Source organism: Cyprinus carpio, chromosome A2 (genome assembly GCF_018340385.1).
Source record: "Cyprinus carpio isolate SPL01 chromosome A2, ASM1834038v1, whole genome shotgun sequence".
Classification (NCBI taxonomy): domain Eukaryota; kingdom Metazoa; phylum Chordata; class Actinopteri; order Cypriniformes; family Cyprinidae; genus Cyprinus; species Cyprinus carpio.
In genome coordinates this window covers 13,325,214-13,447,109 of record NC_056573.1, presented here as the reverse complement: position 1 = coordinate 13,447,109, position 121,896 = coordinate 13,325,214, and the positions used below count along the sequence as shown (strand labels likewise).

At 36.7% G+C, this 121,896-nt stretch overlaps 6 protein-coding genes and 1 pseudogene across 7 annotated transcripts; 3 read left to right on the top strand and 4 right to left on the bottom strand.

Annotated features, from left to right (window-relative positions):
- Positions 1–13,136: 13,136 nt before the first annotated feature.
- Positions 13,137–17,650, bottom strand: LOC109090528 (elongation of very long chain fatty acids protein 4-like). The gene is made up of 8 exons (XM_042774128.1): positions 17,549–17,650; positions 17,326–17,392; positions 16,888–17,075; positions 16,691–16,771; positions 16,514–16,570; positions 16,302–16,416; positions 14,861–14,988; positions 13,137–14,768 (listed from the first exon to the last, which is right to left on the bottom strand). Exons 1-8 carry the CDS (start codon positions 17,549–17,551, stop codon positions 14,601–14,603), a joined length of 807 nt encoding a protein of 268 aa, XP_042630062.1. The 5' UTR covers positions 17,552–17,650; the 3' UTR covers positions 13,137–14,600.
- A 477-nt stretch (positions 17,651–18,127) lies between these two features.
- On the bottom strand, positions 18,128–19,026 carry LOC122148164 (selenoprotein Pb-like). The gene is given in 4 exon segments (XM_042774140.1): positions 18,128–18,427; positions 18,520–18,628; positions 18,831–18,906; positions 18,909–19,026. Coding segments are annotated over 4 exon segments (603 nt in total).
- Positions 19,027–21,222: 2,196 nt separating this feature from the next.
- Positions 21,223–24,300, bottom strand: LOC109090519 (52 kDa repressor of the inhibitor of the protein kinase-like). Its single transcript, XM_019104347.2, has 4 exons — positions 23,844–24,300; positions 23,557–23,710; positions 22,328–22,500; positions 21,223–22,239 (listed from the first exon to the last, which is right to left on the bottom strand). The coding sequence occupies exons 1-4, from the start codon at positions 23,991–23,993 to the stop codon at positions 21,865–21,867; spliced, it is 852 nt and encodes a 283-aa protein (XP_018959892.1). The 5' UTR covers positions 23,994–24,300; the 3' UTR covers positions 21,223–21,864.
- Positions 24,301–25,491: 1,191 nt separating this feature from the next.
- On the top strand, positions 25,492–29,414 carry LOC109089957 (target of EGR1 protein 1-like). Of its 2 annotated transcripts, none has more exons than XM_042774099.1 (6): positions 25,492–25,984; positions 26,085–26,303; positions 27,598–27,756; positions 27,861–28,120; positions 28,215–28,377; positions 28,699–29,414. In XM_042774099.1, exons 2-6 carry the CDS (start codon positions 26,184–26,186, stop codon positions 29,341–29,343), a joined length of 1,347 nt encoding a protein of 448 aa, XP_042630033.1. In that variant the 5' UTR covers positions 25,492–25,984; positions 26,085–26,183; the 3' UTR covers positions 29,344–29,414. The 2 variants fall into 2 exon arrangements, with proteins under 2 accessions (XP_042630033.1, XP_042630043.1); XM_042774109.1 differs by having other exon boundaries at positions 26,052–26,303.
- Positions 29,415–30,182: 768 nt separating this feature from the next.
- Positions 30,183–56,337, bottom strand: LOC109050544 (testis associated actin remodelling kinase 2). Its single transcript, XM_042774087.1, is given in 11 exon segments — positions 30,183–32,232; positions 35,050–35,191; positions 36,030–36,116; positions 36,256–36,339; positions 36,423–36,507; positions 37,957–38,039; positions 38,833–38,979; positions 44,264–44,312; positions 46,708–46,829; positions 53,072–53,367; positions 55,802–56,337. Coding segments are annotated over 10 exon segments (1,950 nt in total). The 5' UTR covers positions 53,297–53,367; positions 55,802–56,337; the 3' UTR covers positions 30,183–31,306.
- A 2,996-nt stretch (positions 56,338–59,333) lies between these two features.
- Positions 59,334–65,356, top strand: LOC109111141 (annotated as a pseudogene).
- Positions 65,357–65,803: 447 nt separating this feature from the next.
- LOC109110867 (dermatan-sulfate epimerase-like protein) lies at positions 65,804–71,674 on the top strand. The gene has a single exon (XM_042774079.1). The coding sequence runs from the start codon at positions 66,590–66,592 to the stop codon at positions 70,169–70,171; it is 3,582 nt and encodes a 1,193-aa protein (XP_042630013.1). The 5' UTR covers positions 65,804–66,589; the 3' UTR covers positions 70,172–71,674.
- The last annotated feature ends 50,222 nt before the right edge of the window (positions 71,675–121,896 follow it).

Genomic DNA, 121,896 nt, shown 5'->3' with positions numbered 1-121,896 from the left:
GTGCCAATCACACAGAAGGATTATCTTAACCAGGTTATTTTCACAGACTGCAATGTGATTATAATCACAATATCGGAGCTTGTACAAAAATGGGTTTCTCTTGAGGTGGCCAGCCTCTGTGTCATCAAACAGACAGAACCACAATAGACCTTGCTTTGACAATGTCATCACCTTCATGACACGTGAATGGGCCTATGAAAGAGCTGTTTATAATTTCTAACATGCAGCTGCTGTGGAAGCGTCTGATTAAAAGCATAATCTCGGAATGACAGATATCTCTTGGCATTATTTAAGAAGTAAACCTGTCAGTTGCATTGCACTTGGTCTGTAACATCCATTCTCAGAGGAGCCACTTTTAATGAGACAGCTTCACCTGGCCGTACGACACCACCTTCAAGATTTTGATGTCTGAGCAGACATAATTGTGATGATGCTGCCAGCAGAGCCCACCCTCCATTTATTCCACAGCAATCTTCAGCTTTGTTGCTGTGAGCCCATTCAATGTTTTGTTTGCCATGAAGCATCTTCAAGCAGATTTCCTCAGGATTCCCCAGTGCAGTGGGAGCTGGCAAATTGATTCTTACACTGTTTACCTTTCCCCCATCTTAATAATTAACCCGTAAATTAGCCATTGTCTGGCTTTAAGTCCCTCTGAGGTGTTCCTGAAATGAGCTGGTTAATTATCTTATCATACCTCTGGCTACGAGCCATGAATGAGGAAAGCTGTACATCATTTAACAGCATCTTAATAACATCTCCTGCTTTTAATGTTAGCAAACCCAACAGCAACTCTGTGGATGATGATGGCGGGGAATGTTCTTTTAAAGGTGAAGTGTGTAATTTTATGAAAATATCCCAGTTTAATGTGTAGCAACAACTATTAATAAGCAGCTTTATACGGCTCTTTCACATCACGCATGAAAGAAGTTTTTGCTACATAACAGAGCAGTGCCTTTTTAGGAAATTTCCTCAATTAATACATGCTGGCTATTTTCTTCAATAATAATGAATCATTATATTAAACAATAATACAATTTTATTTAATAAAATTAAAGTTAAACAGCATAAGTTACTAAGAGTTGTCCAATTAATTGGTTATCATGAGTTGGACAACTACTACAAACTTCATTGAAATTTTAAATCATATTTACTTCCAAGGATCATATTTACATCCAAATGCTAATGAATTAACACTAATTCATGAATGAGCTAACCTGCAGTGCAGTGGTGTGCGGTGGTTTTCTGAAATGAGGAGGCAAAGTCCTTAAAGGGGTCCTATTATGCTCTTTTACAAAGTCTTGATTTTGTTTTGGGGGTATACTAGAACAGGCTCTCATACTAGGTTGTTCAAAAAACATTATTTTTTACGTATTTTACATTATTACAACAACTCTCTCTCCAGTCTGGCACGAACGGCTCAAATAGTTCCTGTATCAAATGAAGGCCCGCCTTCTGAAATACGAAATGTGCTGTGATTGGTTAGCTGTGCCAGTGTGTGTTGTGATTGGCACCACTCAGCGCCTGGTCGGGGAATGTCATGCCCCTTACCTCAGCCGCCTGCGAGCTTCAGTGTAAATATTGCGTCAAAATCAAATCAATTTGAGCGTGATTTAAACCCAGATGATTGCAACTACTCTAAGTTCGTCTGCCTTGGGAAAGCTAGCATGTCTCCGACATAGTAATAACACTTGTTGTTTTCTCTAGTGCAGCTCAACCAGGTCTTGTCCCATTTGTCGATATTTGTGATATCACAAATCCCGGAAAATATGCATTGTAGTCCAAACGAGTCGTTCGTTGTAGTTTTTGAAGTGGACTTTGAACTTTGTAACTTTGCAGATCTTTTTTATGCTCAAACAGCAACATTACAGACTAACTAAAGTTGAAAAAGTGAAAAAGCATAATAGCACCCCTTTAAAAAAATCTAATGTAAATTCCTGTCCCAGTCACATGTTCTTGGTTAAATAAACATTACTTACACTACCCGAAAACAATAACAACAGCAACAAAACAATTAAATTTCATATTTTTACATTAACAATGTTATCAATAATCTGTTTATTAAAGCCAAGAATGAATCTCATCAAATTTTAAGCATTTTACATTTATTCCAAAATAATACCTGAAGCCAGTAATAATTTAAACAATATATTTTATTTGTGTACTTATGTTTAGCTATTCTTTTTAATAGTTAACTTATTGAATGAACCAATCACAGCTGAACATAACCAGTCAGATCCAATCATATCGCAATGGAGACATTGTTTCCTCTCACGATATTTTCCCCCATTCATTCTCAATTACCCCCCACCAATCTCACTGTACGCTTTAGTTGATTTGTTAAAACTCAGTGGGCTCAGGGGAGGTGAGGGAGAGGCGGACTCCCGCTGTTACTTTACCTGCTGGTCTCGATGTTAGATGATGTTTCTTTAGAAAACCGAGTGATTTATATAGGCTACTTTTTAATGTTACAAAAATGTATTTTAGTATTACAAAATGTAACTTTGTAATACTGGCGTTGTTTTATTTTTGTACTACGATTTTTTTTTTCTCATCCAATATTTTGAGGAGACACTGCCTTCCTTGCCTACTCGGAGGGAATGCCCCTACTGGAGTGTAATTTGTATTATTTAAAAATGTCTGACCAACACACAAGCAACCAAATCAGTTTGGTTTGTTTTAGTGTCCTGTTTAGAGACCTGAGAATGTAAAGTTGATGTCCCTATAACAGACCGGCATGCATCTAAAAAATGATTAATTCAAGAATGTTGTGCAAGTTTACTGCAACAATGGTGCTGTGCACTTCACATAGTTTTGAAAACCCAGTGTTATGTTGATCCTGATAAGTGCTCATTGTCAAAGTTGTAAACATGACCACATTCTTCTTATGGGGTGTGATGTCACAATGGCTTGGTTTCCAGCAGGGACGTAAAGAAATGTGACACACACGTCTTCTGAAAATCCTGTAGAATTGAACCAATCTTTGTATATATACTTTTTATTTACCATGCTGTTAATGTTGTACTTAGGGTATTTGATAGGAAACGAACACCGACACAATAAGTTTTTGAAAGTGCTATAATTGTTTGTGTGATCACTTTGCTTGTAGAAAGTTATGAGACCAAAATCATCACTGCTGCAAAGTTGCATTTTTCCAGTTGCCAAATATGTTAATGTACAGCCACATTCACACAGCAGCAGAATACGGTTGTCAGTCCTGTATTTGAGTCCTTAAGGGGTTACTCCATCCCAAAATTAAAATTTTGTCATTAATCACATACCCCCATGTCGTTCCAAACCCGTAAAAGCTTCGTTCATCTTCAGAACACAATTTATGATATTTTGGATGAAAGGGAGGCTTGACACTGTCCCATAGACTGCCAAGTAAGTAACACTGTCAAGGTCCATAAAAGTATGAAAAGCATCGTCAGAATAGTCCATCTGCCATCAGTGATTCAACCGTAACGTTATGAAGCAACAAGAATACTTTTTGTACATGAAGAAAACAAAAATAACGACTTTATTCAACAATTCCTCTCCTCTGTGTCTCTCCAAATCAGCGTAGCGCCATTTTGACAGATGGCGTACGCTCTTCTGTATCAGTTGCGCCACAGTTTACAGTTTACAGTTTACATGTATTTACGCTTTGGTTTGAAAACAAACAATACATCGGTGCAGCGCGGCTGACACAGAAGAGTGTACACCCTCTGCGTACAGCTCAGAATTGCCAAAATGGTGCTACGCCGATTTGGAGAGACACAGAGGAGAGGAATTGTTGAATAAAGTCATTATTTTTGTTTTCTTCGTATACAAAAAGTATTCTTGTCGCTTCATAACGTTACGGTTGAATTACTGATGGCAGATGGACTATTCTGACAATGCTTTTCATACTTTTATGGATCTTGACACTTTTATTTATTTTGCAGTCTATGGGACAGTCTCAAGCCTCCCTGTTTTCATCCAAAATATCTTAAATTATGTTCCGAAGACGAGCGAAGCTTGTACGGGTTTGGAACGACATGGGGCTAAGTGAATAATGACAAAATTTTCATTTTGGGATGGAGTATCCCTTTAAAAAGGTTAAGTTTACACAATACAGTTATTAACGGGGGTGAGAACTGCATTCAACCGAACTCACACCCGTCTATTTTCAGGAATCACAACCGCATTCTCAGAAACTAGCTGTAGTACAGTGAGAGAGAGCCGCTCGTGTGTGGTTTCACTCTGTGTAATGTACTATGGAGAAATGAGCTGTGCGTCATCTGAAGATTTCAGATCCACTCACTGTTCTCCACTGGAGCAGTTTCAGTCAGTTTTGTAATCTGTGCGTGACTCAAATTCAGTGTCATGCGCGAGATGCAGAAAACGACGCGATTGCATATACGGACTTGACTCTCGTTGCACGTTCATACAGACAGTAGTCGAGGCGCTACTGTACAGTAAGCTGCTGTTTGAACGGGACATTTCGAGACTGTAAGGAAATGCGGTTGTCACTCCCTAAAACTGACAGTGTGAACGTGGCCGTGGTTAAAGTAGTGATTACTTTCATTTCTGGGGCTAAGAAGCGTGTCTGTAATAATAATGGTCACAAACATGATCAGTTCAGTGCACGATCTAACGTGTAGTGTCTTATTGACTGTCTGTCATGCATTGTGTACAAATATGCATTTCTTCTCCCTCTTCATTTTTCGTCCATTTTCTCCACTACTAAAAAAACTCTTAAAGGGGTCATATGATGCAGTTTCAAATTTCCCTTTCTCTTTGGAGTGTTACAAGCTCTGGGTGAATAAAGAAGATCTGTGAAGTTGCAAAGACTAAAGTCTCAAATCCAAAGAGATATTCTTTATAAAAGTTAACACTTGTCCATGCTCCCCTGAAATGGCTCGTTCTAACACACCGCCACATCTCTACTTCAGTATGTCGGAAGATTTGCATAACGCCGCCCAGATGTTCATGCAAAGAAAGAAGGCATACCTTTTATTCTCGTTGTAGTATTGTTGTTGCCGCCGCCGCCATGCCGTTTATACGCTGTGTGTTTCACTGTGAAAGCAAAACTACTTGCCTTCCAAAAGAGGACGATATCTGCTTCGTCATTCCTGGAGCTGATCCGTGCTGCTCGCTGAGGAAATACGTAAAGTTTGGACTGTGGATCGCTGAATCAACTTTTCAATCTGCTTACTCAAGGCCGCGGTGTGTGACGCTGTTTCGTTGAGATAGCGAAACTACTTTGTTTTTGCCTTCCAAAAGAAAACATGACTAGAGATCATGTTTATATCACGTTTATAATTAGTTTTATGTTTTTGTTTCGTTGCTCCGGCCAGACAAGGCATCACAATATGTTAAGAAACATAACATTTCCATCACATGCTTGAGGCATTCGGTCAATCACAACACACTGGATAGCTGGCCAATCACAGCACACCTCGCTTTTCAGAGTGATGAGCCTTGTAAAAATCAACGCGTTTCAGAAGGCGAGGCATAGAGGAGAAACAATAATGTACAATATGTGGAAAATGAAGTGTTTTTTAACCTTAAACTGCATAAACACATTTTATTTCTCCAAATACACAAAATAATGTTCTTTTTAGCAGCATCATATGACCCCTTTAATCCTCTTAAAAGTCCTCGTCAGTAGGTAGGTACTCCTAACAATTTTGGACCTTAAGAGCTCTTTTAAGGTTAAAGATGCTTTCTGAATTATTTTTTTCTTTACTAGGATCTTTTCTTTAATTTTAAGAAGAAACACCAACCTTTCTAAGAATTTACTTAGAATTTTGTTTCTAGGAGCAACTCTTAGCACTAAGATTTTTCATGAATACGGGCCCAGATGTTCAGCCAGCGGTCCTGAGGCTATACAGCAACGATGCCGTGAGGTTCTGGGTGGGACTATCTGTTTGACGATCAATAGAAGATGGCGGGAGGGTTTCAAAAAAATCTTTCATTATTTTTGAGGTTCCAAAATTACACACTTCATCTTTAAGGTGTGCACAAACATACCATTAAATTGGTTTTAGCACTTTGTTTACAAAAGAAATATAGACATTGGTCTTTGTTGTCAAAAACGGACAGACAGCTGAACATCTTTTCTTTGTTTATTCTTCTGTTTTCAAAAAGAGCTAATGGCTGCTTTTCTCTGATAGGCTACTTACAATGGAAGTGACATTAGGTAAAGTGTTAAGAATCCTTTTGTAACGACACAAACTACATCTTTTGTCCTGATTGTTCTATAATGTCTCATCTGGCTATCAAGGGCCCTTTTCCTCAGCAAAGCAGCCAACTGCATGACCATTACCGTTCTCTTCACTGTGCCTGAAAACCAAAACAAATCAGAGAGCATTCAGACACTTGAAAGATGAACCATTGATAGGTGAAGAGTAGTTACGTTTCCTGCAAGAGAAGGATAATCACTGTGCGTTAGATGAAGGTATGCAAAACAAAAGCTGGTTCTCAGATTGGAGTTCAGCCTCCAGGGGGAGAAGACAGGCAGCATCCCCCCTCCAGGCTCTTCACATGCTTGGAAGTTTCAGAGCGGTTGAAGAGTTTCCCTCGACCACGTCTGCATTCCTAACAAGCTTCTGCTCTCAAATCTACCACACCAACACACACAAAACATACCAGCATGCTGCTACATCTCCCCCTGCACCACAGAGATAGCCTACTACACTAAAAATGGTTAGCACTGAGCTTCAGCATCACCCCGTTTGAGTGAGGAGTGTTATTATTGGCCCTTCTTGCCTGCATTCAGCCCAGTGTGGAGACCTTCAGGAATCAGAATCAGATGATCACTAGAACAAACATCTCATACCCTGGCCTTGGATAGAAAAGTCACACATAATTTTTTTACAACAGCAGCGTGCTGGTGCTGGACAAGTGCCCAATCTAGAACTGTTCTGAATCTTTACACCAGCCCTAAAACACCCTCCCATTATAATCAACAAAGCCATTTACATTGGAAACAAAATATAACAAAAAGAAGTTCAAATATGTTCTCAAAAGTCTCTAAATTTATCTTCATTGTCTATCTTAAATGAAATGATATTCTTTACAAACATCATAAATAAAAAGGTGAATTTATTGTTATAAATTTTATTTAAATAATTTTTGTTTGTGTTCAAATGTATGTTCATATATACAATATAATATAAATACACTACTGTTCAAAAGTTTGGGGTCAGTAATATTTTTTGAGGAATCTATATTTTTATTCAGCATTAAATTGGTCAAAAGTGACAGTAAAGGCTTTTTAAAATAAATAAATAAATAAATACCTTGTTAAAAGAAATTCTGAGAGTGTTCTGAAAGAAATGTTATTCTTTACAATTTTCTTCCATAAATCCCCAGAAATGTATCCCAGTTTCCACAAAAATACTGACACTGATGATACCAAATTAAAAAATATAATAATAAGAAATGTACTTGGCCAAATTAGCATATTAGAATGATTTCTGAAGGATCATGTGACATTGAAGACTTGCGTAATGGCCGCTGAAAATTCAGCTTTGCCTTCAAAGGAATAAAGTATATTTTAAAATATATTAAGGTAGAAATGTTATTTTAATTTGTAACAAAATTTCATAATATTACTGTTTTAATGCATTTTAAATAAATAAAATAAATAAATCGAACATTTAATGATAAACATTCTCTCTAGCCACTTAATTTCCCCATTAATTTAAAATAAATTTAGATTCAATTATTTACAAATATCATGTGTGAATTGATGTGTGAATTTTATTCAGTGTAACTAATAAAAGGTTGCATCAAGGGCAGCCTGTGATATCAAGACACTGAATTAAATAACTTTGGAATTTAAAATATGTTTGTAAGACTCATAAACAAAAACCGCAATGTATTTGCGGAGTGAAGGTTATAAAGTAACGTCATCATCCGGCCAGTTCTGAGGAAGAGAGAGTAACTGTGAAGTACTGCTAGATAACATAAAAGGGAATAATGGAGATGGGCGCAAGGTCTTTGAAAACTGCTGAAGGCCCGTGATGAAATGAAGGCACTCTTGCTTGTAATTTGAAATGTTCAAGAAGCAGAATGGAGGGGCGTTGTCTTCTCTCACATAATGCGCTGAATGGAATGTGAAACCTGCAGTGATGATCCAGAAGAGATCTGCATCCACAAAAAGACACCATATCACTCAAAAGCGCTGCCCCCATGTTTATACCCCATCACTTTCATCTCACTCCACATGCATCATATCACTGTGAGAAGGAGGAGGGCAGAGACTGGGAGCATTGATATGGGCTCTAATCCACCCCCCCACCCCTCACAATCTCTCTCCATCTCTTTTGCAAGTGCATCATAAAAATGGGGGGTTTGCTGTAGTAAATTAACAAGAGCCCTTGATATGCAGATCAGTGCCTATTAATCAAAGAAATGAGATTAGGATTTCAAATGGGGATGAAGAAAGCCTCCATTATCTTGCTGGAGTGTCATGTTTAATAACGTGGAACGGCGCTGTAATTCACAGGCACGGCAGGTCCAGGAGGAGAGACCAATCCTCAGCAGGCCCCTGCTCTGCGTCAGGTGACCCTGGAAGCTCGCGCTGGGTTGAGGGGAAACACTCAACGTAAAGAGGAAGTGTGGAGGAGAGAGGAAGAGGTAGAAAGGAATCAAAAGAGCATGTTCCTACGGGAAAGTGTGGGCCTTGCTCATTTGGGTTTGATGTTAAGGTGTCTTGCCTTGCTCGGTGGGGCCGGGTCTAAGCAGCACATAAATAATGGCTGGCTAAATGTAGAATCTGCTCACTCATGCAGCTAGAGAAGTGACAGAACGTCAGCGTGCGTGTGCAAGGCATGAGGTGGACACACAGGTTCATCCGCACACAAAGAAACTTGTGCTCACAGATATATTTACATTACCATTCAAAAGTTTGAGGTTAAAAGTTTTCCCCAGGAAATTAATATTTTTTATTCAACAAGGATGTATAAAATTGATCAAGTGTGACAGTATAAACATTCATAACGTTGCAAAAAGTTCATATTTCAAATAAAAGCTGTTCCTTTGCTGTTCTTTCTATTCATCAAAAAATCCTGAAAAAAAAAAAAAAAAAACATGTCATGGTTTCCACAAAAATATTAAGCAGCACAACCATTTTCAAAATGGTTAATAAGTCATGTTTATTACCAGATTACCAGATCAGTATATAAGTATGATTTCTAAAGGATCATGCAACACTGAAGACTGGAGTAGTGGTGTTACATTTCACCACACTCTATATTTGATTAAAAAATGCTTTGATGAGCATAAGAGACTTCTTTCAGTACACGCGAATGTTTGTGCACATCTATAAAAGAGATTTTTTTTTTTTTCTTTGGCTGAGTTGTCATTTTAAGTTTTAGGATCACGATTTAATTTATTATAGATCAAATCTAATTTAAAAGTTATCTCTCCTTCAGAAGTCACAGGGTAGACTTTAAACTGCTGTTATATTTCACTGATTTTCGTATGCATTTAAATGGTCTTTGGGTTTTCAAGTTTAATAAAATATTTACAATGTTATAATGTTTGGAAAGATTTTTCTTTGAAAGAAATGAATACTTTTATTCAGCAAGGGTGCACTGAATTGATCAAAAGTGACAGTAAAGACATTAACAAATGTTACAAAAGATTTCTTTTTCAAATACATGCTATTCCTTTGAACATTAAAAAAAAATTAAAAATACAAAAAAATCGCAATTTTAATATTGTTTAAAAATATTACTAATCTTATTCTTTTCAGAATATAAAATATGCAAAATACTTATGTAACATAATAATAAATCCTTTCTTTTTTATCTTTTTAACATTTTATTTAGTTACATTTATTACACACCTCTGTTATGAATGTGCCTTGGTGAATGGTTAGTTTGATTATATCCAACTTGCTACGGTTATTTTACAGTTAATGACCACGGACAAATGAAAATATTGAAAGTTTTACTTTAAACATTTTCTAAGTAAAACCAAGAAGTGTTGCAATTATCCCTGCTCTGGCCTACTGCTAAGCTCTTAAACACGGCTTTAAACACTGAGTTGTCTCACTGCCCTGCTCACAATTGATTTTGACAGTCTTTTCGCCATTGGGAAAAACATAACTCACTGATGACTGTGGGCCTGCACTCCTCAGCTCCTTGGGAACCACAGAAATTATGCTAGCATTAATGTTTAATATAGCTAGTGACTCAAGAGATGCACATGTGTGCAGGGTCCTTTGTCTTTGTGTCAAGCGAAATGTGCTTCGATGCAAGGAAAAAATCATTTCAAATGGAGTACAAGGCGAGAGAGAGAGTGCTTCCACTTGGTCACTTCATGGTGAATAATGCAGAAAAGGAGGGGAAAGATGACAACTGGGTCCGCACAAACAGACCAGGCCCCGGTAAGTCCAGGCCCACTGAGAGCTGACCCACACAGTTTCCTTACATCTGCTCAGTGTATTGAAAACAGCATTTTGCAGTCTTAGAACTGCAGTTATTGAGATGTATGCTTGCCGCATGAAATCAGATAAGTGTGTCTGCTTGCAGCAGGTATTAACAGGACAGTGCACACAATAACAAAGTTACCAATAACAAAGCCATTATCTACACACCTGTATGACTTTCTGTGGATCACAAAACAAAAAAAAAAGAATTTTGAACAATCATAACCTAGACGTTTTACATCCCTGCTGAAGTTAAAGCTGGTTGGCTGGTCTTAGTTGGTCTTCCAGCCTGGTTATAACTGGTTTAGCAAGTTGGTTTTAGAGGGGTTTGGACCACTTTATTAGTTGGTCAGACTGGGACAATGACATTTCAGGGTGGCCATGGCCTGTCAAGCTCCAAAAATGACTAAAACACTATAAAACCATAAATCTATTTCATAAATCTCACATGCTGTTTTCCAGGTCTTCTTGAGTCATACTCAGTTTTTTGTGAGTAAAAGTAATTTTAATGTTAATCCCATTCTATATAAAATATTGTCTAAACAAAAGTTAACATATTAAGATGATACAAAAAGATTACTGTTTCTAATGAATGCTGTTCTTTTAAACTTTCTATCCATCAAAGAATCCATTTAAAGACTGTAAACAAAAATGTTCAGCAGCACATTTATTTACAGCATTGATAATGTTGTAATGGCTGTTGAAAATTCAGCTTTGCCATCACAGGAATAAATTATATTTTAAAACAGTTGCATGCAGCCTTGGTGAGCATAAGAGACTTCTTTCAAAAACATAAAAAAGCAACAACTTTTGAACAGTTTATATGCATTTCTTAAGTGTTATGACTACCTTATGCATATAAGAGTTAGTTCATGACATTATTTCAAGCAAGGATCAGCAATCATTTCTTTATGACCCCATGATGATGACAATGCTGACCTTAAGCCTAGAAAAAGAGGGGAATAATTTTACACATGATTGCAGCAGCCAGATAAAGCCTGCCATTAGCCAGGTCACAACGGTCTGTGATTTAAAAAATAAATAATTAAATAAAGCAAAAACAAAAAAAAAACAACAACAACAAAAAAAAAAACAGTCAAGACAGAAAATTAGTCTTCTTATCAAAAGTGCCTGGATGTGTGTCTCAGACTCAGACTGGTTTTAATGGCGGCCTTGTTTATACCCCACTTTATATTATAGAATAAGAGAGATGGGTCCTCATTCTTTCTTAATAAAACATCATAAAAGAACCTCCCATGTGAGAAATGTGAACAATGAGCAAATGAAACTGAGCCATGTGTAAACTGATCTGTTAATATGTACATTGAGCACATAAATAGCATATAAGTTCTGCTGTCACACGGCTAAATGAAGAACTGAACAAAAAGTCAATTTCAGCATATGCAAAGATTCAAATAAAATATAAATACATATGAGTATTACCATATTAAAATACCTTTGTCTTGAGCAACGAACCCTTTTGTTTGCTGCATCACCATGTACCTGTACCCCATTTGGGTTTTCCACAATTTTCTGTAATCTGTCAATCTGTTTTTTTTATTTATTTTTTTTTTTGTACAGAGTACTATGGTAATAATTCCATGTTTTTGTAATTTAAATGTTGTCTTGCAATGTTTCAATCCAGTGGTTTTTAACCAAGTCCTTGATAATTGTATCCTGGTCCTGTTTAAGTGTTGTTGTATGTGCATACATTCTTTTATTTTTATTATATTAATAATATTGATATGCTATATTAATGGAAGTTTTGTACTATATTATATACCACATTGCAGTGCTTTCTGTAAGGATCTTTTCTTAACAAAAAGTGACAAATAAGACTTTTTATGTTCCTTTTCTCTTTATTACCCTCCCTAGTCTACATAATTTAACAACAACTAAATAATTGCTAAAATGTTAATGTCATCTAAGGTTTGATTTCTTAAGATAAGAAGCACACTTAATCAACAACACTTTATTAACAACATCTTTTACTTGTGTGTGTTTACTGGTCTGGTCAGGTCATCTCTGCACTGTTTCCATACAACCCTCACTACTATCCTAAGCAGATCTTCCTGCAGTCTGAACTAAAACACAATAACATCAGCGTGATGGCCTCACATTAGCCCTCCACCTCGCTGACACCACATCCGCCAGACCGCTCTGATAATATAGTGGCTGTGACCGCTGCTGGAGATTCTCAGGGAAGCTGAGTGTGGCAGTGGCTGAGCTCTGCTAACCTTCTTGTTAACCCTCTTTGTGTGAGAAAACCGTACTATACCTAAAGCACCATCATCAGCAGTTCATTTGCTGGTACTCAGGACATGTGTGATTACCGACAGGCAGCGGTGAGGAGGTCTCAGCCCCTCGCTGAGTGATTACTAATTACAGTTCAGACTGAGAGGGCGGCTGCTGGTGGAGGAAACCAACCCCAGCCAGAACACAACACCACACCAAAGTTCACAGCAGAAGGAACACTGTTTTTTTATGTGGTGAGAAAGCAGAAGAGCAATAGTGTGGCTCAATACAGAGATCTATCTATCTATCTATCTATCTATCTATCTATCTATCTATCTATCTATCTATCTATCTATCTATCTTATGTCTGTCTGTCTTTCTATTGGACGGTTGAAACTGTTGTGTTTAATAAAAAGTAAGATGCTAACAAGTTACTACATAAAGACTACAACTACCATCTTCTTCTGGCATCCTTTGCTGCTCCTGAAAACAAAGTGTGCCTAATTCTAAACAAAGAATGTTGAGGGAGGGAGGTGAATAGATTCCTCATCTTCTTTTCATCTTTACAAGCACTTCCATTTCTGTCAGCCTGCATCAGAGATATTCGTTGCTCACTCTTTATAAGCCTTAACAAAGAGAGGCAGAGGAAAGAATGGCTGCGACTTAAAGTGACAGCTACATTAAAGAATGGCCTTCATCTGGCATCTTGCAGGGAAAGTGACATTTAGAGGTGCACCTTGAGAACTGTCTGTTTACTGCACTGGACTGAGGGATGCATGAAGAGTCGCACGTTGATGGCACTGTGGGGAATATAAGCTTCAACAGGTGAAATGCAACCTGGGCACATTTTGTCAGATGACTGACATGTCGGGGGAGCGTGTGCTGCTTTTATTTGAATGAGAGACAGGTGAGAGCTTTCACATATTCAAATGCATGCAGTGAATTCTTCAGACTGCATTAAAGCTGAACCCGAGGCACAAACCTATGTCTGCTCTGTGGAAATATATTGCTCACAAATAAAATGGTATTTTAAGAAGCTATCAATAGAACAAATTGCATTACATTTAAGAGATAATTTAGAAGATCACTGCAATTTTAGACGTCTATAATGTCATGTAATTTTATGCAGGAGTATAGAATGTTCCAGTGCACAATAGTCCGCAATTCCAAGCCATTACTTTTCACTGCAATGAAAGGACATTCTCACTGTTTGGACACATGTCACTCAGGTGACAGTGTGCTTGCCCAGTAGTATTTTTAGGAGTAGACCTTCCCTTGCTATTCAGAGCTTGCTGGAACAATTTTTTCAGGAGAAATCTTCTCTCTACACCACTGACTTTTCTGTGTGACAAGCTTTCATGCTTGTGTGCCATTCATAATGTATTAAATGCAAATACTGTTAATAAACATAGACTATTATCTATTACATTTCAAAATTATATTATTATAATTATTATATTAAGATAAATATTGTATTTTATATCTTGATAAAAATTCAAATTACACCTTATAAAGGTAACCTTAGGCATTGGCCTAAGACCATAGACTGTAGCAGAGCCCTAAATAAGCCACTCCCCTAAGCTACACTGTGATTGGTTGACCTGATCCAATGAGTGATAAAACAAATGAAGTGTCACAGAGGGAGATTAGATAAATAAGTGAGTGAGGAGCAGAAGGTGGACTCGGGTTTATTTCAATTTGGCCAGATCACTAGAGCGTTGCAGGGTCTCAATCCCTAATGACCAGAGGGGGATGGGAGAGTGGAGATTGTATGGGCTCTGTTTGGAGGAGGGGAGAATACACAGACAAATGGATCTGAGATAAAGGATTAAAAAGAGTCCTTAAGAGAGTCTCAACTACAACATTCGGGATCAATGGATGACACATTTTTATTCGAACATTCAAAGTATGTCTATATATATATCTATCTATCTATCTATCAGTATCTTCCTTCATGCTATCATGCCATCTTGGTCTTCTTGGAAATGTAGCTCTGATAATAAAAGTTACTGAACAAAGCAATCAGGCTGAAGGCGTAGCTGAGCACCACCATATTCATGGAGTCAGGAAAGTCACAGTCAGCATAGAAGTTGACTGCAGTGTGAATGGTCACAATAAAGAACTGGAGCTGAGGGGGACAAAGAAAGACAGTTACATAAAAGTGACTGATCCTTTATGTTAAGTTATTATGCCCTTAAAAAATCATAATAAGAGTCTCACCAACTGAAGGGAAGTTAGGTATCGTTTCCACCACAAGTACTTATGCATTTGGGGGCCCAATGCTGCCAGGCCATAGTACATATACATCACCACATGAACAAAAGAGTTTATGAGGCCAATAAAGAACGCTGAGGGAGAGAAAACATCTTTAGTAAATCATTCTCTGCCTTGACACTTTAGAACATATGGCTCTCTGAAACAGATAAAATAGCAAAATCCATGAGATATTTTTATCAGCTGCCTAATATCAATACAATACCACATGCATTCCAGAATACTTTCATTGTGTATTTCTGAAGCAATACGTCACCTAGTGGCGTCAGAGTGCCACTGCAACTTAATCAACCCCTAATATGTAGATGGCCATTTAGGAGCTGAATAAATTCTTAGTTAATTACATTAATATAGTGGGGTCCAACACACACACACACACACACACACACACACACACACACACACACACACACACACACACACACATATATATATATATATATATATATATTCATTAAAAATTATACTGTAATTATAAGATAATTTGAGAGAGAATTAACATGAACTTCTCCCCCATGATTTGACATAATAAGTTTCAATAGAAGTTTTTGTAGTTTATTACCAGGTTTAAATATTTTAAATGTTGTCTCAGACTTTTGGACCTACAATAGTCTAACCTAATAGTTTAATTTACAATCTGATAAAAAGAATAGTTCATCCAAAAATGAAAATTTGCTGAACATTTACTCATCCTCAGGCCTTCCGAGATGTTGAGTTTAACAGATTTTTGAGAAATGTAATATTACATCACTTGCTCACCAATGGATCCCCTGCAGTGAATGGGTGGTGTCAGAATGAAAAGCTGCATGTTTGTAATAAATGAATTAATTATGAAACGTTTTAACTTCAAATCCTTGCTTCCATCTAAAATGCGAGTCTTCTATCCATAATTTTAAGAATCATGCACAGATAAAGTAACATATACAAATGTAAACAGTCCAAAACAATTCTAAAGAAATATCTCTGTGGATTTTGATATAAGATTAATAATGAATTTGTTTATTACAAACACGCAGCTTTTTGCTTCACAAGACGTTTATTAATTGACTGGAGTTGTGTGAATTGCTTGTGAACTGTTGTGATGTTTTTATCAGCTGTTTGGACATTGACTCTGATGGCACCCATTCACTGCAGAGGATCCATTGTTGAGCAAGTGATGTAATGTTAAATTTCTCAAAATCTGTTCTGATTAAGAAACAAACTCATCAACATCTTGGATGGTCTGAGGGTGAGTACATTTTCTCTGTGTGAACTATTCCTTTAAATAGCCAACTTCAACTCTATTCAAAAACTCGACACAGCCTTGTCTTGATTGATAGCAGATTGTTATATTCTGCTAAGTGGACTGTTGAATGTAAATACAATCATCCGAGGAAAGTACACTTACACTGCCCTCCTGCAACATACTTGACCCCTGCCCACCAGTTGAAAATCATGGTGCCATGATGATACACATGCAAAAAGGTCAGTTGATTGTTCTTCTTTCTCAGAATGAAGAACATCTGACGATAAAGACATTTACTAATTAATGCAATTAAACATCACAAGACATTCATAAACAATGCTATCTGATATCAAAGGACTGGATAATTCACTTACTGTATCAGTAAGTTCAATAACTTTGGAGAAGTAAAACCACCAGCACACTCTGGCCATCTGCATGGCATTCAAATGGCACAAAATTAATAAAAGCAATAGTTATAATCCTTAATCTACTGTTGCAGAAATATTGACTTTTGTATGGGGAAATGTAAATATTTTAAATAATTAGCTTACCCTCATTGCCAAGGGGGTTTCAGAGTAGTCCACAGGCTGACACACTAAACTGTAATTTGCCAACCAAGATGATGCTGTGAACTAAAAGCAAAACATGAATGAATGAATGAATGAATGAATGAATGAATGAATGAATGAATGAATGAATGAATGAATGAATGGGACATAAGTAGGCCTTAATGTTTAAGCTCTCATACCTCATAAAACATATAAGCAGAAAGGCACACCATGGAAAAATTGTAAATAATAAGAAGAGCTTTGATGTTGACTGGTTCTCTATAAGCCATGAGTTTGGGGCCAAGCCAGACGATGATAAGGTAACACAGGAAGATTCCACCGACAGGCAGCGGAGAATAAACCAAAAGCCATCCACCTGTCCTCTTGTCTGTGGGAATGAACGAATTGCTTCATTAGCTCGTTAAAACGCATTATAGTCTGTGGTTAAAGTAGTTTATAAAAGTATTTTCACAGTCTATTGGTTTCTTCAGGACCAATTAGTCAATCGTAGCTTATCCGCATCGAACTAAACAGTAGTCTACAACTTGCGTTTTCTGTTGTAGTTCATTATATCGTATAAAAATTATAAAGAGCAGATTTAAAGTACAACACCAGACATGCAATTGCTTGAAAAATACCCCCGTTTTCTAGGACCCATTGGTAAAATATCTGGAGGCTTTGCCATGTCGACGGGGATACAGACACCTGAGCGATTAATAATGAAAGAGATGATCAGGTGTTTGTTAACGTATGGACATATTGTAAAAAGAAAATAAGAAACAAGCAAGCAAACAAACCCTAAAGTATTTTAGTCACTCAATAAATATCTGTGAAATTGTATATTACGAGTAGATGCCTTACCATTGCGCCTGCTATTCGTTCAGTAATGCCCAAACAGCGCCATCCATCGGTTACATTTAGGAACAGCGCGAGAGTTCGTTGAAGGGTGTAACTACAGGAGTAACTGTGTAAAAATGTCAATTATGATCGCTATTTCAGATCCAAGAGAGAGAAAACATGATGTTATTAATGGAATCACGACACAGAGCTCTCGTTCAGCATGAATCAGTGGCTCAATGAGGAGTTATAAGGAGTTCACACATGGCATCCTCCTCAAGACGGATTACCAAAATCCCCTGGATAACTTTATTCTTTACCATCAGCTATTTTGAGCGTTGTACTGTATTAGCCATCTAACAGTTGTTGATTTTTAAAGCCATTATCAATTAAGTGTAATTAATAGGCTACGAAATTAATACTGGTTTTAATTAGGTTTATAAAGTAACAAATGACTTCACTTTTAGGAGTTAGAATAGGTTTATTACAGCTTTACTCTCAGTTTATTACACTTATTATAGTCTGTATTGTCTTCTCTGAAAAGTGATATAAGCTTTGTTAAGTTTTTTTTTAACATAAATGTTTTAATTAGTTTTTACAAAACTAAAAGTTGTAAAGACTATGTTCTTGATGTGAATGCTGGATTGGCTCCTTTGGGACACCAGTCACATCTGAATCACCTGTGCGGTTACTGTTATTTAGATGATGATGATGATGATGATGATGCACATGTTGGTGATGATGATGATGCTCATGTTGGTGATGATGATGATGCTCATGTTGATGGTGATGATGCTCAACAGTTACCGGCTCTGTATAGTTAGTCTTGCTCTCTTTGGTAGGCTCGTTTGCATTGTTTTTGTTGTTTTCAAAGCCTTCTGATATGGAGAAGTTTGCATTTAACTGGAAGAGAGTTTCAATAAATGAACATTTTGCAAACATTTCATAAATGCTGTGCTTTCTGAAGCTTCATATTGTTGAATATTTTCACTTACTGAGCAGTTGCATATATTTTTGTGGTATGTAGCCCTGATGGCAGCTTCTGTATGAGGGAAGTGAAGGAAACTGAAGGGCAGGACAATGTGGAAGGCGACATATCCACATCTGTGTGGAAAGGAAATACAAAAGAATGACCATGACATTGAACACAGAAAACAATGCTTGAGAAAAATATCTCATATGTATTTTTATTTTATTTTTTCTGGAGAAACTTCATATGAGCACAAAAGAGTCACGTGACCCTAAAGGAAAACTAGTCAGACTGGTCATATTACTGAATGGATTTAGAAGTGTGTTTTGCTCATACCTGTCATAAACTAAGAAATCATCCTTGTCTCCCTCCAAGATGTCCCAGATGTTGTTTTGCAAGGGGCTCTTTTGATGATGCCCTCTGCCGTTCTCCTCTACAGCTCCCAGTACATGGCTCTGGATTGCGCATCTTGCTCGTTGACAACCAAGAATGATATGTTAGTCAGCTTGCCAAGGGCCAGCTTGTCACGCATTGTCTCCCAACCTTCCGAAACAAAAGGAAGAGAAAACAACCAGATTTAACTGATGAGCAGCCAAGATTTTTGTATTTCAGTTGTTTACAAATGGAAAGAGCAAAAACAAAAAAAAAAAAGTGTATATATTTTTTAAAAAAATTTAAATTTATTTAAAATATACGATCCCATTATTCAAAATAAATAATAATAATAATAATAAAAATCCTTTTTTGGTACTGTGTGTTACGTTTTATTACTTTTGTCAGTTGGCAAAAATTATTAAATGTTAACCTTGTTACAATTTTGTATAGTAAGCAAATTTTAAGTGTTAAATTTAAATATTATATTTTGTATAGTAAACAAATTTAAATTGTGTACAAATATCAGTATTGGGTCTCTTTCTAATAGCACCTTGTAGTTTCTTTCCTTGATTGTTAAAAAAATTTACTACAAAAATCGAATTCTCTAACACCCTGTTTTACACCGGACACAAGTGGCATGGCGTGGGGCGGTGCAGCGTAGACACGGTGTAACATTAGACATCACTTTAAAAAATGACCCAGTAAATTACACCGCAAGATCTCTCACTTGGCAGCCCGGCGTGCTTTGAGAAGAGCCACAATGACTACGCTTCCTTGAAGGTTCTTCATTGGAATCTTGCCTTCGATCTCCCAGTGTGGAGCAGGCTTACAGATCCTGGAGTCAGTGCTTTCATTCTCCAGAAACAGTGGTAAAGCCCCCAGCAGACAACCACAGAGCCCAGAGAGCCTGCATCATCCCTGCTGACCTTCACCCGCCGCAACAGTTGCAAGCAAGAACTAGATAGTAACGTTTGTCGGCAACTTTAAGTTGGCTTGAAAAAGCCTAGCCAGAAAATTTGAAGTAGTTTTAAAAGCTTAAAGTTAGAGGGTTTTCAGTTTTAACTACTTTGAAGTAGTTTTAACGTTTTGAAGGCAATAAACTAGCATGTTGCTAGCATGATTAGCAAGTGACTAGTATGTCGCTAACATGATTAGTAAGTTACTAGCATGTCTCTAACGTGTTTCCAGTATGATTAGCATGTCGTTAGCATGTTGCTGGCATTATTAGCAAGTAACTAGCAAGTTGCTAGCGTGATTACCAAGTGACTAGCATTTTGATAGCATGATTAGCAAGTGACTAGCATGTTGTTAGCATGATTAACAGTTACTAGCATATCGTTAGCATGTTGCTAGCATGATTAACAAGTAACTAGCATGAGTAGCAAGTGACTAACATGTCATTAGTATGATTAACAAGTTACTAACATGTCATTAGCATGTTTCCAGTATGATTAGCAAGTGACTAGCATGTTGCTAGCATGATTAACAAGTGATTAGCATGTTGTTAACAAGTTTCTAGTATGTTGCTAACATTATTAGCAAGGGACTAGCATGTCGCTAGCACGATTAGAAAGTGACTAGCATGTTTTTAGCATGATTAACAAGTGACTAGCATGTCATTAGCATGTTGGTAGCATGATTAGAAAGTGACTAGCATGTTTTTAACATGATTAACAAGTGACTAGCATGTTGCTAGCATGATTAACAAATGACTAACATGTTGTTTACATGTTTCTAGCATGTTAACATGATTAGTAAGTTACTAGCATGTTGTTAGCATTATTAGCTAGTAACTGACATGTTGTTAGCATGATTAGCAAGTGACTAGCATTTTGCTAGCATGACTACCAAGTAACTAGCATGTTGCTAGCATGACTAGCATGTCATTAGCATGATAAGCAACTAACTAGCATGTCTCTAACGTGTTTCCAGCATGATTAGCAAAAGACTAGCATGTTACCAGCATAATTAGCTGTTTTGTGAACATTTCCATAAAACACTCAAAGAGATAAACATAGTCTGTAGGTGAGCACCACTTTGATGAGTTTTAAAAGAGAAAGTTTTAATTTTTTGGCAAACTATGCTAATATTTACTCACCCTCATGCTGTTTCAAAACTTTATGAATTTCTTTTCTGGAATACAAAAGAAGATACTTTGATTTTTTTTTTTTTTCATATAATTGATGTTAAAGGCAACTGAAACTGTTTGTTACCAACATATCTGTGTGTTCCACAGAAAAAAGTCAGTCCTACAGGTTTGGGGGGGGGGGGGGGGCATCAAAGAGCTGTTAAAATAATAAAACTGCACAGGCAAACATGAACACAGGAAAAAATAAACAACAGAACCAGAAACTCTGGTTTGAAGACAGAAGTTTATTATTCACAACAGTCCCCTCAGTTTGGCAACTGCATGAATCATTTGTGTGGTGGCTCTATAAATATATGATCTTTTTTTGCCTGCTAAACTCATACTCCAGATTTACACCACTTTAAAACAGCACCACTACCAACATACCACTTTAAATAGTGACTTTACACAGTCTCACCGTCATGTCAATTTGACCATTTACCTAGTCACATCTGTCAACTTCCTCTCATAGAAACAAGCGAAAACTTCTGTCTCAGTAGCAAAAATTCAGTTTAGAGTGATAATATTTGGTTTTCAGGGCACAGTCTTAGTAGTTTATGATTCTGTGAACAACTGAAATTATTCCAACAGTTTACCTTAATTTTCTCGAAATGGGTAACAAGTGCAATATTTGCATCAAGAGACATCAACTTACATAGCCAGATGCCGCAAGACCAAAATATTTCTTTCTGGATGATAGTGGATCAACTCTAGACGGTTGTGGTATCAATGCAAATGGTTTAAAAATGCAACAACAACAATCCAGAATAACTTAACCCACTAAACAGACATCCTCTGTGAGTCCTTCGCCTTCGGGTGGTTTAAGAGTTTAACAGCATTAGTGCAGTTTCTCAGAAACACAGTGTCTCAGGTCATGACTCCAATCAGTCCTTCATCACTCGTCACGTTGCCCTCTGGACTGTCACAAGCTGTTATGATGCCCAGGCCGAGCTCTGCTAGTTCGTCCTGCATACTCGTGGTCACCATCATTTTGGGCTCCAGGCGATTACACAGCGTCCTGTAAGAAGGCAAAGGGTAGCCCAGTTCCCTTAGGTACTCGTATCCTTTAACCCCCACAGCGCAGCGGATTTTACGGGCTGTCAGTAAAGTACCATGAGACCACACTGCCCTCCGAGAACGCTTGGCTAGCGTTAGGGCACGTATCTGATCCTCAAACAGAAACACCTGTAGCCCCTTCTCTATTTTACTCAGTTTATAAAGCCGTTTCTTCATTTCCTCTGCCTGTGTGACAAAGAAAAGACAAAATGTAACCTGTGCTTTCACTCGCTAATTTGTACAATCCATGATGATTTCTAAGAGTACGTGTTACCTCTCTCTGTAGTCTGACGGTGTGCTGCTGTTGCTGCTCCAGTTTGGTTTTATAATGCTGGCAGAGCGAGCAAGGTCGCTCCTCGTCTGCCCTCTGAACCCCATCCTCCTCCGAATCCACCAGCGGCTGTCGGCGGGCATAACCATGGTCCCCCATGTTCAAGTCCTTTTCCACTAGTTGAACAACATCATATATTTATTGGCAGCACACAAAGTGACCTCAAAGGGACTGTTCACCCATACATTTTCATCATTATTCTTACTGACACTGTACAGAAAAGAGCTGTTTAACCCTTGAATATTTCAACAATCACTATTATATATTCAGAACCCAGAATGTATATCTAACACGGAAGGGCCTCTAAATTGCCCTGATATTGTAATAACAATTACAAAATAATAAAATAAAGCATTTTTATTTTTTTTTATCTGTTGAAACCTGGAAGGGCTTTTTGAGCTACTCGAAATGATGATGACTTTGCCATCATAATCACTTATATTTAGATTCAGCATCTGGCTCATATTGGGGATGTAAACATTTCGCTGCATTTATCTCTAAACATTTTCATCATCTTGAAAATCAATATTTTGCAGCAGACATCTTCCTCATCAGATCCACCATTAATTGATGCTAACTTGCTCTGCAGTGAATCGCTGAACCATGAGAAGATTTGCTGGCAATACTTGAGTTTTATTTAGTTTTATGCTTGCATAATTTTAATTAATTTCAGATATTTAACATTGTTGCACATATACCTACACTATATATATATATTTTTTATTCTTTTTACGAAAAAATTAATCAGAAAACAGACACTTTTACAACTGTGCATTTTCTTTTTTTATCATTTTGTTGATAAATGGGGAAATTGAATACTTTTGATAGAGCATGCAAAAAACAAATGCAAAGTATCTTCGGAGAACTGAATACTTTGCAAGAGAAGGCAAAAATTTTAGAAGTGAACACAAAGAAGAACACAAATGTTTTGTGAGCGATTGGCAAATTTCTCAGAGTAAAACAATAGGATACTGCTCACTCACAAAACAAAAAATATGTGAGTGAATGCAAAGTTTCTCTAGGAAACGCAATACCTTTGTGAGAGAATAAAACAGTTTGTTGAGCGAATTCTCAGGGAAATGCAATAACTTAGCAAAGGAACTCAGAAGTTTTGCTAGTGAAAGTAAAAGCATTGATTTTTCCCCTAAGAGGCTCTGTACTAATAACGTTACCTGGCTCATTTTTAACAGGTAACACTGCTTGAGGGGTGACAGGAGAGGGAGGGTCGGGAACATTGAAGAGTGTGGGGATTGCGTTGGGTTTGAGTTTCCTTCCCCCTGCTGGTGATCTGGCGATCTCCTCAAACTGGCTTTCTTCAAAGTGGTCCTGCAAGTCATGTAAATACAATACAGCTTTATGACAAAACATTTGCATATACGATTACATAAAAAAGACTGCTATAAGAACGATTTCATTGTCGTCTTGTGCAGAACTGAATACTCGCTTGCGGTTCACTTGCCTGGCACAGTCTGGAGCAGGGGGTCGGTACAAAATCACGCCGACAGTTTACAAGCCACTTTCTCATGCGCACGGGCTCTTTCGGAAAGCGAAAGAGCTGCTTTCCAATAGTTGTAGAGTTCGAGCAGTTTGGAGCGGAGCATCCACCCATTTTTATTTACATTCGCCAAATGTTTAACTTATCATCTGGGCACAACAACGATGACACGTAGCGGTCTGCTAGCAGAGGACTTAGCAGGTGTTTTATTAAAAATACTTTACACGTCAGAAAAAGATACAGCAGTTATTTTAGCAGATGTGCGCAATGACTTTACGCGCGGTCTCTTTAATGCTTTGAGTATAAAATGCGATTCCTTAAGACGAATATGTTATACTAATAAGTGAAATGCAGAGTTTGTTTGAGCCAAAATGGCGTCGGTAACTTCGGTAGGCTACTTGATGACGTCTTTCCTCAGAGTTGACTTTAGTTATGCCTGTATAAAATTCGTACACATTTAGCAGATGTAAATTAGTATACATACGTATGCATGCGCAACATACTTATATTGTGATATAGGGATAAATAATAATTTCTAAGTTAATACGTTTTCATTAAGATGCAAAACAATCGTTTAAAATAGATTTATCAAAGAATAAGAGAAAGAAGAACAACAACATTACACAATAAACAAAAACAAACAAACAAGAAAAGTTAAATTATGAGCAGTTGTGAATATGAATTTTAAAAAAGCTTTTTTTCATAAGTTTTATGTTTTCATATTTGAAAGGGGTTAAAAGTATATGAGGGTTTTTTGAGTTATTCTTGACTTGTGAATGTTAAATTTTGCTGAACTTATTAAAATATCCATGGTATATTTATGTTTTATATATGGGGGATGGGGGGATTTCCCCCCCTCTGGACTATGGATCCCTGCCTCTGCTAAATAACTTTTATCCCCGGTGGGGATAAAAATATCATGCAAACCCGCTTTGAAGTCCCGATCTGAATCAAATGATTCGCGATATTGTTGGCGCCAATAGCCTTGCGGTTAGTGCGCCGACATATACAGCGCAACTGCGCTGACGGCGACCCGGGTTCGAGTCCCGGCTCGTGGTCCTTTGCCGATCCCACTCCCCTCTCTCTTCACCAAAAAAAAAAAAAAAAAAAAAAAAAAACACTTTCCTGTCTACTCTACACTGTCCTTTCCAATAAAGGCATAAAAATCCCATAAATAAATCTTAAAAAAAAAAAATGATTCGCGATACGCGATCCGATGGGGCGCTTCGAAACAGTGAATCATTTTGCGACGCAATGGTTTAACTAATTCGGAGTTTCAAAAAGCTCTGTTGTGTTCTTTGCTCGCTTTCTCTATATAATTTGTTGTTTAAATAACCTTGGACATTAAATCATTACAATTAATAGGCCTAACGTAGGCTTAAAATGTTTTTTATTAAATTGCGATCACACTAAATACAATTTCCGTCGTATTAAAAACATTGCATAAAATTTTTCAAAAGCATCCCCCCCTCTGTTTATTTCACAAATCGCACCCTGTATATATATTTCTTAAACTGTCAAGTCAAGTAATTAATAGTATTTATTCTTCACACTCCAGTCCAGAAGGTTGCGGAAACGCTCCTCATGCCAATCTTCATTAAACGTAGAAGAAGAAACTCTAGCCGGAAGTACACAAACTCACATGTTACAAACGGTTACAAACACGGGCGGCTGAACTTATAAAAGTGTAAAGAACACATTTACGACGTTTAAGGTGTAAATGTAGGTGCAGTTGGAAAAACGTGAATGCTAGACACTTATAATGACGAGGATATGTACATTATAGATATGTTCGGTTCTAATGTACTCTCCCAAATGACATTTTGCCTACAGTATCTGCATCGACAGCATTATCATTTTGTTGTACTTATAATAACAGCGGTGAGGTGGACTTCTTGTCCTCGTTTAGAGAGGCAGTTTGCGGTTCAGTATAGACCAGTAAGAAAATCGCTGTGTTTAGCAGATGTTAGTTTCTCTGGGGAGTTTATATATTGTCATCCTCAATGATAGTCCCAGTTATCGATGTGCAGGCAAACAACTTCAAGGAGTTGTGGGCAGCAGTGGTGATAGCCATTAAAACATCTTCATTCATCGCCCTTGATACGGTAAGATAAAGCACTATCTGTATCTAGAAACTAAATGTGAACATTCAAGTGTTAAATACCCCAATAGAACAAGATCATTCGTGTGTGCGGTCTCTTGTAGGAACTGAGTGGTCTTGGATCAAGAAAAGCTCTTCTAGCTGAGTGAGTTGTGCGATTCAAATATTCTTATCCAATATCCTAAGAGACTGGAAAAGTAGTTATGTTTTTTTTTCATCCTTTGAAGTCCATTGAAGACAGGTACAAAGCCATATGCCATGCAGCCCGCACACGGTCCATACTTTCATTGGGATTTGCTTGTTATAAAAAGCTTGACAACAAAGTAAGTCTCTACCATTAACATTTATTTTTTTTATTAGGGCTGTAAAATTGATTAATTGCATCCAAAATAAAAGTCTGTTTACATAATGTGTCTGTATTTTATATTTTTTTCAAATATATACACACGTACATATATAATTATTATACACACACATACAGTGGGTATAGAAAAGAATACCGTTTTTGCGAATTAATGGATTTTTTTTTTTTTTTTTTAAATTTGGTCTTTCCATCACTTGTTTCTAATGCAATACTTCAAAATGCACATAAAAACAGGTTGATGGAAACATAGCTGTTGTCTCATTGGAACGTAAACCTTCTTCCCATTGACCTTTTGACAAAGCTCAGTCATGAGTGCATGCTGCCTTTCATAAGAAGTATCTTTTTTTCTTGCAACCCTCCCATACAAGCTGCATTTGTGGAGGATTTGTGATGTTGTTACATCCACACAGTGACCACTCTTTGTCATGAATTCCTGCAGCCTTTTCAGAGTTGCTGTAGGCATATTTGTAGCCTCTCTGATCAGTTTCCTCCTGGCTCTTTCATCTACTTTGGAGCAACGTCCTGATCCAGGGAGGGTCTGTGTTGTACCAAATACCTTCCACTTCCTAATAATAGTCTTCACTGTGGTTCTAGGCATTGATAAAGACTTTGAAATGTTTTTGTATCCATCTCCTGATTTGTGCCTGTCCACAACTCTATTCCTGAGATTTTTTAGCAGTGCCTTGCCACCCATCGTTGATTGTTTGCTTCAGTTGCACTACCAAGGACTGAAACACTCCAGGAAAGATTTTTTCATGCTGAGATAATCAAAATGACCACAGCTGATCACAGTTAAAAGTCAAATGGCTTTGTGTGCCATTGAGAAGGTGATTAGCTACACCTGATTGAGTTTATAAGGCATTTTTAGGAGGGGGTGATCTTTTTTCCAACTCAGTGATTGTTTTTTTTTTAATTATATATATTTTTTTTATGACATGTTTGTGTTCTATCTTTCACTTGGAAATTATAAGTTGCACTGAGTAAATACAGCAGGATAAAACAAAAACTGTGTCCATTTCATTTCAGGCTGCAAAGCAACAAAATGTGATTCTTTTCTATATCCACTGTATTTCTTAAATATATACATGTATATGTGTATGTATTCATATATCAATATACACAGTTCAAACACACGTTATGTAAACGCAGACTTTTATTTTGGATGCAATTAATCGTGATCAATCGATTTAACAGCCCTATTCTGAATATGTGTACGGACCTTACATTGATTCTTGTACATTTCCTGATTCTAGGCAGACAGCACATACCTGGTTCAGGTTTACAATCTGACCTTGCTTTGCTCAGAAGAATACATCATTGAACCTCAGTCAGTGCAGTTCCTTGTACAACACGGATTTGACTTCAACAAACAATATGCTGAAGGCATTCCTTATTATAAGGGTAATGATAAAGTAAGTATGATTGAACCTATTCAAAATCAAAAATATTGATAGAACTTTTTTTCATCAAGAACTTTAAGATTTGGAAACTTAAGTGTGTTTTGTGCTTGTTTTAGGGAGGTGATGCCCATGGGGTAAACATGCGCTCCTTGTTCATAGAACTGCTTAGGGCCAACAAGCCTTTAGTGGTCCATAATGGTCTGATAGACATGGTCTTCCTGTACCAGTGCTTCTATGCCCATCTACCTGAGCGACTGGGCACCTTCATTTCCGATCTGTCCCAGATGTTTCCCTCAGGCATCTATGACACTAAGTATGCAACAGAGTATGAGCTGAGGTTTACAGCCTCATACCTGGAATATGCCTATAAGAAGTGGTATGTGTAATATCTCAATATGTCAAAAGTACAGAAGAAGTGTACATGTCTGTTCAGTACCTCAAACGTAAGGTGTTTTCTTTGTCCTCCACAGTAAGCTGGAAAATAGCAAAGCCATTGCAGGAGGTGGCAATGGGAGTCATCTGTTTATAGAGTTTTGTAAATATACAGGAAACATGCAGAGCTACATAGACTACAGGCCCTGCTTGGACAACCAGAATCAGCACGGTGCCCTCAACATCTGTGTTCAGTTCTCTGTGAGTTCCTCAACTACTGTGGGTTATACACTACCGTTCAGAAGTCGAAAAGACAGGGCTGCTGAAAATTCAGCTTTGCCTTCACATGACTAAATTACATTTTGAAGTAAATGAAAACAGAAAACAGTAATATTAAGCCTTTCAAGCCTTAAGATTCATGCAAAACAAATAAAACCACTAGTTATTGATAACATATAATTACAATTATAATAGGTCTCACTTTAACTTACCCCTTTGTGATTGTATACCTTAGGCCTGAAGGGATGTTATATTACAAAATACATTTTGTATGTGACACTTGGTAATTGTTTTCTGCTCTAGGCGTATGGATGGTGTCCTAATGGCTCTCAATGCACCATGTCACATGACACAGACCTTATAATCCAGCATGATGAGAAGACCAGAGAAGACAAGAGGAAGAAAAGGAAGCGCAAGAACAAAAATAAAGCTTCTCAAGGGCCCTCTGAGATATGCAGTTCCCCACAGGGCAAAAAGTCACACTTTGAAGAGGCCAGTCTGGACCAGGCAGTGCCCATATCTGAACCAGCAGTCCCTGAACATCAGGAGGAGACAGCGAGTTCTGAGCCAACAGATGCTGCGAATGCGTTTGAACCTGGGAAAACAGCCAGCAAGAATGGAAATGAGGAATCTCAGCCAGAAGCACCTTCTGAAGCTCCTGATAGACCAAAAGAGAAGAAAGTGGAAGGAGGAACTCACCGAGCAGGGTTTGACGCTTTCATGACAGGCTATATTTTTGCTTATGCCAGAAATCTGACAAAAAACACAGAAGAACCCAGCACTGCTCCCCTCGTCCCTGCATGTCTCAATAAACTCTTCCTCAGTGGCAAGTCTGTTCCTCTACATGTAGCCAAAAGCACCTTCTCCAAGTCTTCAAAGGCTCATGTGCACAAGATGGACTATGTCTGGGGAAAAAGCACTGCTGTAAAACCTGAAGGAACAGCATAGAAACCTTTGATTTTCAGATTTCAATTTTTGTGTACACTTTTGTTCAAATAAAATCAAAGTTTTTTTTTTTTTTTTTTACTGTTTTCTGACCATGGCATGGCTGTTTTTCCTCTTCAGATTTATTTGAAATCTAAATTTAGTATTCTTGTCAGTGTGCTAGATCAGATAAGCATTAGACTTAATAGATACTGTGAAAGAGCCTTTAAATGCAAAGCTGATGATGGGTTAGGTTTACTACAGTGGGTATAGAGAAAAACAATCACTGAGTTGAAAAAAAGAACATTCCCTCTTGTGTCAGTATTTGGTTGAACCACCTTTTGTTTTAATTACAGTCTTTAGTCGTTTGGGATTTGTCTCCATCTCTGCTAACTTTGCACATCTAGACTTTGCAATATTGCCCACTCTTCTTTGCAGAACTGCTCAAGTTCAGTTAAATATGATGGTGACCGTTTGTGGACTGCAGTCTTTAAGTCATTCCACAGATTTTCAGTGTGGTTTAAGTCTGGGCTCTGATGAGGCCATGCAAGGACATTCACCTTTTTCTTCTTCAACCACTGTGTGCTCGGTTTTGCTGTGTGCTTTGGGTCATTGTCATGTTGGAAGGTAAACCTTCTTCACATTGACAACTTTCTGGCAGAGGGCAGCAGATTTTCCTCAAGAATTTGACGGTATTTTGCCCCGTTCATTTTTCCTTCTATCCTGACACGTGCTCCAGTCCCTGCTGCAGAGAAACACCCCCATAACAGGATATTACCACCTCCATGTTTTGGGGGGGCTGATTCTTTTCTATACCCACTGTATATGGTTAATGGACAAAAGTACAAAAAGCAAAGCCGCAATAAAAATCAATAAGACATTTTGAATTTATTTTAAACAAATGGGAACACACATGCATTTTAAGAATTAAAGCCATATAAATGGGGAAAATAAGTCCTGATCTGTCTTTGGTAGAAATATACACCTCTAAATCAGTTACAAATCTAGAATCTAAAAGTGTTGCGAAAACAGTCAGGACTGAAAAACAGAAAAATAGAGTTTAGAATAAACTAGCAAGAAATAACCATTTTCAACATGTACAGAAATCTCTATTCATCAGATTGTATAAACATCAACACCGTTTAAACAGTTCACAGACATGAAGACATAGTAAAATTAATTTTTCTCCTTATAAATATCAAAATAAATCTCTATAAAACTCATGCCTTGGTTAAATTTATTGCATAGAAATGTAGTGACAAATAGATTTAAAAAAGTTCAAACCATTTAACATATTTCAAGTGCAATTATGATTTTAAGTAGATACAGACATGGACTTTTTTTTTTTTGAGTGAAAATAATCTTTGTTTTGAAATTACCATGGCACACACCGTTAGCGTAGGATCAAAACAGGACCTTTTTAAGATGTGAGATGACATGGAATGTTTTTTTTAGGCCCGTGCAGTGCAAAAAAAAAGACACTCGATCACCTTTCTCCAAAGAGATTTGTTCTTCGATAACTTATGAAAAAAATAAAAAATCAAGCATGTAGAAATGGCCAAAGCTGCTCACCTAAATAAGCATTAGATACTGTTTGTGGAAGAAAAAAAACAGCATTTGTGGTATGTGCAACCAATAGCATGTATTATAAATTAAAAAAAAAAAAACATCACATAATGTGTCTCATCATTAGCCCTGTGTGAGGTGACATCCACTGTATCTCCCACTGTTGGAGTTCTTCATAGTGTGTGACAGGAATCTACTACCGCATGGACTGCATCAGTGTTTCACACCTTTTTCTTTTGTTCAGTCCAAGCCACCCTTCTAGCTTAAGTTACAAGGGTTTACTTTCCCTCAAAGAAAAAAATATATACAATTTATAATCATATTAAATATTTAATGAATATAATCTCTGTTTGCGTGGTATCTGATCAGTTCAAACTTGAGGAAGTGTCCTCAACCAGGCTGCTGTGTGCCCTTCAACCATCTAGATATCACATCTGGAGATGCGTTCTCCTGAAGATGAAGCTTTGCAGGCTGTGAGCACTATAGGACAGGATTCCTGTGGCTCCACAGTCATGCTCAGCGTGAGCGAGTTCTTGTTGGAGATCATCAAGCCATCCTGGTCTTCAGCCTCCATGTCCTCGCATAAGCCGCCGAGGCTTCCGTTTTGTATCTGGCTGAGGATTGTGTCCTTATCGTCCGCAGGGCTTCCTCTGCTGCTGGAGCAGTCCATGGCCTCCATTTCTCCTCCATCAGAGGGTACCAGAGATGACCAATCCTCTACTGCTAACACTTCCTCCTGTCTTTCGGCTCGCGGCTTGTATGGAGGGATCTCAGTAACAGCGTACTTCTTAGCCCAGCTGCTCAAAGTTTTTTGCGTGCTTTCACCGCCGGGCTGTCCGGCCTCGCTCTTGGACGTAGGGTGCGATGAGAATAAGACAACAAAACATCCAAGCAGGGAAGAAACGGAGAGACAGTAACACAGCTAGCACTGCCGACCGGGCAGCTGCCAGGTCTCTGGCCAGGATGGGAAGCAGTTGTTGCCGGAGGCTCCTGTGCTGACGTTGGGGTGAGGCTGGTACGAGCTTTGACTGCCGTGAGGCGAGTGCAAATCAAACATGAGCGAGAAGACCGACTTGCTGGGCATATCGTAAAACTTGATCTTGCCACCTTTTAAGTCCTCTCTGGCACTGAAAGGGTTGACTTTCGGTTGCCCGTGTATGAAGCCTCCAGGTCCTGGGTTGTAGTAAGGGTCCTGGACATTCACCTTGCGGGCGGGCTTACGAGAGAAAATGTCAGACTGGCTACGGGAAAGCCAGATGTTGCGATGTGGACGGGGGGACTTGGGTGGAATCTTGTCATCCTGAAAATCAAGAGGATTTAACCTCTTTATACCCTTTTCGCCTGGACCTAGAACAACAATAAGAGAGACATTAGGCAAATTACGTAACATTATCTAACTGAGATTAATAAATGCTGTATAAGTATTGTTCATTGTAAATAGTCATTTATATTTATACTAATACATTTTACCATTTAAACTCAATATAAATTATATAACATTCACCTTCACTAACATTCCAAAGTTTGGGGTCAGTAATTTTTTTATTATAAAAATTAACTTTTATTCAGCAAGGATGCATTAAATTGATCAACAGTGACATTTAAAATTATACAAAAGATTTTAGTGCAAAAAAAAATGCTGTTCTTTTAAATTTTGTGTTCAAAAAATCCTGAAAATAGTCAAAACGGTTTCCACAAAAATATGAAAAAGCACAACCGTTTTCAACATTGATAATAATAAGAAATGTTTCTTGAGCAGCAAATTATCATATTAGAATTATTTCTGAAAAATCATGTGACACTGAAGACAGGAGAAATGGCTGTTGGAAATGCATCAAAGGAAAAATTACACTTTAAAATATATTAAAATAGAGTTATTTTAAATTGTAATAACATTTTACGATATTACTGTTTTTACTGAATTTATGATCAAATGAATAAATCCTTGGAGAGCAAAAACATAAAAAAAAAAAAAAAATCCATTGTATATTAAAAATACTGTAAGAATAGATGATTATACCAAATGCATTAACTAATATACTGATATTTATTCATTCACTTGACACTGTAGCACTGTTGAAGTGTAAAAATACTGCTGTGTTAGTCTGAGCGTATTGACCAGAGCCAGATATAACAATACTGGCTCAACCATTGGAGTAAGTTTGAAGTGTAGCTAACTATTTGTTGAGCAACAGAAGAAACAAATAATGCCAAAAAACCCCTCAAAAAAAAAATATTTTCAATACACAAAAAAAAGAATAGACACTTGAGCATGAAAGAATAATCTTGAACACCAGGGGGTGACATAATCTGTAATGTTCATTTGAATATGTGGAAGGCAAAGAGCTTATCATGTTTAACATATCAAAACGCAAAAATACACAGCACTGAAATTTTTAAAAAAATGTAATTTAGTCCTGTAATTTCAAAGCTGAATTTTCTGCAGTCATTACTCCAGTCTTCAACGACACATGATCCTTCAGAAACCATTCTAATATATGCTGATTTAATGTTCAAATAACATTCATTATTATCAATCTTGAAAACAAATTTTATGGAAATTGTAATGAATTTTTCAGAATTCTTTGAAAGAAACATTTATTTGAAATTAGGGCTGTGTGATATTCACTATATATATATATATATATATATATATATATCTATATATATATATATATATATATATATATATATATATATATATATATATATAGATATATATATATATATATTATATATATATATATTATATATAGATATATATATATAGATATATATATATTCTCTTTATTTTCTATGGGATTTCTATAGGGTTTATGCACATCCGGTTCAAGCGTTTTGCATATGATTCGTTAAATATGAAGCAGTTTTACTCAAGATGCCTTCAAAAAGTAGATACCAAAGATTATCTTAACCAATGTCCATCACGTATGTGGAATGATAGCTAAGTTTTATTTTTATTTTTATTCTTTTCACTAACATTTATATAAAAAAATTAAATAAAACATCAACAATAAAAACAGCTAGCTAGTTTCACTGATTATCTTATAAGTCCATACATATTGCTAATATATATTACGGCTGTTGGCACATTCTCTGACAAGCGGAAGTGATGAGACCGGTTTTCCAGGTTTGGTCAGGTGACGTTTGACATATACTCTATTTGGATAATTTTTTAAAAAAAGGAATCTTTATTTTCTGTATTTATTTAAAAATAATATGTTATTTCACATCCTAAATCTGATAATGTGAAATAAAAACAAAAACTAATACATAGAAAATTTGCATATAAGGGTATGAAAACAAATACACTGAATGTAACCACATAGTATATGCTATATATACGTTTGATAAAAATCACATTACATTCTAAAAAAAAATAAAAAAATAAAATGATTATGAATAAAAACAAAAGGATAGGCTAAATGTTAAGTGGTAAGAGGAATACGTGTTCACTCATCTGAGCATTGTAATTATATTAGCATATTTGATTTACCACAATACAGTGGTCTCTTTACAGTTATTGCTATCATAAAAATACACTTACTTGTAGGTTTACAATTCTACATATTGACACATATAAATGTTCCTCAAAATACTGTATATCAAAATAAATGATAATGCCTCATCCTATATTGTTTATAAAATATATTGATATATCATACAAACTCGATATATTTCACAGAAATAAAAATATTTTGTAGTTTACTGTCAATTCAATGCTTCATGGATGAATAAAAATACCCCAGACTTTTGAATGGTAGTCTATCTGAAGCACGAGGCTCTAATCTCTTATTCCTTGTTTGTTCAGCATATGAATTTGAATTTATTCTCATAAGGAAAGAACATCCAATCCATAAAGCTCATATAAAAGATAGTTTTACTGTCTCCAATCCTGTTCTATTCCAGATTCCTTGTTCTTAGAAGTCATTGGCCCTGCGGTATTACATGGAAAGTGAGTGCTGCTGGATGGTATGAGCAAGGCCTCAGGGGGCGAAAGGATGTACTAGCTCTCCGTCAAGTCAACTCGCATCAAAGATGTGTTCAAAGCACATCGAAGCTTTTGTTTTAGTGCCAAAATCACATTGACAGTTTGCAGGTTAGACAAATCAATACTGGGAGTGAAATAAATGTGTTTGTGTATGTGTGTGAATAAACACACACCTTTGGGTAAAGGTTTTTTCTCCACCTCTCCGGCGGTTAGTAGCATCCTCTCCCTCTCAGAGTCGTCATCTTTCAGCTTTTTCTGGATTTCTTCCAGTCTCTTTGCTATATCTGGGAACGAGGGCCTGAGCTTTGGATCCATCTGGGATGTGAGTGGAGGCAACAAGAACATAAAAACACATCAGCATCTAAATCTGGAGGAGCGCCATGTTCTCACTTCTATTCTAAGAACGCTACACATACATTATAGTCGGACAGTTTCATTTTCATGGTGAAAACAATTAACAATGTTGCAGTTGCTCATCTGCTGATTAACTCATATGAAATCCATAAAATTATATATTATTATATAATAGCAATTATATTACATTATATTATGTACTACCATACACAATTTTGGTTATACGGTATGTCATGGATACTTGGAATATTTATAAATTGTGCTGACAGCATCTGTTCCTTGTTTGTGGTGGTTTCTTTAAGTTTCTGGGTTTTGAAAAAGTAATTAAAAAATTCTAAACAGTTTGGGGGTGATACAATTTGTAACCTTTTCGAAAGAAACATATTATGCTGCACTCATTTGATAAAAAAATACAGTAAAAACAGAAATAGTTGGTGCTCAGATACTTTTCTTAATATTATCAGTTGAAAACAGTTTAATACTTTCTGCTTCAATATTTTTGTACTGCTTAATATTTTAATAGAAGCCACAATCCATTTTTCAGGATTCTGATATACAGTTTAAAAAAAAAAAAACCTGTAACAATAATTAAAATGAATTAAAAAAAAAACAGAATTTAAAAAAAAAAAAAAAAAAAACATTTTTTGAATGGTATTATTTATTAGGAAACTATAACAATATAATTGTTAAATAAAAATATAGTATATGTTAATAATATTAGTTAGGATCAATTACTTGGGTGCTTTCTCATAAGTATTGCAAGAGTCACTCACTAATGGATTGGAAAATAGAAACTCACATTGCAACAGTTGAAGGCAAGCTGCAGGAAGTCTGGGGGACAATCTCCAACCATGTGCTGGAAGGCATGGTAATCCAGGCCAAAGTTCTGCAAGAAGCAAATGTGGGGGTAGATGTCATACTCAGGACAAATAGGCTTTAATGACTAGCACAACAAGTGATGTAGTTACAAAGTTTATCTCCAATACTTTTATTGCAGAGGTTTAAAACTGTGAATTACTGCTCACTTCAGTGCGTGGTAGGTAGTCAGGGTCAGCCTGTATCCTTGCAATTATCTCACACAAAATAATGCCATACGAAAAGACATCAGCCTAGAAATTAATACAGAGAAATTAGAATGTGTCCTGAAAGATGCTGGCAAGAAACAAGCCTTGTGATAGTGCTGAGATCCAACCTTCTCATTATACGGCTCATCTCTCAACACTTCTGGAGCCATCCAGAATGGGGATCCAACCACGGACAGCTTTTCGCCCTCAAAACTGAACACAGAATAATGGTCAAAAGACTGCCATGTCAAAACGCTTTCACATATTATAGAAGGCACTTAAGCTTTACACTGACTAAATGGCACCTGAAAGTTCAGTTGAGGCTGCGGCTCTTTGAAAAGGGAAGTCTTTGAACAATATGTGTTGAATAGGGAAGGGGTGATCAGTTGATCAACAACATGACTTCTCAATTAGCTTTGTCTGATTTTTCCCTTTTTTAGTTTCAATGTTTTTAGCGGCCGTGCTTTAAATAGAACTTCTGTCAGACCGTTTTACACAACATTGTCTTGCACATTTGGCATTGACATTCACTGCACATTCAAAGGGAAAGTTCACCCAAAAAACAAGATTCTGTCATCAATTACAAAAACTTTTGTTCATTTTTAAACACAAATAAAAATATTTTTAATAAATACTGTCTTTAATTAGACATGAACAGTTGATATATGATTTAGATGATAATTTAGGTTTGAAGTGTGACAACAAACCTCATTGGTTTTTGCTTAAAGCTCAAACATGCAAGAAAAACCTTGTTTTCTCACATCAGACAAGCATGTTTGATGTGCCCTATGTATGCGTGTTACTCTAGTTTTATATGTGAATAAAAGTCTAAATTAAATCCTTGCCTCATTTAAAGTGTCCTTCAGAAGACTTGGATTAAACCTCTCTATTCATGTGGATTACTTTTACAATGTCTTTATTTTTTGAATTGCCAAAGTTTTGGTTGAGTGGATATTAAATGGAGGGACAGAAATTTTATTAAAACTATTTCAGTGGACTATTTCATTAAAAATATTTTCCATTTTGTTTTGAAAATGAATGAAAGTCTTATAGGTTTGGAACAACATGAGGGTGAATAATTCATGAAAATTTTTTATTTTTGGGTGAACTGACCCTTTAAAACCTACAAAAGGATTTGTAGGTTAAAAATAAAGCAAATGTAACAAATGTTTCTTGAATCCTGCAGTCGGCTCTATTCTGTCATGCTCAGTCTAGCTTTTTGAAAGCACATCTTAAGAGACCCATGTTATGCAAGCATCAACAACAAAAATGAGTCCAACTGGGGTCCGGTGAACCTGAAATCAGAGCTTTCCATTTACAGAGATTACTTGACTAGTTGTTCAGGTAACCAAACCGACTATTCGTTTTTATTGAAAATATGTAGTATTGCACTAGTAGTGAGTAGGTCATGGGAGAGAAAGGGTCTTGAGCTGCTCTGGTATTATTAGCTCTCCTAAAAGTTGACTTTGGACGGTATGTTCCTTCCAAAACAGATATCACCACCCCCTGCCAGTACTGTTTGCATCTCACCATTGCTTCCTTTCAGATCAGCAAAACAGAAGGATGCCCACTCTGCTGCTGTTATAATCAGCACATAGGCATATAGTGAAATTAGTGCATGTTTTACTTGTTTTGTAAGTCTCCATGTTGCCCGTTACTCACTCATGACTGGGGATTTTCTCAGCAAGGCCGAAGTCTCCAACGATCGCGGTGTAGCCATTCTCATCAGACTTGATCAGGCAGTTCTGAGAGAACATCAAAAGGAAAGAAACAGTAACTAGAAGAACATATTGCTCCTCCCACAGGATACCTTACACTTGAGATTCAGTCAATTAGAATCACTTAAACAGAAAGTAATGATGTAGGGAGGAAAGCCAGGGGGTGAATCCCACAGTGTATAATTATGGGAAGTCCCACAAGTGCTTAGGAGAGAACGCAACAGCTGTAGGTAAAGACAGCATGTCAGCACATTCCACCAACAAGAGCACAGTGAACACTAAATCAAAAGCACCTGTTTCAGTGCTGACTGACATAGTCTTCTTGTTTATAAAGTTACATCATTAAACTCACAGGACAAGTGTACCTTCAGTACATCCTGTAATTGCCTACATTCATAAAGCTTATAAAATTAAGCAATGTAATGATTTTTATGACATTACATACACTACCGTTCATAAGTGTGGTGTCACTAAGATTTTTTTTTACTTTTATTCTGCAAAGAAGCATTAAATTTACCATAAGCGATGGTAAAGGCATTTCATGGTCATGTGAAATGTTACAACAAAAATTCTCTCTCAAATAAATAGGCTAGTTATTTGATATCTTTTGAAATATCTATTCATGGAAAAACCTGAAATAAGGTAGCATGACCAAATCAGCACATTAGAATGATTTCTGAAGGATCATGTGACACTGAAGACTGGAGTAATGATGCTGAAAATTTAGTTGTCAACACAGGAATAAAATTACATTTCAAAATACATTAAAATAGAAAATGTCATGATTGCAGGTAATGAATACGATGACAGAGTCCTGTACCTTGGAGGTGAGATCTCTGTGAAAAATGCCCTTGGAGTGTAAGTAACTGAGGCCCATGGCGATCTCTGAGGCCAGTTTGACCCGTGTGGTCCAGCTCAGGTATTTATTGCTGTCCAGCAGCTGCTCCAAGTTGCCACCATTAATATACTGAAAAAATAAAATAAATAAAAAAAAATAAAAAAGAGAGAGAAGACATATTATGTGGCAAATTTCACTGTCTCCATCTCTTTGAAATGCTCAAATGGTCCGTTTTTTTTTAGGAGGGTACAATAGATAGGAAGACGGGGACTCAAAAAACGCAATGCACAAGACTCTGAATCTGATTAAATAATTATATGATATGTACAACATTAAAGTGCAATAGCAACATGGGAATTATAATTATTTTGATTGTCATAGTACTTTATGTTTACAATACTGAAGTGAATCCAATCAGTTTCCTGTGGGTAAAAGTATTCCATGCCAACTCTCAAGTGGATTGGTTTTCAAGTCCCAAAAGCGTGCAAATAACAGAGCCCAGCAGGAGCCCTTTAAGTGTTTCTGTTTCACATTGTGAATTTGGATGACAGCACCATCTAATAATTAAGCAATTAATTTGCAAGAGACATATTAACTATTCATTTGCAGTGCAGTGAATGGTTTATGTGTGATTAAATTTAAAACAAGTCTGAGAGATTAGTTAATGTGGCACACATGCTACTAACCAGGAGCCTGATGCATTCACCACGGGGCACTGGTCTCAACAGTGTCCTAATTTTGGGTTGCCTGAAATGATCTGTGCTGACAGATAAAGGGCTCCACATTTAGCTAACAAAATTAGCCACGGCTGACTAAACACAGGAGGACCTTAGTATGCGGTCAGCACGGTGAGATATCAACAGGCAGACAGGACGGCTGAATCAAAATGACAGAATCTTCCAGTTTCCCATAAAGCTTTGGTGCTTTATGTTGTCAACAGACCTACTCCTCGGCCCTTCATCCATTTTAATGGCTCCTACCATATAATCTGAGTGAACAGAATAACCAAATAGGGTTGTGTCTTTGTAGTCTAAGGACTCAGTATCGCATTTACAGGCAAAAGTAAAATCTTGAGGTACAACACTCTAGTTACTCTCTCAAAATTTGCTGTCCACAGCATAACCTTGAGATCAACATTTACAAAAAACACCAGCAAAGCATCTAATTATCTGAATTCCCTGGAACTTCAAATTGACAAAATGAACACTTAGCCCCATTCCAACTGGCACACACAGCCCTCTCGGCCCTCAAATGAGTCAACACTTTCCTGCGTGGGATGTTGGCTAATAGTGTGCTGCAGCTCAACAAAAATGTCAAGGACACATAGCAGCATAAAGCAAAAGCATTTTTTTCAGTTATCAATGCTATTTTAGACATGAACAATTTGCAAGCAGCTGTAATTTATTATGTAACAAAAGTGTCTTATAATAGATTACTCAAAGCAAATAGCATTTACAGTAGCTGGTCATGTGATCTCAACATGACAGCACCCATGAGATGACCCACTCAAAGTAAATATAACAGCTAAGTTGCTATGACTGGATTCAACAGTTATTCAGAAATACAAATTATTTATTTTGGGACATTTAACAGGATTATTTTGGGGGTGGGGTGGGGGTGGCTTAGGGAAAGCTACACTTGGAATATTTGCATGTATGAAGACCTGCACATTTGTAAATGGTAAACGGTCAGCTAAGCCAAATCTGGCTGGCTGTTCAGTCTAATCCCATTTACCTCTCTTCTTACAGACCTGATCTCATGCCCAGCATTGATTCCAAACCCAGGTCAGGAAATCTTTCATTTGGAAGTGCTCTGCTTCTGCTGTCTTTTGGCTTCATCTTTCAGTGGGTTAAAACTAATCCTACATCACACCATTTTGTAAGCGTTGACTATACGATGTACTGCAGGACTGATTAAACGGAACAAAAAGGAATAGCCCAGGTTAGGTCTAAAGCTGTGCTTCTCCAGGTGATTAGGTGACTAATGTGCATGCCGATATAGAGCTAATCCACTTGGTGAAACAGTAACATTGAATGTGTTGGGTGCTAATGCAGGTTACAACAAAGGATTAAAACCTTCCTGCGGTGCTGATTTCAGAACTGTTGAGTGATGAGAGAGCTTATTTAATACACTGGCAACTCACTCAGTGGCCTTTAAATGAAGTGTCTTTGTGGGGAAAAACAGGACCGGGAATTCTTAATGGCATAAGCAACATAAGGCCTCAGTGGCTTCGAAAAATAGTAATAATCCCTCAGCAGGCCAGTGATTACCACTGCACTAATACCTCTTTCTGTCAACATGCATCAAAAAAGCTGAGCAAGGGTCACAGGGTGACAGTAAGAACAAGTGACCTGCAATGACGTAAAGGAGTAGTTCACTTTCAGAATGAAAATTCTGTCATCATTTACTCACCCTTTACGTGTTTCAAACCTGTATGAGTTTCTTTCTTCTGTTGAACACAAACGATGCTATTTTGAAAAATGTTAGTATCTGAACAGTTTATGGGCAGTATTTTTTTCCTACTATGGAAGTTAATGGTGCCCATCAACTGTTCGGATACTAACATTTTTCAAAATATCTTCTTTTGTGATAACAGAAGGAGAAAACTCAGGTTTGGAACAAGTGGGAGGTGAGTAAATGAAAGAGAACTACTCCCTTTAAAGATGCAGTAATAAAAATTAAAATCCAGCCTTTCAACAGTATAATCAAATCAAAACTAAAAAAAAAAAAACACATACCACATCCCCCCAAATACTTCAAAAAAAGAAAAATGAAGCGTCTCCAATTCCTTCCACTATAGAAAAGTGAAGCCAAAGCATCTCAGTATGGCCGCTGCCATCTTGAGTCAATGACGTCATCTGGAGCCAGAGTCTGCGCAGTAGAGATTCGTTTGGAGCCAGAGTCTGCACAGTAGTGTTGTGAGGTGGAGCCGCGTTACCAAACTCCCACAGACCCAATCAACCGTAACAACTCGCCCCGTTTTTATAGCATCAAATTACTAGCTAAAGTCAAACTTATCACAAAAACAAACAACTGAACATATAGGAGCGTGATAACAACTACCTTAAATGACAACATCTTTCAAAGAATTGTACTGGAAGTGTAATTAATTTTTTTTATTTTGACTCAAGTCCAATTTGTTTACATGGAGAGGGTGGGGTTTATGACATACTGCAGCCAGCCACCAGAGGGCGATCAAAGAGCACGCAGCTTCACTTTTCAGGAAGCGTGAGGCACACCCGCTTCCTCCTCAGTCATGATTCTCCAATGAGTTGTCAGATTGAACGAGAATGAGCGCTACTGACAATGGAAGGCGATGAGCCTTACATTGAAAGTTGATGAGTTGATTTATTCTTGTGTTAATATGCCTCTGGTCTTAGAGCTTTTTGGATTGATGTCGAGACTTTTTAGGTTGGGTACAATCTGAGATCTCTGACCCAGTTTGTTTGCTTGCTTCCATGGCTGCGATACACTGTCTTCCGTTCTCGCAATCCGAGGTGTTTAAATACTATTGGTTAAACTGGCAGTGGGTGGAAACAGACCAAAACAAAAACAGACCTTCTGACACGGAATGCACATTTTCCAAGTAGAACTCATGTTAGGGCTGCACGATTATGACAAAAATCATAATTGTCGATTACTCCCTTGAAATTGTAATTGCGATTATTAATTAATTACCACAATTTACATTGAATGATGTTTATACCATTGCTTGATGCAACTGCATGCCTTATTTTTATATGAAAATAAACAAGCTGAAAACACTCTAACTGAAAAACCTTTATTGCTTTTCTATAGTATTAAGCCTCAAATGTCAAATATACATCTGATTGGTTTCTTCTTTAAATTATAAAAAAAGTACAAATATGAATGGTATTATAATGTTATACTAAAACTAAAACAATGGAAAAACCCTTAAGATAACATGTAGAAAGAAAAAAAAAACATATCTTAAGCATGCAGAAGAACATAAGTGGACTTTGAACGATTAATTGGCACATTGAATGATTACATAATTGTGGCATCCATAATTGTAACAGCGATTAGCGATTCGATTAATTATGCAACTTAACTCATGTCACATATCTAGAACAATACACACTAGTACATTACAGTAGTGTTCACCAGGCTTTTTATAGTGAACTACTGTGTTGTGAAAACTAAACTTCCTCCAATGCAGTGGTTCACAACCAGGGGCTGAGGCCCTACTAAGGGCCTTGGAAAGCTTCCAAGAAGGCCTGAAGATGAATTAAAATGACTACAAAGACAAACCATTAAAACAATCAAAATAAGCTACAACAGCAGAGAATCAAAATATTTCTTATTTTGATTCACCTCAACAACTTATTTTCCCTATGAAGAACCACGATTTCCACTGTCTTGGAAAAGTGTGATTTCTAGACCTGGAAAACTGTAGTCAATAAAATCTTAATTAAAAGAACAAAATAGAGCCATGGGCATTTTTTATAATGAATTATACATTTTTTTTCTAGTTATGCCTATATCGAAAACATTTTATGACTACTCTATCTTTGAAAAGGTTTGATATTTTAATCTCAACAAAAGTTACAAAGAAAAGCCTACATTTCCTACACTTCCTGAACATACAGGCTACTTCCAATACAGCATGTGTAATACAAATAATGCATCTGTGGGTAAGTTATGTGTATACAGGAGAGACGTACATTTGACTTAATGCCTAAAAAACAAACAAAAAAAATGTATCCTTGGACCTTGGACTTCATATTGGGTAGCACCTTTGCATCAGAGGGTAGTGATTTATGCACATTATGTTGGATTTATTTAAAGAAATAAATATTTTATTTATATATACACTACTTCAAGAATAAACAGGATTTTTAAACTGATTCATTGAAAGAAAAAAAAAAAAATCCTGTTTAACAAGTAAAACCCTCTTTCCAGTGAAATCAGTGTTCATCTTGAGCATAAGACTATATAGCACAGTAACATTCATACAAGCATAATACACCCACACAGTTTGAGATGGTAAAAATACAACATGCCTTAGGGAACCGCCAGTAGGCTCTCTAATAGTATACTTCCCCTCAGGCCACTGCGAACAAAGACTAAACTGTTCAGTGTCACACTTGATTCAGAGGAAAATGCCACAGATTTAGGAATAAAAGGTAGGCTACCCTGCAAGCACTCTCAGACCAACTTTTTCCAGCAGTGCAAGTATTATTCAAGAATAAATTCAATACAATGCTATTGTTACAAAAGGCTATCTTATAAAAGTTATCTTCTGCTTTCTTTTCCAAGCTAGAAGGAGGCCATGTTGCAATGTCATCAATGTGATAAACTAGTCTTGTTTTAGATACAGCTAATGAAGAAAATTCACCCGTCCCACAGGAGATGTGTGGTGAATGAAAAACATAAGTCAGATGTCACTTACCTCTGTGAGAGCATGGAGTTGACCTTCCTGTACACACACCCCCATAAATCTACAACACCACAAAAACAAAAAAAGAAGAAAGGCTGATGTTAGTTTAATGTTCTGAGTTTGAGGAGATTTCGAAGACGTCAAAAAAAAAAAAAAAAAAGTCAACGTGCAATCAATGGCGTAAGAGCAAATTCAGTATTTATCAACTAGAATGAGCTGCTGCTGTCTACACCAGCGCTGACTTTCTCTAAGGCTGCTGTCCAATGGACTTATTTTATGCTTTACGTTCATTTCTTGTGTCAAAAATTGCTTTTACAAATGACACCATAAACTCAGACAGTTTAATGGTGCTGTACTTCAACACAAGCTATAAAATTTGAGACTGTCCCCAGCCGACTGGAGGGTGAAACTCTGTTGTAAACAGGCACAATGGCACAGTAAAGGCAAGATTTCAGCTGTAAATACAAATGGCTGCTTTATCTTTCATAGATGGAAGATGTAGCAAAGAGTGCAAACAGGTGTAATTTCTTGTTTTAAAGGGAAGCAAATACAGTACATTATAATTACAATGTTACAACATCTGTCACTTGCATTAAGAAATTAATACTTTTGTTCAGCAAGGGTACATGAAATTAATCAAAAGTGACAGTAAATAGACATATAATGTTACAAAAGTTTTCCAATTCATATGAATGTTCTTCTTCTAAACTATTCATCGACGAAAAAATATGAAGCAACAACTGTTTTCAACACTGATAATAAGAAATGTTTCTTGAGCACCAAATCAGCATTCTAATGATTTCTGAAGGATCATGTTAAACTGGAGACTGGAGCAATGGCTGCTGAAAATTCAGCTGTCATCACAGGAATAAATGACATTTTGAAATGTATTACAATAGAACCAGTTCTTTTAATTTGTAAAAATAATTAAATTCATGATTTAACTATTACTTTTTTGTCTTTTTCAAATGCATCCTTGGTGAGCATAAAATACATTTTTCAAAAACCTTTTGAATGGTAGTGTATGTACGCATAAATATATTAATATCTGTCTCAATTGTGATGTCTTCTGTGCCTTAGATTTTTTTCAGAGTAATCCCTTGCAAACAGTCAGAAAGATTTAATAATTACAGACAAAATGTATGTGTAGTGTGAGGCCCACACGATATAGACATGCAGTAGCCTTTCACTAATTTGTTCTCAGCAATGACACAATGTATCAATGTCTCTGAATGGCCACCTCAAACGAGTCATTAGAAAGTATACAAATTTGTCTGTTTTCAAAGTTATGGCCCCATAAAGCCCAGGCCTGGCTTTTATTGCGGGTCTGTGTTGGGATTTCTTCAACAAAGCTCCCCTTAGCCTTCTCCTGTCTGCACTAGAGTCCCTCCACCCCCATTCAATAAGACGTAACAATGGTGTGATTGTGAACCACACACAGACCCTCTCACACTCTTTTATCCACCCACAGACTCACATTCTGCTCTACAAACAAGCCAAGTATCACAAAAATGGAAGCAGTACCAGACATATTTAAACAGTAAACCAAATGTGTACTGCAGCATTGTTTGAAAGACAACTGCTTTATTATTCTGGGTGGCATTTTGTCACAAAAACACATTGATTGCAAGATTTAAAATATAATAACAAATAAATAAAATAAAACAAATAGAAATAACAAAAAGATCCAATTTCCCATTTCATCCCCAGATACGTGCAGTCTCAGCTGACAAAACTCACTAGTTCTTCACTGAGCAAAAGTCGAGAATCAAGAGGACATCTTTTTGATCTCAATGAAATCTAAGCTCAGGATGTCGTTTCACTCCATCTATTGTTAATGGATTTCTGTGCAACGAGGAGGAAGAGGTCATCTCTGCTTTTCCATTACAAAGGACAGAAAGATTCACATTGAAAGCAACACTCCCACAGTCTCACTGTTTGAAAGACTGCATTCATTTTGAGCCACTGGCAGTGCATAAAGCGAGGCACACTCCTTGTTCAAAGAGTACGAAACATAATATTAAGCTACATCAGCCACTGCTTTATATGAACACTCCAGTCATGTTTTTCTTTGAAACACATGTTATTTCCATTTTCCTGTTTAGTTACAAGCTCATTAAATTTACTTTTATTGGCATCAGCTCCTTAGTTTCTTGTTAACGTAAACCACAACTGCAAAAACCAACTTCATAAAGTAACTACACAGAGACACACGGCAGCAGAGAACTTGAAAGGAGACTGGCCTGGAATTTGCAATAAAATCTTCCTTGCACATTGAAGCCGTGGCCTAGCTTTGAGCCTTGCACATTTTGCAATCCTGTTACACCTCTCAGCCCATCATTTGCTATACTCTCTTTTTGGAATGGACATTGCAAAAAGGCTGTCTGCACGATCATTTTAACCCAATCAAACATGTGTTATTCCTCTGTTATAATGGTGTGGTACTGAAAGCAAACCTGAGTATGTTGGGGTGAGAGAGTCTGTTCATGAGCTGAACTTCTCGCAGCATGTTGGCACGATTACTACTCAGCTTGTTCATCTTTAGGGCCATTACTTGGTTCGAAGCTCTGTGACGCACCTAAAACAAACAAAGAAAATGAGAAATGTTCATTTAATCTTACTCTGAATTTGAGCTAAACCATACAGACAAAATGAAAGGAGTAAGAGGAACTCGTTTAAGTTTTTATATGCTTTGAATGTTCATCTTAAAAGGAATGCAAATACTGCAGCTTTTTGTTTAGTGCATCTCAGGCCATTGCTTCTCACATGCTACCATCTAAAAATTTCATCAGAGAAAGTGAAACCCACAGGCAGCATTGGGCCAACAATACTACTCACAGTGGAAGTGCAATAGCAAATGAGATCTGAAAGAATAGTCATTGTTAAAAATCATTATTACACAGCCAATTAGTTTTTTAACACAAGATGAAGAAAGAAATAAGTCAAACACAGCACAAGTGACTATTGGCCATGTTCTGTTAGGGGTTTCACAACATTTCTGAAGTGTGCTTTGCAGATCCGTTTTCTTAGTTTCCGCTTTGTGCTTTCATCTTGCTGACCAATAAAAAGACATTTAGGAAAAGAAATATCAACCACAGGATTTCCTCATGATTACAAAAAAATAATCATCTTCTATGTCTGTAAAATGCTGACTTCCTCAAACTGTATGCTGTGATGAAAAGACTCAACACAATGAACTACTCAAAATTCTGTGCTAGGGAACCAAAACATTGAAAACTGTGAATGTTGTATTCGTTACACACAGCAACATTTTTTGAGCGTTTCCTTTTATATTAAATGCATGTTGGTGACTGTACTGCAACCAATCTCAGTCTGGGGGATCAGCAGCCTAGGAGGAGCCCATTTCGTGTGCCCACCTACAGTGAGAGCCGCCTGTCAGACATGGACCCAGATGCCTCCGCTAAAGCACCCAATCTGTTCTGCTATTTTCAAGTCACAGCTTGCTGCCCATGCAACAAATCCAGCATCCTAGGAAAAGGTTTTGGTTCCTCAAATGTAGATGGATTGCAGCATTGAGCAATATGATTATTTAGGATTCTACATATTGCTGTGGGGTTTTTAGATGTTTATTTGAGCCTGCCATATGGGAACAGATTGAAACTCATTTGTTCAAATAAACTGAAAAAGGCAATTATTGCATTAGCTTCCTAGTCAGGTTCTTGCAGACCCCCAGCACAGCTGGTATTTGGCTCACCGCATTACCCCTGCCTGTGCCATATGCAGACACCCCCTGCCTGCCATCCTAAAACCATTCACTCTGCTTTAAATCTCAGCCATCTGTGTGGAAATATTCTAAATGGACATTTATAACAAATCACTAACAAGTAATGCTCATCGATTTTAAGGTAAGCAGGTTCAGGGGTTCAAACCGTAGCTCAACAAGGGCTCCACCAGTGTTGGGTAAGTTACTTTCAAAAAGTAATTAATTACTATTACTAGTTACATCATCAATATTGTATTTAAATTACTTTACTAATTACCCTGTCTGAAAAGTAACTTAGTTACTCAACAAGTAACTTAATTATTCAAATCGCCAATTAGGCTACATCTTCAAATCCCTATAAACCTTAATAGAAATTAAACTCTTTATTCTATCAATTTGAGTTAAACATATAATAGTTTAGCCTTTTAGCTTTAAAACAATTGTAATACTTAAACATTTTTATAAAAAATGTAGGGGAGAGCGGGGCACAAAGTAACACTTTTGACTTCCTCAGTTTGTGTACATCCACGTGGGGTTCAGAATATAATTTATCCACAGTAATTTTACACTTGTCTAGTACAAATATGTCACTTTGTTTCATAATTACCGTGTATACTTTTTTCTTTATTTACCCTCAAAAAATGGAAGTGAAATGTGACAACATGCCCCGTAGGTGAGGTACATTGTAACAGCTGAGGGGCACATTGTAACATGACCATATGACAGCTTAAAATGTTATCTGATTGAATGAAAAAAATTTACAAGACAAACTAAAATATTTTGTTAATAAAATAAAATGATGATTTTTTTCAAATAAAATAATGGCGTTTTTTAAGAATTAAAAATAATCAGATTTTAGAGTTTGACAATGAAAACATTGCAACCAATGCTTGGGACGACCCACATAAACGAGCAAAAATGCTTTACATGTCTTGAAATAATCATTTTTAAACATTAAACATTGACTGTCAGTCTTTATTCACCCGTTTCTCGTTGTTTCTCATTAAAATTAAAGTAAATAGTGTAAATTACATCACTAATGTCATAGAAGAGCACATTGTAACGCAGTTACATGAATAATAAAAATGAGATGAAAAATTTACTTAAGCCAGAATTTTAATTTTACTATGGTAAAATAAATGTTCAGCGATATCTTCAAAAGATTTTTTAATTTTGGCGCACATTTTTTTTCTAGATGTTAATATGGTAACTAATAAATACTGTAAATAAAAAAACTCTAGCATGTGTGGACATATTCAAAACCACGTGTGTTACAACTAACCCCATGTTACTTTGTGCCCCGCACTCCCCTAACCTTCTTTGGTTAACAAATAGAAATACTCTGAATAACAACATATCTGAATAACAAAAAAGCTTAAGAAAAGTTAAACAATACATTTCAGTTTGGCAAGAAAAGGCCAACTAGTAAAATCTGTAAAGGTTTATGTAAAAATAACACTTTAACTAATGTAGGTAAGAATAAATTATATAAATGGCCATTTCATAAGATCAACAGAATCGTGTGTGATATGTTATAAGGCAGCAGCGCTGTACAAACGCGTCTGTCTCAGCTCCAGCCACAGCGAGAACGCAGATTTGAATTTAGCAGCTGATGCTGTGCCGCACTGAACGATCTAATCACACCGGTGTGATTGTATCAAGTATAAAAAATATTATTCGGTCATTTTTGTCTTTTGGAAGCTGCATTTAAAATCCACTTGGCTCAGAAATCACTTTGAATGGACATGACGCCTCTGAAGTTAGTGATAATGTCAGTTCCTATATAATATAATTTCTATATAATGTTAGCTATAATTTATTCGCTAATTTAATCACGTTCAATACAAATTCATTCCCATTGAACATATTTTATTTGACATGACACCCATGTCTGGCTGTTGCCTAAAGAGACGGTTTTATGATGTTTAATACATTTGGCTGCTTTTAATCTTACCCTGAAGTTGGTTCACCCTCCGCCTATGACCTCGCTTTAGTTTCATGCGGATTACATAATCAGATAATATTCGTTTTCGATCTGAATTTGAAGTAGACACAGGCTTTCTATAGACATATTTATCATGTCTCTGTGTCAAATTTCGCTGAGTTTGTGACGTGTAGAAAGTTGCTCTTGGAGACCTAGACAAAAAGTGCACGTTTTTTTAATTTATTTTTTTATTTTGCAAAAGCACAATGTTTTGTTGATATAGTTTCAGTTGATTTAGTTTCAAATGATTTTAGTCTTATCTGTATCTGAGTATTTAAGGTTTCTCTGTGAATCAGGAAAAACTGAAAGTGAACGCGCTGGCGCTAAAAGACGCTGCATTAAATTATCTTTAGACGGTAAATTTAGATTTCAAATTCAAAATTGATTTTAGAACTGTTTAAATGATTTACTGTATGTAACGTATGTATGTTACCTAAAAATGAGCAGTAATCCCTTACTTTACTTTTTCAGTGGATAAGTAATTTAATTACAGTAACACCCAAAAAGTTTAAGTAATAAACTTCACATCTTCAAACACATGAGGCAACTTTTTTTACTATATAAGTAAATAACTATGCAAACAATTTACTTTTGCCTTTTTTGTCTGAATCTTTTTAGCTTCACACACCTGAGGCAATAAAAGTTTAACTGAAAGAAATGTTTTTTATTATTATTTAAACTGCAAAAATCTATTTGCATGCTCAATTCAAAGTTCACAAGAGGCTTAAACATTTGCATTTCCTAACTCGCTTCATTAAATAAAAACTAATGTTAAAAGTGAAAGTGCCTGCAAGATGCAAAGTAAAGGGAGATTAATTCCTACCAGTGAGAGAATGTCTACATTATAAAACAAACATCATAAAAGAAAAACCAAATATGCAACTGGATGCCACAAAACAAACTGCACAGAAAAATTCACTCTCAGATAATGTGCAAACATTTAGGGGTATAACAGCTTGTCACTGGGGCACTACCCTTAAAGGGAAATCTTTGTAACTTATTTATCTTTAGGATACATACTGAGAGGAAAATATTTTCTTATGTATATTTAAACAATTTTACTGCTTATACATATGGGTACTGCTTTAGTGACAAGCTGCTGCATCCTTTTTGCACTTTTTTTACTGACAGTGCATAGTACATATTATCAGCAGTAAAAAAAAAAAAAAATTTCCTTGCCACCAGTTTTGTGTATCTGCTCTGACTGGCTTATAACAAATGCAACACAATCTAGCGTAACTCTGAATGGACAGAATTAAAATAAGCCAACAGAGGCTTCAGAGTTGCAGGGTCTATAATTCTTCTCTCTCCAGACGCAGTTTGATCTAAAAATGGCTGAGCTCTGATCTCTAAATGACTTAATACCTGGCCTAAGAGGACAAACTTGGTCCATTTATGTCAAAACACACAACCTAAAATAAAACCCGATGCAGCTCGTGCATGTACAGAGAAGCTCTGCAGAGACAAATACTGCTCATGACTGAAAGAGTTCACTGCTTGTAACGTGGGCCAGAGAGTTAGAGTCTACCCTGAGAAAACAGAAGGCGGGGGGAGCCAGCTAGTCATTCCACGAGCCTTTATAGTCGTTTCTTCATTGGCACACTCATCTCACACACACGTAAAAGAGCGAGTACAAAACAGAACACTCTGGTTCCATCACAAACCAAGGAATAAACATGTTAATGCAGTACACAGCAGTAGAGCGACCATCTCTCTTCACTTTAGACTCTTTCTGTGCGTGCGCGCTCACAACACAATGCGTGCATACGTACCGTAACAGCATACAACCACAGAAGTTCTCTTAAAGGCACATTGACATTTGTGGCAGGAACAGTATTTAAGTGGCCGTTACATGCTATGACAGAGAAACTGATCTTGGTAATGGGCATCATCATGCACTGTTCTCCCAGGGCTTTTCTGACCTCCAAACTTCACTGAATTATTCACAGTGAATATGGTGAATAGCAGTGAATAGGCTACTGTACTACTGATGCTCAGCATCAAGGGAAATAATCAATTTAAAGTGGGAGGTCAACAGGATTTATGTGCAGCAAACAACTAAATTATAAATTACAAACTGTTACCAACACTACAGACGAAGACGCAAGTTTTAAACACCATCCTCATGTTAAACATCAGGAATGGCTATTATTTGACATGTCAGTGTTCACTGTCATACTTGTTTCAATGAAAGACACCAGTCTGCTACATTAGTTTGAAGAACAGAGAGAAATCACAAAAGAGGCACTGACTTTCACAAACTCTGAAAGCTACTTTATGCATGTTACTGTAAAAAACGAAGGTTAAGGGACTAAGTAAATCTATCCTATAAAAGGTAATAGTATCTAAACAGGCTTTTTAATGGACTTTTAATGTCTTTATTTGACAGGATAAGTGCGGAGAAACAGGAAACTATTGGGTAAAAGAGAAGGGAATGAGATCAGGACACGAACCAGGCCGGATTTGAACCTGTGCCACTGTTCGCCAATGACAGGCATTGCTATGCAATACTTTAGGCCCAACAGTATCTGAACAGACTAAAAGCAGCCAGATTTACTGAATTTAAACTTGGACACAAACCTGAATCTTTCCCAGCTTTAGCCACAATGTTGCATCTTCATTAACTTCTAACTTTGATATCATATCCTACCAAGTCATACTGAAAGACTCACTCTCTTTAGCAAATACCATCATTATGGCGATCAGTACTAGCACTATAGGCTACTATTCTTCCTTTGCACAAGTTAACTACATATTGTAATCAAATAGCAATTACTGTAATATCATCACTGTTAAGCCAACAACATTTAATTTTACATGCCAAAATATGCACACCTATCTGACATTGCAACCTAGATGACAATCATACAACTGAATCCTTTAGGACCTTTTCCATTAAATCTCCATCTTTCTTTGAAAAAACGCTACACAACTCTCACCTCCTGGTGTGCAAAAACTGTAGGAGTTATCAAACCACAATCAGATAATCAATGTTGTTCACTTACAATTTTAATGAAGAATGTCAGAACTCAACTCTGTGGGTGGTTTGGTAAAGCCAAGTGACTAATAACTGAAATCGAAATGACTTAGTGTCATCACACAACCATCTTACCTTGTAGACCTCTGAAAAAAACCCAGAGCCAATCCACTCGCAGGTGAAGTCATCAAGTCGGGTCAGGCAAGAAAAGGCACTGATGAGGGCCCGGTAAGACGAGGGACACACCCTGTCCAGTGGTGCCGGACCAGTTTCTGCTCCTCCTCCTCCACAATCCGGGTCCTCCAGACGATCTGACCGCATGGGGAACCCAGCAATGGAGTTGCGTTTGCTCCGGTCCATTGCTACTGGTGCACAACTAATCTGGTAGAGAATCAATCACCGGTTCACATTTTTGAATGTCCTTGCTAGACCTACAAAGGAATAAACAGATAAATAAATGAGTAAAATATTGTTAATGATACTTTGTCCTATTATAGTTCCCATTTTTACAATAACTGAACAACTGTATTGCTTCTATTTGAGTGAACAATAGTGAAGGAAAAACAAAAATAAATGGTAGACTGAAAAGTTGATTATGAAAATGGCTGTTCTTGATCTGCGTCACAGAAAATATCCTATTCCTATTTTTTTTTTAAAGAAATTAAACAGAAGTAGCAAAATATTTAAAGGGAATAAGGATTCATTCCATGGCAACTTTAATTGAGAATAAAAAAAATGTTTAAATCCTTGAAAGAAAATCTAAAAAACACTCTTTGTGTACTAACCATTATCAGATATACTTAGCACTTTTTCCCCAATTGTTTAAGACAAAATTAAGGAAAACATGTGGAAATAGGGTTGGGGTAGTAAACACTCCTGCCAAGGGCAAGCAGCTTAAATTTTACATTTCTTACAGTATCCAAACAAACAACACCCAATGGCATGAAAATGAATCACCTAGACTATATTTTCTTGTAAATGAACACAGAATCAAACCATTCACACTCATTTCCCCTCATTCATCAGGAAAAACAAAACAAACAAAAAAACTAAACAGGAGGGATACGGCATAACCTGTCCCCTGCAACATTCCAGTTGTAAGCTTAGGAATGAAATAGGGAAATAAATAAATAACACAAAACTCTGCCAGGATCTAAACACTGCCTCCCACTTACATTTGAGTGACACACCACAGTAAAAATCCACTTTAAAAGGACCAAACATTCACACAGGCCTAAAGGTGATGATACACGGGGCAACTTTTTGAGCTATGTTGCTGGGCAATCTTGCTGTGGACGAGTAACTAGGTGAGACACAGGGCCCACAACCAGTCTAAAGTAGAGTTAGAAATGTGTTGCACATTCTCAATGGAAAAGTGCCCAAGCAACATTGCTCATAAAAGCTGCCCCATGTATCATCATCTTTAGGCCGCTCAACAGCTGGCTCTACTCACTACAGTCTGATGAATCAACTCAGTCCATTTCTGTAGACCCCCCACCCCATCCTCCTTTGTAATGAAGTAGCCAATCATGTGTCTAACCTTCAATAACAATTAAGGTGGGCTGTCCCTCTATTTTTGTTTCCTTAAACATACACTAAATTATGTGATTTACAGTAGAAAGCTACCAAAACTGTTGCACACTGAGGGTTGGAGAGTCTAAGAATGGCAGGACTACTGTTTAAGTTCATGATTCCAGTGGCAACACTCCATAGAGCTCATTTCAAACTTGACCTTCAGTTGGGACAGCCTTAAGGCCAGCCAACATTCAATGCTCAGCTTACTGCATAATTGGACCAATATGCCAATCACTATTTTCCCAAAATAACACTCTCAACCTGGAAATATGCATGTCACGTAGGGTCAAAATTTATGCACTGAATTACTACAAAGGGGCTTCACCAGAACAACAGCGATGGCAGTAAGCTGATTGCAAACATTACACAGTAAGACCTTATTCTGATCTAGCACTACTCTAATTTTTAACTGATATCTCATGATCTCTAGCAGCCAAAAAGACAAAAATTCCAAAAGATGTTGTAATGCCTTCACATTCTGCAGGTCATTCACAGGTATTTTAAATCACGTGATTGGACATTGCAACCCCATTTACTCACTGATGATGTGAGCAACAGTATGTCTGACATTCCAAAGATTAGAAATAAGAAATGAGAACTTGAACATCTTGTACAGATTTTTCAGCTCATACCACACATTTTTTTGCATGCACGCATTTAACATACTTTACAGTAAGGCTGTGCTTTTCATGAATCTGCTTAACACTTTAAAAGCTGTGCTTGGACTCAAATAGGCCTATTAATGACCACGTTAACAAGGTTAAACACATTATGCACTTCACAGAGGCAATATATAAAATTACCATAACGATTTTTTTAATTAAAACAAAACATGGATTGCAATCCTCATTTTTTTTATCGCATGGAACAAATACTTTAAGGAAACTATGGCAACGGTTCCTAGCGATCCATTGTGAATTTGCAAACTACTTTGCACGCTAATTGTGAGAATATGATAAACCAGTCGTGCTAATGTGTACGTGTTTTTTAACACGGTTTGCGTAGTTACTAGGGAAGCCAGCACAAAGCGGGCGCGAAAAACATCTCGGAAGTGCAAGTGTTGCAATCCGAGATCGCATGAATTGATGCTGACCGAAAGTGAACTCGGTTGCTGTTCAACAATAAGCGCCTGTGATCAGGTGCAACTGCATGCTGTCATTAAACTCTTACACATAAGTGGACACCAAAGCGCACTTTAATTGCTTATTGACACACGCGCCTGGTTCTTAAGTTTAACGCACTTTAAAACTAAAAAGAAAACACCCTATTACACAAAGTTCAGTGTCTTACCTGCTCGGCAGTCTTGAAAGTGAAGCAAATATATTCTGGCGGTCGAAATGCTTCACTTATTCCCATTGCATTTTGCAACAGCAGACGAGGGCCATATAACGTTACTACAATCCATATATTTACATGCAGATATAACTGTTTGTTTTGACCAAGCGTCGGCTAGGCTATATTTGAACTCCAAGACTTATTAAACAACACAAGCACAGTGTGCGCTTCTTAAAACTTAATTTACCGAGACTATCACAAACTTTCCGGTAGAAACCCAATTTTAACATGCACAAGTAGACAACTGCGTATGTTTTGCTGCGCTGTCCACAAACATGAAGCGGTCACCATAAAATAAATAACGCGCGAGCTCTTTCCAGAGAGTCCTTTCTATATCATGCCAGGCTCTTCGCGCAGTTTCTATATCCCGAACTAATTTAACAAGCAGTGAATCCACGAAGACGTTATTCCATTCACGGTGAGTGAAAACAAAATAAAGTCAATTCAAGAGACAGCCACTTCCATAACAGTTGCCTCTCCCCACGCACCAAACTTACGCTTTCATTTGATGGAGATAGACGTCAACTTCAGCCATAGAGATAAAAGAGACTCCTTAAACGGTACTGTTTTGAACCAATCACCGGGAAGGCAGACCGCACTGTGGGCGGGTGTTTTGATTGATTGACTTGTTCTTGCTCGAATCAAAATGTTTCCTCAAGGAGCAGCTGTCCAATGACAAGCTTGCTTGTATGGCATACTAAAATACATAAACAAAGGTAGATTCACAATAATAAAAAGTTTTAAGGCCGTTTTCTAAACGTTTATGAAGGCTTTTAAATGCATCACATGCTATTATGGGATCAAAAACAATTGAAAGAAAAATAAACAGTTGAGGGAAAAAATGCACTGACAACATTTACAGCATTTATTTCGTTAGAAATTAAGCAAACGACTATCCACTGTGCTTAAAAAATGTTGTGAACACAGGATTAATGTAAGGATTCCCACTTATTTAAGTAGAGCTGTGCATTCTAATAAAACACGGAATAGTAGCTGTATTCCAAATAGATTATATGGCGCCATCTTTTGGGAGAGAAAGCAAATTTTTTTTTTTCAAGGGAATACTTCAGCAGGTAACGTTACTATACTAAAAACAATATGCGATAGAGTTGCCAATTGTATAACAACAACAATAATAATTCACATACTTTATATTAAGCGTTTAAACATTTAAATTAATCTTTTGATACAATGTATATTACAATGCACTATTGTCTCTTTAAAAATACCTGCATGCAACTACATATGTAGCCTAATTCATTTCTTAGAATTACACTGTTGATCCTAGCCCCTTGATTTACCCTTAAGCCAAATCAATTATTAATTTATTTGTTTTGACGTTTTGATTCAGTTTTAATTAGTGATCACATTAAAGATTTAACAGCAGACTCACCACAGAACATGTCATTAATACAAGGCCCTTTGATACAAGGCCCTTTGAACAAACACTGATAGTGTTTGTTTGTGTTTGTTGTAATGTTAGGCTACGTTGTAAAATACAAGACTGCGGCGATGAAACGGCAAATTCTGTCCGTTCCTAATCTAGTCAGTCAGTCAAGAACTTACTAGTTTGATGATTATGTCAGTAACCTAACACTGACTCTGCTACCTATTTCAGGGCTAAAGCACGGTTAATGACAAGATACGGATTGCAAGAATGTGGTACTTAGTACAAACAAATCAATTATTAATTTATTTGTTTTGAGGTAAGTACAGTTAAAGACACGTACCTATAAAACCCGATTCCAAAAAAGTTGGGACACTGTACAAATTGTGAGTAAAAAAGGAATGGAATAATTTACAAATCTCATAAACTTATATTTTATTCACAATAGAATATAGATAACATGTCAAATGTTGAAAGTGAGACATTTTGAAATGTCATGCCAAATATTGGCTAATTTTGGATTTCATGAGAGCTACACATTCCAAAAAAGTTGGGACAGGTAGCAATAAGAGGCCGGAAAAGTTAAATGTCCATATAAGGAACAGCTGGAGGACCAATTTGCAACTTATTAGGTCAATTGGCAACATGATTGGGTATAAAAAGAGCCTCTCAGAGTGGCAGTGTCTCTCAGAAGTCAAGATGGGCAGAGGATCACCAATTCCCCCAAATGCTGCGGCGGAAAATAGTGGAGCAATATCAGAAAGGAGTTTCTCTGAGAAAAATTGCAAAGAGTTTGAAGTTATCATCATCATCTACAGTGCATAATATCATACAAAGATTCAGATAATCTGGAACAATCTCTGTGCGTAAGGGTCAAGGCTGGAAAACCATACTGGATGCCTGTGATCTTCGGGCCCTTAGGCAACTGCATCACATACAGGAATGCTACTGTAATATAAATCACAACATGGGCTCAGGAATACTTCCAGAAAACATTGTCTGTGAACACAATCCACCGTGCCATTCGCCGTTGCCAGCTAAAACTCTATAGGTCAAAAAAGAAGGCATATCTAAACATGATCTAGAAGAGTGTGGCAAAGTGGAAAACTGTTCTGTGGGCAGACGAATCAAAATTTGAAGTTCTTTTTGGAAAACTGGGATGCATGTCATCTGGACTAAAGAGGACAAGGACAACCCAAGTTGTTATCAGCACTCAGTGCAGAAGCCTGCATCTCTGATGGTATGGGGTTGCATGAGTGCGTGTGGCATGGACAGCTTACACATCTGGAAAGGCACCATCAATGCTGAAAGGTACATCCAAGTTCTAGAACAACATATGCTCTCATCCAGACGTAGTCTCTTTCAGGGAAGACCTTGCATTTTCCAACATGACAATGCCAGACCACATACTGCATCAATTACAACATCATGACTGTGTAGAAGAAGGATCTGGGTACTGAAATGGCCAGCCTGCAGTCCAGATCTTTCACCCATAGAAAACATTTGGCGCATCATAAAGCGGAAGATGCGACAAAGAAGACCTAAGACAGTTGAGCAACTAGAAGCCTGTATCAGACAAGAATGGGACAACATTCCTATTCCTAAACTTGAGCAACTTGTCTCCTCAGTCCCCAGACGTTTGCAGACTGTTATAAAAAGAAGAAGGGATGCCACACAGTGGTAAACATGGCCTTGTCCCAACTTTTTTGAGATGTGTTGATGCCATAAAATTTAAAATCAACTTATTTTCCCTTAAAATGATACATTTTCTCAGTTTAAACATTTGATATGTCATCTATGTTGTATTCTGAATAAAATATTGAAATTTGAAACTTCCACATCATTGCATTCTGTTTTAATTCACAATTTGTACAGCGTCCCAACTTTTTTGCAATCGGGTTTGTAAAAGACTGCGCGATGAAATGTTCACCGCTTGTCCAAAATCAATTTTTGGCCTAATTCTGTCCGTTCCTACCCCTCGGGGCAAAAGGGGTTAATCTAGTCAGTCGCTCAAGAGCTTACTACCAGCTTGATGATTATGTCACTAACCTAACACTGACTCTGCTGCCTATTTCAAGGTTATTGCACGGTTAATGACAAGATATGGATTGCAAGAATCTGGTACTTAACTTAGTACTTACAGGTATGGATGCCTAGTAATTGTATGGACACCATGTTCGTCAACATAAAAAGCAAAATGCAAATCTCTTTAACACAATTGATTGACACGTAACCTGTATGTCACTGTGTTTCTTTTTTAATAGCGCTTCTGTCTGGCATTGCTATGGTGTCAGGATACGTGGAGGAACTCGATGACAAGTAAGTGTTTCACATGGATAAGAACTGCTTTAGGTGTTGTCAGTGCAGCGTCGTTATTTTTGTTGCATAGCAACGTGTGGAGATCTACTGGAAGAAATGGCTCTTAATGAGTCCGCTTAATGAAAAGTGGGTTTGATGGAAATTTGTGTTTTTAATATTCTTTATCACAACTATATTTGTTATGTGGGAACCATTTTATAAAAGTAATAAGGTATACAAGGCCTGCTGCTTTGTAAATAGTCACAGCTAAAAGGGTTGCCTGTAGGCAACTCTAATTTGTCAAGGCTTGTGGTTTGTCATTACTTATTGCATAGATAGATATCAATGTGTGATTGACTGCATTAAACATTTCCCTTTTACAGGTTTAAGGAATACCTAAAAAATTAACTCTGGCTGGTGGAGGTAAGAGTGCAGTTTAATTAATGCAGTTTTATGTTGTGTGATATGTTTACTTTTTGTGTCATGCCCGCTGTGTGTTATCATGCTTTTTTTTTTTAAATTTTTATATTGCAGTTTTATGCACCATGGTGTGCATACTGTCTCACATTTGAGTCAATATGGTATGAAGTTGGTGCAGAACTGAAGAGTATGGGCTCTCCTGTTAATGTTGGCAAGATTGATACCACAGTGCACACAAGTGGGTTCAGTTCACATGTCTGTAAAAGTGTGTATGTTGAAAAGCTTTAATTGCATACCTTAAATAATACATTAGTTTAGCAAAAACTGCATTTGTGCCGTACCCTCTCAAGATGAAAGTTCTATCTCCTGTTGTAGCTTGGTTTGAAATGACAGTAATGGTAATGCCACACCAGGCCATTGCTTAGCAACCAATCAGTATACTACTTAAATGGCAGGATAGGCTTGCCTGCTGTTTAATGGGATTAGTTAATTAGGCCTCATACATTCATGAGACTCAGTTTGTTGAACTGTATACATAGTCTGCATTGAGTCTGTATCTTGTTAACCAGATGGCCATATGGCATAAGTTGCATTTCAGCAATTAGAAATCTCTTTAGTTTTTTGGAATTAGATTGTTCAATGTCTACCTTTTGCTGCCATTGTCTTCCAACTGCATAATCTTCTTATAAAGTCTACACATAAGCTTTCTGGGTAAATGAAATGTAGCCCATGTCTTGTGTTTTAACCCCCACTAAGAATACACTGTTATTAATTAGGTTAGACTAGACAGTTTTTTTTTTTTTATCACAACAAATTAACAATTATTAATTGATTTACTAATGATATAGCTAATATAACACTTTCGCTAATAGCATGAATAGTATATTATGCTATTATTACCTCCAATATTATGTTTGTTTACTGATGTATAAATACAATAAAACTGAAATAATGCATGCTCTCTGTCTTTAGGTATGGCTACAGAGTTTAATATCCGTGGATATCCAACCATAAAACTGTGAGTTAATGCCTAATTATCTCACACACACACACACACACACACACACACACACACACACACACACACACACACACACACACACACACACACACACATTATTATTAACCAAGAATTGTTCATGTTGTATGATGTATTTGACTCTGTTCTTTTAATAAGGTTTAAAGGAGATCTGTCTTTTGACTACAAAGGACCTAGAACAAAGGATGCTATTATTGAATTCACCAACAGAGTTTCAGGGTAATTTAGGAGTAAATTTCACCATAATGAATTGTCTTGTGTCTTTCGTGTGCTGCATAAATTTTAGACTCATGTCAATGCTGGTTGTAATTCTCCTCATGCTATCCCCTTGACCTTTTTTTCTTTAATCTAGACCTGTGGTAAGACCACTCTCTAGAGTTCAGTTGTTCCAGTATGTTATGAGTCATCATGATATTATCTTCATTTACATTGGAGGGGAGTCGCTCCTTAAGGTAAACATTATGTAAAATTAATTTCAGTCACATTTATGAATGATTTTGATGTAATAGGATTGAAATGCAAACTGTTGAACACTGGAGCATGAGTTCACAGCTACCACTGCTAATGGAGAGGATTTTATTTTAAAGTTGTATTGTTTTATAAATATACTTTGTGTATAGATTTATTGCATAGTTATATAGAAATGGTTAGTATAATATACTACTAGTGAAATGTAATGTACATTATTTTTCTTTTTTAAACAGAAGGAATACAAAGGTGCTACTGATTATATTGTCCACACAAATTTTTTTTACTGCATCTGAGGAAGTCCTCCCAAAGGTAAGACTTTCAGTTATCTGAGGAAAATACCTCTGTAAAATAATCAGCTTCTTAAAAACAAAAAACATAATTCATGATGGATTTTCTCCATAGGGGGTCACTCTGCAGGATGTTCCTGCCATTGCTGTGTTCAAAGATGGGACAAACTACCTTTACAATGGTAAGATGTACTACTAGCAGTGCATCACTTTATTAAGCGAACATCTGAAACTAATAGGATCTGTAAGCAGCAAAATCTCATAGTCTCTCAGCGTCTGAGCTCCAAGCTGTTTCCTCTCATTGCCTCTCGAAGGGTGCCGTTCCACTGGGGTACAGAGGGGAGGTGGTAGTGATATGCCAGGGCATCGAGGCAGAGTGTCACTAGGAACGGACACCAATAATGGGAATTAGGGAGGCGTGAAGAACGATGCAGCACCCTCAAAACAAACACTAGCCCACGATAGCCGTTTATCCTCAGGGTGTTGATCTGCTGGACTTCCCCATTGTTGAAGAAGGTCTTTTGAAGCCAGTAGTTTAGCAGGAAGGGATCAGCACACTGAACCGGGACACAAAACACTGCACTGTCGGATGAGTCCTCCATGATATGAATAGTTAGCACATCCATGGAGCAAGGTTAAAAGACAAGGTGTAGAATGAGGCATCTGCAGGAGATGTTATGTATCACCATCTTCCAGGTTACCTAAAAAAAAGATTTTATTATAATTTTAAAATTTAAAGGTTTGATTTTTTTTTAGTATATAGTGCCATATTATGGCCAACTCTTGTGTTGTCACTGTTAAAAAAATAAAATAATGGTAATATCAATCCATGTAACTGTCAGCTCAACCTAAAGTAAAAAAAAAACGTTTGCACATTAAAATAGAATTACAAATAATTGTTAATTTAAAAAAAAAAAAAAACAGAAAGACATTGTAATGTATTCAGCATACTCTACAAATCATTCTCTCTTTTAAGCATATGTATGTGATAAACAGTCTACACAGACCATTTGCAAATAAGCAGTGTACTGTTATGAAGTTTATGAATCACTTTTTATTTACAATATTTACTTTCTTTTTTGTCACTTTTTGAAACAGAAATTGCATTGTAATCCACCTAAAAACAGAGGCATAAACAGGAAGACATTTTAAAAAAATATATATATATTAAAACGATTATAGTTCATAGCATACCAATATATTTGATGTACACATTTACATTTTCCCAGTATAATTTGGCCATTTAGGGCACTGAAATTATTATTATTATTATTTTTTTTAGTACTAGTTATGTCAGAAGTACTTACCCGTGGTTTTACATTCTTGTTCTTGTACAAGTGAAAAAAAAAACTTTTGTGAAGATATTATAATTACAGTAATTGGTATCTTACTATTGTAATCCAAAAGAAGAGAATACAGAGACAGTAAAGTGTTCTAGCTCTCTTCTGTCATGTGGCTTATATTCTGAACATTTCGTCTAGGCTAACTTCCAGTACACTCCCTTTAAGTCAACAGCTTGACTGTGTGCATGTAACATATTTTGCATAATTTAATACACAGCCAGTGAACAGAAACACTTTGTTTTGTTAATAAAATTAAAGATCATTTGTTTCTTATGATTACACATTTTAGATTAAACATTTCTGAGTACTTTTACTTTGCATATTGTTTGCACAGGCTTGATGGTGACACTTAATAAGTGTAGGGCTATTTAACACATGAAAACATTACATGTTCATGAAGTAATAGCATGTTTAATGTCACTTGTCTTATCATTCCTATAGAAATTCTTGATGGTGATTTGTCTTCCTGGATAAATCGAGAAAATTTTCCCTCTTATTTCCAAATTAATCTATCAATCATTTAATTGTCTTGTTTTCCTATACCCCTTATAGTTAACAAACTGCAACATTAATTAACACCATTTTTTTGATTGCTATATTTTTTGCCAGTAGGTGATAAAACATAACTGGCATGATGACTTTCTGCCAAGATCCAGTATTTATGTGTGAAAATTATGCTTTGACAGATTATGATTATGGGAGCTTTGCGTTCATACATAATTTATTGTATTGCTGTTCACATCTCACACTTCCCTCAAAGGTAAACTCGTGGCATTTGCAGTAGTAGATGAGAAGAATCCATCTGAAAAAAGCATTCGGTAAGCAACATCAGAAAATGTGTTTATTTATTTTTTCATTATTTCCCACTCTAACACTCAAAATGTATCTCTTTAGTTACAAAACTCTGATGGAAAGGCTGTCAACTGAATACAGAGATCATTACAAAAGGTAAGTAGCAAATTTATATGGAGCATGAAGAAAAGGTGGCAAATATCAAATAATCTGTTAACAAAGACAATATATATATATATATATATATATATATATATATATATATATATATATATATATATATATATATATATATATATATATATATATATATATATATATATATATATATATATATATTTTTTTTTTTTTTTTTTTTCTCCTGGTGATTACCAGTTTGGTTATATGGATGATAATGAATATATCAACAGTTTAATTATGGGGTGAGTTGAATTGGCAAAGTGCAGGAAGTGTATTTAAAGCCAATGACATTGATAAAAACAAAATAAAATGTATTTCAGAAGTCTACAAAAATGATATACATTACAGAAGTCTATTCTGTGCACATATATTTTTGTATAATCACCACTAATATGTTTCTTCTCAGAGAAGTTGAGATGCCTTTCATCATTGTGTTAAATATGACCATTGATGGATACTGTCTACCAGAAAGTAAGATTGAGACCGTTGAGGATTTACTTTGCTTCTTAAACAGTGTTCTGGATGGCAGTGCAAAGGTATGTGGAGGGAGATACTTTCCTGTCCATCTTTTCTGTCACGCTCCTGTGAAATACATTGAGCCTCTTCTAATAAAATTCCTTTTTTCCCCAATCAGCTACTCGGAGGAAATTGATTTTTGCAGCACACTAAACAAGTTTTTAATAAAGCAAGGTCTACTGTGGTGGTAAGACTGACTAACACTATTATTTCCGCAGAAGGATACATTTACTCTTATTTCAATTTTTCCCAAATATTTACTAAAAGCTTAACAAACCAAAACCCATGGCTGATCACATCCTCATCAAATATTTACTAGAGGCTAACATTTAGGTCACTGTTGTCCTAGTAACTAATATAAATCTTCCTGATCTCAGTCAATGTTCCAGGCAGCACCATTCTTCTCCTGTTTTGTGTTTGGACTACCAGTGGGTATAGTTTTGCTGGTTATCTGGGGTACATGTACTGCTGTACCAGCAGATGTTGAGAAACCTGTGGAAGGAGCTACAGCAAGTCCTGCTTTAGATGCACATGGGAAGAAGGCAAAAGAAATGCAGCCTGACGGCTTAGAAAAAACCTCAGAAGCAAAGAAAGAGGATTAACATGGACTGTTTACTTAGGATCATGTTAATCTTTACCATATCATGACATGTAATACTGTTTTCCCTTTTTATAAATTGTCTTCCCACTGTACATAAATTGGCAAAGTTAATGGAGACAGAAACCGGTGCCAACAGACTAAGGCTGTAATTACAGCAAAAGGTGGTTCAACAAAACACGGACACAAGGGGGTGAAACTTTTTTCAACTCAGTGATTGTTTTCTACATTTATTTTATTTTATTTCTTTTCTTACATGTTGGTGCTATATCGTTCACTTAGATGTTAAGTTGCACTGATCAAATACAGCAGGATAAAACAAAAACTGTGTTCATCTTCATTTCAGGCTGCAAAGCAACAAAATGTGATTCTTTTCTATATAAACCACACCCTGTGTACCTACTGTTGTAAGTATAAAAGAGTGTGCTTCTCAACCCATTACTGTGACCTGTCTAACTTACTTAAAAGTAAAATTGCTCAAACTATATTCTGACTTAATTATATTAAATAGTTGATATAAAATGTACTTTATATTTGTATATCAAATACCTGAATACCGCGAATGTAGTTTAATAAAACCACGCCGCCATCTATCGACCATATTAAAAATTGCTAATGCCTACAGTGATAGTTGTACTAGATAACTTGGAAGATGGAAAAAGCGACTTGCCTTGTAATGACTGAGGCAGTTTTCTGACAGAAGACGAATTTGATGGAGGAAATATAACCCTAGAGCCTAAAAAGTGACATTGAAATGCCATTATGGATTCTGTCTGTTTTGCTTCAGATGACAAAACATCACCACTTAGACAAACGGCACAGTAAGCGGGACATTTCCTTCAACTCAAAGTGGATTAATGGATTATCTCGCTTTTCGTGTAACAAGATGATTAAAAGGCGTTAAGAGTTACTTCACAAGGTTCTGTGAATTGTTACCACCGAACGCTGCAACTTTCTGGAAAACTGTCTTCCATAAGACCCGCGGGAAGCAAAGGATCAAACTTGTAATGACGGATTCTGAAAACGGAAGTTTCTATAACACACAGTCTGCATTTACTTTATTTCCCTTGACATTTAGTGCGAACATCGTTTTAAATAGCGAGACTGATGTTAACATTTTCATCGGCTAAATAATACGGAAATAAATGCGGAAGATTTTTGTTTTGCGTGGGTTTATCAAGTTTTAGTTCAGACGGATAACCATTTATGGGAGTCAAAAGAATGTTTTCTCAAGAAATGTGAACGCTCCCTGCTGGCTACATAAATACAGCCATTGTCATTTGGGTTTTTGTCTGAAAGGAAAAAATATCTGCAGCTCTGCATGTGAGTACATGTTGGACTAATAACAAATTTTTGGTCGCTTTGGAGGAGGAGCTTTTGAAGAAAAAAGCAGAACATCGGTTTCTTGGATCATGGTCATGCAGAACATGAGGTCTGTGGTTTTGCTCTGTGTCTTGGCTGTGGGACTTACTTTCTGTGGAATTTCGTCTGCCTCAGACAGATATGTGCCTTTGAATGAACACCAAACAGACAATACCACCTTGTCTGCACACCTTCACCCCAAGCTATACTTTGATCGGAAAGAATTGCGTTTGATGAAACAGAGGGCCACCACCACCCATAGACACATATTTAAGGTTATTCGAAATGCTGTTTCTGTTATGTTATCCAGTGCAGCTGTTTACCAGCCTCCGGTCAGCCATGAGGATTTCGGCAAGAAATGGAATGAGATCTATGGTAACAATTTGCCCCCTCTTGCACTATACTGTCTGCTTCAACCTGAGGATGCTACCGCCTCTCAATTTTTGATTGAGTACATGGACCGAATGGTGGAGTATCCAGATTGGACAGTGTCCAGTGCACCAAATGATGAGGTCCCAATCGCCCACTCTCTCACTGGGTTTGCCACAGCGTATGATTTCATTTACACCTTTCTTGACACCCGGAGAAGACTGCGATATCTCAAGAAAATACGATCTGTTACCGAGGAGCTTTTCGAGCTTTCCAAGCACAGAGGATGGGGAAAGCAGTTTCTACAGAACCACCAGACAACTAATATACTAGCCATTCTCACTGGTGCTCTTGTGGCGGGGGAACATAATGACCCAGAGACCATGATATGGAAACAAATATCAGTGAACTACATGGAAAAGACCATGTTTCTTCTCAGCCACATTGTCGATGGCTCTCTCGATGAGGGTGTTGCGTACGGTAGCTACACAGCAAAATCCATCACTCAGTATGTTTACTTAGCGTTGCGTCATTTTCAGATAGACAACACACAGAACAACTGGCTCAGAGCTCACTTCATGTTTTACTTTGCTACACTGCTTCCTGGATTTCAAAGAACTGTTGGCATTGCAGACTCCAATTACAACTGGTTCTATGGGCCAGAGAGCCAGCTTGTGTTTTTGGATAGATACGTGCTCCGAAATGGCTCAGGAAACTGGCTGGCAGAGCAGATTAGGAAGCATCGTCCTAAAGACGGACCTATGATGCAATCAGCAGCCCAACGCTGGGCTACTTTACATACAGAGTACATATGGTATGACTCTGACTTAACTCCACAGCCTCCACCTGACTTTAACAAAGCAACCATGCACATTTTCTCCAACTGGGGTGTGGTGACGTATGGAGCAGGGTTACCACAAACTCAGGGTAATACGTTTGTGTCATTTAAATCTGGAAAATTAGGAGGGCGAGCAGTGTATGATATTGTCCATGCACAACCGTACTCTTGGGTAGAAGGCTGGACGAACTTTAACCCCGGGCACGAGCACCCTGATCAAAATTCCTTTACTTTTGCACCAAATGGACAGGTGTTTGTCTCTGAGGCCTTGTATGGCCCTAAATACAGCTATCTTAACAACGTGCTGGTATTTTCCCCCTCACCCACCAGCCAGTGTAATGAGCCATGGGAAGGACAGTTGGGGGAATGTTCAAAGTGGTTACGATGGGGAGAAAAGGAAGTCGGGGATACCGCTGGGGAGGTCATTGCAGCTTCATCGCATCAGGACATGTTGTTTGTGAGTGGAGAGTCTGTGTCGGCCTATTCATCTGCCATGAAGCTAAAGAGTGTGTATAGGGCACTTGTGCTTCTCAACTCTCAAACATTACTTGTGCTGGACCACATTGAGAAACACGAGCGCTCCCCTCTCAGTTCTCTCAGTGCGTTTTTTCACAACCTTGACATTGATTTCAGGTATGTTCCTCACAGATCATTTGGAAAATACAATGGGGCTCTGATGGATGTGTGGGATGCACATTACAAAATGTTCTGGCTGGACGCTCAAGGATCCAGCCCTGTTGCCCGGATACAAGAGGCAGAACAGGCTGCCGAATTCAAAAAGAGATGGACGCAGTACATAAACGTGACCTTTCCCATGGAGAACCCTGTCACTAGAGTGGCTTATTTGATGCATGGCCCATACGCCAAGGTCTCGGATTGTAGATTCATAGACAACAGTAAACATGGTGTAAAAATATCAGTGACTCTTAATGACACAGAGACCGTTGTGTCAGTTGTAACAAACTATGAAGACATTGAGGCTAGACATGGCTACTTGGGCTTTGCAGGCTTTGCTAAAACAGAAGACAACAGAAGAATAGTTCAGTTCGGCCGGGGAATTCAAACCTTGCCAAGTCAAGTAACAAAAGATTTTGTGCTTGACTTTGGATTGGTGGTTAACATCTCTGTGGTATTGACTTTATGTCTTGCTTTTGGTTTTGTAATGAAAAAAAGGAAGTTTCATGTGTCGTTCAATATGCTAATTCATTGCACTCTGGTCTGTGTGCTGTTATTGTGGGTGACTGAACTTTTGTCTCTTTTTAATGACTGCGAACAGCTCTTGTGCAATGTTAAACCAAAAGACAGGAGCATATATGATGGAACAGATTCTAGCGTCCATGACCTCCTCCCCATCATCACCATCACATCCATGCCAGGCTCAGGCGCGGAGATCCTCCAGCACCTTTTCGATAATAGCTCTGACTTCGTATTCCTCCGGATCCCTTCGGCCTACCTGCGGTTCCCCATATCTCCTTTTGTGTCTCTGGTGGACGCTTGCGAGTGGTCCAAAGCAGATGCGCAAAATGGACGATTTCGAGTCATTCAGGGATGGTTCCATTCCATAGTCCACAATGTGAAACTGCACCTGCAAAATATTCAGTTGCACCAGAGCAATGATGAAATAGAAAATAAAGTCAAAGAAAAAGAACAAAGAAAGAGAAGAATGCTGCTGTCAGAGCAAATGAGGACAGGGGGCGGCAAGCGTACCCATATGGATATCGGATACATACAAGAGCTCAGGCAGCACCTGGTGAAGTACCCAAATGCCCGGCCTGTGCTGAACATGGGCAGTGAAGGCTGGTTCTTGAAGCTGCCGTATCTTCAAGAGGTCATAGGTCCCTCACTTCGCTCAGTTCATGTGGTCAGAGACCCACGTGCATGGATTTATCTAATGCTCTACAGCAGTAAGCCAAGCCTGTATTTACGTAAGAACATTAAAAGGCACATCATCAACATTTTTAAGCAGAACACTGATGGTGTGGATCAGGGCTGTGCTATAGTGGACTCTCAGTTCCTTCCTTTAAAGAAGATCCTCTCCCAGCCAGATCCCAACCCTGTACAGCTTCTAGCTCAGCTATGGCTGGCTCACAATTCAGCAGGACTCAAAGTGAGTGCAAGCCTCCCCCCACACACTTACCTTATAGTCAAATTTGAAGATGTTGTATATTTTCCTGAAGAGACAGCGAGAAAGATACATAACTTTCTTGGAATACCAGTCGCACCAGCTGCATTAAACCAGCTGACATTTGCCACATCTACAAACCTGTATAATCTGATATATGAAGGAGATATATCACCTGCCAAAATCAACACGTGGAAGGAGAATATGGCTGTAGATGAGATTAAACTCATTGAAGACACATGCTGGCCTGTGATGGAGAGGCTGGGTTATAAAAGACATACAGTCAGGCATTCATTTTTGTAAATGTTTTTGCAATTTTTCATACTGTGCCTGAAGATTATATTTTTTGGGGGAAGTAGGCTTTGTCAGTATGACAAATAACAAATGTTGCCTTTTCTGCAAAGTCATATGACCAATTGTTTTGTGCTCTGAGTATATTTAGGCAATGTTTATGTATTATTTAAATCTTACAGACAAAACTGGTGCTAGAATGTTTAGATGTTCTAAAGAACAAAAAGTGATTACTCACCATTGAAGATGGGGAACAGATGCAAAACTTGGATCACAAATACATCCAGTTTGACTGGAAGACAAAATTATGGTTATTTGCACCAGATGGGTGGCTAACAGTATTTTTTCAGTGTTACGTTGTGAAATATGTTATTGTAATTATGTTTTTATAAGTGAACTGAATGTCATTTTCATAGTAATTTTTTCTGCCAAGAGACCTTATTGTTTGTATTTAGAAGAGTAATGTTTAAAAATCCCAAAGTTGTGAGTCTGCCTCATCCAAGGGGTGCTGTATCGTTGTGGAAGGTTAGGATTCCAAGGGCCCAACAATGGGAGATGGGGCCTGAATGCAGAAATTAAGTATGACCTATGATGAGGTACCAGTTCATGTGTATAAATGTGCAAAAAAGGGTTCACTCTGTGACTGTACAATCAAATCAGTTTATTGACTTGAAGGGAAAAATGTCTTGACACCTCAATTGTCTATTTTTGGTATGTGAATGTATATTTTTTTCTCTTGTTCCTTTGCATCCCTATATAAACTATATATCAAAAACCAATAGCAAATCCATCTTACTTTTCTGAAAATTGTCTCTTTCACTTATGATGGAATCATAAATAGAACATTTAATAACCCAAACAAGTAAAACCATAAAATGTCATATTTCTCATCTTAATGGGTAACTATTCAATGCAGTTTTAAGAGACAACTAATGCGGAATGTTTCAAAAGCCACAATGCAAATGGATTTTCCATGGCACCACATGCATATGGAGAGTAATCATCACTGTGGGATAACTGAAATTCGAGGAAAATAACGACAATTTATATAATATTTTTAAAACATTTGCAAAGGCTGCTTTTTATGTTTGTGTGTGTGTGTGTGGTGTTATTTGCGGAGTCACTCCTTTGTGCCCAGCATGCTTTCGGACTAAACTCAGCAAGCAATTCTTCATAGAATACAGTCCATATGGAGAATATTAAGTAAAATGCTAAATGCAAGTAGAGCCAGTCTTTACATTACGCCATATTGCTGATTTTGTAGGTCTCCAGCATGTCTACCATATGGTGTTTATTATTATTATTATTATTATTGTTATTATTATTTTATATGATTGGCATAAAGCAGTTTCTGAAAAACAGAAGTTCAAATATGGTGCACGGCATGAACACAGTGTAACATGAAATTTTTATTTGTACCATAAAGGAAAATGTACTTTAACGAATAACCACATTAAACTTGATGCTGTGTTTGATATTGTTCGAACAAATTTGACTGGTAAAGGCAGGTTAAGAAAACGGGACAGTCCTAATTATTGTCTGAACATAAACAGGCACATAAAATGAAACTAATTACAAAACCAGTTACAGCAATGCAATAATGATGGCGTTTCATGTATTTTATAACTTTGTTAAAATGTTAAATATATAGTAAAATATTTTTGATTTGATATTCTATGATGTATGTTATTTTTTATTTAAATTATTCTTTTCACACAATGTTATTAATTTTGCAGTGCACTTTATATATATATATATATATATGTTATTTTAAATGTTATGTTATTTTCCTCTTTTCAGTACATAAGCTTTTTGCTTTTAAGTGAATAAGACCATTGCTACATAACACATTTGTGATTTTTTTTTATTTTTTATTTTTTTTATTAAAGAATTAAATTAGCACATTGAAGTTAAAACAGTGTTAGCTGGCTTCTGGGAATAAAAAAAATGAATTCAGTAAATCAGTAACAGACCTCACATCACAAAAGAGGAGAAAGAAGGATTCTGGCTACAATTCAAAGCCTAGAATTCCTCATGAAATGTCGCCAGTGGAGGGCAGCAGATAAATAAAGATCCTACAACATGCTCTTGAGCAGAAATGTATCATCAGTAGTTAGTATTTGACTACTATCAGCAGCAAATCATGTAGGGACTGAAAAAAAACCTTGCTCATTGGTGTCAACTTAACATTTCCTTTTTACACCCCAAAATACTTGTAAGTATATTTACACTAATAAGGCTGAGATGCGTAAGGCCTTAGGCAGTGTATTTCCTAGGTGCTAACCTAATACTTTGCAAATCTGTTTAATTCAGAAGAGCCAAACAGTGACAGTGTGTTAAATACAGAGTTACAGCAACAGCTCATGCATTCAAGTGAACAAATCATGCCTTGATACTAGGTAGCTCACTAGATTTTGCCAGAAAAATTGAATTGTTTTCAGATTATTGTATTGAAACCCTAGAACCGTGGCCTTCTAATGCATCTCATGAAAGGGATTGATAGTTTTCCTGATTAGCAGACAGTTCTTGTGTCTTCTAATGCATCGGTGCCTTCAGCATGAGCCAAAAGCCCAGCTAGTGTTTGATCATTCACACCGGGCATGTACCCGTGGCAGCGACTTTGATGAATTAGGTGGTGTTTTGAAACCAGTGCTATTTATTCTTCTTAATGTCAAGCCCTTGGAAAGAGCATACTGATAGGAACATGTTTTAGCATTATCTATTGCAATGAAGAATGCACATGGTCCTGGAAGGAGAAGATGAAAGAACTTCATTCCGTTTATGGTCATGCGGTTTTAGTGGATGTTAAATTTATCCAAATAAGTGTATCATATTATAAAATTAGTAGCTAAGATCAAACCTCATGGTTTTGTCTTCTCTCAAAAGAGGATCTCTCATGAAGTAGATGAATGCACTGTGAAATACTATGAACTAAAAATATGATAAGTGATTAATGGCAGCCCTCAGAGGACTTTAGACAACAGACTGGGTTCCGGGGGTGGAGGATACACAGGCCTAAAAGAAAACATGAAATGAGTTGCTTGTAAATGCATCAGTTTTCAAAATCTACTTCTAAATCTGCTTCTTTCAAACGGTCTGTCAGCTCTCCTCCTTTGAATCAAACTAGATACAATCTAAATGCTAATCAATTTCAGCAACAAGCTCTTTTAGGGCTGACAGATTTTCTGCTGCACTCTCTGGTGTCCGAGGGGACCGGAGTGATGAGGCTTTGTTGGAGTACTGGATCAGCGGACCTTTAACACTTTCTCTTGTGAATTAAAAAAAAAAAGTTTCACTACATGTACTTCCAGCATATTATTATGACAATACAAAAAAAAAAAAAAAAAAAACCTTTGCAGTGCTTTTAAATTAACTTGAATATCTAGTCTCCATTAAGAAATATACAGAACACACAATGTGAGGTAACACTGTTCTAAGACAATGGATAAAGTGGGATCCATACTCCATTTTGGAGGATCAGTGCTCCAGGAGACCATGAGGAGAGAGGGTTATGTTAATAACACTAATAACCATGGCTGGGTCTTTAACTATGCCAATCTCTGAAACTCGGCACATTGAAAGCCCCTTTATAGTCGGACTGTGTCTTAATTTCATCTGTGCAAATAATTAACGTTACGGTGAAGAATTGTTTACACTGTACAGTAAATACTTCTGATAGTAACTTTATTCCATCGATTAGTGTTCATTGTTTCTTAAATATGCTGTTTAATTGAGATTGGGGCCATTATTTTCATCTAATGACTTGTCAAACCCCCTACTAGCATAGGGCATAACATACCCAAGCATTAATTAAATCGCGAGCCGTGTCCTCCGGGCATCATAGTCCAGTTCGCTCAGTGGCAGAAAAAGGGCAATTTGAACATAACCTCAATCTGGGATTTTTCCCAAATGAAATAGTGAAACCACCGCACACAGTAATTAAGGAGACAGTGCCCCCTGAGTGCCCTTGTCCTGGCCCTGCATCAGCTCACAGGCCTTTAATATTTCATCAAGATCTCTCCAGCTCTCACCTGTGCTCGTAGAGACTCTAGCAGATGCTAGAATAATGCTTTGCTCTGTCACTCTCTCAAAACCATTGGCTTGACCCCACAGATTCAATCTGACACCCCTCTAATCTGACAGGAATTACCTGTTACACACATCTGCACACACCTTTCAAACAAGAAACTACAATGATAAAATAACAATAAAAAAGAGAGTTTCACGAGGTAATAAAATTAAACAACAGTTAGTTTAAGTTCTCAATGAATTATTCACTTATTTCAATCCAACAGCAATTCATTCAGGAACAAAACAAGTGGTTGTGAGTGAGTCAATGAATCATTCTTTCAGACGATTCATTTAGAACACTGATTCATTCACTTTACATTTGGTCATTTAGCAGACGCTTTTGTCCAAAGCGACTTACAAATGAGGACAATGGAAGCATTCAATTAAGAGAAAATAAATAGCTGCATCCGAAATAACATACTGTCTAGTAGGTACTAAATTTGTTTCACTGCTATTCACAAATCCTCTTCCATGGCCTCATGCACACTTCAGAATCTCGGCAGAAGTAGTAGGTCACCCGGGTAGTTTAGGCATTCTGTTTTTCAAATACTATGAATTCTGACATACTACTCTTTTTACGTACTGTTTTGCGCCTACTATATAATCTGGAATTAGGCATTTTCAGATGTAGTCTTTTTGAATGAATCACTGATTCACTGAAATGATTTGTTCATCAACACTGATTCGTTCAGAAACACCACTGCTGTGAGTTGCTCTGAGACGGGGTACAGGTTGATCATGATTGGAAAATCAAAGCTTTTTGAAACTCTTAATCAACTGAAATAATTACTTTGCAAAATGATTCCCTTTGCTAAATTTAATCTACATATAAAAAATGAAGGTTATGTATAATTTGTTTAGCAAATCATTGTTTGCTGAAATCATGTGATTTGGTGTGTTTGAAACAGACTCTGAACCATTCTTTTGAAACAAAAGATTTGTAAATGTTTTTAAGCTTCATGAAGCAATGTTTTGTTTCCATTGCTAGTTCATTATCCTTTGACTTTGTGTGGAACTATTTTCATTAGCAAAGCAGCACTGGACAAATTTACTGTTCACTTCTCCAATGAACTGTTGCATTAAAGCAACATCACACTTTAAATAATAATAATAATAATAAAAAAAAAAAACAATAAAAAAGCAGCGCAGTGAAATGCAAAAATGCATTCTGTCTCAACGGACCCTTACTTGTGTGATATTTCTGCCATCATTTATTTATCCTCATGTTATTACAAACCAGAATGACTTTGTGAAAAAAGCACTGGTTGGTAATATTTATATAGCAACCACACAGCAATTTGGGGATCACAAGCATTTGATCTCTAAACTGAGCTCTCTAAAAGCTTTCTGTTTGAAAAGAACATCAGGTCTCAGCAGTGCACTGGGAGCTAGTGGCGGAAACAGCGTTAGTAAATCATAAGAGTAAACAGAGATGCTGTGGTATGGCAGTCGTTTGTATGAGAGCCGCACTCCGTTGGCCAGAACTACTCCGGTGTACCTATCAATCACAGCCAGTGATGAGTGCTGAACACATCTCACTCAGTGGCACCTCTGCACATCAAAGTTATGGGTCACTTGTATGGAGCGTACTTTACCATGAATATTGCACTTTGGAGCCATAACGCCGCTTTTACCACATATGCTGGTAGTGGCTGCCATTAAAACAGGTTGTATAATAGATGGGGTGATACGTTTCTCTTTGCAGCCATGATAGTGAAATGTTATGAGGATGAATGTAGAGGAAGCCATATTTTTTTTTTCATTTATCAAAACACCTTTATATATTGTGTATGTGGTGCAATAACCCATTGTATAAAGGAGATATCAAGAAGAACCAAGACCCAGCAAACAGAGACACTTCATATTTATCTTTTAAACCTTGCTCTCAAACAGTTATTACTCCTCCCTGAGGTGTCTTTATACCAGGAAAACGTGTACTGGTGTTGATAACAACATAATGGCCTGAGAACCCCTTGACATATACATCTTAAACCATCTCAGTGTGTTTCTGTTCTCCCTCAAAGCGGAGACTGGATGTCCTACACTGTCTCTGCGGGTAGCATAACTTCGGCCTGCTGCGTGGCTAAGAGAGGGGAGTTGTGGAGAACAGAATTACGAGGACGCGCTCTGCAATCTTGTCGATACACAGTGTTACGAGCAAGCCTGCCTACTGTGTTCAAAAATATTGGCAACCTTTCCAGTTTCAATGCAACAGAACATGCTAATAGCTTTTAAATATTTAACCCTGTAAAGCCTATTGTGTCATATCTGATGCATGAATTTCTAACCAAAAACCTCTAAATTATCAACATGATCAAAACTTTGCTGAAAAACCTGCACAATTTTCTACATGACCTCTGGACTCTGATTGATAGTTGATACTTTATAAAGTAAAAGGCTTTTAGTATAAATCTAAAAAAAATGTCCATCTTCAGGTTGTATGTCTTTTTGCTACGAAATCTTTAATAACTCATATTATTTAAACATAATAATGACTTTTATATTATTAGTAATATATCAATATGAACATTTACGGGACTAAAGCAACTTAGGCTTACTTGATTTTCCATATATATATATATATATATATATATATATATATATATATATATATATATATATATATATATATATTTTTTTTTAGAAAAATCATGTTAAAATGTTAGTATCAAATTTGATATGACAGGAATTCTACATCTCTCAGTCATCATTGCATTGCATTGTAGTTATGCCTACTACAAATAAAACTACATAATATTGTGTGATATAGTGTGAAAGCTGATATTTATGCATTTTATGCATATAGTCTGGTTTACTTTTATAAGGATCTCACTGATGTACATTACAAGCTATCAGAATTACAACCAAAATTGAACCAAATTGCATATTTAGCGAATTTTAATTGCATATATATATATATATATATATATATATATATATATATATATATATATATATATATTTTTTTTTTTATTTTTTTTTTTTTTTTTTTTGCTCAGCTTGGAATAAAACCTCTGAATAAAACGGATGTGATTTTTCCTCATCAAGTGTGAGCTATTCCCATTATATCATACTATATGGGCCATACATTCCTGATGTATCAAATATGATGCAAAACCCATTTGCACACTTTTACAAGTTTAGTACAAACTCGCCAGCCTTCCAAAAACAACAAATGTTTTGGAGAGAAGAGTGAGAAGCAGATTCCCACCTTCAATATCTTTGAAGCAACTGGCAGTTGGAGACTCTTCAGAAGTTGCATAAATCTATACTAAGAAGGGTGGACGAAGCCTGTGGGAAAACCTGTAGAAGCTGTACAAGTCGATGTATTAAAGTACAGTAATTTGTAGTTTGTGATATTGCAGCGCTGTCAATATTGAGTTACTATGACTTGTTGCTTGAATTTATATGTCACTTTAAATGACGATTGCTTGTTTGCTTAATATAAATTTGTAATGTAAAAGTTTTTTAAAACTATTGAATAAATTGCTTTGCAAAATGATTGACTGTTTTGAAGTGCTTATAACCTACTGATCTTGTGTATATTTGTGTGTATAATTTGTGTTCTTCTATTTATTTTTAGTGTTTGTTTTGTGTTTTTATAGAGAGCTTGGCTAATAAATGTAATGTTGGTTTTTGGGTTTAGGTTTCTTGTCTTATATTTTTTTATTCTCTTTTTCATTGTCATGTGATTTCCTGTTCCCTCGTGTGTTCTTGCCATGTACTCCCTTAGTCAATGTGTCATGATGTTGTTAGGCTTGTTTGAGATGCAGCGGCGCTGCGCAGACCGACCAGCATACAAAATCAAAGTACCGCAAGAGCAATTGGAGAGCTGACAACTCTTTATGCTTTTGAATTGCTCTCACAGTACTTTGATTGGTCTGCACAGTGTCGATGCGTCTCAAAAAAGCCTATTGCTTCTCATTGGTTGGATTGTGTCATGTGACCCATTTTGGTTGATATACTGTATATAGTCCTCATGTTGCCATTGTTTCTTGTCTAGCTTTGTTTGTGTAATCCATTGTTTGGTGAGTTTGTTCACATTTTGCCGAGCCAAGTCTTGTTCATTGAGTTTCTGTTCACTTTTGGATTTTATTAAACTGCACATGGGTTCTCATTCAGCTTGCCTCCAGTAGACGTACATTACAATTAATTAGAACAAATGAACTTGTAACTACTTTTTTTTTTTGTGAGCGTGAACAGATTCTCTGAGCTTTTTTTGGGTTATTCATCCTTCAGTGGTAGAATGAGAATAATTTCACCTCATTTCACACTTGATATCATGTGTACCCCAATTTCACAAATTCTTATTTTTTTTTGTGTGTAGCTTATTTTTAATTATTGATTGTTTACAGGTTGCCTGCAGTTGCGACCATAATTCGTGCAAGTATTATGGGCCACAGAAATATTGTGGAAAAAGCAGAGTCTTAACAAAAAGCAGAACCCAGCAGTTCACCTGCTGTGTGGTTTCATACACTGCTTTAAAGCCCATCTGTAACGGTTGGGACTTTATCTGCTCTGCGGCACTCAGGACCCTCCAGGTGATGACTCACCCAACTTGTGAAAATGAAATCTTTTCACAAGCTGCCCTATTGTCACAGAGAGCTGGCACAGGTGCTTTACACTTGTCATTTTCGAAACATTTTCATATCAAAATGTATATTTTGTGCTATGACATGTATTGTAAACAAATGAATTTTAAAATGAGTGATATTTAAACCACATTGTTTTTCAGTGCTTTCTTGGGTTGGGATTGTGTTTTGAATTTTAGCATCTTAGCATGTCAAGGTGACTAATAATCTATTTCAGATTTCTGAAAAATTACATTAGAACAACTAAACCCCACCTAATATAAAGGCAAACCACTTGAACTCAAAATAAGAATACATATTTATACAATGTAAAAGCATGAGTTAAGGCTCGGTTTTCATATGGCTCAGAAATAGACATCTGAGGATAATAGCTTTAAAATCCCCAACAACCAATGAACGAAATAGCTGTGTGGTGAAACTGTGAAGATTAAAACCTAATGTGTCTTCTGATCTGTATGTCATGCATTTACATTGTTGCTTCTCTTGCTCTCTCCCTCTCTCTGGAACTGTTGCATTTGCTTATATGGCATTTTGATTGGAAATCTGAGGACTATTCAGCCTGCTAATAAGAGAATTTGGATTCTAGACCAATGGTTTTCAAAGAGCACTTCATCTTTTAAATATTCTTACCAATTTGTTCTCCATTTTGTGTTGTTACCATCTCTTTCAGAGCTCTGCTAAGAAAATGTGCATCTATATATTGGACTACCAGATTATAGTCCATTTTGAAATTATACATTTTATTCTCTTTTTAATATCAAATTTTCTCCAGCGGTGTATAACATCCATCCTGAAGAATAGTTTGAAGTGATTTTGCAGATGGAGCTAGTAAAGACATCTCTTAAAATGCCTTGTTCCTCACGCCTCGAATCAACAGCGAGCACACAGAGTAAATCAAGTAAGTGTCATCGCATTGGAAGATGGTGCACAAACCCCAGAGGATAAGCTGCTATTCTAATAGATACATTTTCATAAGTTCATAGCAGCTCCAAGCGACAAGTCTAATAGATTTCCTCAATCAATTTGCAGAGGCAGAAGATATTATCCTGAAGAGCATAATCTTATGAACTGTGATATTATAATAATGCTTTTTCTGTCTTATTGATCATCTGATACGTTCAAGCTTAGGGAGTAAATACAGAGAACAGCTGGTTTCCATCTGTTAGCTCATGCACATTGGATCACTCAATCTTCCATTTCGGCACATTACATGAGAAACTCGGAGCTTGGGATGGAGTTCCTTTAACAGTGAAAGGTTATTTATTAAATCAATTATGTTTTAAGGCATTATACGCTCTTTTAGCCTCTTTTGTGGGTGGAATTTTGATGCAGGCTAATGAATAGCGCTCGAGAAATGTCAGTGGTGAGATTTGGCGAACTTAACGCTTATTATTCTGATGTGGCACCAGCAAAGAAGCGGTTGGTGTTTGTCTGACTGACCCTAAACTGAGATGATTTTCATGCTGGTTACACTTTTAATTAGAGAGATTATACTGTAATTGAGCTGCTACGGGGCCATCACTTCCCTCCGCTGCAGAGCGCGCAGTGCAGCTCAGGTTACGTTGCCCCTGGAGACCACAGGGCAAATACTCTAAATCCCCTCTACAAAATATTCATGCAGAAGACTGAATGTAAAAAATGGGGGAAACAGAGAAATGGCCTCTGGAAAAGGAGAAAAGCGCGGCACATGTAATTCCATGTGAAGTCTTGTACTTATTTCTATCAGGTGGCTTGTAAACTAACAGCTCCAGGGGGCAAAGATGACAAATATTGTTCATAATGGTTGAAAACTAATGAAGCGTGAGATGCCAGCTAGAGCTTGGAGGGGGCCAGGGGCGATCTCAGTCTGTTGTGTGTGTCCCTCCTCTTTCTCCCTCCCATTTTCTTTACAACCCGCTCCTTTTCTGCTTCTCTCGAGAGTCGTCTCACTCTCATTATTCACCTCCTTTCCCTCCACCTTCATATGTAGTGTTTCTCTCTCTTTCAGCAGGCTGCTTAGAGCATAATGCACAACAAGTGAATGGAACATGCTGTAAACAGCAGGGATTAGCTTGCTTCCAAACAAATATTAACAATAAGCTGATTTAAAAATTTTCATTTATTTATTTTTTAATAATGTGGCACATCATCTTCTCATTGGGAAGGGTCAAAAATGACAACTCCGTCATCATGTACTCATACCAGTGAATGCATTTCTTTTTTTTCTGCAGAATGCAAAAGAAGATATTTTGAACAAATGGATCCCCTGCAGTGAATGGGTGCCGTCAGAATGAGACTTCAAACAGCTGATAAAAGCATCACAATAATAAGTAATGCAAAAGACTCAATTCCATCAGTTAACATCTTGTGAAGTGAAAAGCTGTGTTTGTAATAAACAAATCCATCATTAAAATGTTCTTAGCGTCAAACATTTGCTTCCGGCTAAAATACAAGTCCTCCGTGAAAAGAAAAAATCTGAATCGGTAGTGAAATATGCACAGATCAAGTACTGTTTACAAGTAAAACAGTCCAAAGCAGATCTAAACATATATGTCAATGGATTTCGAGAGGACAACAGGAGATGGACTTTTTCGGTGGAGGAAGCATTATTATTGATTATGGACTCAAGGTTTGGCCAGAAATGATTGTTTTGTTTCTTATGAGCATGTAATAGAGTTGTGTGGATTACTTGTGGGTTATTGTGATACATTATCAGCTGTATGGACTCTTATTCTGATGACACCCATTCACTACAGAGGATCCATTGGTGAGCAAGTGATGTAATGCTAAATTTCTCCAAATATTCCTGTGAAGAAACAAACTCATCCACATCTTGGACATTTTTTTTTAGCAAATTTTCATTTTTTGGGTGAAATATTCCTTTAAAATATCTCATCCACAATTGGTTTTAAATGCCAAAATTTTGTCACATTTCACATATTTTTTTAATGTAGGTACATATGCTGAGGTGCTAAATTTGCTTCAAGATGTTAAAAATTTATAATTTACTGTTGGATATTTACAGTAGGCTTTCAAGGCAAAACATGGTTCTTTTAAGGATCAAAAGGGAGCTGTGGTCTGGCTCCTCAGCTCAATAGTTTGCTTGCCTCCATCACATTCTGAAAGCTGCGAGGCTGACTCTTGATCAGTGAAAAACAGGATCCATCACAGTGGTGCTGAGACCTCAAACAATGTGCAGGGCAAGACGTGAGTTTGTCAGTTGCAGTATACAAGCTGTCATGGTAGACGGATTCTCCTGTGAGAATTAAGCATCACTCCAGTTAAAGCACTACACACTAGCCTTCTGGTTCACTGTCTAGTGCAACAAAGAACAAAGAAAAAATATCTTATGCTACAGTAGTTCTTTTCATAAAGATTATCTGATCATATCAGTACAAATAATAATTGTGATGATTGGCATCTGCTGAAGGCATTGCACTCTGTTACAGTTTTTCTGAAGACTGAGCTTAGATACTATGAACTGACGGCTTGTATGGTAGTCTATTGCTTGACTTTACAATATGGTTGAATTAATGCAGTAGGTATCATAAACTAGCAGAGAACAATAACTGAACAGTAATTTTATGACATTTATTAATCTAGTATACAGTGTATAGTGTAATTTTGCATTTAAACATTTTTTTTTTCATTTATGCACAAGACTAATTTTTAAGTCTAAATCACTAAATAAAATAATAATAATAATAAAATAAATAAATAAAATAAATTCCTTTAAAGCACTTAGTATGAAGCATTTTCTTGTTTTGCACAGCTTGTGTTGGACACTGTTCCTGTGTGTGTGTGTGTGTGTGTGTGTGTGTGTGTGTGTGTGTGTGTGTGTGTGTAAAAGTACACACATGGTTTAACACAGCTTGCATTATCTGGTGCTTTACAGATGTGTGTGTTGTTTTAAGGCCTTTGAGAAGTGTTTTTTCCAGTACATAAGTTACAATAAGGTTATATACTTATCTGTAAATGATAACTATTCTCACAAGTACACAGAGGGTGGTCCTCCTTACAACAAGCGGATCTCCATTAAAGTTCAAACTGAAATCTTAATTTTACTTAATTTTAGAATATTTGTTCTTGGATATTAAATTTAGGTTAAAAATTGTGTGCTTAGTTTTAGCATTTTTTAAAAAAAAATTTATTTAGTAATTTAGACTTAAAAATTAGTAAAGTAATTAGTATTAGTAAAAATGTTTAAATCCATAAGTACACTATACACTGTATACTAGATTAATACATGATATAAAATTACTGTTAAGTTATTGTTCACTGCTAATTGAACAGCAGGCAGCTGTGGCCTAATGGTGGCCTAATGGTTAGAGAATGGCTGTGGCCTAATGGTTAGAGAATTGGACTTGTAACCAGAAGGTCGCAGGTTCGAGTCTCGGTGCTGGCAGGAGTTGTAGGTGGTGGGGAGTGAATGAACAGTGCTCTCTTCCACCTTCAATACCCATGGCTAAAGTGCCCTTGAGCAAGGCACTGAACCCCCAGTTGCTCCCAGGGCGCTGGATATATAGCTGCCCACTGCTCCGGGTGTGTTCACTTCTCACTGCTGTGTGTGTGCAGTTGGATGGGTTAAATGCAGAGCACTAATTTCGAGTATGGGTTACCATACTTGACAAATGTCACGACTTTCACTTTCACTAATTTATGATACTGTACCTACTGCATTAATTCAACTGTATTGTTAAGACAAGCAATAGCCTACCATACAATCTGTCATTTCATAGTATCTAAGCTTAGTCTTCAGAAGAACTGTAACAGAGTGCAATGCCCTCAGCAGATGGCAATCATTACAATTATAATTTATACTGATATGATCGGATAATCCTCATGAAAAAAACTACTGTAGCATGAGAGATTTTGTCTTTGTTCTGTACAACATTCTCACTAAATTTGTTGCACTTGACAGTGAACCAAAAGGCTAGTGTGCAGCGCTTTAACTAGAGTGATGCTTAATTCTCACAGGAGAATCTGACTGACAAACTCACGTCTTGCCCTGCACATTGTTTGAGGTCTCAGCACTACTGTGATGGATCCTGTTTTTCACTGATCAAGAGTCAGCTTTCAGAATGTGATGGAGGCGAGCAAACTATTGAGCTGAGGAGCCAGACCACAGCTCCCTTTTGATCCTTAAAAGAACCATGTTTTGCCATGACAGCCTTATGTAAATATCCAACAGTAAATTATATTTTTTTAAACATCCTGAAGTAAATTTAGCATATGTGAACACACACACACACACACACACACACACACACACACACACACACACACACACACATGATTATTTTATTTGAAATGACAAATACTGATTAAAACAACACAGCATCCAAATATTCACAAAGAGCCTATTATGTTTCACCTGACAATACAGACAATGCAAATAGTCGCAACCACATTAATAAGTAGACTATGGATAAAGATGACATCGTCTTCTCCAGACATGCAGACTGCCTATGATTGCTGACACAGAACAATATCTGCTGTTTGCTTAGAGGTCTTTTTTACTCAGTCCAGCAATCTGCAAGCCTCTGACACATAATCTGTGCACATGTCCCAAGCTACCAAAAATACGAATAATCAGTTTGGTCCTATAACCACACACTGCCAAAGCATTTGTTAATGACTGATACTTCAACATTTTCTCAGAAAAACACAAGTCCATATAAAAATCAAAACAACAGCCCACTTCCAGAATCAGAATGTTCTTAGAAAGTTAATCGATGACTACGATGTCTGGAGTGTTTGGGTATTCCCTGAGAACACTTCTAAGGGAGTTTATATTACTATCATTCAGGTTTAAAAACCAGCTAGTTTTAACAGTTTTGTTTGTATGTATTGCACTTTGTCCAGATACTTTGCACAGTTCTTGAGCCGTTATGTTTACGATGCGATCGTGACGCGCAATGTAAAGTCCTTTAAACACGGGGCATCCGTTCAGTATGTGCGCTGTGGATTCCATTATCTTATCGCTGTGTAGTAAACAGAATGGTTCATGGTGTTTTGGGAACCACAAAGAGAGGTTGTATTTAGTCGGGAGAGTTTGCAGACACACACACACACATACACACACACACACGTTTTTATATATATATATATATATATATATATATATATATATATATATATATATATATATATATATATATATATATATATATATATATATATATATAAATTAAAATCAATCTGTGACTTCTGGTATACATGGTATACTTCTGGTGTATATATATATATATATACACACACAACACACACACATATATATATATATGGAAAATTCTATAGAAACATATACCCACACACACACACACACACACACACACACACACACACACACACACACACATATATATATATGTATATATATATATATATAGATATATATGAAATGGTATATAAACTAAAACTGAAATAAAAAATTGTGAAAATTATTTAGAGACATTTAAAAACAAAACCTAAATGACAAAAACACACAACAAATTACTAAATTACTGAAGATGTCAACTAAAATACAATTAAAACAGACTAATTTGGAGTATTAATATAAATAATAATAGTGTCTTACTGATACTAAAAAACTCTGAAGCACACCGACCTGACAAATCAACAGTGAAATTTGTTATTGATTGTCATTATTGATTTTACTGATTATTATTTCTTCCACTCAGTAATATAGATTATTAAAATAACATTATACATTCTATCATGGGGATTTGAAGCTCTCATTAATTCATAGTTGTTCCGGTTAACATTTGCTTAGTGTCACCAGGATTACACATCCCTGTGCCTGGAATCCAATGCCACACAGCCTCTGCTCGTACAACTTACACCTTTTCTGGTTTCCACCCCCTACTGTTGCTCAGACATTTTCAATTCACGCCTGCACTTTTTCACACTAAAAAAATAAAAATAATAAAATAAAAAAAGCTTAAGATGAAAAAACAAAGCTGACTTTCACAATTTATTAATCTCTGCAGGCTTCAGATGTTAGAGCAACAAAAGCTGCCTGTGTGTCTTGCACCACAATAGCTAGGTGCATCGATTGACTGATTAATTCTATAATGTTTAAGAGTTTTTTCAGAATAGACCTCGCAATGGACATGCATTTGATATCATATTGCACAGCATTACAAGTTTATGACAGGTTTTGTATTCTGTGTGGCTTATAAAAATCTAATTGCATTATTTGGGTCTGGTCTCTTCAAAGTAATTGAATTATCCATTGGTACCTTGAGACAAAGAGAAATAGAAAAACTGTAATGCATTATTCATTTCTTTTTCCCCTCTGGAAGCTTATTAAGTTAAACAGACCACACCGTGTTTATGATAGCCCTTTTTATTTGTAATTACGTATGCACTTCTTGTTTCCAGAAAAAAAGAAAGAAAAGAAAAATCCACAAAGTGTTAGTTACTGCGCGGTTTTACTTTTCATTCAGCTTGAACTCTTAAATTAGTCTAATAACACAAACTGTTGTTTGGTTGTGCAGAAAAATGTGCGAAAGTGTGCTATACTATATGCTTGTAAGACACGTTTGTGGCTTTAGCTTAGCAATGTTTAATTGACAAATAAAGCATGCATTGCCATTCATGAGAACTTCAAACCTCGCAGCACTGCCACATCCCAATGAACGACAGATAAACCACCGTATGAATACAAATAGAGGAGTTGCAACCGCAAGGTTGATTACACTAATTTGATCTGCTATTCATAAACAGTTCTATCACATGCTCTTGACAAATTGCTTTATAGAAGATGAGGAAAAAAGACCTAAGTAATAAAAAAGCAAGCCACCTACACAACAGAATTGGAGCACATAACAAAGGCTTATGCTACAAAAAGTGGCTGGCTGATCCAAAAACAACTGTGTGGAAGTGTGTGAGTGATTCTTCATTGTCATACTGTACCTCAAGCTCATTTTGCTGAGATGACAGAGTTTTTGCTGGAGGTCACACAACTCAAATGGGTGGTGAGCTGTTGGAGAAATATTTAACACAGTTCTGAAGATCAACAGCAGACTGACCATAACAGCACAAATGAAAGAACGGTTATTTAGAGGGTCAGTGAGACACACTGTAAAATCCTTTGGAAGTGTAGTTCTAATATAGTTAAAATCTAGTTTAGAAATGTACCTTCTTTGTACTCATGTTGGCTTCATATGGTTTTAAAATATGTTTATACCATTTAAGAAAAGTTCTTAACTTGTAACTATCATGTAAAAAAGTAACACATTTTGTGTACACATTTTAATGATAGTTTAAAAAAATAGTTGAAGTAGTAAAAATATTTTCAAACTAATATTAAGAATTAATTCATAAATGTCATTAATTTGGCATTGATAATTAATGGTAGTTCACTGATAAAAAGGATACATTCTGATATTTTATGAGACACTATTAAAGGGTTAGTTCACCTAAAAATGAAAATTAGGCTGCGTTTTACTCACCCCCGAAGCATCCTAGATGTATATGACTTTCTTTTTTCAGACGAATCCAAGTTGGAGTTATATTAAAAATTGTCTTTGATCTTTCTAGCTCTATCATTGCAGTCAGCGGGTGTTACATTACTTCAGTCCAAAATAAATGAAATAAAAAGCGCCCTTCCATAAGAAAAAAATGTCTCACACAGCTCCCGGGGGTGAACAAAGGACTCCTGTAGTGAATCGATGCAATTTTGTAAGAAAAATATCCATATTCAAAACATAATAATCACTTTAATCTAACTTGCGCTCACTATTGAAAACTAAGCTGTTCCGGGGGAATTACGTATGAAGTCAGTGTATGTATGCAGACAAATATTTGTACAAATACTGATAAACAGTGAAGCTGTTTTGTTAAAACAAATACGTAGGTGACATTTTAACTGTATGCTGGACAAAAAATTAAAAAATAAACTTAAATACAGGAATTAAATAACATGCTCATCACATAAAAGGTGTATTTAAATCATTATATTTGTATTATTTTATACTTTTATTATGACATTTTTATGCATGTTCGTCATGCCATTGACTCATGAATGTGTTTTATTTGTGTGCAATGCATTTAACCACACAATAGCTATGGTAAGAGACACTTTAAGATAACCACTGTGCAGGCTTAAATATAATGTAGCTGTTATTACAATCTTAAATATAAAAGTTTTAAACATAATAATGATCTATCTAAATGTATTACTGAGGCTCTGCTTCCTTGGCTCTGGTAATAGAATTCGTCCTGATAGAACCTGGCAGAATGATGCATGAATATGGATTGGCAGGATTACGGAGCAGTGTCACGCTTACAACCCAGGACACAGATAGCCGCAGATGTGATTTTTGCAACCTGATCCTGCCAGGAGTAATTCAAATTCAGAGTATAAATGCAGAAATGTATTTGCTATTCATAGTTCTTGTGGGCACCTGTGTCATCGATATCAGCTTTACACTGTTTTGGCGCTGTTAAAGCAGAGGAGTCAGAAATGTCCCATAATTTTATCCTGCCCCTTCCGCTGACTTTATTAAGAACTGCTATATATGTCCTGTTTTTCATGACGTTGAGAGAAAACCATGAGGGCAGCAGTGCTCGCATATACAGTAGCTGCAGTTGTTCTACAGAGCTGCTTTTGTCTGCAGTTGAGTTTTAGACAGATTAAGACAGCACACTTCCATTTTTAGAGAAGAGGAAGAACATACTTCTGTTTGGTTTCGAAAATAAGAATATGAATAATGATACTCTTATGACCATAGGCAAACTTCATATAACTTCATATAAAATATGTTTATACCATTTTTAAGAAAAGTTTAAATTTTGTAACAATCAAGAAAAAAGTAATGTTAACCATTTTGTGTTCACATTTGAATGACTGTTTTTTAAAAAAGGTTTATATATATATATATATATATATATATATATATATATATATATAAATATATTAAGCACTTTTTAATGCACTGGATACCTCTCTAGCATCATTTTTCAATGTGCAGGGAACAAATTTTTACATTTATTTATTACAAAAAATTCATCAAGAAATTCATAATACTGTCATTATGACATTTTTTATTTATTTTTTTATTTAAACAGCCATGTTATTTTTTATTACATTTTTTTACTTAAACTATGTAGACATTTCTGAGCACCTAATCCTACCCCATACCTCTAAACCTAGCCATTTCTCTAAATAAAACAATATAAAACACAGGATATAACAGGCAGATGCAACTATAGTCACAATTTATTCAAAAATTAAAATTTCAAGACTTTCAATGTTAAACAAATGATTTATGTGAGGAAGCAATAACTGACTTCATCCAGCGTAGTTAGATGCTCAGACATATAAAGAATAAATGCATATAAAAATAATGTCTACTTTTACTAGTGCATGCAAATAATTAAGTACATCTGGATCTGATGCAAGGTAAACAATTTAAAGCAATGGAGTTCCCTGCACCTAAAAAATGACACTAAATGGTTATCCAGTGCATAAAAAAAGTGTCACCAAGGGGTCCTGACCAATCACCCATAGGTTGGGAGTGAGAGCATGTTGGTGGGCTGTACATTATAGAAAACATAGGCATCAGTTTAAATTTAGTATGCATTTGCTTTGATAATCAAACATATAAAAAAAAAAAAAAAAAAAAATTATTTTTATACCAATGTCACCCAACTTCAGCCATAATAAAATAAATTCTAAAACTGCAAAAAGTTAAATTTAAAAATTATTTATGAAATACAGAACATAAAAAAGTGTACTTTTGAGTACATGTTATTCGGCAATCAAATCAAATTATTATGGTCACTTATTTCATCCCATTTCTATTTTGTAACGTACAAACCTCCCAACCTGCGTGAATGTATTTGAACACTGCATTTAAAGTTCTTATGTCAAAAGAAGTCTCTGATGTTTCTACTTCCATGTACTTTTTTAAAGCAAAATTATTATTTATTATGTAAGTTATTTTTATTTTTATTTTTTTATAGAAATTGTGTGAAGATTTTGTGTGTGACAATCTAATGGTTGACTGCCTGTGCTACTGTGATATGGCATTTCTCAAAGTTGAAATGATTTTAAAAATTGTCTCTGAAAGTCTCTTCATTTTCTTTCATCCAATGAGGACTCTAGAACAATCTGTTCAGGCTTTAGTAAATACTATTTTCCATCCATCTTCTTCAGCTTATCTGGGGCCGGGTCGCGGGGGCAGCAGTCTAAGCAGAGACGCCCAAACTTCCCTCTCCCTAGACTCTTTCTCCAGCCCTTCCGGGGGGATACCGAGGCATTCCCAGGCCAGCTAAGAGACATAGTCCCTCCAGCGTGTCCTTGGTCATCCCCGTGGCCTCCTCCCGGTGGGACGTGCCTGGAAGTCCTCCCCAGGAAGGCGTCCAGGAGGCATCCGGAACAGATGCCCGAGCCACCTCAGCTGGCTCCTCTCGATGTGGAGGAGCAGCAGCTCTACTCTGAGCTCTTCCCGAGTGGCCGAGCTCCTCACCCTATCTCTAAGGGAGTGCCCAGCCACTCTACGGAGAAAGCTTATTTCAGCTGCCTGTATCCAGGATACTATTTTCCACTCACATAATATTGCTAAGCATCTGAACGAATTGAGTTAATTAAAGTGTATACAGGCATTTCAACATGGACTGATGGTGAATTGCTGTCTCCATTTTCGAAACCCTGAAAACAACCAGGCTGCATGCCAGACATTGTATTGTCTGATAGCAGATGTTTACAAGAATAGTGAAACATCTTGACATGTCACAGCTATTTCATCATTTTTCTATGTAGCTAAATCTGGCCAAGAATCACCTACTGTGCCTGGAGAACAGCCTGCCAATGGAACCAATACATAAAGTCCTCCTATGAGAATGACAAACATGGAATATCAAATTTTGTGCACTGCCTTGAAGGAGTGGCAAGGTCTACGAAGAGCTCCAAGGTGACTAGATTGGAAGATTGGGCAGGCAACTTGCATGTTCAGAGCAAATTTACTGCCAAGATACTCAACAGAGGGCTTAAATTTGAGCGTGACGTGCCACAGATTTGCCAAGCAAATACCATTAGGTGTTAAGAATTAATTGTATCTTTTCAGAAGGGAGGATTTTCAAATGCAAATGTCAGCTCATTTTAGCAGGTAATACAAAACTGCCAGAAGGCACTCGGAACGCTGTCTCTCATCATTAAACCAAGCTGCCGGATTTATTCACATTCACCCAGGATCTGCACTTCCCCAACAGCAGCCGCCATGATCTCCCTTGTCATTTTCTTCCCTTTTCTCAAACACGCTTCTCTTACTAAATTGATTTAGCTCGCTTGCTCACAACTCTTAGTGCTTCATCATTTAGAGCGATAAGTTTAATTTGTATGTTATCACATTAGGGGCTTTATTATCTCCGCTTTTGGCAATTAGTTCACATAGTCAATGTGAAAAGGCAGAATGGAGCACAATATTGCTTCACCAAACAGCTCATGAAAAATGACACCCGTCCACCCAGTAACTAAATTATGAACTGCACCAAACTATGAGCGATGCCTGTCCCTGATTCATAGACGTACCACACCTGTTTAGATATTGTGCATGAAGAATTCACCACTGACAGTCACATGTTTGGGTCGCTCTCTGAAAAGATCAAGCCGTAACTGCTGGGACTGAGACAGTCTGAACATTTCTGCCCTGGCTCACAGCCAGCGACACGCTACAGATTCATTTAGGAGTAATGCGTGTGCGTGCCTGTATGAGGGAGAGTGGAGCACTGATGACTGGAGAGAAGAGCTATCTGTTTAATCTCCCTTTTCATCAAGAATCGATTAACTGGTCCAATAAAATTAATTACGTCCAGACTTCAGCGTAATTACCAACATGATGGCTGTCTCCCGAAATTTGGATTGAATTTCCTAGATACAAAGAGAAACTCAAATTAGAGGGGAAATGGAAATGAACATATATGTAATGTACTGACGTGAAAGATATGGGGGCTTGGCCCACCCCTGCTACAACCCACAGGAGGGACACTTACTGAATTTCTGAGAAAGTAGCACACGCTCGTTATCATATCAAAGCCATATTTTTTCACCTGTAATCCATGCAAATGTCTATGCCATGTGACAAGCAGTGTTAGTTGTTTGCATAATGCGTTAACACAACAGCTGGTAAAAAAAAAAAAAAAAAAAATCCTGATGTGGTCCAATACCAGGTCTAAGAAAACAAGGTCACCAAACACACATCAAAAAGCACCATTTTGAAATGACTTCCAAGAGGAAGAAAGCTGGGTTTGCGTCCGAGATCGTGGGTCTTCCAGGACAATGACCCCAAACATACTTTAAAAAGCACCCAGAAATGGATGGCAACAAAGCGCTGGAGAGTTCTGAAGTGGCCAGCAATGAGTCCAGATCTAAATCCCATTGAACACCTGTGGAGAGATCTTAAAATGCTGTTGGGAAAAGGCTCCCTTCCAATATGAGAGACCTGGAGCAGTTTGCAAAGGAAGAGTGGTCCAAAATTCCGGGTGAGAGGTGTAAGAAGCTTACTGATGGTTATAGGAAGCGATTGATTTCAGTTATTTTTTCCAAAGGGTGTGCAACCAAATATTAAGTTAAGGGTGCCAATAATTTTGTCTGGCCCATTTTTGGAGTTTTGTGTAAAATTATATCAAATTTGCTTTTTTTCCTCTGTTTTTTTTTTTTTTTTTTTTTTTCAATACACACAACAGGAGTAAACATGTTTATAGCAATACTTTTCTGTGAAAAATACGTAATTTTCTGGAAAAATTTCAGGGGTGCCAACAATTTTGGCCATGACTGTATAGTGTGTATGCGATAGAAAGACAGACAGACAGACAGACAGACAATGACTGTCAAGCTCCTAACAAAGCAATTATAATTATAAAGAAACCATAATAGTCAATAAAGTTACAGTTTTCTCAGCTTTGTTATGTTGCAGGTCACGCCCATATCCTGTTGCTCATGTTGCCAGATCTCATTGAAAATGAATGAGCTCAGGTCACAGTGTCGCACAAACCGCTAGAGGTGTGAACGGGGCTAAAAGGGTTGGAGTGAAGGTGAAAAATGGTCATATAAAACTAAATTATGACTGTTTTGGTTTGAAAAAAAGAATCATGGATTACCATTATAAAATGGTAAAATGTATGACCCAGCTTCATTAGCTCTCACGCTAAAACAAAAGCTTTTTGTTTTAAAATATGTGGGTGGAGTCAATAGAGAAATACAAGAGAGTGTTGATATATCAGGGCACTTCTTACAGCTTGCCAGTAACAGCAATTATGGCACATGGAAATCATCACAGTCCCATAATGCTGGGTTCCTGATTACATCTCTCGACAAAGCCTGTCCTGTTTGTTTATTCACACCAGATTTTGGACTGAAACAAGCACTTTAATTCAAGACCACAAGCCATCATGTTTCTGTGAGTATATTCATTATATCAGTGAGAAAGTTTAACCACAGGGCTGCTGTTTATGGTCATAATTCACAACCACAAGCTGTCATGTAGGAGGCTGCTCATTATATTAATGTGTGAGTTAGACTGTAAGAGAGATGGTTGCAGACACCAGCAACAAAACCCTGTTAATTATATTTCTCCTGACAGGAGAGTAGGCTGCACCACAAAATTAAATTAATAGATTTTAGAGCTAGCCGTGAAAACAGCAGGACAGGTTCTCAGACATGGTCAACATACACCTACACCTGAAGGAGGCTTGACTATTTGCTCTGCCCACAGCAAGTGTCAGCTTTAGTAGTGATATTCAAAAAGCTCCAGATTTCGTGCTTGGCCCAACAAAACAAAAATGTGTTTTATAATGTGGCTTTAGGGTTATTCAGTACTTGTTTCATCTAACAAGACATACAACAAAACAAAAATGTGCTTCATAATGTGGGTTTTAGGTTATTCAGTCACTGCTTTTATCGGACAAGAAGAACACCTAAAGTGAAAGACCAGTTAAGTCTTTTTGCCTGCAGCTACATTTTACACATGAATAGTCGAGTGTTGTTGAATATGAGAATGCACTGATGTGTTTGCTCATGCGTACTCTGTGTCCTCTTTACAACAACAATAATAACAACAGCAATAACAATAAAAATAAATGGGTGGGCTCCTGTTATAATAATAATACTAATAATACTAAGGTCCCATCTACATGGAGACGCGTTAGCTGTAAAAATTTTGTATGAAACTGCTATTTTTGGAAACCGGGTCCCAGAGTGGATAACTCTGAAAAACGACACCCTTGTGTTAACGTGTGTACAGCCAATCCGTATATTTTTACTCGACCCTAGTCAGACACGACTACGCCACGTAACAGCAACAACGGCGGACATGACTAAAGAAAAATTCTAAATTACTAAAGCAAAAATGTTTGTATGTTGGGTTTATGTGCATGCTCCAAGTCTTCTTCTCCATTTTTAGCGTATCTCTGTGGCAGAATTACAATGCCTTCTTCTTCTTCTTTTTGTAGATTTTAATGGCGGTTGGCATACAACTTCAAGGTGCATTACCGCCACCTGCTGGTTAGTGTTTACCAAGTTCGCAAAATCATTTTCCTAATACCCCCAACACTTATATTCTTTTATCTAGATCAGTCATTTTCACATCCGTTTCAGTGGTTTTGTGTGTGTGCAGATATTTCCTAAGACATTCCTAAGAATTTTTTTAGAACAAAGAAAAAAAAAAGGAAAAAGACTGTAAAGCTCTGGCTTTCCAGTGGATGTGTGGATGTGGCCCAATACTACTTCTACTACTACTAAACCTGTGGGGTCCCATTCTGTTTCAATCAAATCAAATACAAGACTGGACTTTTACCATGTAAAGCACATTTTTTAATATCTGCTAATTTGCATTACCATTACATGTTAATGAATTATACAGAATATGCATTGTTTTTAATGACTTTTACCCAAATTGGGAGTATGTTGAAATATCACACTTTCACTGCCTAAATTGAAAAAAAATTGGTGTAGAAAAAACTTTTTTCATTCAGAAATTGCTAGCAAATTTCACAAATAATTTAAAAGAAATGGCAAGTAACATGCTTTTTCAAACTCTATCGCTGCTAATTAGTTATTCAAATCACATTTTCTAGTGGAAAGTTCTAAACACACCTCAAATACTCTGTCACTTCATGTTTACATAAATTTATGATTGTTCATATACAGGTGTAACCTATAAACACCCAAACACATCATTGCTGAAGACAAAGAGAGGGAAAAGATACACAATTTACTTGAAATACCACTGCATAGTGTTCTGTTTTAGTAAAAGTACACCTAATGTGTATCACAGAGGAGCAGAGCCAGTGCAACACAAACAATTTCATGTTTTATAAAAAGGCAGTTCAGTGCCAGTTCTCTTCTCTTTTTCTTTTGTTAGTTTTCCCCCGAGCTTGTTTACTATAGCTACAAAAGAGTGCAGTACTGCACACATCTAAACACAGACTTGTGTAAGTAGCTGTGGACGCCTGCCCCAAACACTGATGGAAATAAAAAAAACCTTATTCTGCTTTTCTGCCTTTATGGTACATCATGTATTATGTGGTAATGAAAAAAAAAAAAAAAGAATTCATGCCTCAAAGCTTGTAATAAAATGTTATGTGCATAATATTTTCCACTTAATATCAAGTCGAACCAAAGGAAGGTGAGCGATGTCAGTAATACAACCAGCCTACTATCATCCTTTCCCTAGAGGTTCCACTTGTCTTTTTTGATGTTGCCGCTGAGTTACAAAGGCTCTACTCAATTTCAGCAAAACCATTTCGTAACCACAATGTCATGAGACAGTCATTTACTATTTTCAAGTTTCAGCAGTAGATGGATAGACAGAGAGCTGGGATTGACAAGCTTTACATGTGTCGTCGTATTCAGAACAGTAAGTTCATAACGTGATAGATGGCTTAAGACTATACACAATGGGCATGTGTGACATATAAATGGAGCTTCCTATCAGGGCCTTATGAAATTGGTTTTTCACACTCTGTGCTTGGTGCTCTGAGCCTGTTGACCTTGATTATTTAGTTTCATTCAAATATCCATTGTTGATCTCATGAGCAATGCAGCCCAACTGCACACAGGACCTACGCAAGCTTAGCTGTCCCCACTTCCCACAGCTAGGTTCTGTTTATAAGCTCTCATTATCGGCATAACACATGCATGACTCAGATTAGTCAGTTCACGGTGACAACAACTTAAGACACAATTAATCCAAAGAAGCTGATGGGCTGTGCCAGAGGGATGTCAGTTTAACGTAACGAGAGGGTTCGGCGATACATCTGTCTGCACTTGTCTGGTCCAGTTCAGAGAGAGCGGCGCTCCTCCTTGAGTTAGTCACCTAGTTTTCACTCCATTTATTTAGAGGCTTTAGGTAGGGCTGTTAACAGAGTTAGACCCTTTCATCCTCACGAGTCTGTCATCACCTTTTACTCCCTGTCTCTTCCTGCTGCTCTCCTGTGAGCTCACCTACTTCTAGTAGAAGTGCTGCGCACATGCCTGCATTCACACACATGCACAGGCTTTTGTAGACAGATGAATGTCTTGCACTAGTTGTCAAATGGAGCATCATGTCTACTTTGACCTTCATAAAAGAAAAAAAAATTAACATCTAGGGAATATAAAACTAATGTAGCTTGTCCATTATTAATGACTCTATGCAGATACACTTTAGTCTATGAAAATCCATGATGCAATGGGAATTGAACATATGTCCAAAATATCTTCTGTGTCTCAGGAGTGAATGGACACTAACAAAATAAAACAATTCAAGTTCAAGCTTGTCCTTCTTGACAATGAGATATGATACCCATTAATTTAGAAAAGAATCAAAAGCCTATGAAGTAGTATCACAGGGAGTCACATCTATGTTGGTATTCAGACCAACAGCATACAATTATATCATTGCTTTTGTAACAGTTCAATAAATATAAATTACTGTTGATGAATTAATATTGTAAGCAGTTGATTTTTGTTCCCCAAAATCAGAAAAAAACTAATTCAAAGTAGGAATGCTGGAACACACAGTAGTGGCATTCCTAAATGAATGAGCTGGTTAAGTGAATTATTCAAAGACTCACTCATAAAGACACTATCCCAGTTCGTATACTTATGCACTATACAATGCCGTTTGGTAGAATAAATAGTGGACTAGTGTGTCCACACTGAAAATTCCAACAGTATGAAGCACACTTCAAATACCTGGATGATGCAATTAATTAACTGAAAAAAACTAAGTGTGGAATGTTGGACGCTTTAAAGGTCATAGCTTTAATTATGCAGTGGAGAGGGAAGGACTATCAGACACCGATGCTGGATGACAAACTTGATGTCTAAATGTCAAACGCTAGACAACAGTGTACAGAGTTTAAGTGCACACTGTATACTGTGAGAAACAACTACTTGTTTCAATCTTAAACGAATCAGTGTTTTAAACGAATTTGTTCAGTGAATGATTCCAAAAAACAGCCAGTCACTTGTGCCACCTACTGGCATATCAATGTAACTACACAAAGGGTCACTTAGAAAAAAAAAAAAAACACTATTGCAGGGATTAAAAGCCATTTGAAACATGCAATCTCAGACAGGCAGAGGGGTACAACACTGAAAAGGACTGTATATCAGCACTCTAGGAAATTCAAAGACTGGAACGAGCTGTTTTATAAAATAAGTTATATAATCAAAGTATGACTTCATGAATAATCCCTCAGTTGCAGGCAAAAGTTATATTTCTTCCATCATTCCTGGGCAGGGGAGCAGGATGCTATATTTCAGCAAGCTAAATTTAGGTGGATGTTATTGATGGATGAGTCTTTATGCGTCTGGCCTCTGAAGGCATGCCTGTGTTCGACACTGAATCAGTCGGTTAGAGCTGACCCACTTTCATTTCTTATTCCAATAAAACATTGTTATTATTATTACTAGCATCAGTATTAACAGCATAAATCATCTGTAGGGATCCCTGTGGCTATCACAGACACATACCCCATCGAGTGATGCAGTGCTCCCCACAAACAAAACATACAATGACCCACTTAGATATTCACCAAGAAGCCTCAGTGTGAAACTGCAATTAACTCCGACCAATTCAGCGGACACTAACCATCAGAGATTAAACAGATGCTGCCGTGGCTGAGAGGTGCAAATGTTGTCATTCCAATAATAATTTAGCTCAAACCACGGCAGAATTTGCAAGGCCATTCTTATTCGTCAATTAGAAGATTTTCTGACCAAATTATAAGCGCTGTGGGGTACATTTGGTCTGAATATTAAATGCATTTTAAAAAAAAAAAAAGTATAGCAGTATTGTCAAGTAAAAAATACATCACAGTTTTTTTCAGGGGCCGCATCACTTCACCAGACTCTCATTAGCGAAGGAAACTGCCACCCATTAATTAGTGACAGTTAGCATTAACATGAAAAGGAAAACAAAAATCATTAATTAATGCCACAAATTATCTAAACCTCAGGAGATTTCTGTAACATTACTAGGGTTTTAAATGTCTCCTTTCTTTTCTCTCTTTTTTTTCTTTTTCTCAGAAGCCACCCAGTCTTGTGATTTGCTGAAAATAGCAGCCTCCTTTCCTCATCCATCTACTCGTGATTAGTCATTTACGACAGCGAGCTGGATGAGCCACATGCCATAATGAATGATGAACAAACTGTGTGGATACATGATTGGTGTTGTCGCTGATTGAGTGTCTTCACTACAACATCGCTGATTCACTTAACAATAAAATAATTACTTTTAAGGATATTGACAGCACACAACCCACACACACACACACACACACACACACACACACACACACACACACACACACACACACACACACACACACACACACACACACACACACACACATTAATAACATTGTTGATACAGATTAACTGATCTGATGAAAGACCAAGGTAGAGTATGGGTTAAACATTTTTGATTATCTTTATTTTGGGGGTTAATGCAAGTGCATATGACTTCTGATAACATTTTTTCCCACTTAATAGTAAATCAAAGTTTTTTCACCATAACTTAATCTCTTATCAGCATATGCACGTTGTTTAAATGTATTACTTAGAGATTTATTTATTTTCCCAGAATGCTCAGCCTCTCATAAAGCTGCTGATATAATGATCATGTTTGAGTGTTAATAGGAAGAGTTTGCTTAGTGCACAAGAATGCCTATAGAATCAACTGGAGGTCAGTGTCCAGCTGCAGTTATTGCTGGGCCATTAGCAGAGGAATTGCTATGTGAGAAATACTGAATGTGAAAATACAGTAACATTACATGAAAATCACATTATTTTGTTTGTGTATTAGTGTAGCTTATTCACAACTTTGTTAGACAGGCTTTATTATTGGCTAGCTAAGGGAGTTTAAATTAAGTTATGTAGCAGTTTACTTTATCACTGACTGTGTTTGTGAAAGCTCTAATGTTTAAACTCATCCTCAAAATGAATGTTATTGTCCTCATCGCAGCTTCATTCTGCTTAATGTTTTGTATTTTATCTCTGCAAAACTGTGCTCACATTTCTACAGTTGTATTATTTTAATCCATCATTACATGATTCATAAAGATAAACTTTTGCCTACTTTTTCCCCTTTTCATCTCAATTCAGTATATTAAATATGATACAAATATGTCCATAATTCACATATTTAGTAGGACAGCACATCATAACAAAGGGAGAAAGATTTTAGAATAACTTTGGAATTCTACTAGTTGTGTGCTGAACATTAAAATGTAGCATGCCTCAAGATAAAAACATAAATTGAAAATGTTTTGTGTGTGTGCATGTATATGTTTATGAAATAAGTTTCTGAGAAAGATGATGGTGGGCATTTATAGCTGAAGGACTCAACTAGGAATCTAACTGAAAACAAATCTTTTTGGCCTTCTGTCCACACTGAAACAGCATTTTTGACCTGCAAAAACTGAGCTTTTTGAAGAGATTTAAAAACACTGTTTTCACATATTTTAAATGATAGTTTTCGCATGAAAATGGAGGTAATTGGAAATGATGCTCATTTAAGTGACGCATACTGTAAGTACCTGTAATTATATATGTTTATACCGTAATATGTGCTGGTTATGTGCTATTAACTTTCATGGCATTGCTAAAGATATTCTTTACTTTATACAACTTCATATTCTGTTCCTTCAAGAAGACAAAATATGTGCTTGTAATTGCTGTCCTGAGGCGAAACATGAGGGAAACTGCATTTTAGAATATATATGTAATGGTAACTGAGTGACCCTGGATGCACCAGTAAGTCATGAGATATTTTGATAGTAAAATGATCGTTCCAGAAGAATAGCAAACTTTTCAAATGCATCCAGATTCATGTAAATGTAGGCTGCATCAGAAAGCTTAGGCAATGATTTTGCAGGCTGTGTTTGTGCATGTAGGTACATCTGGAAACTGATTTTGGACAGGCTTCTGGGGCATCGTAATTGTTTTAAGATAAACAACAAAATAGAAGGAGCTGGGGTGATAACTAAGCAAATGTTTAATTACTACAATACTAATTTCTCGCTAGGAATGACATAAAAAAAATATAAATAAAATAAAATAAAAAATAAGCATCATATGACCCCTTTAAAGAAGACCATTGTGAAACTGTTAGAGTTTTTTGTCTCAGGAGCCAAGTTTGAGAAGCAGGAGACTCCATTCAATCTTAAGGTTACCTCATTTCTGTCTAGGAAATATTTGAAATGGTAAAGAAATCTGTTTTTATTTTATTTTTCTTCCCTCTGGTTAGCTTCAATGTCATTTATCTACACCATTTAAATCAAAGACAATATATGCATTGTCATATTTGAAGTTGTTTTATGTAGACAGTGTTTTATTGCAAAGTGATTAAACCATAACCTATATTTACATACATGCAAAAATGCGCTGTACAAGACTGTATACTCCTACTGTATTGACAATTAAAGGTGAAAAACCCCATTGCAATAAAAAAAGCAACAGCAACCTCTGAGCAGTAAAACATTTTTATAATGGAGTCTTGCAAGAGATTACAGTGAGACAATAAAGAGATCTCCCACGTTTCTTACACGTTTTGCTCCCATTGTCATTTTGGATTCCTTTCTTTCAGAACTTTCTCATGTCTCAGTTGTGTCTACGAGAAACATCTGAGACACTGTTGAGACTTCAATGAGAAATACATGAGAATCACAACTAAGTCTCCTGAGGCTAGAAAGAGCAATACAATATTCCTATAATGTAGTCTTGATAGAGATTGCAGCAAGATAATAAATAGATATTTTATGTTTCTTCCATCACATTCTCTGTTTTGACTCTTTTTTTTTTTCTCAAATATTTCTCATGTCTCATTCATGTCTACTTCCATTTCTCCTAAGGAATTTTAGGAGAAACATCTGAAATGCTGTTGATACTAAAATGAGAGATATATAAGAAGTCTCCCGAGCTTAGGAAAAGCAACCATTGAGCAATACATTTTTTCTATGGGTGGGCAATCACTGGTAATTAGCATACTCGTCTAAATCATTAGTCGGGACAATTAATCTTAATGGTTGACCTCATAAACTTAGTGCATGAACCACATTATGACTTTTCACAGTCGAAAGCGCCGCACTTCATGTCCTCCCTGACCCCTACTTTACGATTTTAATGGAGTGGCAATGAAATAAATTAATAGACAAAATTAAATAAATAAGAACAGACCTTGTTCTGCGATCAAGCATGTGATCATTTTCATGCCTACCTTAGAGAGAACTATGAAGACGTACTCAGCAAACATGCAAGCCCAACTCTGGAGGGGCACGATTTACAAAATGGCATAAGATCAAACACAGAGCTTGAGTTAGATATGAACTACAGAGCTTTCATTGAATATTCAACATCTCTCAGAAAAATTATTAGATTTATTCAAGAACGTATTCATGGTTATGTCTCACTGATATTAGATGTACTTCTTAGAAATACAGAAGTAAGAGATAATTCTCACAAAACGCACTTATGTTGAACATATACGACAGAAACATGCATGACTGTCAGATATTACATTTTATTTGGGCCGTGATTTTCATTTAGGAATCACGGTCCAATAGAACAATCATGTCATCTCTTGACATGGTATTTCTTTGGCTGTTCGGGTCATTCTGTGTAATGATCCACAAAGTCAGTCCTTTGAGCAAACTGACCAGTCTGTCAACCAACCACAAAGACAGTGAGAGTATTATCACATTGGTAGCTAAGACATACTGTATCTTTTCTTCTGTGTCCAGATGAGAATGAGAGACACTCAATATGTTCTTTATATCTGAATGAGAGTTAACAGCTACACCACTGAGCTTTTATAATAGAAATAAAAACTAAATATATATTTGATCTGCACACCTTTTTTTTTATCACATTTGAACTATTATGCTTAGACAAAAAGTCTAACTAGAAAGTTTCTTATAATTTGATCTCTCAAATAATTTGAGAGTTAGAAAGCAATTAAAATAGTATTTTCTTGTAAAATGTGCTCCAACAATTTTTATTAACAACTTTTACAGTGTATAAAAAAAAATTTAAGCATACAATTCTAGAATTCCCTGTGTTGTTGGCTCTTGTATCAAAAATGGCCTGTGACACCAGAACCATTTTTGCATATAGCATTTTTTTTTAAACATGTATGTGATGCAGTGACATCTTAGAGGTTTTAGTTCAGAGAACCAAATTACATTTGTACACTGTATTTAAAATATATATATATATATATATATATATATATATATATATATTTTTTTTTTTTTTTAGGTAACTATACTGCCCAAATATAATAACTGGCACTGGGCACTTTCTTTCAGTGAAGAACAGCCTGTAGTATTTGAAGCCTATCCCATTATCTGCACTGGTTCCAGACAGTGCTTTAGAAAACCAACCATGACTTCATTCGATCTCTGTATACTCTCTCTTTCCCCTCTTCTCTCTTCTGGTTGTTTGTGTGATATGATGAGTTATTGAGATACTGAAGTGCAGGGAAGTAAAACTTGCTGTGTGATAATGATCACACTCCATACCTGATACAGCAGAGGGGGGCATGACAGGCAGTGCGGGTGTAAAGTGAGGGGTTGATGAAACCAAGTACTTGCTCTGCAGTCATACACAGATCAATAGTGTTGTATGAGCATCATAAAAAAATAAATGACACGCAGCCAAAAAAGCATTGCTGATTTTTTTGTTTACACGATGAGATGGTGATGCATCCAACATATGGTCGATGACCTTTGAAAGCATGCCCACTAAAATATTAGTGTCTCTGACTCCATCTCATAAAATCTGGCACAACAAGGGAGGCCACCAAAGTTCAGCATGGTGACAGTTATATATGAGTGAATCATAACCACTTTAGGGTGTAATTTTCTCCACTTCGGCCTTTCTGAGATTCCATTCTGCTGTCTTAATTGCCAAGCGGCACCACTTACATTAAGTGCACTGTGCCCTTGTCACAGTAATGCTGAGGCCTAGTTGGTCTGTGTGCATACAGGAACAGTTTGATTGCCATTGTTATTTCTGACACTCTTTACCAACCCTGCATTCTGGCTACTACTTTGTTTGAGTTATAATCAGACCTTCTCAGAAGTGCTTGGTAGACAGTATTATGCTGGATGTTTTTGGATCTGTTTCTCTCTCCCCCTTTCTTTCGCTCAGGTGCATCTTTGGTTTATCAAGGTTATCGTCACTTTCTGTTTTACCCCCCCTGCAGAACCGCGTCTCTGCCTCGATGTGACCAGCCCCAGCTTGCCAAAGACCATTACAGAGCCTAAGCTTCAATTTCTCTCAGTAAACACCTGAGACTGCAATGTGTTTATATTCCCAGCAGTGTGTCTAGTAGTCCTGGTTGTTGAGCTAAATGCTCCTCACGTTTAAACAGTCAACAGGGCTGTCAAATTTCTTCACGTTTTTGCAAAAGCATCTTTTTTTTTTTTTTTTTTACATGCAACTTTATGCAACGACAAGGACTGTCCATCAGCTGGTTGTGGTAAATCAATTTGCTGTGTGGTAAATACAAACCCGATTGTTTTCGAGTCAGACATACTGTCAAGATCACCATTAATCTTGAAGCTGCCTGTGACTAAATGTGTGAGTAGCGAGTCGACAGTTTTGCAGGAATAGGTGCATTTTCTTCTCGCTATGTCAAAAGTAAGAAAGAAGGAAAGCCCTGTGCTGGAAAATAAAGTTAAAATATGAGGAATGAAAGACCTTGGCGAGGCAAGGGCACTTAAAACCTGGAATTCAATTTTTGGGACAGATCTCTCTTTTTCTCGACTTATTCTAATCCAATTTCTTTTATTCCAGCACATCGCTCTCATTCCCTCCCTTCTTTTGTCATACACACATTAGCGTGGTGGCTTATGGAAGGCAAGGATTATGAAAAATAATGATTTTTCAGGGCCTGATTTTCTCCCGCTGGAGTCCGAGAAGGAATTAACTGGTATGTGTGGCGGCGGGGAGAAATACCTGCCTACAATGACACACGCCGGGAGAGGTGACCGTACAGGGATTTTAGGACGTGATTGAATTGCGGCGTGTTAAAAAACCTAATGGTGCACATTTTCTGTGTGAATGATCCCATAAATCCTGGGAAAGGATCCCATGTAGAAAAACACAGCTGGCACGGATGAGCGCAGGATTGGATATTAATGCTGTAGTAATAAAGTGTGCCTTTCCTAAAAACCAGTGTGTTTTTCCAAAACCACTGTCCTTTTAAAGTGTGCAATCTGCTCATGATAAAGAAATGTCAATAAATCCAATGGGAAAACTGATGAACATGTTGTTAAAGTGTTGATGTTGCTGTTGATTTTTTACTGCAGTGATATGAGTGTGATCGATATGTAACCCAGTTTCTGCCTCAAAGTCAAAAAATAAAAAGACAAAATAGCTTTGCAACTTTATTTCTCATAACTCTGACTTTATCTCACAATGTGACTTTATATTTCACAACTGTAACATTTTTGCAAATGCAATTCTTACAATTGCGATTTTATTTCTTGTAACTTTTCCTTTCAGTCGACTTTTTCTCATAATTGCAACTTTTTATTTCACATTTACGACTTTGTTTCACAATGTGGCTATATATTTCACAATTTCTATTTTCTTTAAATGACATTTTTTCACAATTTTTAAATTTTAATTTCTTGCAGTTTACTTTTTTTTACTACTTTTTTTTTTTTTTTACTATTTCTCATCATTTTGACTTTACATTACAAAATTGTGTAAAACCAGTGTTGCGGGTAACGCATTACAAGTAACACAAGTTGCGCAATCAGATTATTTCTTTTTTTTTTTTATATAAAGTAATGCATTACAAGTACCACAAGGTATGTAATCAGATTACTTTTTCAACAAACTAGTAAAGTAACTAAACAACCTGAGGCTTATTAATTTCACTTTTAGTGTGGAAGCGCCTTTATAGTTTCCTTTTTTTTATTAAAAAACAAATAAGCAAGCCCAGCCCAGTTGACAAAAAGTAATGAAAAAATAATGATGCATTACTTGTAATGCAATATTGTAATTCATTACTTTTAAAAAATTAACTTTCCGCAACATTGACTGTGACTTAGTCTCACAATGTGACTATATTTCACTAGTGTAACACTATTTTTCAGTTTAACATATATAAATCTCACAATTATAATTTTATATAACACAATTGTTACTTTTATTGATTTTTCTTTTTCCAATTGCATCTTTCTTTCTTGCAGTTGACTTTATTTCTCCCTTTCAACATTATTTCACAACATCCTTTTTTATTTTTTACTCTGAGGCAGAAGCAGAATAGCTCTCTAGCATGACATAGAGTGAGGGCCTAAATATAGGGAAGAAAGGAAAGTGCTAGCTAATAATAGTGTCTTAACATAGTATCCACCTTTTCTCTCTGTCTAGGAGACTTTCATATCCATGTCTTTATTATGATTTTTTGCTAAGAAAGGCTTTGCTCTTTTCCGACAGCTTCCTGTGGTACCTTCTGAGCTGTAAGTGGAAGTGTGCAGTAAATCCTTTCCCTGGACTCACTATTCAGTCGTTGCTTTTTATGTGGATTTAAAAGTAAAACTTGGAATAGATAGCAAACTCAAAATGCTAATATATATATATATATATATATATATATATATATATATATATATATATATATATATATAATTTGCATTAAGTCACAAATAAGTTTACAGGGATTTATCAATATCGCTGAAAGCGCTACAAACCTAGCATGATTTCCACAGCGGTGGCAGTGTGCTGGTTGTGTGTGAAAAATTAGGTCAGTGTGACCATAAAGGTTCATGTCTTTATTGCCACGGTGACTTTCCCCTGAGAATATTGCCAGCCATGCACTTTAGAGCATTAGTTAAACCCCCAGACAAGGCCAAACTAAATGCAGGTGGTGTCACGACTGTGCTGACAACATAGTCTTTTCCATCAGTTTTCAGTAAGAGCAAACAGAACATTCATTCTCTTAAAGCCACCTCACTTCAAATGAGCATAAGATATTAAAAGCATTTTACAACCCAATTAATTGCCTTCACATTGTAATAAGTACAAAATGTATCCCTCTGGATTTAGAAGGACCTAGTTAGCTGTTTAAACTAAAATTAAGCAAAGCTATATTAGAAACAGTTCCAAAATTATCTTCAAACTGCACATGGAGTGAACTAAACCTAATTCTGATGAGTTCATATGGCTCAGGGAACAATAAAACTACGTTTAAATCTCAAAAACCAAAAGATATTTCCAAGAGCCTTACATGATCTCCACATTTCTATGGTTCTCCTTCAGGATCCCTTCAGGAAGCGTTCACGCCTTGAACACGTATAATAAGGTTTCTTCCTTCACTAACAAAATAAATTCAACTTTTTAAAGACTTCTAAGGATTCTGTGGAGGCAAATCCTCCCTGGATTTCTTCATTCCTCCCAGTCAAGCAGCTTCCAACAGAGCAGAGCATAAGAAACATACTCCTCTAGTATTGTGGTAATGAGCAGCCTTTCACTAGAGTGATTTTTGGTTGTTCGTGTGTTACTGTTGTCAGTTTATTTCTTGTAGTGTAGAATTTGCTGTCCAAGCCAAGGCTTGACAAGGAAAGTGGTCCAGAAGAGAGGGAATCATTTAAGAGTTTCTTAAACAGGAAGTTCAAGTGCTGAAACTAAACAGCTGTTCTACTGTGGAAGGCAGAGCATGACTCATTATCCAACTGTCTACCGAGAGCGTTGTTGGGGAATTATTGGCACTGGCATATCATTAACAAGGATGCTCCAGTGCAGTGCACTGCTGAAAGACACATTCATAAGGGCTTTCAGTCTTGCAACAGCTGAATTCATCCTGCCTCTGCATGTACATATAGAGTTCAGCAGTTGTCTCAGATATTTACCTGTGAGTTTGTTATGCAGGGATTCTCTAACTGATGTTACATTTCTGTGCAGTTGTGGTCTTAGCAGCACTCTCAAATTCAAGAGTTTTATCAGTAATCTTTGTAACTTTTATGTTTCTTTGATGTATTGGTGCACTATTTTGTATATATTTATCAAAGCTTGTTTACCAGTACCTGATTCTTGTAGTAAAATGCGAATACAAGCTTGGGGTAAGTATGATTTTTTAAAAGTAATAATTTTAGGATTTTTTAAGGATGCATTACTTTTATAAAAAGTCACAGTAAAAACTTTACATTTATACAACATATACTGTTTTTTTTTTTTTTATCAAATAAATGATTAGTGAGCATAAGATATTTTATTCAAATGCATTAGAAAAATTACTGACCCCAAATTTTTTAAAGGTTATGTATTATTTGAAACCATGATTGGTTAGACTGAGGCAACTTTTACGGACAAGATCGCACACATGCACATGAACTTACAGTTGATTAGTTCAGTATGCTTACTTTAGAAGTCTGGCATTCAAAGTTTAATTTAATTTGAAGTTTAAAACAAATATGATGAGAACACGAACCAGATTAATATTCAGTACAATGCATTCAGTTCTTTGTGTAACATTCTATGTTTTTGTTTTTGTGCTGGCAGATATTGTTATGCGCATTTTAAAACACATCTTGAACATATCAAATGTCACCATCATCAAAGGTGAATTAGAAGCAATAGCACCTTTTGAATTTTGCTCATTTCAATAACAGATTATTTGTCCTTTCATGTAATTATGTTTCACAGATGTTCTCATATGAGACCAGATAGCTACCACGACTCTGAGATTTGTGTGGAGTTGGATAACCTGTTCCAGCTTTTCAAATCAACAAGTTTTGTCAGTATTAATGCAAATAGAATCTTACCAACCCAAGCAAACAGTGGAGAACAGAGACTGTGTGAGTTTCAGGCAGACAGTGCACAGTCTGCTGGGAGTACTAACAATAAAAGCTCAGTCCCAATGGACCTTCAAGATGGCGGCATTAAGTCTGTGACCATACTCTGTACAATGTAACCAGGATATTTCAGAGTTTTAGTCATTAACTCAAGAATTGTATGCAGAAATAATGGGTAATATTTAATTTGGAACTAATAGCGCTTATAGTTCACATCAAGTTCCGGTAGAGAAATATAAGACAAAAAAGAAAGAGCCCAGAGACAGAGACAAAAAAGAAAGAGCCTAAAGAGCCCAGTCACTGCAACCACAATTAAATTAATGTCAATCTCAAGAGTATTAGAATAGGATCTATTTTGCTACCGTCAAAACAAGATGCATATCTGGTTGTGAAACACTGTTTCAACTTGTTGAATATTATTGTAAGGGTTGCTGTGAGATTGAATGACTAACCTTTGTCTAGAATATTATCCTGACATTTTATTCTGAAACAAGACAGGAAATCATTAACCTTCCATACCATTAGGAAAACAAAAACAGAACTACAGAGTAGATTATAAAGACAAGATCTCTTACACCCAGTATTAATAACAGACATAGAAAGTGAAAGCAAGTAAAATAAATAGTTTGTATAAGCCATACTGATCCACACCAAACCTAGGTACCAAAACATAAAAATCCAGTATAGCAGCTAAGAATTAATTGATCTTTTATAAATTCTTCCTGATTCATAAATTACAAATTAGAATGTGATAGACAGAGTAACTCAAGTGATAGGAATTTGGGATTAAAAATGTTTGGTTTTGTAACTACTGGATTACTTTAAGGTATAACATTCTTAATAAATCATGAAAATGCATAGATGTATTAAAATATATGATTTATGATTTTATCAAAAATCATAAATATTTCATTTTATAGTATTTGTTTGTGTATTTAAAAAAAAAAAATTTAAAAAGTAAAATTTCTTTATGCTATACAGTTAGAAAGTGTTTTAGCTAAATTAGTGCAGTGAGACAGTGAAGACAGAATGTACCAGTAGCTGGGTAAGGGATAAAAACCATGACAGCAGTTGAAATGATTTTCAAAATGTAAACATCAGGCTTAGTCTGCTAAGTTCGTTTTAAATTCCATATTGTGTCTGCTAGGCCTAGTTAAATGTCAGGTAGATTTAATTATGTTAGGATTGCTGACCATATTGCTTTGTAAGCCTAATAATAGCAAATAACAACAGATTGCTCTTTTTACGGTTGTAGTTTCATTGCTTCATTTCCCCCCCACATCTGTTCTCCTCAGACCTGCAAACAAAAATTTGATTGTGAGCTGTATATTACCAGACACAGAATGTATTATTTATTATAATTATCATGTTACCATCACAATCCATCTTATTTGCAAAATTCCAGAATGGTTTTTGCAGTTGAATCTCTATTGAATTTATTGACTCATAAACTTGTACATAATAATGAGTTAAGACATGATGCTATTTGAAACCATCTGAGAAAATTACTAAATTTTACCTTTTATTTCAGTTTTTGTCTCTGTATAAAGTTTTTGGTATTTCATCATCCCCTTACAAAGTCACCAACCCGCGCTCGTTAAAAAAACATGCCTGTGGTGTCATTTCTGCAAAATGATATTATGTTGCTTGTTGCACGTTTCATGACACATTTCAAATGAAATGTCCAGTGAATGGCTCTAAAAGCATATCATTATATGTATCACGTCAGTTCAGAAAGGAAATGCCTGATGAGTGGCGCTAAAAGGTTAATTATCTATCGTGCTTGAAACTAATGTGCCACCTACACTAAACCTAACCGACATTATTAACAAAAGCAAATATGAGATAAAAACCATTTGCTGAAGCGACTATTAGACGTTAGCTTGCTTCTACAAGTCTTTGAGCTCTTATATTTAGGTACGTAACACCGCAACCTGGTTGAAAATGGATACAAATATGTAATGATGCAAATCGGTTGAGATGTTAAACAAATCGCGATACAGCTGAGAGTAGGAGTTTATATGAAGAATGTATCTCTGAGGGGAACTGTCTGTCTTTAGAAAAGTTTATATATTTTCTTTTCATCTTGACTCTGTATAATCAAAAGGTGCATCCCAAACTGCGTACTTATGCACTATTCTATAATGTTTTGTAGTATAAATAGTAATAAATAGTATAAATAAAGAGTAGTGTGTTCACACTGAAAATTTCAAAAAGAAAAAGTGCACTTTAAATACCGGGATGATGCACTTAAATAACCGAAAAAACTAAGTGTGGAATGTTGGACACTTCATGCACTCAACTGTCGCAGCTTTAATTGTGTAGCGAAGGGGGAGGGGCTATCAGACTCTGATTACTAATGACAAAATAACCTTATACAGTTCATACACTACATAGTGTATAAGTGCATAGTACATAGTGCGTCATTTGGGATGCAGCTATAGTTCTAAACTGGGAAAAAATGCAACGCTTAATATATCCTCTCTACTGAACGAAGCCCCACCTACTCAGTAAAAGAGCCAATCACTAATCGGTAAAGTCAGCATGTCACTGGAGCTGCCATTAGAAGTTCCGGTTACTATAGAAACAGTCAGCGTTCTGAGATGTGCGCTCAGCACTGCGCATGCGCGCTGGTTGAAATAGTCTGAAAAATAAGTTTTTTTGGTGGCTATTTGAGCAAAAGAAACAACATTTATGAGACTGTTGTTGTCATCAGATTTCACTGATGATTTCAAATATGAAATTGAATCTTAAGCTTGGCAAATGGTTTTGTAGAATTTGATGTTTCCCCATTCAAAGAGATAGGAGTTGCACTTGCATGCCGGAGAGGCATTTCAAAGATGGCCACTGAGTGACATGACTTGCCATAATGGGACTGTGGTATAAAGTATAAAGCAGCGTTCATAAGCGCTGTGCTGCTTTGTTTACAGTGGTAACCAAGGAAATGCTGTATCGCTGCTGTTCCATGAGCGCCACCTGCTGTCAGAGAGTGAATCTGCGTCTCATTCAGCCTGTCTGCAGTTTTTGTCCTGTTAAGATGTTTTATGTAGAATATTTGCACAAAGTTAAAGTCAGACCATTTTGTGTTTGCTTCAAAATTTCAAAATTATATAATCAAATTTAGATTACAAACTGCCCATGCAGCATGTATGCAGCATATTTGTTTGGATAATGATTAAAGAGCAGATCATATTGGTTTTCAAAAAATTTTTTTTGCAGTTTGTAATGTAGCTATCCTTCAATGTAAACAGTCTGCAAATTGTTAATCAAAAAAGTGCATGATAAATAAAGAATTTTGTCTCTCAAGAGAAATAGTCGACTAGTCTTAATGAGTCGTCATATTTTTGAATCTTCTGCCTGTTAACTACAGGTCCTTCTCAAAAAATTAGCATATTGTGATAAAAGTTCATTATTTTCCATAATGTAATGATAAAAATTAAACTTTCATATATTTTAGATTCATTGCACACCAACTGAAATATTTCAGGTCTTTTATTGTTTTAATACTGATGATTTTGGCATACAGCTCATGAAAACCCAAAATTCCTATCTCAAAAAATTAGCATATTTCATCCGACCAATAAAAGAAAAGTGTTTTTAATACAAAAAAAGTCAACCTTCAAATAATTATGTTCAGTTATGCACTCAATACTTGGTCGGGAATCCTTTTGCAGAAATGACTGCTTCAATGCGGCGTGGCATGGAGGCAATCAGCCTGTGGCACTGCTGAGGTGTTATGGAGACCCAGGATGCTTCGATAGCGGCCTTAAGCTCATCCAGAGTGTTGGGTCTTGCGTCTCTCAACTTTCTCTTCACAATATCCCTATTCTCTATGGGGTTCAGGTCAGGAGAGTTGGCAGGCCAATTGAGCATAGTAATACCATGGTCAGTAAACCATTTACCAGTGGTTTTGGCACTGTGAGCAGGTGCCAGGTCGTGCTGAAAAATCTTCATCTCCATAAAGCTTTTCAGCAGATGGAAAAAAAAAAGTACTTTGGACCACTGAGCAACAGTCCAGTGCAGCTTCTCTGTAGCCCAGGTCAGGCGCTTCTGCCGCTGGTTCTGGTTCAAAAGCACACGCCTGTGCACGGTGGCTCTGGATGTTTCTACTCCAGACTCAGTCCACTGCTTCCGCAGGTCCCCCAAGGTCTGGAATCGGTCCTTCTCCACAATCTTCCTCAGGGTCCGGTCACCTCTTCTCGTTGTGCAGCGTTTTTTTGCCACACTTTTTTCCTTCCCACAGACTTCCCACTGAGGTGCCTTGATACAGCACTCTGGGAACAGCCTATTCGTTCAGAAATTTCTTTCTGTGTCTTACCCTCTCGCTTGAGGGTGTCAATGATGGCCTTCTGGACAGCAGTCAGGTCGGCAGTCTTACCAATGATTGTGGTTTTGAGTAATGAACCAGGCTGGGAGATTTTAAAAACCTCATGAATCTTTTGCAGGTGTTTGGAGTTAATTAGTTGATTCAGATGATTAGGTTAATAGCTCGTTTAGAGAACCTTTTCATGAAATGCAAATTTTTTGAGATTTTTGGGTTTTCATGAGCTGTATGCCAAAATCATCAGTATTAAAACAATAAAAGACCTGAAATATTTCAGTTGGTGTGCAATGAATCTAAAATATATGAAAGTTTAATTTTGATCATTACATTATGGAAAATAATGAACTTTTATCACAATATGCTAAATACGAACACTCTGACGGTATATACGTCACAAAGTAACACATTTGCAAAGTCCCTGCCTGCCCACGAAATACGAACACTCTGACCTGCCTACAAATGCTTTTGCTAGTTAGTGTGTTTACATCATGTCTAACACAGTTCCCACAAATGCACCTCAAATAAGAAAATAATAATAATGAATGCAATAAAACTGTTGTCACATCAAGTAAAGAACCACATACGATTAAGTTTAAACTTACCACTGAGAAACTTCCTGATCAAGTCGAGCTTGCGATGGAGTTTTTCCGGTTGATCGACAGCACTGGTATCATCCTCGGACTCGGGATCGAATTGATAAGGTAACATCGATGCCATTTTTGTAAACTTATAGCATCTTTGTTTACAAGTAACCCTTAAAAATTCATTATTGAAATGGGCGTTTCAGACATACATTGTATATGGAAAGCCCAATCACAACAGACATGACCAGCTGACCAATCAGAGCAGAGCAGGCTTATGGAAGGGAGGGGTTTACAGACCTTACGCTCAGAACGGCTTTGAACAAATTGTTTCAAAATCATTTAAAAATTATTCTAATATTAAATGTATATTCTGAGAAAATTACAATGTTTTCTGACCAGCATTTAAACCTGTTATAGGGGACTCCAACACAATATTAGGACACTTTAAAATATCATATGACATGCTCTTTAAAATACAGTGGTTGCCTCTAACTGAATGAAAGAGCACAGGCAAAGCCTTAGTTTGTTTATATAAAGAGATTTATTTTATTTGTTATTTATTTATTTGATTTGGTGTTTGTTTTAAAAATTCAGTTTTGTTATTTGACACATTTCAAATTCACAAAAAAATGTTTAGCATTTTGTCCAAGCAATAATAAAAGGACATCTTTTAATTTACAATTTGTCTTAAATCTAATTTTGTTAAAAAACAAATCGTGAGAAAATTGTATGGTGAAATTCATATTGTGAATCATCTTGCACCATGAGTTGAGTGAATCGTTACATACCCATTTATATTAGTATTCACGTTTCACAGGACTCTTATCCGGTTGCTCTGCATTGCAAGTTCAACACTGTACCAGGTGGGAATACTGAGCAAGTTCACCAAGTCAGAAAGCCATATGGAGCTGGTTATGTGATACAAACATCAAAATGTATTATTTAACATACAAGTGTTTTGAGGGCATAACATTTTTGTGTGTTTCCTTGCGCAATACTATACCCTAAGTTAATATTCAGCCTCTGTAATCATAATTTGTGTGAAAAGTAATAAAAATGTTGGTGTTTTACTTGCACTAGTGTTCATTTCAATTGGAAACTGCAGTGAATTGCATTTGTAGGTATGATTTTGGAGTAAGTAGAGGCATGAACCTACACTGAAAAGACACAGTAAGTATTCTCCATTTTCTGTCAACAGCATCGAGGTCACCCTCAACTGTTCTCACTTGTCCTGTAGTCAAGCCAAGCTTACTAAGGTCAACTGCAGTGCCTGTGGCTGTGGTGGCACCCACAGCCTGGATTAGTGCATGTAAGAAGACCAGAAAACAGTGAGAGATGGACAGGTACTTGCACACTTGTTTGCAGAGTAATCGTTAAGTGAGGAGCTGAGTATAATGTTATGTGTGATGCTGAGTAGGCAGCCCCTTTAATTACACACTCTCCTGAGCATGTCATTCCCATTCCCCAAGCACAGGCCAGGCTGCCCTTTATAGAGAGCAAATCCTTTACCTCTCCCTGTCCTCACCTCAACCTCTGAGGCACATTGAAATGCAAACATACACACAATCGCAGTGATAGACAGCGGATACACACACACACATGGATAAATATGCAGACATCTCACACATTGCCCTTTATGAGGACAGATTATATTAACTCCTTACCTGCTAAAATTGTTTGATTATATTAACTCCTTACCTGCTTCCGTCTGAAAACTGACAGATCCACCAGCGCTTTTATTAAAGGATGTGTCTACGGAGCCTCTCTCAGGATTAATCTATAAAACATAACACAGCTGGATTAAAAGGTCTTTGTGAGCAAAGAGAAATGTGGGGGGTAATATGAGTGCAAAGGCAGAAACATATAACAAAACTTTGAACCACTCAGCTGTTTGGATCTATTACAGAGGTCTCAGGAATACTTGATTATGACAGGTCAGTCATGGCATCCAGCAATTAGATATTTACTAATATTCACTGTCATCCATGGCAACATACTATACCATTGGTAATGCTTTAGATGACAACCCGCAGAGAACTAAGTAAGTGTACTGAATTTACGGTGTAATTTTCTGTAATTATAGTGTACCTTTAAAGAATGTACATAGGTATAAAGGAACAAGGTGTTACGTTTGGGTAATAAGGGGGTAACAACCAGATATGCAACCTGCAAAGAACTGTGTCAGTAAACTGAAGTTACAGCATAACTTTTTTGTAATTATAGTGTACCTATTCAGTACCTCCATGTAGGTATAGGGGAATGATATGCGACTTTTGCAGAATAAAGGGGTAACAACCTGTAAAATGACAAATCATTTATACTGTAAGTATTTTGAAACCTATTCTAATATTGCATGGTATGTATGGCCTAAACAACAATCTTATGTTTGGGAATGATATAGAAAGACAATTTTTATAATTTTCTATTGGTATTTTATAGGTATTTTTAACCATTCTGTTATTAAAGGAAACATGATGTAGATTACTGAATAACAAAACTGGACATCTAGTGAAATGAGTTAATGAGTTAATTCTATGATTTATAATTCACAAGTCACCTTATGAAAGCTTATTCATCAATCTCAGCAACTTCACACCAGCAACTTCCCAACACCACTATCAACAAATAACATTGCATGATATACTCTTGCAGGATGTTTTGATACCATTATTTATTCATGACAGTGTTTTTTGGGCAGAATTATGAAAGAGCCCACTCCCTTGGTTGAAAAGCAACCCCACACATGGTTGGTCTCAGGATGCTTTTCTGCTGGCACAAAACAGAACTCATAGTATTGTTCGCCTTTTCTTCACTGAACAATCGATTTTCCAGATGTCCCAAACAGTCGGAAGGGAGCTTCATCAGAGAAAATAACTTTGCACCAGTCTTCTGCCGTCCAATCCTTGTACCTCCTGCTGAGTTTCAGTCTGTCCTTTATGTTTTTCTTGGAGAGAAGTGGCTTCTTTGCTGCCATTCTTCAAAACATAAAAAAATAAAACACAACCCAAAAATCAAACAAATACACATCTGAAGCTCAAAACACATCCCAATCAAAATTTCAAATATTTCAACACATCCAAAGCTCAAATTGGATCCAAAAATTTCACATGTTCTCATGGCCAGAACTCCATGCAGCTCCAGTACTACTCTATAACATTGAAGATAAATGATTTCAGGTCTTTTGTCGAAAAATCATGGAAAGGCAGCTTTTTATAGTGTTGTATGCTCTTCATAATTGTTGAAGTAACTCTTTCCCCTCATTATTTGTGCATTGTTTCTGTGTTATAAAGTGTATATGTGAACGATTCTGAGGTAATATTAGCAATGCAGTTTAGATTAAGGAGATGCATTAAAGAGAGTCATTTGTTTTGTCATGCACTAATTTGTGTACAACATAACTAGCAACAAATTAGCCCTTCACAATAAAATCAGTTATGTGACCTCAACCCTAATTAGCAGTGTTGCAAAGCATGTGATCAATTATATGTAAGTCATTCTCAGATTCAGTAACCTCAGGTTGTAACACAACACATGAACAGTACTTGAGTCAACCTCTTCCCTTATTACTCACACTTATTTTCAGGCACATTCCTTGGTAAGTGTTTCATTGTGAATGCACAGAATAGCAAATATTACAATCAAGGCCATTTAGAGATAGTTATCTATACATTTGAAGGTCTGATTGCCCTTAAACATGGTATGACAATATTTTATTTTTTGGCTTAAGGCTGCACAGTTTCAAGTTATATTAAAGGGATAGTTCTCCCAAAAATTACAAGTTTGTCATCATTTATTTACCCACACACTGTTCCAAAAACCCATATGATTTTATTTCCTGTGTGGAATATACGCAGTGAATCTGTATTCATCAATAATCTTTCCCTCTAGTAGGCTGTTACCTGCTGAAATAGGATCAGAGTCAGTGTACTGAACTTGGGAACCGAATCAGTATGACTTGTGAATGACTCACTGAGTCTGGTTTTTTGAACCAGACAAACAAATTCATTGAAAAGATCCATCTAAAAAGATTGAACTGGACCTTTTTACTTCTCGCTTGAACACTCACAAGCATGGAGGGCAATAGAGTTCAGTGACTGACGACAGTGAGTTTTGGTCTGTTTTTCACCTAAAGCTACCTTATGACTTAAAGTTGACCACTTTTACAATACATTTTTTTAAGCTAACTGCATGGAAAAGAGAGACCAGCAAATTCTTAAAAATTTCTCCTTTTGTGTTCCATGAATCACATAAGTCACATGGGTTTGGAACAACATGAACGAGAGTAAATAATGACAGAATTTTTATTTTGGGGGAACTATTCCTGTAATGGTTAGAATGGAATTGCTTGGTTGTAGTGCAGTGCAACTGAGAATATATAGCTGTGGACAGCTTGTCTTCCTACTGGGTGATTGACATTTTCATTATAGTTAATTAGAGCTCTGCTGCTCAGACAGGTCTGGACAGATAGCATTACCTTCCTAATGATGAGACACTAAAACCACACCCACCAACCCAGGACGGATAAACAAAGGCGCAAAAAAAAAAAAAAAAAAAAAAAAAAAGAAAGTGAGAAAGGGATGAGCAGGGTGACAGCTAACCAATTTACAGCAATCTTTGAGTTGCCACTTGTGTGCCAGAATTGTTCTTCAACAGCTCATGCTCGTCTGCTTAGCAAGATCCTGTGCAGATAAGTAAATATTTACTGCACAAATGTTTGCAAACTTGCTAAATACTCACATGATATTAAACTCTGGAATGATTCCAAAATGGTTACTTAGAAGCAGAAATATATTTGGGTCCTGACAAATTCTAAGTAATACTATTATGCAACAAATATGCAAGATATTTACCAGTATACAGAGGATGCAGAAAAATTCTAATAACACAAACGTTTGTATCATTACAAAAAAATTCCATATCCTCTACTGGACAGTCAGTGAGGTTATTTGTCATATTTGGGAGCTGTTCTTTCTAGTTAGCTGCCTTGCTGTCTACATAGGTAGCATCCCGATTAAGACTTAACCTCTTAAATGACTGATTTGGAATTTGTTTTGCATGTTATATGCTAATGAGGTAATATTTTAATAATTTTAATGACACTTGCATTGTACTGAATAATAAATATATTATTAGTTGACAGTATTTTCCATTTAAAGGTAACAAATGCATCTGATGTGTCTCCTCCACTAATGTACTTGTAGGTAAAACTGCAACTTTTGAGCACATAGTGTCCAAAATTCCACATTCCGTTTTCTGTCGTAGAATATCACTAAACTACTCATAATTTAAACTAGTTAAACTACAGTTCTACAGTTCAGGACAGTGTTAATGTGTTTGGTCTAGGTGGAATAGATCTGCTACGCTGCTGCTTCTGCAGCAGAGCAATTCCAAAACTTGCTACTGCAAATACATCCACAGACATGCTGCTGTGAGCCACTGATGCACATATAACATAATATGAAATAACCCCTGTGTATAACATACATGAAATTACCCCGTAGCAGATCTATACAGGTGGAGCTGGGGAAGGTGGAGCTGCAACTGCTACAGCAAGCACTAGTCAAGTCAGCTGCGCCATTTGAATAATGTTGTAATTATATCAGATTGAGTTAGAACCTATCGGACTACACCATGTAGAGTATCATGACAGAACTCTGTATTTAAGCTAATATAGAAATACACTGCAAACTTCTCACAAAAATATATAACTCTATTGCAGCTACATAACTGAGCAATGCATTTTGAATATCTAAATTTGATGTGCTTAAATTAGTGAGTTGCTACAGCTACATTTTAGCATTTAAAATGTTAGACATATTCCATGCACTTGACTGTGTGTGCATACAGATTAGCAATGAACCAGCAAACTCGTGCCACCAAAAAGTTCAAGAGAATGTTACTGAAATGCCAGTCATACCATTAAAATCAGTGACAAAGGCTGAAACTCACACTGAAGCAGAGAGGGAATAGCCAGCATAACCTTGATTGACAAAACACCTTTCCGTAGTTCAATTTCAGCAGAAAAGTTTCAGTAGCAGAACCTTCAGCACCAAACTTTGTCAGAATAAATCCCATCTGAGCTGTAGGGACAGATTTAATAAGGCAGGGATCAGAGACAGGGACTGACCGCCGCACCTGCCGCAGGAGAGCTGAAACATGAGCACTGTGAAAGTGGGATTATATTGGCCTGATGTTAAATAATGCATGTCATTATCTGTCTACAGGAAGTGATTAAGAGCCAGTGTCTGGCCAAAACAGGACGTCCCCTCCCTGCCATCACCTCTGCCCCCTCGTCTTCATAAATCACTTCCCAAATCTGATCATCCCTACGCGCCCTTCATTATTTAAAAATGTTTATCATCGGACACAGAGGGTGAAATGAGGTGAACATAGTTATGTGCACAGAATAACCCAATATACAATAACACACCAATAAAAAAACACAAATTCAAAATATTAACATAAAAAAAAAAATAAATAAAAAAAAAAATATACATATTGAGAATCCTTGATCATACCCAATATTCATATTGAGAATCCTTGATTGTACGCACACATAAATTAGTTCCCAACCTCTCTGTCTGGATGAATCCAGATTATTCTAAATGGAGGTGCATGTGCAGCTGGTAGTTAGCATAATACATGCCCGAATCGTCTCCATATAAGGACTCTCTGCATAACCTGTCGTGTACAGCCATTTGTCACTCTCTTTATGATCAACGAAGCTATATACTTAGTTTGCATAATAGGACTACAGTAGGTATCATTACAGCTGCAATATATGGACAGCTTCATTTATTATAATGGGGCCATTTTTATGGAATTGCTCACTTCCAGAGTCCAAGTCAGATGTCCAAAAGATGAAATTTGTTTTCTACAGACATTGTCACTTCAGATAAAAAGGTCGATGAGGTCAGAATGGAAGCAGCAGAGAAGAGAGAGGGTGAAGATGAGCCTGTGAGTGAGGAAGAAGAGGTGAGAGAAGGTACAAGAGGAGAGATTAGACAATAAATAAAAAAAGGATAATTGAGAAATGGGGAAAGGAAATGAAGAGAATGTGAATACTGAAGAAGGTATTGAGGTACTGAGCACCAGGTGCATTCTATCATTAACATTTTCAAAAACAATAAAGAGTACTGACTGAAAGAAACTGAGGAGGTGTAATAAAGGTGTAATAAAGCACCCCCACCAAACTAGTTAAGTGCAAACCCCACATTACAGATGATTCTAAAGATTATATTGGTCAAATTAATCACAATGCTGTGTGTCTACACAACTCTGAAACAAATCCCAACCCATAACTCCAACATTAACCTTAGCATAAGCAACATTACGGTTTGTTTTGATCAGATCTGTCCATGATTTCTGACAGTGTGAGTTGACCAATAAAATTGCCTGCTCAACAAATCATGAATAATAAAACACTCTACATAGGAAGCAACACAATACGCATGGCAAACTCAACACTATTGACTCTGTGGTTAGCATGTTGCTAAATTAATGACAATACTCTTAAAATAGACAGCGCACACAAATACTGAGTAAAAAATTTCTAGTTATTTGACATTACATTCAGACACACACACGCACACACACACTACTATTCAAAAAAGTAAATTATGTTTTTTTTTCTTTTTTGATTAATGACAGTATAGATTTTTATATTGTTACAAAACATTTCTATTTCAAATAAATACTGTTCTTTTGAACTAACTTTTCATAAAATAATCCTGAAAAAAATCAATTTCAATTCAATTAGTTAATCAAACTTTTAAAACTTTTGAATGATATAGTAGACGAAATGCGAGAAATATCAGTATTTATCACAACCACTTGTTCATTTCTGTAGACTTTTCAAAAAATTATGGATTAATTATAAGTGTTTTTTTATTTTATATAAGATAAATGATTGTACTGCAAATGCAAAGATAGCTATCTATGAGTATGAATTTAACATTTTAAATGCCCTTTTCTCTATTTCCACCCCATAAAGTGGTCTGTGCACACCACTAGACAACTGTCCTGAAAAATGCAGAATGATAGAGAACTGAATGTTAGCGAAGGAAACAAGCACCTGAGTTCATCTGCACAAGATCTCCTGTAACTGTATGTTACAGGAGACAGAGAGGCATACAAATACACAAGCTGCAACAAGCTGCCTGAGGCTTTTTATGTTTGAAGTTGTTGGAAATTGACAGGACTACTAATCAGAAGTGTGGTCAAGCTGTAGGAACAGTAGTCCGGCTGACAGCTCACAGAACTGTACGTGATGCTGTAGCTCGAGAGGAAAGGCAGAAAACAGGTTTACTGAGTGCATTCGACAATCTTTCAGCAGTGCCTGCACCTCTCCAGCAGTGATCTGCCCCTACTGACTCAATAATGGAGATTTACCATCTGACCTCAGGTTAGTCAATGCCTCTGGAGAAGAAATAAGGGCTGCATCGCCCTAGCTGTCTTAGCGTTGCCTCCAGTGACAAAGTTTCTCTTATAATTGGTAAAAGGTGGGAGGAAAATTTGTAAGTTACTCAAGCATCTACTTGAAAACAACAGGATCAATATTATTTGAGTAGAAAACAAAACAACGTACAGATAATAGCTGTTTTCACATAACTGTAAAAATGTTTCACAAGGTGATGCTTATAGATTATACATGCACACGTAGAGGTGCAGTTCTGGAACAGTGACTAGTGTGCAATCAGCAGAGCATAGTCAGTCCAGTAAAAATAGACCATAACATTCCATTACCCTCTGGAAAGGTGTGCGTCATATAAGCAAATCATCAACTGTATCAGACCATCTACTCACCTTAGTCAGTAGCATTGCATGATCATGCTCTCTGATTTGAAAGGGCATGCAATAAAAACCACCAAGTATGATATTTTGAAG

What these genes read in the sequence shown, in the direction of transcription:
- LOC109089957 (XM_042774099.1), top strand. Translation starts at nt 26,184, where the DNA reads ATGTTTTTTTTTCATCCTTTGAAGTCCATTGAAGACAGGTACAAAGCC. An exon ending in ATAAAAAGCTTGACAACAAA is followed by an intron (nt 26,304 to 27,597) that starts GTAAGTCTCTAC and finishes TCCTGATTCTAG; the next exon opens with GCAGACAGCACATACCTGGT. An exon ending in GAATATGCCTATAAGAAGTG is followed by an intron (nt 28,121 to 28,214) that starts GTATGTGTAATA and finishes TGTCCTCCACAG; the next exon opens with TAAGCTGGAAAATAGCAAAG.
- LOC109090528 (XM_042774128.1), bottom strand. An exon ending in TTATTGAACTTACTGATACA is followed by an intron (nt 16,417 to 16,513) that starts GTAAGTGAATTA and finishes CTTTATCGTCAG; the next exon opens with ATGTTCTTCATTCTGAGAAA. An exon ending in ACCTAACTTCCCTTCAGTTG is followed by an intron (nt 14,769 to 14,860) that starts GTGAGACTCTTA and finishes TGTCCCCCTCAG; the next exon opens with CTCCAGTTCTTTATTGTGAC.
- LOC109090519 (XM_019104347.2), bottom strand. Translation starts at nt 23,993, where the DNA reads ATGGGTGGATGCTCCGCTCCAAACTGCTCGAACTCTACAACTATTGGA. An exon ending in CCTGCTCCAGACTGTGCCAG is followed by an intron (nt 23,711 to 23,843) that starts GCAAGTGAACCG and finishes CATGACTTGCAG; the next exon opens with GACCACTTTGAAGAAAGCCA. An exon ending in CCGTCAGACTACAGAGAGAG is followed by an intron (nt 22,240 to 22,327) that starts GTAACACGTACT and finishes TTTGTCACACAG; the next exon opens with GCAGAGGAAATGAAGAAACG.
- LOC109110867 (XM_042774079.1), top strand. Translation starts at nt 66,590, where the DNA reads ATGGTCATGCAGAACATGAGGTCTGTGGTTTTGCTCTGTGTCTTGGCT.